General features: G+C 36.9%; 14 protein-coding genes, 1 long non-coding RNA gene and 6 pseudogenes across 27 annotated transcripts; 14 read left to right on the plus strand and 7 right to left on the minus strand.

Annotated features, from left to right (window-relative positions):
* The first annotated feature begins 599 nt into the window (after positions 1-599).
* On the plus strand, positions 600-2,425 carry LOC137734021 (sorbitol dehydrogenase). Its single transcript, XM_068473262.2, has 2 exons — positions 600-1,033; positions 1,166-2,425. Exons 1-2 carry the CDS (start codon positions 904-906, stop codon positions 2,140-2,142), a joined length of 1,107 nt encoding a protein of 368 aa, XP_068329363.2. The 5' UTR covers positions 600-903; the 3' UTR covers positions 2,143-2,425.
* Positions 2,426-8,321: 5,896 nt separating this feature from the next.
* LOC137735169 (sorbitol dehydrogenase-like) lies at positions 8,322-10,050 on the plus strand. Its single transcript, XM_068474565.2, has 4 exons — positions 8,322-8,546; positions 8,665-8,969; positions 9,070-9,548; positions 9,668-10,050. Exons 1-4 carry the CDS (start codon positions 8,417-8,419, stop codon positions 9,858-9,860), a joined length of 1,107 nt encoding a protein of 368 aa, XP_068330666.2. The 5' UTR covers positions 8,322-8,416; the 3' UTR covers positions 9,861-10,050.
* Positions 10,051-13,004: 2,954 nt separating this feature from the next.
* LOC137735165 (sorbitol dehydrogenase-like) lies at positions 13,005-15,100 on the plus strand. The gene is made up of 5 exons (XM_068474560.2): positions 13,005-13,273; positions 13,406-13,473; positions 13,567-13,803; positions 13,912-14,390; positions 14,666-15,100. The coding sequence occupies exons 1-5, from the start codon at positions 13,150-13,152 to the stop codon at positions 14,856-14,858; spliced, it is 1,101 nt and encodes a 366-aa protein (XP_068330661.2). The 5' UTR covers positions 13,005-13,149; the 3' UTR covers positions 14,859-15,100.
* Positions 15,101-19,065: 3,965 nt separating this feature from the next.
* Positions 19,066-23,271, minus strand: LOC137733390 (zinc finger CCCH domain-containing protein 63). Its single transcript, XM_068472541.2, has 9 exons — positions 22,478-23,271; positions 22,269-22,364; positions 21,431-21,520; positions 21,241-21,342; positions 20,834-20,980; positions 20,593-20,712; positions 20,424-20,483; positions 19,686-19,783; positions 19,066-19,571 (listed from the first exon to the last, which is right to left on the minus strand). Exons 1-9 carry the CDS (start codon positions 22,925-22,927, stop codon positions 19,430-19,432), a joined length of 1,305 nt encoding a protein of 434 aa, XP_068328642.1. The 5' UTR covers positions 22,928-23,271; the 3' UTR covers positions 19,066-19,429.
* A 4,452-nt stretch (positions 23,272-27,723) lies between these two features.
* Positions 27,724-31,368, plus strand: LOC137733391 (calcium-dependent protein kinase 5). 2 transcript variants are annotated; one of them, XM_068472544.2, is made up of 5 exons: positions 27,724-27,982; positions 28,501-29,371; positions 29,459-29,755; positions 30,239-30,643; positions 30,737-31,368. In XM_068472544.2, the coding sequence occupies exons 2-5, from the start codon at positions 28,783-28,785 to the stop codon at positions 30,955-30,957; spliced, it is 1,512 nt and encodes a 503-aa protein (XP_068328645.2). In that variant the 5' UTR covers positions 27,724-27,982; positions 28,501-28,782; the 3' UTR covers positions 30,958-31,368. The 2 variants fall into 2 exon arrangements, with proteins under 2 accessions (XP_068328645.2, XP_088553056.1); XM_088696930.1 differs by having other exon boundaries at positions 27,846-27,982; positions 30,721-31,368.
* An 843-nt stretch (positions 31,369-32,211) lies between these two features.
* Positions 32,212-33,062, plus strand: LOC137734521 (uncharacterized; annotated as a pseudogene). Its single transcript, XR_015964210.1, has 2 exons — positions 32,212-32,687; positions 32,789-33,062. The product of XR_015964210.1 is annotated as an uncharacterized LOC137734521 (transcript).
* An 8-nt stretch (positions 33,063-33,070) lies between these two features.
* On the minus strand, positions 33,071-37,957 carry ABCB28 (non-intrinsic ABC protein 8). The gene is made up of 16 exons (XM_068473213.2): positions 37,486-37,957; positions 37,173-37,360; positions 37,052-37,075; positions 36,868-36,969; positions 36,508-36,598; positions 35,891-35,991; positions 35,681-35,731; positions 35,472-35,600; positions 35,174-35,236; positions 34,799-35,078; positions 34,374-34,522; positions 34,183-34,272; positions 33,916-34,050; positions 33,779-33,835; positions 33,631-33,687; positions 33,071-33,449 (listed from the first exon to the last, which is right to left on the minus strand). Exons 1-16 carry the CDS (start codon positions 37,850-37,852, stop codon positions 33,213-33,215), a joined length of 2,121 nt encoding a protein of 706 aa, XP_068329314.2. The 5' UTR covers positions 37,853-37,957; the 3' UTR covers positions 33,071-33,212.
* Positions 37,958-38,649: 692 nt separating this feature from the next.
* Positions 38,650-41,851, plus strand: LOC137733392 (uncharacterized). Its single transcript, XM_068472545.2, has 5 exons — positions 38,650-39,233; positions 39,951-40,212; positions 40,315-40,511; positions 40,900-41,087; positions 41,205-41,851. Exons 1-5 carry the CDS (start codon positions 39,139-39,141, stop codon positions 41,489-41,491), a joined length of 1,029 nt encoding a protein of 342 aa, XP_068328646.1. The 5' UTR covers positions 38,650-39,138; the 3' UTR covers positions 41,492-41,851.
* An 876-nt stretch (positions 41,852-42,727) lies between these two features.
* Positions 42,728-49,582, plus strand: LOC137735681 (valine--tRNA ligase, mitochondrial 1). The gene is made up of 21 exons (XM_068475128.2): positions 42,728-42,946; positions 43,043-43,099; positions 43,214-43,270; positions 43,416-43,588; positions 43,690-43,762; positions 43,853-43,918; positions 44,001-44,084; positions 44,480-44,557; positions 44,671-44,754; positions 44,909-44,988; positions 45,235-45,292; positions 45,373-45,675; positions 45,779-45,946; positions 46,273-46,472; positions 46,672-47,071; positions 47,451-47,702; positions 47,795-48,295; positions 48,529-48,620; positions 48,701-48,800; positions 48,984-49,129; positions 49,230-49,582. Exons 1-21 carry the CDS (start codon positions 42,788-42,790, stop codon positions 49,399-49,401), a joined length of 3,303 nt encoding a protein of 1,100 aa, XP_068331229.2. The 5' UTR covers positions 42,728-42,787; the 3' UTR covers positions 49,402-49,582.
* Positions 49,530-50,575, minus strand: LOC137735682 (dehydration-responsive element-binding protein 1D-like). Its single transcript, XM_068475129.2, has one exon. The coding sequence runs from the start codon at positions 50,439-50,441 to the stop codon at positions 49,776-49,778; it is 666 nt and encodes a 221-aa protein (XP_068331230.2). The 5' UTR covers positions 50,442-50,575; the 3' UTR covers positions 49,530-49,775.
* A 2,729-nt stretch (positions 50,576-53,304) lies between these two features.
* LOC137733403 (uncharacterized) lies at positions 53,305-53,969 on the plus strand. Its single transcript, XR_011068468.2, has 3 exons — positions 53,305-53,412; positions 53,568-53,695; positions 53,831-53,969. It is a non-coding gene; the product is annotated as an uncharacterized LOC137733403 (long non-coding RNA).
* A 1,433-nt stretch (positions 53,970-55,402) lies between these two features.
* Positions 55,403-57,103, minus strand: LOC137735632 (large ribosomal subunit protein uL10-like; annotated as a pseudogene). The gene is made up of 4 exons (XR_015964211.1): positions 56,774-57,103; positions 56,622-56,690; positions 55,965-56,063; positions 55,403-55,883 (listed from the first exon to the last, which is right to left on the minus strand). The product of XR_015964211.1 is annotated as a large ribosomal subunit protein uL10-like (transcript).
* An 8,048-nt stretch (positions 57,104-65,151) lies between these two features.
* Positions 65,152-66,170, minus strand: LOC137735534 (ethylene-responsive transcription factor ERF027). The gene has a single exon (XM_068474961.2). It carries the CDS (start codon positions 66,149-66,151, stop codon positions 65,450-65,452), a length of 702 nt encoding a protein of 233 aa, XP_068331062.2. The 5' UTR covers positions 66,152-66,170; the 3' UTR covers positions 65,152-65,449.
* Positions 66,171-72,674: 6,504 nt separating this feature from the next.
* On the plus strand, positions 72,675-75,307 carry LOC148696015 (uncharacterized; annotated as a pseudogene). Its single transcript, XR_015964212.1, has 6 exons — positions 72,675-73,874; positions 73,950-74,041; positions 74,140-74,188; positions 74,449-74,560; positions 74,713-74,792; positions 74,890-75,307. The product of XR_015964212.1 is annotated as an uncharacterized LOC148696015 (transcript).
* Positions 75,308-77,761: 2,454 nt separating this feature from the next.
* LOC137734522 (two-component response regulator ARR2-like) lies at positions 77,762-80,842 on the plus strand. Its single transcript, XM_068473769.2, has 5 exons — positions 77,762-77,909; positions 78,985-79,137; positions 79,240-79,638; positions 80,174-80,250; positions 80,690-80,842. The coding sequence occupies exons 1-5, from the start codon at positions 77,762-77,764 to the stop codon at positions 80,840-80,842; spliced, it is 930 nt and encodes a 309-aa protein (XP_068329870.2).
* A 3,036-nt stretch (positions 80,843-83,878) lies between these two features.
* On the plus strand, positions 83,879-84,825 carry LOC137734523 (LOB domain-containing protein 23-like). Its single transcript, XM_088696931.1, has 2 exons — positions 83,879-84,148; positions 84,383-84,825. Exons 1-2 carry the CDS (start codon positions 83,996-83,998, stop codon positions 84,695-84,697), a joined length of 468 nt encoding a protein of 155 aa, XP_088553057.1. The 5' UTR covers positions 83,879-83,995; the 3' UTR covers positions 84,698-84,825.
* LOC137735644 (protein DETOXIFICATION 49 pseudogene) lies at positions 84,689-87,226 on the minus strand (annotated as a pseudogene).
* LOC137735645 (protein DETOXIFICATION 49 pseudogene) lies at positions 84,838-85,847 on the plus strand (annotated as a pseudogene).
* Positions 87,227-88,367: 1,141 nt separating the features above from the next.
* LOC137734129 (serine/arginine-rich splicing factor RS41) lies at positions 88,368-92,725 on the plus strand. Of its 8 annotated transcripts, none has more exons than XM_088696937.1 (7): positions 88,403-88,484; positions 89,323-89,431; positions 90,218-90,832; positions 91,049-91,161; positions 91,267-91,502; positions 91,611-92,345; positions 92,442-92,725. In XM_088696937.1, exons 4-7 carry the CDS (start codon positions 91,066-91,068, stop codon positions 92,467-92,469), a joined length of 1,095 nt encoding a protein of 364 aa, XP_088553063.1. In that variant the 5' UTR covers positions 88,403-88,484; positions 89,323-89,431; positions 90,218-90,832; positions 91,049-91,065; the 3' UTR covers positions 92,470-92,725. The 8 variants fall into 8 exon arrangements, with proteins under 8 accessions (XP_068329523.2, XP_068329522.2, XP_088553063.1 ...); XM_088696936.1 differs by having other exon boundaries at positions 90,496-90,832; positions 91,049-91,170; XM_088696938.1 differs by having other exon boundaries at positions 90,496-90,832.
* A 10,349-nt stretch (positions 92,726-103,074) lies between these two features.
* Positions 103,075-104,969, plus strand: LOC137735654 (protein DETOXIFICATION 49 pseudogene; annotated as a pseudogene). The gene has a single exon (XR_015964213.1). The product of XR_015964213.1 is annotated as a protein DETOXIFICATION 49 pseudogene (transcript).
* Positions 104,970-137,448: 32,479 nt separating this feature from the next.
* Positions 137,449-139,752, minus strand: LOC137734812 (BAG family molecular chaperone regulator 2). The gene is made up of 4 exons (XM_068474095.2): positions 138,888-139,752; positions 138,474-138,730; positions 138,241-138,387; positions 137,449-138,140 (listed from the first exon to the last, which is right to left on the minus strand). The coding sequence occupies exons 1-4, from the start codon at positions 139,123-139,125 to the stop codon at positions 137,766-137,768; spliced, it is 1,017 nt and encodes a 338-aa protein (XP_068330196.1). The 5' UTR covers positions 139,126-139,752; the 3' UTR covers positions 137,449-137,765.
* Between the last annotated feature and the right edge of the window lie 1,289 nt (positions 139,753-141,041).

Genomic DNA, 141,041 nt, shown 5'->3' on the forward strand with positions numbered 1-141,041 from the left:
TGCGTAGTAGATGATAAGGCGAATTTCATACCAAATTGTAGTTATCTTGTTGTACGGCTCAATGCATATTTTCATCATCTTTTACTATTGTTTAAATAGATAAAATTGGTAACTAGTTAAGATCCCAAAATCAAGAAGAAAACATCTACGTGACATAGTAACGACACGTCAAGCTAATTCATGAATGATATTCGAGATTCACAAAGAAGTTTATCACAAGAGGAGATACCAATCCCAATTTTAATAAGAGACGCATATATCCAAAAGTGTGATTGTAACTAAGGGAATATACTTGAGAACAAACCATTCCGCCCAAATCCAAACTTTTTTGGTGTGACATCCGTATTGTCATTCTGTACAATTAATTCATGCGTTATAACATAAGTGGATATTATTTTTGAGATTTCATATACTTATGATAAAAGGTTAACAAATGTATACACGTTTTATGATATCAATGAATTAAATTATCCACGTAATAATGTGTCAATCACACGTGTTATGATAAAAATGAATTAATTTCTCTATGTAACAGTGTGATAATCACACGTATTATGATAAGAACGAATTAATTTCTCCATGTAAACATTTGACAACTCAACGAAAATTTTCTAGAATAATTCAAGACACACGTTAAAAAAGGTTCCCTAAGATACAACTATGACAGCCACCATTTGGCCATATAAGATTCTATAAACTTACAGCGGGTGATCTTGCACCTTCACAGGCAACCTAGACCAATATAAATACCACCCCGTAGCCACTCTATTTTCATCAAGAAATCAAACAAGTCCGTGCATTCTGTGTATTCCGTGTATTCTGTATCTTCTGTGTCTATTTTATTTGAAGAATAAGTAGTTTGTGTCTTCCAAACACATTTAAAAAAACAGAGAAAGGTGAAAAATGGGTAAGGGAGGTCAATCCTGCAATGGAGTGGTTAGAGATGCCAAACCTGTTGATCAGGAAAACATGGCTGCCTGGCTCGTTGATGTTAACACCATCAGGATCCTACCTTTCAAGCTCCCCGATATTGGTATTTACTTTTCTCCCTACTTTTTAATTTCATCGCTAGTTTTTTTTTTCCTTTTTATATTTTTATTTTCAGTTTTCATGGATGTATTGACTAACATGTTGCTCCCTGTTTTGTTTGGATTTCTTAATTTAGGACCCAATGATGTTCAAATTCGGATTAAGGCTGTCGGCATTTGTGGAAGCGATGTTCACTACCTCAAGAACATGAAACTGGCGGATTTTGAGGTGAAAGAACCAATGGTGATCGGACATGAGTGTGCTGGGATCGTAGAAAAAGTTGGGAGCGACGTGAAGCATCTGGTTTCTGGTGACCGCGTGGCGGTAGAGCCCGGCATCAGCTGCTCACGTTGCCAGCAGTGCAAAGGAGGCCGCTACAATCTCTGCCCCGACATGAAGTTTTTCGCCACCCCACCGGTTCATGGTTCCTTGGCTAACCAGATTGTGCACCCTGCAGATCTATGCTTTAAACTGCCGGAAAACGTGAGCTTGGAGGAAGGAGCAATGTGTGAGCCCTTGAGTGTTGGGGTTCACGCTTGTCGGCGAGCCAATGTTGGTCCCGAAACAACTGTTCTGATCGTCGGAGCAGGGCCGATTGGGCTGGTTTCCGTGCTCGCTGCTCGTGCCTTCGGAGCACCAAGAATCGTCATCGTAGATATGGATGATAAGCGTTTAGCCATGGCAAAGTCTCTGGGAGCTGATGGAACCGTCAAAGTTTCGGCAAAAATGGAGGATTTAGATGACGAAGTTGCCAAGATTAAAGAAACCATGGGAGCCGAAGTTGATGTGACCTTCGACTGTGTGGGTTTCAACAAAACCATGTCTACGGGCCTCAATGCTACTCGTCCCGGCGGCAAAGTTTGCCTTGTAGGAATGGGGCACAGCATGATGACAGTCCCTCTGACTCCGGCTGCCGCCAGGGAGGTTGACGTGGTTGGAGTTTTCCGGTATAAGAACACATGGCCTCTTTGCCTAGAGTTTTTGAGAAGCGGGAAGATCGACGTGAAGCCGCTTATTACCCACCGGTTTGAATTTACCGAGAAGGAGGTGGAGGAAGCATTTGCAACCAGTGCTCGTGGGGGTGACGCCATTAAAGTCATGTTTAATCTATAGTAAATAAACCATTAAGTTTATGAATTTCGGATTCATCGAGAGGACAAGTTTTTGTGATGGTTTGGAAAATTGGAAGTCATCGTCTCGGATGAAGAATGGTCTTGTTCTTAAGTTCCGGGAAACTTGTTGATGTACAGAGACCATTGTATAGCTGTATTAGATCTCGGCATGCACCACACTAGTAAATTCATTATTTAACATGAGTCCTTCAATACATAATAATTGTGTGCGTAAGTATGCATGTAACTAAATTGTCTTCAATATAAATCATTTTTCCGCCAAAGTTGTTTTTATTTGCTTGCATTTTCTTTGGACTATCGATGAGTGTTACAGACACACCGTCATGTACGTACAATCGGCCTATAATCAAAGATAAACTAACTTGTCTATTCAAATCTTGCAACACAAGATGAAAATACTTCATTGCTTAAATTGCAAATTACCCTTTTCCTTTTATCACCCTAAGGCATAGAGGTGGTTTGGGACGGGATCCCGAACCTAAACTCATAACCCAAATCTCGAACCAATTTATTTCGGTATGAGATTCCAAAAACCGAAACCGAACCGAAAGTTTAAGATTTCCAAAAAAATTTTTGGATTTCGGTACGGTTTGGGATGGGCCATTTTCCGTGCAAAGATTTCCCACGGCGCCGACAGAGGTGGAGAATAAGGGCGGAGGAGAGATTGATAGACAAAGAAACAACAAGCGAGTCGTGGTGGCTGTGCAACATGGTGGTTGTGCGACGTGGTGGGGGACATGTGGTGGTTGCGCCACGAAGTCATTTGGTGGTGGTGCGTGGTGGCTGCATTGGCTGGGCGACGGAGAAACAGAGAGAACTCAGATGAGAGAGAGAGAGAGAGAGAGAGAGAGAGAGAGAATATCAAGGTTATGTATGAACGCCACGTTGGTTTTGCATTGTGAAGGCCAAGTTGTCTTAGCTTTATGTTTGAAAGTCAATATGCCTAGAGTCTAGGTGCTAGCAAAGAGGTGGAAGTATTATGGCCTCAGACATAATGATGACAGCTAAGGTGTGGGAAGTATTATGGAAGTGAGATGATAGACGGGAGAGTTTGAAGTCTCTTGAGGAAGTGAGGTGGCGGATAGTAACGAACGGTTGAGATTGAACCTCAACTAAATCCAATGGCCATTATTAATTCAAATATATACAAAATTATATTAAAATATTGATCAGTTCTGTTCGGGAATACCTAACGAGGCCATATCAGGTCCCAATCCCGTACCAAACTTTTATGGATTGGTTCGGGATCGGATATCAAGCGGTTCGGAATTTTCAGTTTGGGATGTTTTCAATTCAGTTTCAAGATTATTTTGGGAAAATTCGGGATTTTCGGGATTTTTTTTCCAGCCCTACTAAGGCATTTCCTTTTACTTTTTCTTATCACCCTAAAGTTGTAAACCCTAATGATGGTTGTCCAATTATTATTTTTGGTTGTTAATAGAATCCATTTCTCTTTTATAAAACGAAAACCAGTCAAAAAGAGCAAAGCCTTTATAATCAGTTGGTGTCTTGAGTGAGCCAAAACATTTGCAGCAAAGTTCACCTCACGCCAAATATAAATGGGCTCAAAGTCTTTCGGCTTGCAGGATATATGTCGGAAGGGTTGAGGTTCATTAATTAGGACAGAAGCAGGCCAAGTGATTTTCAATTGGTTTTATAAAAAATTTAAATTTTAAACTCGTTAATACTTATGCCACTTACTTGATTTACATGTTAGCGAAAACTAGCTCACATATGTGCCATGCTATACAAGTTAGTAGAGTATTTGGTGAAAAAAGTTAACGGAACAAGATAAAGTGTGACACAAAAATTGAATTCATCGACTTAATGGCACGAAACAAGTTTCTAACGGCAGAATAAGATTCAATTTGTAGTTAAGAAGATATCAAATTAAGCCATCAATACTTTCATCTTATTAAATTACAAGAACCCTAAGTCTAACCATCTAGAAATTAAACATGACCGTTTCATTTTTTCCGTTTGGACTGAATTAGTTGCCAAGTGACAGGGATATAGCTCAAACCCCTGATCTCTAGAAATTTTTGAAGTGAGGTTTGGAGCTAATTTTCCGGTATGGAACTTGAACTTCAGATCCACCGCGCATGATCTCTAGAGATATTTTAGGGAACTTGTAAAAAATCACCAGATATGTATTGTCATATACCCAATATATCAACAATATTTATACATTGACAGTATCAACAAAGAACGTCTAGGAACCTTGGGAGAGACGGTCAATTAACTTGTTTTTTTTTTTGTCAATATGCTCTATGCATTGGTATTCCTTGTTGATATTATTAATAATATGTTAATAGTCCGCATTTACAATATTGGATTTAAGAGGTTCCTCTTCAGCCCTCAGTCTTTCAAACCCTATCATCATGATATAAATTGGAGTAAAATATTACGTAAATTAAAATAAAATATTAATTATATGAGAATACACATTTAAAAGAGCCCAACGGAGAGGAATATTTTACAGGAGGGATTGAAATTTACTCCGAATCTTTGTATCTAAAGCATGCGGACCAAAAAATCTAAACCATTCAATTTCAGTTCTACAATCACCAGTAGTTTATTCTATTGGCTCATTTCAAAACAAATTCAACAACCCATATTGTTTTCTTTCTTTCTTGAACCGTCCGGTCCACTCAGTCCCTAAGATCCAGACACAAAGATTTGAAGTTGATCTTTCATTCCTTGCAAGAGGCCACTAAAACAATTTTCCTGATATTTTATATTGCATACGCGTGTCCCACTGGACAGCTTGTCGTGGCACTTCATTATCCATTATTAACGTACCACGGCTCCTTTCACTATATTCACAGCACTTTAGAAAAGGAGCTTCAGCATCGATCGTTGCAACTCATGCCAACGGTCGCAAGATTCAATCCACGTATACCTGACCTGGAAATTAGTCAGACGTCACCTACCTTGGACGCGTGCCAGAAACCCTAAGGTTTGCTGGCAACACAGAGAGCACATCTCATGCATAAGCCTGGCTGCAGAGCAACCATCCAACTGTTGCTAAATAATTAATCTTTTATTTTTTTTGGTCGGTTTCTGTTAGTTGATATATGGATAACAAGATTAATTACTTCACTGATTGGCTAATAGATTTATTAACCGACCGAAAATATAAATAATCCAGGGAGTTAAAGAAGTCCCATGAAAAAGAACAAAAAGAAAACTTTGTAAAACAAGATGATTATTCGTGTCCCCCTACCTACTCCACTCAAACTTCTTGGCAACAACTCTTACCTACTCGATCCATAAAGGGCAAAAGCATTCTTACCTGCTTGTTAGCTCCACCTACTCGATCGTTCGAGCAGGTTTTAGTAGGTTCTTTTGGGGGGATGGCTAGGCTAGGGTTTACTCGGATGCTAAGGGTAAATGAAAATATATATGCAGCAACAATTAAAATTGTGTTAGGAATGTGCAATAGGGCAACACGACGTTAAAATGACAATACTTTAAACTTATCATGCATCATCAAGTGTTTTTTTATGTTATTATCATCTTGTCCTCTCATCATGTGCTTTAATTTTTCCATACAAATGTACTTGCGTTCAACTCTAATGTTTGGCGAAGAAAATGGAACAAAATATGTTTATAGTTACCCTTTTTTCTGTCAACAATATTGGTTAGTTCAATGTTATGACAAACCACGAAGTAAAGGGAATCAACCTCTTGATATAATCTCCAAAATTGTTTGAATCTCATGAAGAAGTTGAGGTTTCCCCATAAAATTAATTGGCAATATGGTGAGTAATCTATTGACTACTTATAAGTATATGCAAAGCTTCTCATTTCCCTGATGTGGGATTGACTCTTAACAATTTGATGTAAGGCCAAGTTATTTAGAATAAAATGAATAGGGTGGTGTTATTCACACACCTATTTTTACATTCACACACTTCTTGTTTAATTTTGTCCGTTGATCATCTTTAATTTATTCAATCCCATAGTAAAAAATTAAAAAAAAATGTGTAAAGTAAAAAAAAAAAAATGTAAAAGGCACCACCTAACTGAATATTCCAGATTCCACTTTGAGTAACCCTAAACCTAACATGGGCACCACCCGACTTATATTCCAGATTCCACTTTGAGTAAACCTAAACCTAACAATATGGCCCTAACTTGGGCAAGACTAACAGTAACCTGTATTCATACTCAAACCTAGCTATTTCGTCAAACTGACACATTCAAACTTATTAATTGTTACAATGGTCTTCATTTGGATAACGTTTTATAGTTTCACTTTCAGCCTCCAAATATTTTGATAATCCAATTGGAAAATTCCTGCTATCAGCTTGGGAAAACCGATGCACCGTCCAAGACGGCATGTGGTGGAACCTTCTCTCCGCCAAGTGTGGAATGGACCAAGTAAATTGTGGATAACGCTAGAACTCAGGCGAAATTCAGTGTCAGACATGTGGGGGGTTTCTTCTTTGATCTAAACCTAGTCATAGAAAGAGGTGTAATGACAATATATATATATATATATAATTTTTTTTTTTTGACAAACGATATTATTTACAAATGGAGGTGGACTTAGCCTCATAATGAGCTAACAATAATGTGGTTTAAATTCGTCTTTGGCGAGAAACAAAACAAAGACCTCTCACTTACAAGTGAGGGGAACACTACTAGACTGTAGTACCAAGTGACTTATTTTTTAGTTTATACAAGATCTTTAGAGAAGGGGAATTGAAAACACAAGAGTTCAATACGAATAGATGTTTTAATCATTCGAGTTACAAGACATCGATTATACTTTAAGCCGATTTTGGCTAGATCTGATGCTGATTTTCAGCACCTCTTTAGCTCCAAGACGGCATGTGGTAGAAGCTTCTCTCCGCCAAGTGTGGAATGGACTAAGTAAATTGTAGATAACGCTAGGACTCAGGCGAAATTCAGTGTCAAACATGTGTTTGGGTTGGGGGAGCGCCGGGGGGGCTGGGTGGGGTTGTTTCTTCTTTGATCTAAACCTAGTCATAGAAAGATGTATAATGACAATTTTTTTTTTTTTTTTTTTTTTTTTTTTGACAAACGATATTATTTACAGATGGAGGTGGGTTTAGCCTCACAATGAGCTAACAATAATGTGGTTCAAATTCGTCTTTGGTAAGAAACGAACCAAAGAGAGGAACATTACTAGATCGTTGTACTAAGTGACTTATTTTTTTAGTTTATACAAGATCTTTAGAGAAGGGGGATTGAAAACATATGAGTTCACTTACGAATAGATGTTTTAATCACTCGAGTTACAAGACATCAATTATACTTTGAGCTGATTTTGGCTAGATATGATGCTGATTTTCAACAACTCTTTAGTGAACTTTTTTAAGATGAATTTTTCAGTTTCAGGAACACGGCTCGGTACACTAAATGTACTAATAATATAATTGGTTGGAAACTTGAAAAAAAAATTCAAGCAATTGTACCATTATTTAATGTACTGAATTGTGTTCTCTGCATATTGAAAAATCTCTATTTTTGTAGCCGACACTCTGGTGGCCTTGCTAATTTAAGCTTTTCGGTGGATCTGGGTTGCAGGTTTCAACCCCCAACCCAATATATCCTTGGTACTCTTCTTGGTGACATTAAAGGGCTTGGCCTAGAACAATGACCAATTTTTTGTTAGACTTCTTTCGGATATGTGTGGAAAGCAGTTGTGCTCAGAAACCCTTATCAAATAATTTTAAAAAGAGTAATGATAGGAAAATTAAATTTAGAAACTAAATTTTGGAAATTAAAAAACATGTAAGTTGATGATTGATTTATTACTTAAACATGGATAGACGTGCTCATTTTTATTGGTGACATATCGTTTAGTTTATAAATTTAATCTCTAAATTTAGTTTTCCTAACATTATTCTTTTTTAAAACGTAACAAAATTAAAGCGCTTTGAGAAAAAGAAAAAAAAAATCTTGAAGAAACATATGGTATGTTCTTTTTACAGAAAAGCACTCGGAATGAGTCCTCAGGAAACATTCAAGCAATGTCCGCTTTAAACAATAATTTATTATTTTCTGTAAGGAATTAGGTAGTGTTTCAGGTTTGGCTTATCCAAATTTTATATAGGTGTACAAACCAACTTGACCAAATCTGACTATCAAGACATCTATAAATACCACACCCTAGCCAAGCTTGTTCCATCACAAAATACAAGTACTCTTTGTCTTTGAAACACAAAACACAGAGAAAGCAAGACACTTCAGAAAAAAACAGACCCAGTATCAAAAACATTATGGGTAAGGGAGGGCAATTGATTAAGGAAGTGGCTAAGCAAGCCAAACCTATTAAGCAAGAAAACACGGCTGCTTGGCTTGTTGATGTCAACACCATCAGGATCCTACCTTTCAAGCTCCCCAGTATCGGTATTTACCTCTCTCCCTTCTTTTAATTCCATGGTTATTTCTTTCAGTTTTTAGTTTTCATCGTTTATATCGTTGCTCACGTATAGCTCCCTGTTTTCTTGGGATTTTGTAATTTTAGGACCCAATGATGTTCGGATTCGGATTAAGGCTGTCGGCATTTGTGGAAGCGATGTTCACTACCTCAAGACGATGAAATGTGCGGATTTTGAGGTTAAGGAGCCAATGGTGATCGGACATGAGTGTGCTGGGATCGTAGAAAAAGTTGGCAGCGAGGTGAAGCATCTGGTGCCCGGTGACCGCGTCGCGGTAGAACCTGGTATCAGCTGCTCACGGTGCCAGCAGTGCAGAGGAGGCCGCTACAATCTGTGCCCGGACATGAAGTTTTTCGCCACCCCACCGGTTCATGGTTCCTTGGCTAATCAGGTATTAATAGATGCAATTAAAAAATTTCGACTTTCTTAAGCTTAGTGCCATATGAATTCTGTAGGATTAGGGCCATCTAATAACCATTTCGTTTTAACAGATTGTGCATCCTGCGGATCTATGCTTTAAGCTGCCGGAGAACGTGAGCCTGGAGGAAGGGGCAATGTGCGAGCCCTTAAGTGTTGGGGTTCACGCTTGTCGTCGAGCCAATGTTGGTCCCGAAACAACTGTTCTGGTCATCGGAGCAGGGCCCATTGGTCTGGTTTCTGTTTTGGCCGCTCGTGCTTTTGGGGCACCAAGAATTGTCATTGTGGATATGGATGACCAGCGTCTAGCTATGGCAAAGTCTCTCGGCGCTGATGAAACCGGGAAAGTTTCGACAAAAATGGAGGACTTAGATGATGAAGTTGCCAAGATTAAAAAGGCCATGAATTCCGAAGTGGATGTGACCTTCGATTGTGTTGGTTTCAATAAAACCATGTCGACTGGTCTCAACGCCACTCGCCCCGGCGGTAAAGTCTGCCTTGTCGGAATGGGACATGGCATGATGACTGTCCCTCTAACTCCAGCTGCTGCTAGGTATAAATTGTTTTCATTTCGTATAATTTTTCTCTTATAAGAATCGACCCCTAGCTTATCGTACATTAACAAATTATGTGATCTTATTTGATTAATTATTTTGTTGTGTTTGAACACAGGGAAGTTGATGTGGTTGGAGTTTTCCGGTACAAGAACACATGGCCACTTTGCCTCGATTTCTTGAGAACTGGGAAGATCGACGTGAAGCCGCTTATTACTCACCGGTTTGGATTCACCGAAAAGGAGGTGGAAGAAGCCTTTGCGACCAGTGCTCGTGGGGGTAACGCCATCAAAGTCATGTTTAATCTATAGAAATTAGCTATAAGTTGCTAAATTTCTGATTCTTTGAGAGGACAAGTTGTGATGGTTCGCAATGTTGGATGTACAGAGTTGAAATATTTTTTATTTGCCATTATTTCCTTCAAGAAATATGAACTATGTAATGTTACATTATGCCGAAACGTTCTTCAATCATTATAAGACATTTTTTTTATCTCCAAAAGTTGTGGTTATTTAACATGAGGCTTAATAGTTCAAATCATGTCATTTAAGACAGAAGCCCTGATGCTCGTTTTGAAGTGCTTTTAAAATAACTGAAAGCATTTTTAGTGAAATTGATTTTGGATTCCAAAAGTACTTAAAATATTTTTTGAAAGAAACATCAAATATGTACTTCTTGCAGGAAGCACTTTAAGTGCTTTTCCGGGATCCACTTAGAGCTCACTTAGATGTGTTTTTAAAATGACTGAAATTTCTTTTGGTGAAAATATTTTTGGAAACAATCCTTAGTAAAAATTTTCATAAATCTTGGGAAAACACTTAAATTGCTTCCTGGAAGAAGCATATAACTAGTACTTCTCGTAGAAAGCACTTAAAGTGCTTTTGGAAGCCAAAAACATTTTCTCTAAAAGTGCTTTCAATCATTTTAAAAGCACATCCAAACGAGCTCTTGTATTTTTACTAAGGTTTGATTTCAAAAACATTTTCACTAAAAAAGCTTTCACTCATTTTAAAAACACTTTCAATTGAGTTTTTCATTGCTTCAGTCGCAAGTAACTATTTTTCTTTCTCTTTTTCAATTGAGCTTTTCATTTTAAAAACACTAAAGGAGTGGGGGAGTGGGTTAAGCCTCACAATGAGCTTGCAATAATGTGGTTCAAATTTGTCTTTTGCGAGAATCAAACTTAAAACCTCTCACTTACAAGTGAAGAGGATTACCACTAGACCGTAACACCAAGTGGCTACAACACATTTAAATATATATACACATGCAAAAATGGAAATCGAGGCCCTTCCGATTTGGAGGCCCTGTGCAGTGACACAACTTGCAATCCCTCAGGGTCGATTTTGCAACACACTACCAAGTTAAACGTTTAAAATTACCCAAAAAGTTTACGGCAGTAATAATATGTGGGATAAGACGAAGAAAACATTATATATATAAAAAAACATTTGCGAATATCAATCGCCCTTGCGCTTGCACTTGCCCTTTCTCCTTCCAAACTGTTGGACGTGCACAAAGACAATTATTGTTTAAAGTGAAAAGTAAATACAATTTTATTGCCCTTATTCTTCAATTGCCATTACACTTCCCCAATTGATAGAGATGCTATGAGAGAATCGTGCTTTAATAAAACTTTTATGATATAAATATCGTTATAGCTCACTTTTACTTTTTGATTTTCGAAAATTATATTAGTTGATCCTATATGTTCTCCTTTATCCAATAACAATTATTTCCAAACATGTTAGTTTTTGGGCACAACACTTAATCTTAAATTATCTTAAATTGGGTTTAATAATTACTGCTCATCTACCCACTAAACCACAGGCCAGTGGCCTAATAGTAAAGAGCGGATTACGAGACTTCTTTAAAACTAAAAACTGGAGGTCTCGGGTTCAAAACCCACTACTGATGTGGAAATCAGACTCGTGGCCAATGGGAGGCTGAAATGCCTCTGTGAGTCTTCATGGCCCCCGGAAGAAGTGAATAACCGTGGCTTGCTAGCAGTTGTCCTCTTTTTTAAGAGCAAGTCCACCCCTCCTTTGGAGACTGGCCCAAAGCCTAAAAAAATAGGCTGGCACCTAAAAAAATCCACTCCACCCCACAAAATAGGTCAGCTCAAAGTGGAGGCTAGCTTTGAGCCCAGCACATAATGGACTGAGCAAGGAACTGGCCATGTAAATTTCTTGTTTTGCTATTGGCATGTGGGATACGCGCGCTTGTGGGCGCACATTCCAGCATTAAAAAAAAAAAGAGGAAAATGTCAGAATCTTACAATGGGCCACATGTCCACTTTTGGGCTATTGGATTTCAACCTTTTTGAAATGTAACATTCCAAATTAATTAACTTAATAAAAAATTATAAAAATTGTTTAAAAATACAGAAAAATTAAACAATTTTTTTTAATATAAATATATAACCATCTTCCACAAAAAATGTACTTTCAAATAATGACACGTGACATGACAAGATTAGTTAAAAATCATATCCAAAATTAAAAATAATTTTTTTATTATTTTATTAAAAAAAATATTTTGATACCAATTAACTAGACTCTTGCCTAGCTCATTTTTTAGATGTGGAGATGTACTTGGCCAATTACTGTTCATTGCAGTAAATTAAATGGACTTCGAACCAACTCATTTTTTAAGGGTGGAAGTGGTCTAAAGAAAAAAAAAATCTACCCACTCACAAGGGATAAGGATCCTCGCCAGATCATTTTTCTGGAGATCTTAGGGATTTCGTGATCGTGACAATTTATCGCACATTGTACGGTCAGTTTTCGTTAGGCACTATTTACATTTAATTTTAAATTTTAAAATAATTTCTGATTACACGATGTACGATGAACGATCACAATCACGGAATTCTTAGGATTTCCAATCTAATTAGATGCGGTGTCCACAATAAACGAATAGTGGACGGTTGCTCCGCTGATATGACTCTGCATTACGTCACATCCACTCACCGGTTCCCTAAAAACTCCGCCAACTTAAACTCCGGCAATTCCAACTTGCTAAATCCAAATATTTTGGACAGTTTAAAAATTAGATACTCTTGGAACGTAGGAAGTTATTCCAGAAAGATTTCATGCACATACAAAGTTATAGTACGACAAACTGTTACGTGAGAAAGTTAAGATAAATTATAAAATTTGATAATACATTATTAAATTAGAATACCTCAACATGCGGGAATCTTAAATGAATAAGGAGCTTCTCTACCATAAAGAAAGTTAAGACTACTGCAATTTTAGATAATATGATTGGTTTGAAATACCTCCACATACGTAAACCTAGATGAATAAGGAGTTAATAATTCCCAAATCTTAATGAAATATGGATAGTGTAACAGAAAGAAGACTATCCAAAAATAGTTAGGATGATTACGGACACACATAAAATAATGACCCTAAAAACACTATATATAGCAGGGGCAAACCAAAGACCAAATCATGTTATAGATTTATAAATTGCAAGAGCAGCAATCTTATTTCCTCATTGGCTTGATATAATACTATAGCTAGGGCACGCTTTGTTCCATCAGAAAAGTAACCTTTTCTTATCAAACACACAAAAAGAGGAAGCACAAATAATATGGGGGAGGGAGGTAAGTCGGCTAACGGGGAGGCCAGAGAAGGGGGGGAACAAGAAAACCAGGCTGCATGGCTTATTGGTGTTAACAACCTCAAGATCCAGACTTTCAATCTCCCGAGACTTGGTATACATCTATCTCACTCACTACCATAGATCTTTTAATTCGCAATTGTTTTTTCTCATTTTTTTGGTTTTTGGTTTTTAGTTTTTAGTTTTCATGTCAAATTATGTATCGTCGTTTTGACTAACTTCTTAGGACCCAATGATGTTCGAATTAAGATCAAGGCCGTAGGCATTTGTGGAAGCGACGTTCATTACTTCAAGGTTCTCATCCCTTCCATGTATTTTTCCCACTTTGGATGTTTATTGATTGTAAACTTCCCTGTTCTAAAGTTTTTATTTTTGGAATTTTTTCAGACCATGAAGTGTGGGGATTATGAAGTTAAGGAGCCAATGGTGATTGGCCATGAGTGTGCTGGGATCGTAGATGTAGTCGGAAGCGAGGTGAAGCATCTGGTTTCTGGCGATCGCGTGGCTTTAGAGCCTGGCATCAGCTGCGCGAAGTGTCATCAGTGCAAAGGAGGCCGCTACAATCTTTGCCCTGACATGAAGTTTTTCGCCACCCCGCCAGTTCATGGTTCCTTGGCGAACCAGGTAATATATTCGCACAACTACGAAATTTCAACTTCTATTATAAGCTTTGAACATAATGTTATGGTGTTTTATACTATGAACCCGTTTGATACTCATGTCGTTTTACAGATTGTGCATCCTGCGGACTTGTGCTTTAAGCTTCCCGAGAATGTGAGCTTGGAGGAAGGGGCAATGTGTGAGCCCTTGAGTGTTGGGGTTCATGCTTGTCGAAGAGCCAATGTCACTCCGGAAACAACTGTTCTGATCATCGGAGCAGGGCCGATTGGGCTTGTTTCCATGCTATCTGCTCGTGCTTTCGGGGCGCCAAGAATTGTCATTGTGGATATGGATGACCAGCGTCTAGCCATGGCAAAGTCTCTTGGTGCCGATGAAACCGTCAAAGTTTCAACAAAAGCTGAGGATTTGGATGCCGAAGTTGCCAAGATTAAAAAAGCCATGAAGTCCGAAGTGAATGTGACCTTTGACTGTGTAGGTTTCAGCAAAACCATGTCAACAGCTCTCGCCGCCACTGGTCCCGGCGGCAAGGTCTGCCTGGTCGGAATGGGACACAGCATGATGACTGTCCCTCTCACTCCCGCTACTGCCAGGTATAATTTTTTTCCACTAGGTATATTTCGATATGGTTTGACCGTCTTCTTGTTATAGGTCAACAAAATTATTAGGGATCAATTAATTGTAGCTAGGTCATGGAGTGCGTTTGCAAATTTGGTCTTTTTTTTTCTTTTTTCTTTTCTCGATAAGGATTAACCCCTTTCTTGTCCTACGTCAATAAATTTATTAGGGCATTATAAACCATAGTGCGAGTTTACAAATTTGGTTGTATCTAACATTTCCTCTTAATTTTTGGTGTGTTTGAACACAGGGAGGTGGATGTGGTTGGAATTTTCCGATACAAGAATACCTGGCCGCTTTGCATCGAGTTTCTGAGAAGCGGGAAGATCGACGTGAAGCCTCTTATTACGCACCGTTTCGGATTTTCCCAGAAGGAAGTGGAAGATGCCTTTGAGACCAGTGCTCTTGGAGGCAATGCTATTAAAGTCATGTTTAATTTGTAGGGACACTGCAAGCTTGTTACCTGATCACTTATCACTCAATAAGCAAGTTTATTGACCTAAAAGCTCATCAAACAAGTTCAATCGTATGGTTTTATCCATACTGTTTATGGTGTTACTTGCACGGACTTCCCATTTTGTTTGTATTTTGGATTGTGGTTTGTTTTTTTGGGTTGTTTTGTATTGTTTATAGAATATAACTAATTTATAAATCTGTTGGTGCGGGATGCTCTTTATTTCTTTAACCGGATTGAAATTCCCAACAAAGTTTTTATCGAGGCCCATGTAATAACACCCTATCCTTCATGTTTGTACATATTCCAAACTTTCTGAATATCATATTTGATCTATAAAAAATTAAACCACTTGCAAGTTTACCGTGTCTTTGGAATTATTATAAAGAATGACAAAAATAAAAAGAAATACAATGAAAGGGGGCACTAGTATGAAGTCAGATTCTCTCCCTTCCATTTTTCTCTTCCCTTCTCTCTCAGTTTCCTCTTCTTCTTTCTCACTCTACGGAGTAAATAAAACAAGATGATGACGTAACTTAATCATAAACCTTCAAATAAGAGAGAAGGGGAGGGAGGGAAGGGAGGGGAGAGAATTCAGATCCCACTTGTACGGATCAGGATCCTCTCCTGATCTAAGGATGAGGATCCTCCTGATCAAGGAATATGGGCCGTTGGATGAAAATCCAACGGTTATCATTATTATAACTTTAAAGGGACCTCTTGTTTGTAGCCGTTGGATTTTCATCCAACGGCCTACACTTCTTGGTCAGGAGGATCCTCATCCGTAGATCAGGAGAGGATCATGTCCCACTTATACATACCCACACCAAATGTGACGTGACTGCTGCTTTCTAGCAGGAAACAAGAAAAGACTACGAACAAGAGAACTTGTAAAACAAGATGGTTCGTGACCCCCACAAAAGAAAACAGCTTGAAAAAAAAAATCAAAAAGAAAAAACCAATTTTTACCTACTTGTTAGCTTTACCTACTACTCGTTAGAGCAGATTTCTGTTTGGTTTTGGGGGATGCCAATTGCCAAGGCTAGAATTTAAGTCGCTTTGCTAAGACATTGTGGCCATACACTAAACAAATCCTGCCTGATTATATGGATGCTTGTTAGGTTTTTTTGGATGTCAAGGCTGGAGGTTGACTTAGATACTATAAAATGAGAAAGACCTTAAGATTGAGGAGGAGTTCTTCGAAATTCACTTAGTTTTTAATTCACAGAACTTCGTGTTTATGGTCTGAACCATAAAAAGAAAGAATTAAAACTAAGATTGTTTGGTCAATCAATTGCAGCAAATAGATAGGCAATTTGTAATTTTCTCTCGAATACGTCCATCTGTTTTTAACTTTTTACACAATTTGATGAGTAATAATCTCATATTTAATTGATGTACAAATGATCTTTACAAAGTAATTTACATAAAATATGAACAATTCGGATCATAGACATAAAATTCTTTAAACTAATCACGCAGTGAGTTGAGGAGGAACTCTACCTAATTTATTGAAGAGCCAAGTTAATTCCCTAAAAATTTGTGGTGGTATACTGATTAGATGACATTACACGTTCACATTATGCTTTTTTTTAATTTCTAATTCATCGGTATTGAGAGATAAAAATTCGTACCCAAGACCTAACATCCATAAATAAACATTCAGAACCACTTGAATTATAAAATTTCTTACCCCATCACCATGCATTTACTTTTCTGTGTGTTGGCGAGAAGAAACACGAAATAAAAAAATGTTTATAGTTCGTTTTTCATGGGAGAATATATTGTTTAGTTCAAAGCTAATTAGAAGCCACACTTAGTCAAGGGAAAGGAAGATGTTGGCCAAATCTCCAAAATTGTTTAAAACTCGATGTATTTGCAAGGGTAGTTTCTGCAAGGTCAATAATTAATATTCAACTTTGAGTAAACCTGCCGGCCAACATTCTAGAGCAAACCAATTTGGATAATGTTTTATATATTCACTTTCAGCCTCTATTTGGATAATTTTATCGGAAAATTCATGCAAGCAGGTTAGAAAATTGGAGGTACCGTCCAATACTAATCGAGAAGGGCATGCATGCGGGGGAAGCTTTCGACTTGCTTCGGAGTCAAACCAAGTTAAATGTGGATAAGATTAGACGGATGTGGGGTCTCGTCTGTGATCTAACTGTTAATTAATGGATTGGTGAACGCTCTTAATCACCTAATTACGAAATTTCAACAATCTTCGAGTTTTTTATGTTTAGCAATAGTGCTTCTCAGGGATCTAAAATTATAGAAGAGACTTGCCTTGCCTACACACCGTGTGAGGCTATCACGACATCCCAAACTAATAATTCGATGTCATGTAAAAAGTTGAAACGCATGTTATTACGCTACTGAAATTAAATGTTACAATGACATATCAAAAAGTGGAGAAATTATTCATGGTGCCCCTAACGTGGATGATACATTACATGTTATTTATAATTGATTGAAAATCTTATCTTTAAAGAGCACCTCCAATGGGTATGTTAATTTTTTTTGTCAAATTTTTAATTAATGGCTGATATGATATGTTGAAGCATGCTGTTAAATTTTTTTTTATATTTCAACTGGTATGTTACTTAATATTTTTTTATCATATGGGATCCACTTTAAAATAAAATAAAAAGTAAAATCAATTTTTTTTTTAGCAAAAAGAAAAATCATTTTAAACCTTTATATTCTAGTGGATTAGAGGACCTACCAATTAAAAAATAAATATATTGCAAACGTAGGCAGCGTCGAAATTGACGCTGGAAGCCATCCTGCCATTCATCGTGCATTGTAATGCCACTCATTAAAAGAATGATTTTTGGATTCTCTTTGTGAGAATTTTAGAGATCTTCAAATCGTGTTCATTTATCGTACATTATCAGGTCAGTTTTTATCAGGCACTATTCATATTTAATTTTAAATAAAACTATTTAAAATAATTTCTGACCGCACAATGAATAAATACGATTTGAGGATCCCCAGGATCCTCACAAAGAGGATTCTCATTCCACTTAAAAGACTATATATTTAATGTCAAAAGTGATTAGTTGGCATTTTACCTAAGATTTGGCATCTATTTTGGAGATTGTCCAAGTTGTTAACTTTTTAATATAAATATCTCATAATTTGTATAATAACACGTAATATATCACTCCGTATTTTGAGCATACTGAAAATCTCTCCAAAGAGTGTTGGTAAGTCCTTCCCTTTTATAGAAGTTCGAGAATTGCCAAATTATGGTCTTGAACTCTTTGTGATAGCCCTTTGGGCTTATTTGTTTGGTTTAATCTGGTTTGGTAACCCAGTCACACCTTGCTCCCATTGATTTGATAATCACCAAGGGGTTTATGTGGACTTTCAAGCCCGTTTGAAGTTTTGTTAGATTTTTTTTTTTAGAGTTTTAACGAAAAGTCTACGGTACTGTTCACTTTAACGAAAAATCATATTTTTACATTAAAAAGTCAAACTTGGTACTATTCACTTTATCCTCTATTTTGTCCTTATCGTTAAAACTCAAAATTTTCAAGTCCTTTTCATTAGTTTTTCTTTTTTTTTTCTTGAAAATGTCGAAATTTTTTATTGAAGACTTGTCGTTCTTATTGAAAAGCATCCGGATACAATTTTCTTTGCCAAAAGCGTTTTTAATAATTAGAAAATATATTTCCAAATTTGCTCACAGAAAGTCCTAGCATTAGTGTGGTTTCATGCTCGTTTCAACCAAAATTTTTTTTACAATCAAATCAAAATAGAATTAACATGTGCTGACTTTTATTTATTTTTCAAAAGAATTTGTATCAAGATTGGTGTCTGAAATTGGACCTTCCAATCACAGTGGTCCCCTGAAATAGAAAATCAATCAATTTTAATACTTCCATCTGCTGATACGGCACAAGCACACTAACAAACTATGAAACTAGGGCTGGTTTGGTATTACTGTGTTTTGAAAAAAAAAAACTGCTTCTGCTGTACTGTGAGAATAAGCTCATTTTTGTTGCTTCACGTTTTCCACTTTTTTCACCCAAAATTGTGAAAATTTACCAAACATTTTTTGAGCTTAATTTTTTTTTATACCCACTTTTTATAAAAACACTTCAGTATCAAACCAATACTAAGCACACTGAGTGCGAGATCTGCTCGTGTGCGGCATAAGAACACTAACAAAGGATTTGACAAAAAGCTTTCGAAGGGACCAAATTGATTGATTTTTTATTTTTGAGACCATTTTGACTGGAAGGTCCAATTTCAACAACCAACCCTATAAAAACCCTTATTCAAAATTGAGACGAGAAAGATTACAATCCGAAGTCCATAGCAACTTGGAATGAGCCAAGAAGCTTCTTCACGTCCATGGCACCCAAAAGAGGGGACTGCGGATGGCGGATGGTGCTCAAGCTACTAATTCCTGGCTCTATAAATCCTCCAAAACAAGAAAAATCGCAATGCATTCCCGTAATTCGTTCCTCAGAGCTTTCAAAGAACCCAGAATAAGAAAACGAAAAAATTACAGATACAATGTGGCCAAAATAAATAATCCCCTTCTCCTCAGGCAGTGACCGCAGCTGGTTCAGTCCATTTCCATACTTTCACTTGACCGGTTCCATCACCCGTGAAAAACAAGCCACCAGGGCCTACCTGAATCGATCTTATCTCCTGTTTTGAAAATATTTTACCCCTCTCCGAAAACCTAGACCATACAATAGAAGCAAAGATGACAATTGCAGCAACGTCAGATGCTTGAAATATAAGCTTTCTAAAAATAAGAGAGGACTACAACAGATAGAATGTGCTGAAAGCTCACGATGGTAAATCATATATGCGGACAGTGTTGTCGTTGCAAGCACACAGTAAAACTGGCTTGGCTTCTGAATCATGCATCCCACAGAGTGTTATCAAACCCTGCAGCAAGGTCGTAAGCATTATTAAACTGGACCTTTCATGACACCTTGAAAATCACAAAAAACCTCTAATGATGACAAGTTCAGGAAACTGAACGTTAAACCCATCGCTAGGTGAAACACCAAGCAAAGTTATTCATTTACTGTGGGGAATACAATGATGATTACGATACCAAAACACAAAATACAAGTGTAGCACGCATCAGAGATTCCAACTTTCCAAGTGTACGGACACGGAGTATCAGCCTTGAATGTTCCTCTACCCTATGTTTGGATGAGGAACTTTGAGTTTCCATGGAACCTAGGCTAATTTGTTAGGAATGTACTACAAACTTATATGGATGGACTTGATGCAATACAATTGAGAAGACTTTCAAATGACACCTGTCATGGTGTCATTCTGAAAGTCCTTTGTTAAGTGTATTTGTAGCGTTTTAGTAAGACCTTTGTAGTGCTTTAGTTCATTGGTAGTGCCCTTGGAGTGCATTTTAACAATTGAGTCTAGAGTTCCTGGGTACTTTAAAGTCCCTCATCCAAACATAGGGCTGTGGAAATCTTAAAACATACCCAGCTTGTTCTTTGTCAACGCAGGAATAGGGATTAACTGAAGAGGGAAGACATATATTGAAACATAAACATACATGTTCTTCCGTGTGAGTATATGTTGCTTCCAAGTTTCCACTTTGAGTAGCAACCCAGACCTGCACAAGCAAATGAATTGGAACAACTAAATAATTTTACAGTTCTGCAACACTCTGTTACATATACATGCCCACAAAAAGAGTTACAAAACATAGAAGTAAAAAACACCTTTAATTGTCGATCCAAGGAACATGATAAAAGAAACTGATCCCAGCAAAGAACAGACATGACAACTTCAGTATGCTCTGTTAGCGTTTGTATACACTGCAAAGTTTCCAGGCTCCAGACCTAAAAAGAATTCCAATGAAATAACTGTTATACTGGTATGGAGCAATTAAGGGCCTCGAGCGTTCCACCAGCGAGAATTTATGCTTATTAAAGAATACATGTGATACTGAACCCAACTTACCCTTATAGAAGGATCCATTGAACCAGAGTAGAGCCTATTTGCTCCAACTACTAATGAAACAACTGCAAGAGTGTGACCTATTAGTGATGCAGCTGGTTCGAAGCAATTAGTAACAGCATTAAACTTCCATGCCAATATAGAACCATCCTGCATTGAAGGACAATTTTGCTAAATATTAGGAAATATGTTGATCCCACACATGAATACGCACAAAGGAAAATGGAGAGGAAGCGATGGAGGAAGTAATGCATGGGCACGCAACATACATAAACAAATTTCAAATGAAAAATAAAAACACAAAGTTTTCTCCCTCAATAATACAGTTCACATAATGTAGCTGAAAGCCCTAACAAGAAAGATATGAGGACCAAACCTTAATTGAGGTATAATGGTAGTAAAAAAATTACCTGTGTACCAGCAAAGAGCAAATCATTTCCCACAACCATGGCATAAACTTGCCCGACAGGCCCACTAAGACTCAGTTCAGAGTTAGTCTGGGTGTTCCATGCCTACAAAACCATATCCATATATGAATGAGCCACATCCTTATATTCTGATGCTACAAGCTTACATTACACGAGATTCCTCCTGCCCTACCTTTACAGCTTCTGGTATGCCAACAAAAATCCAAGGACCTTCACTGATCATACACCCTACTTCACCGCCAAGATTAATAACTCCCAGGCACTGCAACATAAACAAATAGAAGCACACGGATTATTTTCCTAGCCCTTGGGAATGGCAATGAGACATGTCGAAAATAGTATCCAACTATCTAGACTAAGCCCAATGGCAATGAGCATGTGACTTAGGAAAACAAAAGGACAATATAGGAGACATGGGTGCAAATCTCTAGAGCAGCCTCCAGTCCATTGTGTCAAAAGCTCTCTTCTATGCATCCTAGAACACAAGCTATCTTACCCTTCTACATTTTTTGTCAGTCTCGAATACTCTGCTTGCTAATGTGATCTCCATTCAATTTGACTATACTTTGAGAGACAGCTGCATTCAGTGATGTTAATAGAAACTACTTTCCACATACAACTTGCACTCATTGTTTACAGCTTTTACTAATTGTGATCAATAAAGAAAGAGATTTCTTTACAGAGTCATTAGCTGGCATACAATTTTAACATTCCTAATCCAAATTGAATTAACTAATTGCGATCACTCAAGTTAGCTATTACGCAAAGACTTTCAGTTGATAAGAAACTCTCAAGTCGCCCAGATTGATTACACTAAGCCCTAATCCAAACATGAGAAATGGGATCAACTACGGGAGTCCTCTACCCATTTAATCAAACATTAAACTTTCACCCATCACAAAAAAGGGAAAGAACTATTGAAACATATCCATTTAACTACAAGTCCTCAGGAACATACATATAATATAGTTAAATAATTGAAAATTGGAGTCCCAAAAATGAATAACTACCTGACCAGACGCGCAATCCCAAACCCTCACAGTTTGATCCTTACTCCCAGTATAAAGTTTATCAGACCCAGAAGGCAGTGCAATCCCACTAACAACCTGTTCACAAAACCTCATCAATTCCAAAAACATAAATACCAAGAAGGACCCAAAAGCACATAAGTAGTTCAACAGAAACAATGAGAACCCAACATATATAATCTAAAAATCACCTTCTCATGCCCCTCAAGCTGCGTCAACAAGCTGAAGCTATCCCCCATACTCCAAGAATGCAAGAACTTACACTTATCCCCATAGCTGCAATTCCCCTGAACCCAAAAATTACAGACTTTCTCCATCTTCCTAACAAACACCCTATTTGCTCCTCCTGTACGACCCCACGTCGAAGAAGTCCCGCCATTGAAGTTATTGGGACCCCGATTCCGTGACGATGGACCGTCGGTGTCAGCGGCGAAGGCGTGATGGCGCTTAGTCGAGGCCATCCCGTTGAGACCTTGCTGCGACGGCGGCGCCGGTAGCTCTCTGTGGAGGAAAGGGCAAGGGTGGCGATTGCACTTGCCCGCTCTCCAATGGTAGCATACCTTCTGGTTCTTTGATGGGTCGGATTGTGGCCCACCCAGTCTGTAAAAGACCCGTTTGCTTCCCCCTCCGTCTACATCCATTGGCCACGGATTGGAATCTCTCTGTAGCTATAGACTTTGAACTGAAACTAAAAAGCTTCGATTTTCCCCCTTTTTTGTTTATGGGGTTTTTCAATTTCGATTGGATGAATTGGTTGATTGGAATTCGATCATGGAATTGGAGAGAATCGGAAAGTCGAAATTTTCTTGCTCTCTCTCTCTGGATGGTGAGGGATTGGGGGGATTTGAATTTCGGAAACCCTAATTTGATTTCAGGAGCAGAGTTTGATTTGTATCAGTCTGTTCACCCATCTGTCTCTCTGTCGCTCTCGCGGTAAAGGGAGGGAGGCTATGTACAAAACTGGAATTGCGTCGCGTCTACGAGGAAGTTGAATTACCGAAATGCCCTGGTTTTGATGGCAAGATACGCTCCCTGTAAAAGGGCTCGTTTTCGTGTCCCTCAATACTACGATATAGTAGTATTCATTCTCATTTAGAAGTGAGATGTCTTAGTTTGAATATCGTGGATGGAGAATTCGATATTAAATTAGGCTGCCCATTATATGGTTTCATCGAACTCCCCTTTCCTTAGTGTAAAAATATCAATGTACTAAAAAAAAAAAAAAAAAGAGCCTCATTTGGTAGTATATTTAAAATGACTGAAAAATTTTTAGCAAAAATGTCTTAGGTTCTAAAAGTATGTGCCTTCTACAAGAAATACATAACTTTTATTTTTATTTTTTATGAATCATTTAAAGTATTCTTTATAATTCACTTTCATTTTTACTAAAGATTGGTTTCAAAAATATTTTCACCAGAAGCGTTTTTGCTCATTTTAAAATCACTTCTAAATAATCACTAAGTTTTCGTGGAGGGTTTTCCTTGTCTTTTTACTTTTCCCAAAGCAATTTTTATGCAGGAGAATTAATTATTGAGGGTTCTAGCGTGATTACAAATTTGGCCTAAACTACACAATAAAGCAATTACAATTAGATATTAAACTCATTTTTAATAAGAGTTGAATTTGAGACTACTCACTCATAAATGAACATAAGTATCAGATGTAATTGTGTTGGTTGCAATATATTTTGTATCGCAAAAACTAGTCGGGTTGTCATTGTTTTGAAGAGTCCAAATCGTCACACATTTTCGCACATTCTCCATAGGGCCCTCTTATCTCTTCCTTCTTTGAGCTTGGGTTATGGATGAAGGAGAAGGAACCGAGAATAAAGTATCAGCAACAACCGGTTTTATTGCGGAACAACTCATGATGTTCATATCAATCTATTATGTACCTCTGCATCTAGCACATTCGAAAATGTGTTTACTCGATACTCTGCTACTTATGTAACATTGAGGTGACTTCATAAACAAGTTTTAGAAGTTTGAAAACAAATTCAAACGAATAGACATGGTTTATATAAAGTGATACCTCAAATTGATGGGTTGTAGTCCAAATGTTATTTGGATTTTAATGTCTTTCAAACTATTTAAAAAAGAAAGCTCCAAACAAACACATGGCGGCGTGATCGCTAGAGTCGGAGCTGTATGAACATTCTGAGAGGCTCACTACAAATCGCATGAAGAAAAAGTGACTGCAAATCCGAAATGAAGTGGGATTCAGGAAGGCCAGAGCCAGGTGGGGAGGACAAGATTTGTAATGAAGAGAAACATGGAGGTGGACGGAAAACAGAGATTGGAGGAAAAGGGGAAATCAAAATCGGGGCAAAGGATGGGTAGGTCAAGACGAACAGCAAGGGCAAAAATGCAGGGGAAATTAACTAGTAAACAGAAAAGAAAAGAAGAAAAAGAGAAGCGGGGACTGCCCACCGACCCTGGCCTCAGTTAGGTCCAGCGGTGAAAAAAATAAAGAATTTAACAGTAACATCACATCAAATGAGAAGAACTATCACAAATAAAAGATCATTTATGTAGTTTATGAACACTTAACTTATATTAAGGTTTGCTAAAAGTGATCAACACAAAAGCATTCTATATCTTTCCACCATTTTTGTTAAAAACCGAGGCTCAACACTTGATCTTTTAGGTAAGACTTTATTGTATTTATATGGCTAATTCACGACTTAATAAGTCAAAATAGCGAGTAATCAACTCGTCTTGAAATAATGTTTCATACAAAATTTTCACGTAATTATAACCCACTGACCCTATATATCCAACATGTAATTTAAGAAGTTAACAACACTTATCCTAACACTCGAACTCTTGTGTTTAAGCCATCATCGCTCCCAAAAGGTGTATATGTGATGCATGTCATAACTTGATGTATATATTTCCTTTTTCGTCATATACCTGGAGTTGCTTGTACTTTATTTTCATTGGCTGATATCTTAGATCAAACATTTAATTGACTGCAAGTCTCAACTAGGAAAACGCAAGTTTAGAGCCTGTTTGGTATTTTACTTGAATCCAATTTTTTAAATTCAAAAATAATATTTAAGTTTTAGGCTTTAAAAACTTGTTTGGTATGATTATTTTTAAAAACTGAACTCAAAACTAACTCAAAAATATATTATATTCTCTAAAAACACAAAAAATGAGTTTTTAAAGTTTTTAAATTTAAACTCACTCATTTTTTTTCTCTCCCTCCTCCTCTCTCACTCCAAAGCTATCACTCCTCTTCCTTTTCCTCTCTGTCTCCTCCGATCCTCTCACTTCTTTCTCTTTTCTCCAATCATCTTTTACTTTCTTTCCTCCTCTCTCCTCTTTCTCTCTCAACCCTCTCTTTTTAGATCTCTTTGTCCAGTTTAAGTTGTAAAATTTAAATTTTTTAAATTGCATACTAAACAAGTTTTTGAGTTTTAAAGAAAATTGCTTTCAAGAAAAATTATTAAGAAATTTTTGAGAAATTATAAAAAATTTCAAATAAGATACCAAACAAGCCCTTAGATTTTTGTTGTCGTTTGAGGTTTTTCAAAATTAAGGAAAAATACCGAAAAACCTTCTTCTGCATGCGCAGCAGGCCGGGAGCTGAGAGGATATGGAAACTACGTACATCGTCGATCATCTGTCAATTCTATAAACCCTAACAAGTTGTCGTTTTTTCAGCTCCTACAAGATAACTGATAATGTGTGTGTGTGTGTGTGTGTGTGTGTGTGTGTGTGTGTGTGTATCTTACGCAGCATCTGTGCGTTCTCTACCAACTTTTTTTAGTTTACTCTCGTCGATTATAACAGAAATCTCTCAGATTCTAAGAAGAAGAAGAAAGGAAGAAGAAGAAAGTGTCATAGTTGATGACGTCCATAAAAAGAATATCAGCATATTTAAGCAGGCATTGCATGAAAGTCGAAACTTGCATTCACGTTGTAGCTCTCTTGTTTCTAGTTCTAAGAAAATCTCTATGGGTGTACAACTGTTTAAATCTCCTTCACCTTTAATCTAGGACGAAGCTAGATATTTGTATGAATGAGAGCATCCTCAAACAATAAAGTCATAATTAAAAAGTTCAAGAATTTACTAAACAAAATACTTATATATTAATCTAGAAAGTTTTTCATACAACATTCCCTTACAATATCCCTCGAGCGTTTTCATGTTTTGAAAGTGTTGCATGACAACATCATTACCAATATCATCAAATATCTCTCTATAAAAATAACCATATTATCATTCATCCATTGATCTCCCATCCGATTTCTCAATAGATTTTTCAGAAATTTTATGGCCGAAAATGTTCTTTCAACGGTTGCAGTAGCAACTGGAAGAGTTAGTGCTAATGTCACAAGCAAGTAAACCAGCGAATACACCTTGTGTTTTTTGCATTGAACGTTTTTTTTTTTGCAAGATCTCCAATCCCTTTTAAACCTAAAAACTCAATGCTAGACCGCATATCCGCAATGTAAATCTCAAGTTGAATCTTTTAATTTAAAGTGAACGGCGAATCATTGGGATGCAAAAGGTGAAAGTCATTAGGGATTCAAAAGACAATTTTTTAATTGTTATTTAATTAGTGTTACTCATAAGGAATTAGAATGCATACAATTTTTTTAATTCGTCCCCCCTAAGCCCATTGTAGCTCTGTCCTTGCCTTTAATTAACAATGTAGTAATGTTATGAAATGACATCGATAACCTTTGAATCTATGCTAACGAGAATACTATGGAATGAGATCGATAACAACATTGTTAGATTGTTGATCAAAATGTTGTGTAAGAATATGTCCGAGAGAAAAAGAGAATGTTGAAATTCCTGAGACGATTTTTTTAATTAGAGTTTAGTCATATAAAGACTCATCATAATCGAACTCTTAAACTTAGGGATGGAGTTGACTTACTTCCAAGGCTGGCTAACATAAAACAAGTTCAAATGTTTTGCACCTATTTTGTGTGTGATCTTTCTGTAGTTCTATCATTGATTAACACATGTTAATAAACTTAACATTCCTTAATTTTATTATCATAAATTTAACACGTGTCGATCAATAATAGAAGTCATACACCAAAATAAGTGTAGAAGCTTTAATCTCGGATAACAGGCGAGTACGCGGTACCACAACCAACCCAGCGAGTAGAGAAAGAAAGATCCGTACGTAAAAAATATTAATTAAATAAAATAAAAAGAAAAAAGAGTATTTCTCCATCGAGAGAGAGAGAGAAAGTGTTGAAGTAAATAAACAGAGAGGAGCCAAAACAAGGGCAAACAAGAAGAGTTTAAACCAGCCTCGGACGAAGCCAAAGCCAAAATCCAATGATAGGCTCCAGGTAATTCAGAAGAATACAGTTTGATAGATTAATTGTCATAATATACGTCGTTGAAAATTTGAAAAAAAAAAAATTAATCGCTTATATTATAAAATTAATATACCGAATCACGGTTCAGTGCACTGAAAAATCTTTTTGTAGTAATTGACAACTCTAATGCTAAGTCAGCTCACAAATATTCAGATACAAAATTTAGAAAAAAAAAAAGGTGAATTACAATATTGACCAGTGGGCTAAATAGCCAAGTGCGCAACATCAAAGGAGAGAGAAAGAGGAGAGAGAAGCCACAGGACAGAAGAGCTCTGTCTTGCGGAGCTCCACCACTGTTCCAACGGCCTCCTTTCCTTTCTTTGTGCTTTATCTCTCTTCAAGCAGGTAGCTTTCCCTTTCTCTCTCTCTTTGAATGTATATGTTTGAGTGCGTGTGGATTTGGGGTTCTGGGTTTCGTTTATAAGTGCTTTTTTTTGTAAGCACTTGGAAAATTTGGATCTGGGTTGCTTTAGTTTCAACTGGACTTTTGATGGGTTGTGTTTGAATTCTGTTTTTTTTTTTTTTTTTTAAGTAAAGTTGGGAACTTTTTAGGTTGATGGATTTTGGGTTTTCTTTTGGCTTTTGTTTTCAGATGATTAGAGCTTGTTATTGGATCGATTCATAGAAATGCTCAAACTTTTGATTTTCCATTGTTTCTATTTTTGGGCGGTTTTTGAAAAGCGGGAGATTTGTGTCTGAATTGAACTGAAGTTCTGTTTTCTGAAGTGTCGAAAAGTCCGAAAAGAAGCAACCTGTTGATAGAAAGCAAGGTTTTTTTTGCTGTAAATAGAATTGCTCCAATGGATATCGTTTGTAATTGCTTTTTGGTTTTGGATTTAATGCTTGAGACTGAATTTGTACAGCTTGATTTCCCCCTGGACTGGATCCACGTGATCCGGTCACGTCGAAAAGGAATTCCCTGCTGAAATAGAAGCCTCATTGGGAACTTTAATTACTATCCCGGGAAGCTTCTCTTCTGATTTGACAGAGTATGCTTTTGTGAATCAAGATATTGACTTCAAACTTCAGGTTTCTCATCTGTTGGAAAAGGGTTTTGAAACAATGTGCTCGAAGGCCGGAAAGTTGAAATTTGTGAGCTGAAATTGTTATTATTGTTCGGGGTGGTTGAGGAGCGGGATATTGGTATGGCTGTTGCCAGGAGCAACAGCAGCAGTGCAGCATCAATGTGGCCGTGCAATTGTTACAAAGTTGCAAGCTTGACTTCCTCCATTTTAGATGCAAACGAGACTTCAAATCTAAAAGATCGGTACATTCTAGGAGAGCAATTAGGTTGGGGGCAGTTTGGTGTTATTAGGGTGTGCACCGATAAGTTGACCGGAGAGGTCTTGGCATGTAAATCAATTGCTAAAGATCGATTAGTGACCTCAGACGATGTGCGAGGCATTAAACTTGAGATTGAAATTATGACCAGGTTATCTGGGCACCCAAATGTTGTCGATCTCAAGGCGGTGTATGAAGAGGAAGAGTATGTCCATTTGGTGATGGAGCTTTGCGCAGGAGGGGAGCTTTTCCACCAGTTAGAGAAGCACGGACGATTCTCTGAGTCTGATGCCAGGGTTCTCTTTAGGCATTTGATTCAGGTAGTTCTGTATTGTCACGAAAATGGGGTTGTTCACAGAGATTTGAAACCAGAGAACATCCTATTGGCCACAAAAGCCTCCTCGTCTCCAATCAAGTTGGCAGATTTTGGTCTTGCAACCTACATCAAGCCCGGTAATTCCATATTTCCTTTATATTGGTTAACTTTATCCCGCTAAAACTTTGAGTTCAGATATTTGACAATATTTTTGGTTGAAGCAGGGCAGAGTTTGCATGGGTTAGTTGGTAGTCCGTTTTATATAGCTCCTGAGGTACTTGCAGGTAGCTATAACCAGGCTGCAGATGTGTGGAGTGCGGGTGTTATTCTCTATATTCTTCTTAGTGGAATGCCGCCGTTTTGGGGGAAGACAAAATCACGGATATTTGATGCTGTTAGGACAGCTGACCTGAAATTCCCATCTGATCCCTGGGATCGCATTACTGGATCAGCTAAGGATTTGATTAAAGCAATGCTCTATAAAGATCCTTCACAAAGGCTCACTGCTCAGCAGGTTTTAGGTAGGTCAAATGCACGTGCAAATACACACCACACACACAGAGTTTATTATAATGCTTTAACAGTCCGGACATCCCATTTTGGCATCTTTGGACTGTGGAAGGTGGTAATTGAAATTTAGTTAAGTTCTAGAAGATGACTGTATTAGAAGAATCAAAAGCAAATTTCATTTATATGACCGTATCTTTAAGTTAGATGATTGGTAGGCCGTTCAAGAAACTGGAGAAAGGCTCTCCTTTGGTTAGCGCATATATAGATACAAGTCATATATCTGTCCGTATTCTTCAAAACATGAAAAATTATAACTTTTTCGGTCAAATAGGCCGTCGCTCCTTGCTATTTGTCTATACGCTGTAATTCTTCTAAGAAATCGAAATATTTGCATCAATGACTCCTGTAATATGCACTCTCTGTGTTACTGGCAAATCAACGGAGTTGATAAGTTGGATTGACTTATCTGTGTTCTTTGGGAATTTCCTTTGTAGATCATCCTTGGATGAGGGTTAATGAACCATATCCTAAACAACCGAGTCAATGTGAAAATGGAGGCCGTGGAGAATGTGATGTAGCCGGCAGCTCATTCTGTACTATGTCCAGGAGTCAAGACATCAGCTTTGGCAATGCATCACATAATGCATGTGATGCCCAATCACCTACATTTACTTGTAGGTCATCTTTTTCGGCTCTCATGGTGGAACCATTTGCTCCCCACTTAGCATCAGGCGGGTTTTCATTCTGCAGCGATGGTGATTCTAATAGTTTGGAATTCTCCTCCCCCATTCCCTCAATGCCAAGCTTTGCATTCTTCAGCCCTGGTTCTTTGGTTGAGGAAGGTAGTTGTGCGATAGAGTTTTCAGCCAGCATATCCAGAGTAGACGCAATTCATGGAGGTATTTTGAGTTCCTTTTTGCTGTTCCCTGCACCAGTATCATAGAATTATCGTTGTCTCAATCATTTTAATGGGAAGCTGCTCTTGTTGCCAGGTTCCCTTTCGTTCAGACTTGAAACGAGACAAATGGTTAACAAACCAGCCGAAGCTAAAAGGACAGGTGGAACAAGGACGTCAGCCATTCACAACAAGAGAAACCGTACGATTGGACTTGGTGAGCACGAGCAACTAGATTTCATGGTGACCGAGTCAATCATTCGTTGGTCATCATGCACAAATCTTCCTACATCTCTGAGATCTTCTCTTGTCTGTTAACCGTGTGGACCTGAAGCAGTAAAAGATAAGGCAGATGGCCCTGATGCCCATGTGAAGTCCAAAGTCTTTCACTCATGCATAGTATCAAGCACATATGTTACCGTTTGACTGATTCCTACTGCTTAGTGCCACTTTTCTCTGTAGTTTCGACTCCAAGTAGCTGGTGGTATGATGAGAGATATATAGGAAGAGCGACAGATGGAGGTGGAGGGTTCCGATGAAGTTTTATTACGATACCCAGAAAATGACAGGCTTCTGTAAGCTAGTGTAATGTATCGTTCGTGTCTCTGTTTCCGTTCGTCTGATTTGTGATGTTTAGTACCATTTTTCATGTTGGTAGCCAGAAAGAGTGCTAAATGATGTATGCCTAATGAGCTTCTGCCCTTTTGTATAAAGTAATTGTTCACAGCATTGCTTTCCAAGTCTTGTGATATGTCTTTCTGGCCTTTTTTAGTTATCCACACTATCAGTTTCATCAGCGATACAAGCGGTATCAGGAGGGCCGAACACGAGATCTCTGGTGCATGAGTAAATAATAAATACTTTCCCGTATGAGCCACAAGGCTGCCGTAGGTAGATTCTTGTTTACTGATACAATCGAAAGAACGAAAAACTACATATACATTCCAATCATATGACAAGAGAGATAGAAAGACAGATCACCTAACGAGAAAGAGAAACATTTGCTAAGAGTGGAAAACTGAGTCACTAAGCATGTAGGTAAACGAAGCACCATCTCATTTTTTTAATGTTCTGCCAAGTGCCAGCCCTACTTTAGGAGACAGCTTTCCGTTATCCATTGGCTTGCCCTAAAGAAAAGATAATTAATATTATCACCACAAACTATTAAAATAAGTACCAAACAGTCTTGCTTTTGACCTCTCATACAAACAAAAACGAATCAGCCATGACCTCACTTGTTCCCAATTTTTTAATTTTTTACGGGAGGGGGTTTGGACTCTAATTCGAGAGAAGAAATTTTTGTATCTGATAGTCGGATCAGGTGGGCTGTCCATCTTAATCATAAAGATGGGTCCCTTTCTGTTAGGGTGCCATTTTTCCTTGTATGCTTGTGCTACATAAGTTACTCTCAACGCGTAGGTACAAACTACAAACCTCAATGCAAAGAGTTCCATGCCTATGCAATTTGGTCGAACAGTTCATCTAATCTGACTATCGAGCGCGCAAAAAAAAAAAAAAAAAAAAAAAAATTTGTATTATGCTACCGATTGACCTAACTCATATATGTAGTTCACCTAATCTTCACAAATCACAAAAAGAAAAGTGCCCGCCAAAAATGGGGTGCTGCAGGATAAACCCCTCCAACCCTCCAACTCTCTGGAAATTCCCAACTCAAAATCAGAATCCCAGAACAAAAACCATCATCTCCTTCTCTTCCCCTTCCTACACTCAAACCGAAGATTCGAAAATCAAAGCTTTGTGCTGTAAACTTCAAGACTTTGAGTGCCTGCAAGCTTGGCATGGCCAGATATCCGGACCTAGAATACAATGCTGAAGGTGGTGCAGGAACTGAGTCTGCTGCAGAGATGACGGAAAGCGACTCGTTAGGAGATGTCTTGGTGTTGTTTGACATCGGAAGGCTTACATTGCGGTTCCCACCATTAGCGAGCGCAACAACAAAGTCCTTGCGGTTCCCATTGCCGCCGTTTCTGAAGATTTACATTGCCCCGGAGCTCTTCAGTGGGAGCCTCAATCCGGAATCCGGCCAGGTAAAATATGCTTTGATAAAAACCAATTTCCGCGCCACGTTATCTTTCTAACTGGTTAGTATACATTTCATAACCACTCTGGTTGGTACTTTTTTATGCAGGTTGATCTTGAATTCAAAGCGGAGTTTTGGTTTTCGGTTGGGAGCATCTACAAGGCTCCTCCGCTGCTGGGGAAGACGGTATTGACATCCGAGGAATCGAAAGGAACAACGAGAAGCGGAAGAGGGGAGAGGTTGGACAAATAAGGAAATGCAGACTGGTTGGTGTGGCAACCGTTGATCCTATTGATAACTTTCTGATCAATCCTTCCTTAGCCTTCCCACGGAAGGCCTCGCCGACCTGAATGCTATAATTTCCTTCTCTCAGAAATTATAGGTATCATCTACCATAAAAGTTACAAATTTTTTTCTGTGCTATCGTTCTCGTTCTGTAACTACATCCATCACTTTATATGCCATATGGTTATACAACTCACTTGTGTGCTCCGTTGTTTACTTGTTTTCAACAATCGGAGATGTTTCAAAATCATTCAAATGCCAGCCTCTGAGTGCCAACCAGTGAAGCGTATTGACCTTTCTTGGCCAATAATTCAGAGTGGGTTCCTAGTTCAGCTATCCTCCCATCAGAACACAATGCAATTTGATGCGCATTCTGAACTGTGCTTAATCGGTGAGCAATCACCAACGTTGTCCTCCGCTTCATCAGATGGTCCAGTGCATCCTGGACTAGGCGCTCACTCGCTGCATCCAACGCACTGGTGGCCTGCAGCAAAGAACAATACATGAAAACCTAACCTGGGATGGGGCTTGGAAAATGGTAATGGGGAATGAAAGTCATGAAACTGATATTTCCAGATTCATTTGTAATGACGATCAGGACTGGAACTAAATTTGTTCACTGGAACTAGAGTATAGACGTGATTAAAGCAAACTGGCAGTTTTACCTCGTCAAGTATTAGGATTGGGGCATTCTTAAGCAGAGCTCTCGCAATAGCGACTCTCTGCAGGTGAAAAGAAAAATGGAAAAAGCATAAGTACCACTGCCTCTCTCCAATTTCCTCCCTCCCTCTCTCTCTCAACTGATTTTCATACCTGTCTCTGGCCACCACTAAGTAGACCTCCACGTTCACCAACCAGTGTATCGTAACCCTTTCAAAATCAAAATAAGCATTCAGTAAAGAACACACGAAATCACAGAGTAAACACAACATATTTCAAGGACTACCAACCTGTGGAAGTGAAATTATGAACTCGTGAGCATTTGCAGCTTTTGCGGCTTTTATCACGTCATCCTTTGACACGTGATCATCCGGAAGCCCATATGCAATATTTTCTCCAACAGATACCGAAAAGAGTACAGGTTCCTGTATCATTTTAAAATGGAGAAATGTAAAAAAAAATGTTCAAAGTATATGAGCAAAACCAAGGTTAATATTATGTGAAAATTAGGAAGTGTGTAAAATTGTTATGTCAGATGTGGGGATTAGGTACGTTACCTGACTGACTATAGAAACAATCCGTGCCCATTCACTCTTGTCAAATGTTCGAACATCCTCTCCTGCAACCGTTATACGGCCTCTATTTGGCTGCAGAAATCAGACATTGAACTTATTCATAGTTTTCACCAACTGAAGACTAGTAAAATGAAATTGATGCCTCAAACATATAAAGAGAAGAAAAATAAGACCTCATAGAAACGTGCCAGTAGCTGTACAATAGTACTTTTTCCTGCACCGCTTGAGCCGACTAGAGCAGTTACAGTTCCACACTTTAGCGTTAGATTTAGACCATTTAGAATTTCTACATCAGGTCTCAAAGGATAAGAGAAATGCACATCTGCATAACAAAATCAGGTTACTCATAGGCACATTGGAACATGGTATATGTGCATTCACTGTAGGACTTCAGCAGTAGAAATTCAACAGTAAACACTATATTCCACAATATGTAAATTATACCCAGATAATGCGCGTTACGGGAAACTTTGTATCATCTTAACAACTAGACATTGGCCTATTATATGTAATGTAATATTAACTAAAACCACAATGGGGGCAAACAGAAAGCAAATGTGCTAATCACTGCACTTCAATGAAAATGTATCCTAGATACCTTCAAGACAAACATTGCCAGACCAAGCTAAGTGACTAATGTTACTACCCGATTTCAGAGCTGACATGTAATGTGTATTTACTGACTGATTTGTCTCGCTCAGACCATCTATGAGGAACAATCTGTAATTTTCATCAAGTAATTTCTTTTGTTGCATTTCCCTTTCTAAACCATAAGCGAGGGCCTCATCAATTTCTACCCCAGATAAAACAGAGTTAATCCTCTCCACAGCAGCAAAAGTTCCACGAAGGTCTCCAAAGGTGTTAACCAGACCTTGAACCTGAAAGGTAGGTTACATCAGACACTTACCAATAGCATAGAGATGGAAATAGCAAACAGGTATAAAAAGTTTAAAACAATAGAAACTGAACTCACAGCAAATGTTAATGTGAAAGTATAACCAATGAAAGAAGCCACAGTTCCAACAGCGAGTTCACCCTGCAAACAGGAAAAGTTTAGAAAAACATATGATGAATTTCTATAATACAATTTCTGGTCAAGTTTTCTTGGGGGCGGGTGAGGGAGAGAGAGAGTGATTGACAATCATGAAGGCCTGAATTATTCTGCACAATTTGGTTAGCTGACAAGACGAGCTAGACTGAACACATGAATGGATGGTGGGAGATGAGGGACTGAATCTGAAGTAAACATTACAATGGTCACAAGAGCTTACCGCCTTCACTTTGCTTCCTCCAAGACAATATAAGGCCATTAGAGATATGTAAACAACAACTCGAGTCAAAGATTCATTAACAGATTTAAAAGTCCCAAGCTTTATCCCACTGCTCTGGTAAGCTAGCACCTGCCAAACTCATGAGAAATTTGTTTAGTGAAAGGGAAGGAATTTCCTGTTTTTGTATTTACTAGACTGCATTAGCTTACCTGTCTACCAAATGTTATCATTTGGCGCTTTTCCCCACCAAAGGATCTTACCTGCAATAGCATGTGGTTACCATATCGATGATAAAGAGCACAAACAATCTTAACTCTCACTCAATTCTGATTTCTGAATGACAAAAGGTTGATAGGGATTATGATTCTAAAATCCTAATGGTGTGCAAATAATATAGCAAAGGACTTCAGAAAACTTACAGTGCGTATGGCAGAAAATGTTTCTGACACACAATCAGATATAGATGCTTGCGCCAATCCATGAGCCACGAAAACGGGCACAGTTGATCTCTTGTATACAGCTTTGAAAAGATTGATAAGAGCCAAATCAGAGAAAATAATATGTTTCAAGCAACAAAATACCAAAATTTCCAACCTAAAGGCTACTGTTAAACATTAGACAATAGACAACCATTAAAAGGATAATTAAGTACAGATCGTAGGATGTGAAGAACCTAATATTATGCAATCGGCAATTCAGATACTAACATACACAAATATTATTGGTGAAACATCACCAATTAAGAGTTGATATGATGTATAAAATATTCCTAATCCATTACAAAATAAAATAATCCTAGTTCTATTCTCGTACCATCTGCACCCCACGTTCAAACTAATTTAAAAAATGACTGAGGTGCTTGTCAATTCTAATCTGTGAACATTTCAGCATACTAACAGATTAATAAATATAAGCATGCAAATCATTATTAAGCTCTGAGGATTTCTATAATTAAATCACATAAAGAAAACCGCAGTTTTATGTGACAAAACCATGCAATATCAATTTAAAAGAGTCTTGAAGATAAGATAAATACCAACTAAAATAGACACAGTGAGCATCAGCACCGCCAAGATTGGGGCAAGTTGGGGAGCCAAAGTAAACAGTATGCATACTGTCCCGATAACCTATAAAAACAAAGAAAACAAAACATATATTAGACCCACATGAACATGAGTCGAAAATTAACCCAGATTTCTCCTGCAACAATTTGATTCATACAATTATAATAACGACATTCGCAAAAAATAACTTAATGTCAGTATAAAAGCATCCAAAAATCAGGATACCATTTGGTGCTCTAGTGGTGAAACTGAGTGAATTTCAAAACCAGGTATTACATGCTTAAATGGAGGCAACATAAAGCTCACTTGTACTTGGTGGTAGAGTTGCTTGCCTCAGTAAGTGCCCTGAATCCTCGGTCCCTCGATATGTTGTCGCTCACCACACTTTTAATAGAACCCAAATCAGATGTCAACAATCCCGTCAGTTCACCAACCTATGTGGAGCAAATCCAACTCAATCAGAAAGTACAAAAAAAATAAAAAAACTCTTTGTTAAAAAAACTATCACAATCATACCTTGTAACGGTCAAAAAATTCGACCTGCAACAATGAACAAAAGAAAAACAGGATCACAAATTAAGAGAATTCAGGTTTGTATTAATCGATACGATCGAAAATGAAATGACTGGAGTTTTACCTTCTGAATCAAAACCCTTCCAAAAATCTGAGCTCTGAGCGTGGACATAACTTTTTCCCAAATAGTATTCAAATTAATAACAAAGATGACCGTTAAAATTGGCTCCAATGCATACAAGACACCGACTTTACTCAGCAGCTTCCACAAAGGCTCCGGCCTCTTCCCAATCAGCACTTCAAAAAACCGCCCTAAAAAAACAGCAAGTCAGCTACATTGGTTTTAGGGATTTTATTTTCCTTTCTGTCCATTCAATTTTCTCGGCAACCAAACAGGCAAAAAATGGAAACTTTGAAGCGAAACAAAAAATTGGTACCCGAAAATATGGGCATTGAGAGAGTGCAGGCACTGCAGCCGATGAGGGCGAAGGCGGAGACGGCGAGCCGCAGCTTGTGCTTGAGCAGGAGGCTCCATAAGAGGCCCCAGCCAATCACGCTCGGGGGCTGGACATTGGCGTCGGACTCGTCAAGTTTCGGGTCGGGCTCGCTGACAATCGCGTCGGAGGCGGGTCCGGACACGTAGGCGAATGAGGCGGCGGTGGTCTTTATGGGTTTTCGGAGGCGGAGTGGAAACCGCGGGAAGGGATGCGATTGGCGGAGAGAGGAGAGGGCGAGTTTGGAGGCGACTGTGCGAGCGCGCGTCGGGGTGGGAGTGAGAGGGAGAGAGAGTACGAGAGAGGTCATGGCGGTTGCTCTGTTGCCGCTCTCGAGAGTGGATTGCTTGGCAGTGGAAATAGGGATTAGAACACGATATATTCGCCACCACGCGCCAAACTCCGAAAGTATATCTCTCTCTCTCTCCGTAACCATTTTTTATTTCTCCAAAAATGATTTTTCATTTTTTTTTAATATTTGAGGGTAAAGCATTTATCTTTACAGTCAAGGTCGGAAGCTCGATTTGCTCAACATTGATATTATTTCTACAAGAGTAAAATTGTCCAACAAAATAAGAAATTACCAATTTAATCATATTCGAACTTGATATTTATCTCTACAATCGAGGTCTAACTTGTTTTCCTTACATTGATATTGTTTTTACAAAAATAAAATAGTCCATCAAAATAACAGCAATTACCAATTTAATCATATTTGAACTTGATATTAAGGTTGAGGCAAATTTCATATATGCCAAACAAAATGAAACCAAACTAACTACGCTTTGGTAACGTTCGAATCAATTTTACACTTTTTTGTTTTGCAATAAAACCAAACCACTCAAATTAGTCTAATTTAAAATATTTAGATCGTTCAGTTTGTTTGATTTAGCCTATTTTCAATTTATCAATCACGAAAATAGAACAAATTCATGTTAGAAATCCTTTTAACAAAAAAACTTCATCAAAATTATACACGCAATATAAATTGATTAATTTTACGTCGAAGAAATTATGTGCACAATATAAATTGATTTATTCTACCTCTTGAGTTGACCGAAGTTTAATTTTTTTACCATTAATATCCTCAATGTTTCACTGCGTCACGGGCAAAACAGGGACTAGAAAAAGGAAATAAAATAAATTGAGAGGGAGAAGGGGGGGGTGGGGGGGGGCGGGGGCACAGAGAGAGAGAGAGAGAGAGAGTACAGCTTCAGCACTTCCAGTACCCGGCCACGTGTCTCATCGAGAATCATCTAGAGTTGAGACCCTCACGAGATTCTGGTCTCCGCCCCATCGCCTCGATTCACCACCCAACTCACGCAATCCCAACCAAATCACCTCAACTCGTCCCTTCTCGCTCCTGCACTCAGCTCCTCCTCCTCCCCCTCTCTCTCTCTCTCACATCAACTCGTCCCTTCTCGCTCCTTCACTCAGCTCCTCCTCCTCCTCCTCCTCCGCCCTCTCTCTCCTCTTTCTCTAACCGCGCGGTTCCATGCGACGCAACTAGTCGCATCTCCGCACGAACATTCCTCGCCAGCTCTAGAAACCTCCAGAAGATTCTTACGCTTTTGACTTTCTGCTTCCGAGAATCCGATGGCGCAGCTTCGTTGCATTCTCCTCCTCGTTTTGCTCTCCTCTCTGCTTCCGGCTCTTCGCGCCAGTGATGGCGATGCTGATCCGATTTACAAGTATGCCCTTCCTTTCTGTAATCTTTCGTTTAATTTTTGGAAATACTTGGATTTTCGCTTTCATTTTGTTTCAGTTTTTCTGTGTTCGTATCAGTATCAGTATTTGATTTGATTTATTTATATTAGTCGAGCTCATAGAGTTGTTTATTTGGAGTATTTTAATTCAATTGAATGCTCTAACTGTTTGACTGATGAGCTAGGTTTAGTTGTTTGGGTAACCAAATTACAGAGAAATTTGATCAAGTTTTCGTGTTTCCGGGGTCGAAAACTCGGAAATGGAATTGGCACACCGAATCAACGATTAGTGTGATGCTTTTGTTAACTGATGGCACTGTTGTTAAAATCTCTGCTACGTATAGGCGCTAGGCCCTTCTCCGCGTCTCACTAGCGCCTAGCGTCTTTTAGAACATGAAGGATTTATATTATTAAACTTAAGAAAATTCTACAATCATTTAATGCTAGGAAAAAATAAAATAAAAATATTTTATACATAACTTGCATTTAATTGCTATAACAATGGTTATGCTGTGTCATAATTCATAAATTAGATTAAGGAGCTTTACCCGAATGAGTATATTATTTGATGTGATTTCATTTCACAAGTGCAAAATTTACATTCACGGAATTTCATTCCGTCATGTTTCGTGTATTTATCTGTTTTGGGCTCGCTCTGACGGTTATGGAATGATAATCATTACGGTTTTATGGGTTTTCCAGGTCTTGTGTGGCGGAGTGCGAAAAATCTGGGTGTGTAGGGGACACATGCTTTCAACACTGTAAATTTTCTTCAGATGGGAAACCTATTGATGGTCCGTGGTACATGCAAGAGCCCCTCTATTTGCGCTGGAAGCAATGGGACTGTCGCAGTGACTGCAGGTACCACTGCATGCTTGCTAGGGAGGAAGAGAGAGAGAAACTCGGCGATAAGGCTGTCAAATACCATGGGAAATGGCCATTGCGACGTGTTTATGGCATCCAGGTCTTTCACTGATATTTTGTAGAGAGCGTCGGTTGATTATTAATCTGATTAAGCTAATTTTACTTGCTGATATGGCCTAACCATTTTAATGAACTTGTTTAGGAACCCGTTGCTGTTGCTCTCTGTGCTATCAATCTTGCCATTCAATTTCATGGTTGGATATCATTTTTCATCCTTGTATACTACAAGTTGCCTTTGAATCCAAATAAGAAGACGTACTACGAGTATACTGGTATGTGGCACATCTATGGGATCTTATCAATGAATGCCTGGTTTTGGAGTGGGGTATTTCACAGCCGGTAAGTGGTTTTGAATTCCTCGACACCATAAGTGATTTATATATACAACAGTTATCTGCTCCAAAATGTCAACTTTAGGTGAAAGATAATATTTTAGTACTTTGCACTCCTTAGACCTCGCAACCTATGGATTTATACAAATTAATTGTCGCAATTTATAACAGCAGGACAAGAATTAGGGTATTCCATCGTCTAGAATTCTCTGCCAATTTTTCAACAGTAAGATTGTGCTATAGCTTGTGGTTCTGACCTTGTAACGAATACAAAACTTTTGTGCGTTGGTTGTGCCTCGTGTGAAGGAAGAACACAATTTTGATATGTTCATCTAAAATCTTATGTTAATTGTTTTCAGACAGTTGTTAACTGCTTCTTTCCTTATCCAATGTAGAGACGTAGAGTTGACAGAGAAGCTGGATTATTCTTCTTCTGTAGCACTCCTTGGATTTTCACTCATTCTGACCCTATTTCGAGCTTTTGATGTGAGAGATGAGGCTGCAAGGGTCATGGTTTCTGCTCCGCTGATTGCTTTCGTGACCACACACATACTGTACCTGAACTTCTATAAACTTGATTACGGTAAGACATTTTCCAAAATGCCCCCGATATCATTGAATGATAAACCATATCTTTCTGTTGCAAATTCGAGCCAAACCTTTTGTTTGCCGTGTCAATGAGCTTATACAAGTTTTGCAGGTTTGAATGTGAAGGTGTGCATGGCCATGGGTATTGTTCAGCTTCTTACATGGGCAGTTTGGGCTGGTATTAGTCACCATCCATCACGAGTGCAGTTGTGGGTGGTAGTGGCAGGAGGAGCCCTTGCCCTGTTCTTCGAGATATACGACTTCCCACCTTACCGAGGCTTTATAGACGCGCACGCACTCTGGAACGCAATCAACATACCTGTTACATACCTCTGGTGGAGTTTTGTGAGGGATGATGCCGAGTTTGTTACATCAGCTCACCTTAAGAAAGCAAAATAGTAGATCTGAATCGAAAAGCATATGAAGTGATTAAATGGTGGGTTGGATCAAAGACTCAAAGTACATGACATGCTCAGCCCTGTTAATCATATAATGTTTTCTTTTTTTTCTCATGTGTATGCGTTCCTCCGAAATGCATACCGTGATGTGGTTCCCTTTGTTTTTGCATTTCCCATTGGTATCGGCCCAATTGTTTCCGCCGTGTACGGTGGGCTACTTCTTCCGATGGATCCGGATTTTCAGGTCATTGTGTTGGTGTTTTTTTCCTGGGAAATCTCAGTTTCTAGATGTAAGAATTGAATTCTCAAGCTACTTTATTGTGCTGTAAATCTTTGTGGAATGCCATTTTAGCATGTTGTATGGTGATGTTTAATTAGGGCTAGCAGAGTTTATGGAGAAAGGTAAAGGTACCAATCGAAAAACAGTAGAAAGCTTTTGCTGATAAATGTTTTTGCTAGGAGTGTTTTTATTATTAACATGTCAATTTTGTTTTTTTTTTTTTGATAGACGTCAAAATTTTCTGCCAACCGTGGTCAACAACGCATTTGGTTTTGCTGATTTTAGCATATATTTAATATTAAAAAGTTAAAAAAAGTTAAAAACAAAATATCTCTTCCGACTTCCACTCACACGTTCTCTCTTTTCCTTCCTCATTGTTTTAAAAACAAAAATAAAAATATTTACACACACAAAATGCGTAGGCATGCGCTAGTATATAAAAAGAAAAGACAAAAATAATGAAGTTGTAGTTTTATTGGATTAAGAACGTGATTGTGTAAATCTTAGTATATTTAGAAGTATCTTGTATATTCCCTCGAGTAGTTAATATCCTGTTGGAGTTGTAATTCTATTAGGGTAAGGATTTTAACTTTCTCTACTACCATAAATAAAACACAATGTTGTGATACAACAAACATCTCATAATTACATCTCTCTCCTCTCTTTGTTGCCCCAGGCCTTTCTCCCTCTCTGTCCTAAATACAGTTTAGTAGAATAGGCTTACAACAAAAGCTTTTATAATTTTAAAATTGCATTTTTTTCATCTCATTTATAAATAAAGAAGAATACTACTAAACGTAAGTGACAAACATATGTTAATAAATAAATAAAATTAACGGGTGTGACAAAAGTCTAATTATCTTTAACTGCAGTCCCCAAAAATATAATTTTATTAACGTAAAAAAAAAAAAAAAAAAAAAAAAAAGAAAGGGTGATGCATAGCATTTTTGATATGCGGTGCTTGGGCAGCAATTGTTTGACAGATAATTTTTGGCATCAAAGACCAACAATACGCATATGATTCGGGCCCACCTTAGGGTTTTTGGAACGCAACCCCACATATTCTACCACTTCATCAGCAACCAGATCAAATTTGCAGCAGCGGCGCCGTCTCTTCTCCGCCGCTTCCACTTTCAGACGCCTCTTCAGTCTTCTCCCCCCGCCGGTAACGCGCCGGTATGTGAGCTCATCCACCTAACCAAAGATTTGATCTTTGTAATTTCATCCGTTTTTAGCTTTTGGGATTGGTTTAACTGTGTCGTTTCGATGCAGATGGATAACGGAAAAGGGATTGAAGACCCGGAGAAGAAGAAGAAGAAGGAAGAAAAGGTAATTTTATGGAATATTGCTTCTTTTGATGTTGTAATTGCAGGCCCAGATGGATACTTTGTGAATTACTGGATTTTCGAAAGAGAGTAATTTGGGTTTTTGATATTTGGTCAGGCAAGAGAGAAGGAATTGAAAAAGCAGAAAGCTTTAGAGAAAGCTGCTAAGCTTCAGGTAATGATGGTGAATTGCATTTTGGTGTTAAGTTTTGGATTCAATTTTCGGTTTCGTCCACACATTGTGTTGTGCTGTGTGTTGAATCATCCTATGATAATGTTAATGCCTGAGATGACTGGTAAAAGAATCAATTTGGTTTTAGGCGCAACAAGCGTCGAGTTCTTCGAAAAAGAGTGAAAAGAAGCATGTAAAGCGTTCCAACCAGGAGGAGGAGAATGAAGAGGACTTTATTGATCCAGAGACTCCATTTGGCCAGAAGAAACGGATGTCGAATCTAATGGCGAAAGAGTATAGTCCAAGTGTTGTAGAGAAATCGTGAGTGTCATGGTTGCTATTTTTTTTTTTTTTTTTTTTGACCACTTCTTCCAACAATTTTGCGTCTTAGTTATTTATATTATCTATGCTTGACGATTTAGGTGGTATGAATGGTGGGAGAAGACAGGGTTCTTTGTGGCAGATGCCAAGAGCTCCAAACCTCCTTTCGTCATTGTGAGTGTCATATGCATCAAACTTTTTCTTGGGTGTGCATTGATTTGGGTACCAATAAACAAAACAAAATTAATTTGTAATGTATTATAGGTTTTGCCACCTCCCAATGTGACTGGTGCCCTTCATATTGGCCATGCTCTTACTGCTGCTGTTGAGGTGTTTGTGCTGTTCTTTGGTGATTTTCTAAGTGTGTTTTCTAAAATAAAAAACTAATTTGATGTAATTTTGTTATATGCAGGACACTATAATTCGTTGGCGGAGAATGTCTGGTTACAATACCTTGTGGGTGCCTGGAATGGACCATGCTGGCATAGCAACACAGGTTGTGTTTCTTTTAACAAGTACTGAATATTTACTATAGTTTAGTTTTTGTGTATTACGATTACCAATATGAGCAAAAGTCGTTGGTGGAGATCAATCTGCTGTGTACCTTTTATTTGGCCTTCTTTTGGGTGTGGGAGAAGGACCAGTTAGTGCTCAGGTTCGTATGCATTGCCTCGAATTTAGGCGCGTTTTGAAATGCCTTTCAAAACACTGGACTTGAGTCAACAACACATGATATGTCCTTTTCAATGGGTGCATTGCTAATAGCTCATGTTCCATGAATTTATTAACCTTATCATCTTGACCATATGCATGTATATGAATTTGAACCTGGATTCTGTATATGTCATATGTTATTTGTTTGCTGGCTATAACATCATGTGTCGTTTATAGGTGGTTGTAGAAAAGAAGCTAATGCGTGAAAGCCAATTAACCAGGCATGATATTGGTCGCGAGAAATTTGTGGCTGAAGTGAGTTTGAACTATTACTAGTTTGTATTTGATCCATACATATGATGTTTTAAAGTCAATTGATCTATCCATACTTTTTAATAATGTTGGTTGGTTATCTTTGATTGTGAAAGGTTTGGAATTGGAAAAATAAGTATGGGGGCACCATTTTACAGCAGCTACGTCGTTTGGGTGCTTCTTTGGACTGGTCCCGTGAGGTAATCAGTTGAGTCCTGGAGTTCTTTTGGAGCAATGTATTAGTTGTCTTGTTAAACTGCTTGTTCTCTCTCTCTCTCTCTCTCTCACATACACACACATGTATATATGTTACTTATTTCGTTGATTTTTCCTTTGTTTTCTTCTTAATTGTAGTGCTTTACAATGGATGAGAAAAGATCAAGGGCTGTGACAGAGGCTTTTGTAAGGCTTCATAAGCAAGGGCTTATCTACAGGTATGCTCGGCATAGGAGCTGTGTTGTTCTTGGTTTAACATGATGTTTTGGTGGATGCTTGCTATGGTTTTTGTTTGATATTATATGTATTTATATTTTTTAATTGAGTTAATCAGTTGGGATAAGGATTGGGTGATAGTACTAACAACCAAAGGACTTCTCCAATCAACCACATTTATAATCATCCTCTTGTTAATGTCCTTTTATTCATTTTGGTTAGGACACATTTTGGCTTTTGTTTTGCAGGGATAATCGCCTAGTTAATTGGGATTGTGTCTTGCGGACAGCAATATCTGAAATTGAGGTCAGCCTTCTCCTTTTAGTGGCATACTTTCTCAAATATTTTCAGTATTTAATTATTTATGAAATTTTTGGTCTATGTAGGTGGACTATATTGATGTAAAAGAAAGGACGCTACTAAAGGTTCCTGGGTATGAGAACCCTGTAGAATTTGGAGTTTTGACTTCATTTGCTTACCCTTTGGAAGAAGGTTTAGGTGAGATTGTTGTGGCCACTACTAGAGTGGAAACAATGCTTGGTGATACTGCTATTGCTGTACATCCTAATGATGAAAGGTATCAGCATCTTCATGGGAAGCATGCCGTTCATCCTTTTAATGGAAGAAGGATTCGTATAATATGTGATGCAATTCTCGTTGATCCAGAATTTGGGACTGGTGCTGTGAAGGTAAATCTAACATATAAGTTGTGAAATATTACGTTGAATTTCTTTTCTGGTTTATGTTTCAGGTTATAAAGATTTGTTGATCTTTCTCTTTTGCCTCCTGCAGATTACACCGGCCCATGATCCTAATGACTTTGATGTTGGAAGGCGTCATAATCTTGAATTTATCAACATCTTTACTGATGATGGAAAAATAAACCAGGATGGTGGAGAATTTGCAGGGATGCCACGTTTCAAAGCCCGAGAGGCAGTGACTGAAGCACTAAAGAAGAAGGTATCTGTTTACACTTTACAGGACTATAAGTGTAGCATATGCATAGATGTTGATTAAAAAAATTCACTCCGATTATCAACATAGTTTGTCTTATTTCTATCGATTATTAAATGCTTACCCAATAGATCAACATATTGCATTCTCATAATTCCAGACACTTCACGCAATTTAATATACCCTACTTGTAATAACATCACTTGTCAGCATCACCAGTTTTGTATTGCATGTGCATCAACCTTCCTAGTTGTTGGAGGGGACTGTCTGTTTGAATCCATGTGCTCACAATTTTATGGGTATTTCAGTGACCTTATTCTCCTTGCATTTAGGGCCTCTTTAAAGATGCCAAGGCCAATGAGATGCGCCTTGGAATTTGCTCTAGAAGTCAAGATGTTGTGGAGCCCATGATAAAGCCCCAGTGGTATGTTAAATGCAGCGGTATGGGAAAAGAAGCCCTTCATGCTGCCATAGATGATGAGAATAGGAAGCTTGAGATCATCCCGAAACAGTATAATGCTGATTGGAAGAGGTGGTTTTTTTCTTTCTTTACCTTTTTGGAATTTCTTGTGTATGCATTGTAAGGATAATAAGATCATACTTCCAGAAAGTTTTGAACAACTCAGTGGATGAAATCTAGTTGTTAGCCTTGGGTCTCGACAATTTATATAAAGAAATCTCCAAACAAAAAGGTTAAACGTTGTACTTACTTCTGGTCTCAATTGTTACAGATGGCTTGAGAGCATTCGTGATTGGTGCATTTCAAGGCAACTCTGGTGGGGTCACCGTGTTCCTGCATGGTATGTTGTTTATGAGGGTGATAGTCCAGACAATTTTGGAGCATCAGATGAGCGATGGGTGGTTGCAAGAAACGAAGAAGAGGCCAAAGCACAGGCTAGTCTAACATTTGAGGGGAAATTTCAGTTAATGCAGGATCCTGATGTGCTTGACACGTGGTTTTCTTCTGGTCTTTTCCCATTGTCTGTGTTGGGCTGGCCGGATGATTCAGAAGATCTGAAGGCATTTTATCCTACTTCAGTTCTTGAAACCGGGCATGACATTCTCTTTTTCTGGGTTGCTCGTATGGTAATGCTTGGAATTACTTTGGGTGGCAACGTACCTTTTACAAAGGTGGGGAACTTTTTTAACATTTTGCATGTATAGCTTTATCTGTGTGTTGCATATTGCCTAAATTATTATTTTCCAGTTGCCTGACTATGAAATTCAATAGCATGCTGTACTTAAGGGCACAGGGTGTTTTCTACTTGGTAAAAGCTTGAAGGAAAATAATTTTTGTGAAATTATACTACATTGTTAATTCGAGTTCCATTTTACGTGTTTATATGTATACTAGCTCGATTGGATGCCTAGCGGGTTTTTTTCAGAGACACATGCCTTTGCTCACCATCTTTAATTTTTGCAAAAGTGGTCCTGAGCATGCAAAGATGGTGGTGATTTTAGATTATAGTTTGGTTACTGAAGTGACAGGTGGAATCTGGTTGCTTTGCAGGTATATTTGCACCCTATGATTCGTGATGCACATGGGCGTAAAATGTCCAAGTCCTTGGGGAATGTCATTGATCCTCTTGAGGTAATAAATGGTATTACCCTTGAAGGTCTCCATCAGAGGCTTTTAGAGGGAAATTTGGATCCCAAGGAATTGACTGTAGCCAAAGAAGGGCAAGTAAAGGACTTTCCTAAGGGTATTGAGGAATGCGGTGCAGATGCTCTCCGTTTTGCCCTTGTCTCTTACACTGCTCAGGTTTAAGATTCGTTCTTTATATTTTTGGTTGAAAACTGTTTTTCTTCCATGGATATAGTGACATATCTGATTGTCCTTCCTTGTCTTTTCAGTCTGATAAGATAAATCTAGACATCCAAAGGGTTGTGGGTTATCGTCAATGGTGTAATAAACTGTGGAATGCAGTACGATTTGCTATGAGCAGGCTTGGGGATGATTATGTTCCCCCCTCAGATGTAAATCCAGACGCGCTTCCATTTAGTTGCCAGTGGATACTTTCAGTACTAAACAAAGTCATCTCCAAAGCTGTTTTGTCACTGGAAGCGTATGACTTCTCGTATGCAGCCACTGCAGTGTATGCCTGGTGGCAGTACCAATTGTGCGATGTCTTTATTGAAGCTATCAAGCCTTACTTTTCGGGCAACAATCCAAAGTTCGAGTCTGAAAGGGGTTTTGCACAAGCCACACTATGGTTATGTCTTGACAATGGTCTGCGGTTGCTTCATCCATTTATGCCATTCGTCACAGAAGAACTGTGGCAGCGCCTTCCATCACCAAAGGATCACAAGAGGCCAGCCTCAATTATGATATGCGAATATCCTTCCACTGTAGAGGTTGGTTGGTTATTTTTTTCTTTTCAAACATAAATTGGATGATCCTGTCCAGCCTAAAGCTAGAGGCAAATGATCATGCAAAAAAGTACACTTGCATCATTGTTCTTCATAGGCCGTAAAGGATTACTCATGGGAATGGTGGTTTTCATTATGACCCTTACGACCCTGTACTTTTCTGATGATGTTGTGGAGACAGTATGTATAGTAACTTCCTATCTTTGTCATTTTTACAGTGCTGGACAAATGAAAGGGCGGAGTCCGAGATGAATCTTATAGATTCTGTTGTGAAATCTCTTCGTTCACTTGCAAAAGAAAGTCGTGAAAGGTATACCTTGTTAGAGTGAGTCTGACCAATTTTGATTTGCCATGTTGTGAATATCTCTAATTAGGGTTTATTTCTTTCAGGCGGCCAGCTTCTGTGCTTTGTCGAACACCATTAGATAGGGAAATAATATGCAGCCGTCAACTGGAGATTGAAACGCTGGCCAATTTGTCATCTTTGACCGTAAGTCAAGTGATGTATTCCAAAAATCTGCTCTAGCAATTTTCTATTGAATTTTACTCTTTTCCTCAACAGAAGCAACAAAATTATAGAAGGAACTTCGTTTTGACTGACCATTACACTGTTTAGCGTCAGTTTTGTTTTACGCAAATTCAGTTAATATATGAAAATTTCTTATCCGTGCAGGTAATCAACGAGAACGATGCTGCTCCAACTGGGTGTGTGGTGGGTGTTGTAAATGAAAACCTTTCTGTTTATCTTAAGCTTCAAGGAAGTCGTTCATTAGAAGCCGACCTTGAAAAGATCCGGAAGAAGATGGAAGACATTAAATTGTAAGCTTGTGATTGAAATTACTTGGTGACAGAAAGCTCAGATTAAATTTTAAAACCCCTACACGTTTCGAGTGGTGACAACTGTTTTATTAACTAACAGGCAACAGGAGAAGCTATCCAGGGCGATGAATGTAGCCGGTTACAAAGAAAAGGTCCCGGAGAAGATTCAGAAGGCTAACGCGGACAAGCTCGAATCACTCGAGAAGGAAAAATTGTCTCTTGAAGAAGCAAGCCAGCATATGGAAGCACAGATATCGAGCAACGAGCAGTAACGACTTGCAATTTTTGTTCAATGACCTCGTAGCAACATGCAGTTAGACACCTTTCATCGCTGAGGGATGAAAATTGGCTTCTCATATGTTGTCCAATTTGAAAGTTGATCAAGAACTATTTGTTCGTATTATATTACTCGCAAATTTGCTTTGTTATTGATAATTTAATGAGATTTTCCTACATTTTTGAGTAATTATTTTTTTGTACATTATATCTTACATAAGTGCTTCCGTACAAGACAAAATTTTGTGCGGAGCAAAAGCACTTTTGCAAGGCAAATATCACTGCAAAAACGAAATCAAAATTTGACGCTTCTCACGGAAGCTACTTTTTTACATTGTATAGACTAAGATGGTGTAGACTAAGACTAAAATTAATCGGAAAAACTCCATAAGGCCACGTCAGCACAAATGTCCACGTCATCATCCTCACTGTAATGGGGTGGAGGCAATAGCATTCCTTCCGCCATGTCTGCCAGCAGTCCCGGCATCCCGAAAACCGCCTCCTCGTCCATATAGAACACTTGTTGCTGCTCCGATGCGGACGTGGACTCCGTTGGAGCCGCCACAGAAGCTCCACAAACCTCATCCGACTCCTGAGTCGGCCGAAACGCCTCTGCCGCTTCTGTGGCAGCCGTCTGAATGTCCTTGGCGTTGGAAGAAGCCGGGACAGGCAGCCTCCTCGCGGAGTCAGCAAAATTAAGGCAGGCGGACCTGCCCCTCAGTGCAATGGCCGCCACGTCGTGCGCGCGGGCGGCCATTTCTGCGGTGGGAAAAGTGCCCAGCCAAATCCTTGTCTTTTTGTTGGGCTCGCGCACCTCGCACACCCACTTGCCGGAGTTCCTCCTCCTTACACCCCGAAACACCGGGTGCCGTGTCTCTCTAAACTTCTTCCGTCCAGCCCGCTTCTTCGGGCAAGTAGAGGCCAGCAGTAGCTCCTCGTCCGACAAGGTCATGAACATTGGGCGAGCACTGCTGGTCTCCGAAGCCGACGACGATTCCCCCGGTGGGTCCACGTAGTAATTAGAGCAACCATCCATTTCTGGGTACGAGAGTAGTGAAGTTTGCTTTTTACGCTCTTAACTGACTGAACTACAAGCGAATCGAGCTGTATAAGCAGATATGGAAACTGGGAAGTGTGGATAATCTGGTACTTTGCAGTTTTGGAGTTGGAAAGTGGATAGTGATTAAAAAGGACTGAGATATTGATTGTGATGATTCTGTACCCTTCGTGGGGATGATTTGGTGTATATAGGTGACCAGAAAAAGGTAACCTGGCAAACAAAAAACGCGCACACGGATACAGGCTGGGTCTATCCTGGGTTGGGCGGCGCGGGCCAGGCAGACAGTCAGGGACTGTTAGTACGACAGCTGTCGTACTAATGTATGCCTCCCTTCCTTTTTCGGAAGTTGCGGGTTTGGCTTGTGGTATTGTTTGAGTGTGCCAGGTGTGTGGATTCTGAGTTTTGACTGGATGACTCACACAAACCTCGTTTAATAATATATTTGTTTAATGTGAATGCTGTCAGGGTCAAAGGTCGGTCACGGTCCCTCATGTCTCAATCTGTAGTTTGTTTGCAAGCCAATTGTGCTTTCACACCAGCTGCACTCTGGGGAGACATATTCCTCGCCGATTTGTTACTCACTTGCGGGTTGATTTTATTTTTGGAAAACTAACAAAAAAAAATGTTTGAAAACTTTGAGTTTTAATAATAAAGATAAAATAAAGGATAAAGTGAATAGTACCAGGATTGATCTTTTAGTGTAAAAATTTGATTTTTCGTTAAAGTGAACAGTACCAAGAATTTTTCGTTAAAATTCTTTATTATTTTCTTCAAGGCGTTTTTTTAATGTAATTTAAACCCGCGTATTGTTTTGGCTAATTGGTTTGATTCATTCCACAATGTTACTGTGTCCACTAGTTAAAGGATTCTTCGAGTTCAAATTACACTTTGATATGAGATGACATTGTGGACTCGTTTGGAATTGCTTTAAAATGATTTAAAACAGTTTTTGCTAAAATGATTTTGGAAACACTCTTTAGTAAAAAATACATGTGAATTTTAGAAAAGCACTTGAAGTGTTTCTTCCTACAAAAAGCACATAACTAGTGCTTCTCGCATGAAGCAAATTATGTGCATGTATAACCTAACAACATTTTCTCTTAAAACGTATTCAGTTATTTTAGAAACATTTCTAAATAAACCTTATAATTGTAATACTAAATTGCTACTCATTGTTACTGGTCGATAAATTACTAATCTTATTAAAAGTAGCATTGTAAACTATGTATGACAGCATGCGAAAAAGTAATTAATATTAGTATTGCCTTTTTAATTTCACTAAGTAATAAAAAAAATTATCTTTTTGGCAAAAAGCCAACAAGTCTTCCTGTTTTGCGAGAGTCGGAAAATAACGTTTATCACACGTAACTTTACTCTTATTTTGCAAATAAATTATTTCCACAACTCGAGTTCTAACTCTTTCAATCATAAAGGAGCAATATTCCCACTGCACTAAGGATCACCCTTAAATTTTATCTTTTTGGGGTCCAAGAATATTTCGATGGAAAAAAATAGACCAACAAATAACAAGAATCTACCAAAACATCGGCGAGTATGACTGAACATGGAAAAAGAGAAGCTAGCAGGAAGCTACCACAGAAAGCAGGAGACAAGAGGCGGTGATGAGGTGGCGGAAAGTACAAGCAAAATCCTTTTGAAATGACGTCACACTTTCCAAAACACGGTTGACAGTTAACCAACTGAAAATGCTTTTAGGATTAGTTAAAGGTTTAATTAGTTGCTAAGATTACAGAGCAAATCCAGTGGATTTTCCCGCGTTAACACGTCAACCACGTGGTTCATTAATCTGTCTCCCCCAAAGACAATAACATCTGGTCTCGGTCGCACCGAAAGACTTTGATAAACTTCGTCTTATCCTCCAAAAATATCACGGGACCTACTTTTATTCTTCTGATCAGCTCAGTTGGAAGTAGGAGAGGAAAGTGAGGATGTCAATTTCTTGGAGACTTTCTTCCTTCTGGTCATAGTTTTAGTTTTAGTTTTAGTTTCTTCTCCTCATGTGGTGTTATCTTTGAAAAATTCTATTATACTCTTTCATATGACATGCACGAATAATAAACAGTTCGATGTGGCGATTGAGAATCTAACGGTTAATAGTATAGCAGTCAAAGATTCTTTATGTACCAAGATAGGTCCGGTCTTCTTAATTAATCTCTTTTTCAAACCTTTTTTTTAGCTAATTAGTCAGCTTCTAGATATTATATATCAATGCATGTTAAAAATGAACCTTCTAGGTTATGTGCAATTGAAGATAGCCAAAAGAAGAGTTATGCTACTCTTACCGTATTTTTCATATCTCATTTATAGAACTTTTCTAATAGAGATATAACCTACATGTGTTAAGTGAGTTCTACCTCTATTAGAATAACGAAACATTTATTATAGAAGAATCGAACACTTAATAGTCAAAGATCCTTTGTGTACCAAGACAGGTCCAACCTACCTAATCAATCTCTTTTCATACTTTTTTTGAGCTAATCAGTCAGTTTCTAGCCATTATATATAGTGCATACTAAAAATGAACTACCTAGGTTGTGTGCAACTAGAAACAGCGAAGTATCTAATGGCTAATAGTATAACATTTGTGCGTGCTTCCTAATCAATTTTTTTTTTTGTCATTTTATCAAGTTAACCATTAGTTTTTAAGAAAAACTAATAATAAAGACTTCAAAACTTTGCATTTTAACCGATAACCACGAATTTCCAAGTAAAATTGGCCCAAGCAACGAATTTCCGATTTTACCCTGACGGCAAACATTGCGCCGTTTGTTTTGCCCGTTTCATTCTAGATGAAGAGAGAGTAATTTTTGTACAACTTCTACAAGATTCTACGGCTCTGATACTCATTTTCTCTCTGCTAGTTTTTCATCTCTGTTAATCAAGGAGATTTCGTATGTCTTGATTCTGTGATTCTCCGATTCATCAGGTAATTTTCTTTTCAAACTAAATCAAAATCCACCTCTTCCTTCGTCATGGGACGCAAAGCCCAAGCTTCGACCTCCTCCCATGGAAATCTGCGGGTATGGGCAGCATAGTACGCATTTATGGTTGGGCTAAATCTTGGCTCTTTTATCTTTTAAGGTGGGGAATTGTTGCAGATATATACGTTGGTGAGAATTCTGAAGGTGAATTAGGAAGCACAGATATGTTCCAAGGACTACAGCTCCGTTCGGAAATTCACCGTCTCCCCCTACAGCGATGTCGTCGTGGTATGCTTTCAAAGCTCTTATTTAATTAATATGTGTATAGCTAATTGAGGAATCAAGAAATATAGTTTCGGATCGTGAATTAGAGGTTGGGATCGATGTTGAGAAAAACAGCTTTGCTTAATTGTTTGTTTTCAGATCATGCTTTCTATGATATTGGGGATGTCTCAGCACCAGAAAGGCAGTGTACGGACAATTTATCTCAGATGTTACCAGACCTTGAAAATGCTCTTGTGGAGAAGAAGATGCCCAAAGAGAACTGGCTCTAATTTAATAGATTATACAAGGTTGGTATCGGTTTAGATTGATATAGTTTGTCATTGGGGTGTCAAATCCCAGATGATTTGATATGAATGTTGATTACAATAGTCTGAATGTTTCTATAACTACCACATAACTGCTATGTGCAATGGTGCTAAGCTTGTTATCTAGTTTGAGAATCGAGATTAGTGAAGGCATATTCTAATGGTATTTGAAAGGTAAGGCCTCCAAATACATGCATTTGCCTTTGCTATATGTGCAATCTACTATCCCTTCCATGGAAAAATGCTTAAGTATTTGATATTAGAGATTCCATGTATATCATCGGCAAACTTTGTGAAAGGAGAAAGGCAAAGTTCTAATAAGCATGAGTTGCTTACTAGCGAAGGGCATGGGAAATGAAGATAGATTTAAAATTATTAAAAAAAAACGTGATGTGTGGGGTTTGTGCGTCCATACCAAACACTGTTTATGAAATTGAACAAAACTACATTGTTTATGAAAATTAACGGTTTACACTATTTATGAAACTGAATAATATTATACTATTTATGAAACTGATCGGTACTACACTATTTATGAAACTGATCGGTACTACACTATTTATGAAACTGAACGATACTATACTATTTATGAAACTGAACGGTACAACATTATTTATTGGTCCATATTCATAAATAGTGTATAGTTTTTTATTCACTTTCATAAAATAGTGTCTAGTTATTGGGTATTGTTTCATAAATAGTGTATAGTAGTTGGCACAGTTTCATAAATAGTGTCTCATTCTTGGTCCAATTTCATAAATAGTGCATAGTTCTTGGTCCACTTTCATATATAGTTCCTAGTTTTTAGTCATGTTTCATAATTAGTGTCTAGTTCTTGATCCATTTTCATAAATAGTGTATAGTAATTAGTACAGTTTCATAAATAATGTCTAATTCTTGGGACAGTTTCATAAATAGCTATTCCAGCAATCATCACGGCAGAATAATATTGTCATGATGGGTAGTCTAGTTGAACTTGCAAGATTGCATTTGGTATTTGGGATTTGCATTTGGAAGTGATTAATGAAACTACAACAAAATTACAAACTATTTATGAAACTACAGCAAAATTACTCACACTATTTATGAAACTACAGCAAAATTACCACACTATTTATGAAATTATAGCAAAATTGCTCACACTATTTTTGAAAATTTACCCACACTATTTCTGAGACTACAGCAAAATTACCACACTATTTCTGAGACTACAGCAAAATTACCACACTATTTATGAAACTACATCAAAATTACCACACTATTTATGAAACCACATCAAAATTACCACACTAATTATGAAACTACAACAAATTATCACATTATTTCTAAAACTATGGCAAAATTACCTTCTGTAACAACCTGTCCCCCAATATCTATAGCAAAAGAAAGAAAAAAGATATGGGGATATGGTGAAAGTTATAATTCATACATGATTGTGTATACTATTTGCTATAATTATACAAGAGGTTTATGTCTTTGTGGATGGATATCTCATGGTAGCTTACTGCCATTGTAAAAATATCGAAACAACCATTTCTAATTGATGGCAATAGAAACTGCCAACACGTTCTTGTAGGCATTGAGGAACATGTGTGGTGCAGCTGCCAGGGTAGGGTATGAGATGGCCAACGCCAATGAAGTGACCATCGAGACACCAGAAGCAAACTTCTCCATGAGATCCTCAGTCAAATCAAGCACCTATGGGCTGAAGATGGAACCATTGTCATACACCACCTGGACAACAAGACCATATGAGAATAGCCTGATTCCAAGCTTGGCAAGGAGGGCAACCTCAGAAGAGCCAACCTTATCTCCCTTCTTGATAAGTTCAACAAGGGTAATGATTTCAACAGTACCTTGTTAATCTTGGTGGGGATGTTGAGCACCTGAAATGTGAAACATACCAAGTCAGAACTACTAAACCCACAAAAAAGCAACACCATTTATTGTGAACGATTATTACACACCTGGAAGAAAGAGGTCTGAGATGGGTCAAGACCAGTGTTAACAGGAGGAACCACCACATCAATTGGAGCAACCAAACCAACACAAGCGGGGGCTCCAGCCTATTCAATTCAAAATAAAATACACCTAGGAATTAGATAGATATAGTGAAACACATAAACAAAATGGGACAGATTGGAAAACTAACAAAAATTATCATGAGGCAAACTAAACCCATATAAAATATGAAAACTCGATAAATAATCATCCAAGTCGAAAAAGATGCCTCCTGCTAAGGTATACTAGAGAAGTAGTAACTCTAGATCAATTTTTTGAAAAGTTGTTTTTTTTATTTTTTATTATTTATTTATTATTATTATTTTTTTTTTCTCTTCTTCCTGCTAAGGTATACTAGAGAAGCAGTAACTCTAGATTACTCACATTAAAAAACAGCAGAACCTCCTTTATTTTACTCTTACGGATAATTCAACAAATTGAGTTTCGCATTGATCATAAATACACTAAATTTCATACCAATTTGAAATCTACACAACAAAAAATTACAGATTATAGTTTCCTATACCACAATAAGCATCTTATATCACTACAACAACTAAAACGCATTAAAAATGATAATATTATGAATTCGAACAACGAAAATGGAAATCGAATTCGGTTACCTTGTACTTGCCAACCTCTTCGCTGACTTCCTTCAAATCACCTTTTGTGAAAATCAAATCGATGTTGCCCTAAATCCCAAAAAACAACAACAAATCAGAAAACCAACGAATACAAACAAATCAGCAACCACAAATGAAGCCAAAGAACGTACCACATAGGGGGACGAGTTGAGGTAGGCACTGTTGCCCGTCTTCTCCGCATGGATCTTGACAGACCTTCTCATCATCGTGTTCTTCCCCTTCAAAATGACGGAGTCTCCGCGCAGCCCCTTGAGAATGTTCTGGAGCTGCTTGGAGCCGACGTTGTCGGCGGCGACAATGAGGACCTGGCCATACTCGTCGAGGAGGGAGCAGAGCTTGGAATCGTACATAGGTGATCTTCTTGTCGGCCTTGGAGAGTTTTCTTATGTTAGGGGTACTTTTGGAAACTTAATTTTGTCTATGTTGAGCCCTGTAATCTAAGAATTTGAGGCTCTGTCATTATGGTTAATTTTAAGGTGCTTTGGTTAAAGAAAACTATAGAATGGTCTTTGGTTAAAATATTCTGGATTCAAACCTTTTTCATTAAAGCTCTCTGTTTTTTAACTACTATATACCAGTGCATGTCATATATTAGCCAACCATTAAGTGGTTGGAAAACGCCATGAGCCCAATTAGGGTTTAGGGTTTCCAATATCAATGGACTCGTTAAAACTAGTACTATGTATACAGAGTTGGTCCCTTCGTACAGAAGAAAAGGCAACATCAAAGGACGTGAGTCAGCGTGACGTATTGATAAGTCAAGGGTCCATTTTTCTTCTTTGGGCCGTCAAGTGGGAATTTCTAGGTTTTTTTTTTTGGTAAAGGTAGGAATTTCTAGGTGGATAAAGAGGAGTTAGTCAAGGGTTTGAACTTGGAAGTTTTTCTTGACTTAATTCAAGTTTGATTTTTGATTGTTTGTATCAGTTAAGCTAGGTTGTGGAGACAGGCCGGGTTGCCCTGTAGCACATCTAGGAGAAGTGGTGCTTCTTACGTAGTCTCCTTTATACGCTAGATCATAAAATTTTAAATCAATCAAGATAAGATTTAGTTTATGATGTATAAGAAGTCATTTCCTTTCATATAACAATTTGTCATTTTTTTATTGTTCACATGTCATAGATTGAATCGTTCATTTTCTTTACCATCATCTAAATATTATACAACTAACTACCCAATCTAACTTTGTGTTACAATTTGGCATCCAAACTTCATGAGGCCTTTTTGACATTCTCGTCATTTACCACGACTAGGGTACGTACTTGAAACCACTTATCCTATCAACATATGCTTATTGGTTTATTCTCCCTAAAAAAACCAGCATTCGTCCTCCATTTTATCTAAGGATAGTGTCACTACACACTCATTTTACCTACATGCCTTATTAATTTTTTGTCATTGATTTTCTTCAATTCATTTTTGATTTGATGGCCAAAAATTAAGAGAAATGTGTGAAAAATAAAAATGCATGTGTGAATAGCACTACCCTTTTCTAAATGTCATCAAATTTGGACCTCATGTTCAATGAAATGACGATAATGGTCGGCTAATACTTATATGCAGTGTTGAAGTTAATCCACAAGTTCTAAAAAACGGTTCAATAGTATGTAAGCCCCCATTTTCCATATACTACTGTCTTGAGGAACCAACCATCCCCAAGTGGTGTGGTGTGATGTGATCGCCCATCCATTCAAAGATCATGAGTACGTCGACCATTGAAATGCGGATATCGTCGACCATTGAAATGCGGATATCGTCGACCATACAGAGCTAGTGCTCTTTTCCTCCGAGCCAGTCAGCCGACATGGAGAGAGATTGAGTGCTCCTTTGATTCTTGACTAATTAAAATTTGAAATGCAAGGGCCGAGTGTCTTTGTCTCCAAAAAAAAACAAACCTAGCTATATTCTGATTCGTTTAACCATATTTTCTAGTGCAAAAAAAGGTAGGATTCCTCTGTTTTTTTGTTTTTTTTTTCTTCATATAATTTTTGTAGCCGCGTTAGCAACAGTCGTCTTATCCCCCAAGCTTTGTTGTACTCTTTTCTATTTTCATGTAATTTTTGTAGCCACTTTAGCAACAGTCGGCTCCCAACTTTAGAGAGCTAAATCTGTTATTGCATAAATTTCCTTTTCAAATCTATATGGCACATATACACCATTAATATGTCATATCAATCATATAATGTATGCGCTAAGAAATTTACACTTAAAATTGACTCATTCGCACGTAATGTCACTATAATAGGGTTGTACATGTAAGTCATTGACGCATCGGTTATATGACAAGGAAAATATAACGGAATTCCCACGCTAGAATTCACTACCATGCCCTACAATCTACTACAAAAATAGAGAGAAAACTCACGTTTATTGAATAAAATTGAAAATAAGACAATAATCTTTCAGAGGTACCAAAACTACAATAATCCGTACAACCCAAAAAGTTCAAAACATCCACATTCGAGTGGCACCAACGGATAATTTGTTGATTTTTTTTTTTTTATCAAGAGCAAATATTAATTCATTTATAATCGAATCAAAATGTTTACATCAGAAACTAAAATATTAAATAACCATTTGTCCCAAACATAATAGTCAGGCAAATCACTTTTGTTTCATATTTATTTTCTTCTATTAATTCTACTACATATAAAATAACAAAATTTCTGTTCTGCATCAGTCATTATCCCATTCTTTTTTTTTCATGTAATTTTTGTAGCCACTTTAGCAACAGTAGTCGTCCTCCAGATCAATTGAATCTATCCACTATGCTATTTCATTATACGATCCGACAGCATTCACCGCTTTTTTAAAGCGGATCTTATTTGGGTGTCGTTAAGTTTTAACCTAAAGTGTCTTTTGGACCACCACTTTTTCATACCCTATTTTAAGTTTTTAACACCTTAGTTTGATCGACATTTTATTTCGAGAAATAGAAAAGACAACCTTCTGCCTGCTTGAAAAAGTTCATGTCATCATCTTTTACCTTTTTGAGTGAACGCACGCTAATTAAAATGCTGGATTAGGGTGCAAATTGGCCCTTAATTAATATTTAATTGTGCATTTTGGTCATGTACAAGCATATATATAGCGCATCACATGTGTGATCACTAATCACCGAAACTTGTGTCCCTAAAAAAATAAGAGTTGTCCGGACAACATAATTGGTCTGGCTAACTCTCATCTTCGTTTAATTAAGATATACACAAAGGGTACCCATATACAAATTATATTAGATAAATATTCATTTTCTATATATATATATATATATATATATATATATATATATATATATTAGACAAGTTGGGCAAGAGGTTAAAACCTAGCCTTCAACCCTAGATGTTTATTGGTTTGGTTTAATTATATATCAAGCAGAAAGGATGCAGCTCCAGGCTCAGTGACAGATCAAATCAGACATGGCAGAAGAGTTTCATTATTTAAGGGAAAGGAAATCGTCATCAATATTCTGCGCGGATGCATCTAGAGGTAACGCAATAAGTTTTCTGTAACTAGGATTCTGCGATCTACACACACACACACACACACCCACACATGTATATCGATGGTCTATGAGTAATACATGAAACTGATAGTATCTTTTGTCTGACAATTAAAAGAGACCATCGGAGAGAGCTGGACCCTGCTCCGGGAGCAATATTATTGCCATATATTTCTTGGGTTATCACATGCATTCTTATCATTTGGTTAATGACGTATCTTTCTTCTATAGCAGAGGCTAGTGTTACTTTGTTATCTTTCAAGCTAATATGTGAACGATATTATACTTCAATAGTATATACCCATTTTATAAGGTTTTTTTTTCCTCTGTTAAGAACTCGTTATTTACTACTAACACTCTCACTTGTATATATGAACTTTAAGAGATTAATGTCATTCCTTAATTTGAAGATCTTGGCTTGTAATAAATGGCGAGTTCGATACCAAAATTTATTATCCCACATTCTTAGTGTAAATATATCGATATAAAATATACTGAAAATATGACTTTTACCCTTTGCAATTTTATTTATTTTTTAACTAAAACCCACCATAGTATATTATCGTGACAAAAACCAAAAGACTAGACTCCGTCTCAACAACTTCCTTAATTAACTCTGACAATTTTGTATCTTTGGACGCCCAAAATACCCTTAATAACTTATGTCGGATTAAAAACAAAATTTAATGTCATTATTTCATTGCATAATAATAACATAATGATTGAAGATAAATGATGTCATTTGCTTCAAGATAAAGAATGTCATTTGGTTCAAGATAAAGGATGTCAATTGTGATACCTTATTTGGTTAAAAAAATATAATTAAATTATTTTGACGAAGATAATTATATTTATATAATTAAAAAAAAAAAAATATATATATATATAGGGAATTGTTATTGGCACTTCAAAAATCTTATTTAACACTCTTCACAAGTGTATTTTTTTCTTTCTAAATATAAAAGGTTTAGAGTGAAAAATAAGAATTTTAGACTGGCAATAACAATTCCCTATATATGTATGTATATTGTTTCAATTATACATATTTCAATTTTAGCTTATAAAATTTTGAACAAGTGTTAACTAAAACAATTTTAAGTATAATGCACCTACGTGATGAAATGCTTGCCAAAAAAACATGGATGAAACTAGATGAAATTTAGTATTTCATCATTATTGTTAGGAATTCATCATCATTATAGGTACTAATAAAGTTTGTTGACATAATTAGTGTGTTGTGTCATAGGTTGTAAATAGTTTGTAGGATTTGGATCCTCTCCGGATCCCTTCACTTGGGATCCCGGAGATTAATGCACAAGGACTGTTTATCAAAGATTGTGCGGCCACAATTAAATGTTTTTTATATTTTTAAAAGTAAAACAGTCTTGTTTTGTGTAAAAAGTATTTAATTGTGGTAGTATAATCTTTGATGAATGGACCTTGTGCATTGATCTCCAGGATCCCCAGTGAGGGGATCCGGAGAGGATCCAAATCCTAGTTTGTAATAATAGGTTATTTCTTTGTCTACATGTCAATGACTTTAAATTTTTGAGTTTTAATTGGATGTTTAAATATAGGTGGTTTTTACCAATTAGTACTACGGTCTAGTGGCATTCATTTTCACTTATAAATGAGAGGTCTTAAGTTTGATTCTCGTCAAAATCAAACTTGAACCGCATTATTGGTAGCTCATTGCGAAGCTTAACCCACTCCATCACCCCCTTAATGTCGATAATATCATTGGATAAGTGGGGTTCACCAAAGAAGTTAGTAAATGGAATTCAAATAGCATTACTCTTACATTTCAATTTGTAATTTCCCTTGTGTTTACTAACACATATGAGATTAAGAAAAGGAGTTTAAATCTTCTGCATCCAAAACTCTACGTGGCCTTTCTGTCACCTATCTCATTTGTTGACATCTAACCATTCATTTAAATTCCACTTAATAGTGTTAACTCTTCAACTTCTCACCTCAATTAAAAAAAAAATTATAAACTATGGTAATGCTAGGGAGACTAAATTTAGAGACTAAATTTGCAAACTAATTGATGTGTGATCAATAAGAATAAACACGTTTATCAACCTGTAAGTAATAAACCAATCATCAACTTCCATGTCCTTTAGTTTTCAAAACTTTGTCTACAAATTTAGTATTCTTAGCATTACTCTAAAAACTAAGATAAATTCACAGCAGCAACTTAACATCCCCGTCAACCCCAACCCTGACGACAATCACCAGCTCAATCTCAACAAACGTTCACTATTCTTCACTGATGTCCTTCATCTCCTCATTGTCGCCGAACAAGCCTTTTCCCTTTTTTTTCAAAAAATCGCTGCACCAGATTCTAGATCTATATCGATTCCGTCATCACCAAACCAAACAAAATCATTGATCTTGCCCTTAGATTTTGAACCATACGACATATAGATTACAGAGCGATATGGAGAGAGTGTAGGGTATTGGTTTTGCGGGTGGCTTTGAGATTATTGGGCATTGGTATCATTGATGTATACTTGAAGTTTCGATGTGAAACGTGTCGGACATTCTCGCGGACGGTGTTAATTGAAGTTGAGTAAAAAAAACATGTCACTCAAGTAGATTGAGTATAGAGGCATTAGAGGGTTTTGGGTGCAGACTCCAAAAAAGTGTGAGTTTTACGATAAAATTTGTAATCTAATACCTGAAAGTTCATAAATAAGAAAGGGGTTAGTTGATTCAATACCGATTATGTCTTTCTCCTTCATAATCCTTGATTTCTCGCTTTCCAAGTAAAATTGTCATAAAAACTTAAACATGAATATTGAAATTATTCAAATTCCTGATTTATCTTATATTTACTAAAATCCATATTCGTTCCCTTTTTGTCTTTTCTGTTGATAACTTCTCTCATTCCAAATAAATAGAAAAGTTCAAATTAACCTCCTTTTAATTTGTTCCTGTTTTTTTTATAAATGAGTTTCTTTTATACGTTATCTTTCTTTTGAAATAAGCAAGCATAAAAGTATGAAACTTTTTTAATTAGTTTCAATTTTTTTCGTACATTCTCCTTCATTTCTTTATCTTGGCTCTTCTCTTACCGTCCCATATATGTTTCTCTTGAAAATGAAAACTAAAAATTAAATTCAGAAACAGACCTTCATTTTTGTTAGCTCTGGAGTAGTCAGGTCTAGCCAAGCATGCAACAGATGTCGGTCACTTTATATTGTTAGGCATGGAAATCTATTGATTAGTCCCCTCTAGCATTCTATAGAAACCGCTTTTATAGCCGTCTCTAATAAAATGGCGATTTTCTAGTAGTGGCAACACAACCGATCGATACGGCTAGAGTTGCTGGTTTTGTTCTGGTGGTAGTGTACAACCTTAATCTATGCATTCTAACCTGGAACTAGAAGATCACTGAAACCAAAACACTCTAACCTCTAAAATTTCATTCACCATTGTGTTCTATAAGTAATTATTTGAACAACCAATTAGCAGACGAGTGGCAATCTCTTCAAACACAAATCAGTGGATGAGAAAAAATACATTTGTTGCAGCTTTTCTATGTATGCTACTGATTCAATTGCTTATTTGTTGTTTTTCCAATTCCCAGTTAACACCGATTTTCGGTTGAGTAGTTGTAAATTTGTAATACTCATTGACATGAAAATACAGATATTATTCCTGTTTTTGTGTTTGTTTTGCGCTTGTGTATACATACATTTCAGACAGATATGATGTTTTGATTCCAAGAATGATAGAAATAGATCTGTAAGAATCTTTTCCATTTTTGGAAGGACAGGGTGAGAGAAGGACAGGGCCACGCTGATTGTCAGTTCACAGGGGGGGCCATATATAGAAATAGCCACAAGTTGCTGCAGCATATAATATCTCTTCTTATACCTCCGCCACTCTAAATAGTAAGTTTTATATTAAAGTCTGCTTAACAAGTACACCTACCCAGCTGCGTACGTAAGACTAGTACCATATCATTATTGTCTATACGCAAGGGATTAATAACTTCTTCTCCTTTATATTGCTGCTTCTGATCTGAAAACCAAACCCAATTCTCAATCGCAAATCTGGGTATATAAACAGATACTAAGTCGTCTCTATAATTTTTATGAGTTTACTAATATGGTACATGCATGTTTACTTGCTAAGAATAGAAATTGAAATCATTGAACGTTTGTGTATAATAATTATTTCACTCTTTAACTTCTCCACGTGTTTACTAGCACATGGAATTAAAAAGTGCGCATATCTCCCTAAAATTGTAATCAAATATCTAAAAATCATGAATCATATCAACTAGCCTACTAGGGGCTGGCTAATTGATTCAATTTCCTTTCCTTACTTCATCTATTTCTAAGCTCTCTAAGTCCTTAATTTCTTCTCCAATTTCTATTAAGTAAGCATGCCCTCACTTCTAAACTTTCTCATGTGTTATAAACACATGGAATCAGAAAACTATTAGTTTCCTATTGAAATCCTTGATCATACCTAAAAATGACAATCAGATGAACTAGGGTGCTAGTTGATTCTACTCTCCTTTTCCTTACTTCTCTTATTTTTAAGTTCTCTCTTAAAACCAATTGACTATATATAGAGAGTAGCCCAACTTACATATAAGCTAGCTCATGTAAGATCTCTTCTCCCATCAATATATGAGACTCATTCTCAACGTCCTTTTCTTTGTATCTCCTAAACCCTATCATTAACAAGTCCAATCACCAAAAATTGTAACTTAGAAGAGATTGTTTCGGTAATTTTGATAATGCAAAGTGTATTTATATGATCATGATATGCCCTAAATCTTGGGCACAACCTTTGCTTCTAGTCTTGCAACTTTGAATTATAACCAAGACCTAAATTCTTAGGTGCTAATCGCAAATCCAAAAAGGAAATAAGCAAATTCAGTAGCAGTTTCATACCATCGATCAACATATGTACACACTACTCAAAGAAAACAGCAAACTAGTAATCTACATCTAGTTGGTTACAATCATACGATAGCAGTAGACAAATCCATCACCTAATAACCATTAATTTCCCAGAGCTAGTATTATACACACTTTAACAAAAATACAAATCAGCTTCAAAAACGAAAGAAAGCAGTACGTGTGCTGAAGCAGCTAACCTAAAATTATTCCAACAAAAACACACAAAAATAACTAATTAATTAATATATTGCGATTCGTGAGTCATACCCTTAATCAGTACTGATGATATCCGTTACAATGAAAGCATTGATTTCGCTTCTTCTTTCCCGAATGAAGATCAAATCGTGACCCTAGCTACGACACTGGAAATCTGATTAAATAATTAATTAATAGCTCCAAAGATTTTCTCCGTCGGAATTCCCAGGGGAATTGTCGGAAGAAATCCTCGGCGGACTCACCAGCATTCCCTCCGCCATGTCCACCAGCAGATTCGGCATATTCAAAAGCTCCTCCTCATCCATATACTCCTCCTGCTGCTGGCTCACCACCCCACCACCACCACCCTCATTATCAACTCCACTCGGCTCCGATCTCCCTCCGCTCTCCCTCTCCTGAGGAGCCAACATATCTGCCCTCGACTGTGCTGCCCTAGCCGCCGCAGACCGTATATCACTCGCGGCGGAGGAAGCCGGTATTGGGTACGTAAGAATCGAGTTGGGGAAGTTCAAGGGAGTATCAGGCCCTTTCAGCGCGATCGCCGCCACGTCGTATGCAGCCGCAGCCATCTCCGGCTTAGGGTAAGTGCCAAGCCATATCCTTGTAGTCTTACGTGGCTCCCGAATCTCGGACACCCATTTCCCGCTCCGACACCGGATTCCCCGGTAGACCGGATGCCTCCTCGACGATCCTAATGTCGAGCCTCGCGGGGATGAGGAGGAGGAGGAATCGTCAGGTAGGGTTGATGTGGGAGGGTTAGGAAGAGTAGGAGGAATTTGTATAAAGGGGTTGGGATTGGAGGTTGTAGTTGGTTGCTCAATTGGGGTTTTGGGCACGTTGCTATACGGATCGGCCATAAATATATCACACATACAATTTTTGTGTGCATGTATGTAACTTATATATATGTGAATTCGTGACCAAATGCTATGATATATGCAAAAACGGCGTTTTGTTTTGTTTTGTTTTTGTAAGAAGCGTGGGAAAGTCGCGGAGCCTTTGCTAGCTTTCTTTATTTTATTTATATATATATATATATATATATTTTCCTCCTTTCTATATATACTGTGTGTGAGTGTGACTAAATAAGATTAATAATAATTAAGAATTAATACTTTGTGAGTGAGACGGTGTTGATGTGAAATGAGACCACAAAGAGCACACGCATTAAAGCAGCTAGAGATTAGCTGTTGTCAACTTGGTCTGGTCATCAAGATCTTCCCTTTGAATTTTATTTAGTACAATACTCGGACCAAGTCCTTCAGATCGTTCGTTGCATCAACACGTGACACATTTTTATCGTACCAATATTAATTCAACTTGTTCATTGTTTTCATCTAAAAATATTTTTTAATTTAATTTAGAGACTGTTTTATTCATGAGACAGATTCGTAAATATCACTTTTTTTATACAAATTTTGACATAAGTTTTTGAAAAGCTCATTTCGTAATGTATTTTAATGATCTGAATCATTTATATTTTAGAACATCATTTAAAAATCATCGTTGCAAAAAATTAGACAAATCCAAAACCTTTAAAACATTCAATTGTAGTGAAAAAGATAAACGAATATAGTTCTACAAATAAATCTTAATGGTTTTAGGTTTGAGTGATTTTTAGTTAACATGATCTCTAAGGAAATATCTAAAAATATATAGTTTGAATCATTGAAATATATTAAAAAGTGCACCCCATAAAAATTTATGTAAAAAATTGTGTAAAAAAATAGTGTCACAAATACATCCTCCTTATTCATATACAACAAAAGATCAATTGTTTTTTCTCATGATTAAAAGTTAAGTTTATTTTATTCGTATAAATAACTAAATTGTCTTTAAATTGAATAAAATTTGTAGAAATAATGATAAAAAGAATAAACAATCTCAATTGTAATATTTGTACATTAACATAATGTCACATCTTCATATAAAAAGTAATTCTTACGGATCAGAGGCTAACAAGTGTTCTTTTAATTATCTTTCTTCTTCCCTATTATTTGGTTCATGTTTTGGTTAGTGTTTGTGCTGCGGGCTTAGGGGGTGAGATTCATAATTTAATTGCATCATGCGGACCACTTTTTGCAGCATCTGCATCAGCCTCTTTGCTTTGGTTGACTGTACGGATGTCATCTGCACCATTAACAATTTTTCTTTTTCTTTTTAATATAAAAAATAAACTAAAGTATCAAGATGAATTTTCTTTCGGAAAATCCTAGGGATTTTAGAGATCTAGTAATTTCATCCGTTTATCATAGATCGTGTGATTATAAATTATTTTAAAATTTAAAATTTAAAATTAAATATGAATAGTACATAACGAAAATTGACTGTAAAATATACGATGAACAAATAAGATCACGTGATTCCTAGTAAAAGGATCGGATGAGAATCCTTTTCCTTTTTTTTTTTTTAATAACAAAGGTGAATATACTTTAATCGATTTTCTTTTGCTGCTGGAGATTCTGATTAATCCTTATTAGGGATTCTTTAATTTGCAAGAAACGGCAGTCACATTACTGTAAAGTCAATTTACATTTGTAATAAGTTTGACATTTTATTATAACCAGTCTATATTGTCATTAAGAATAAAAATTAAACTAGTATTTTTCCATACCCAAAACTAGAAAAAAAAAAAAAATTAAAGTGCTCGAGCTTGTAGCGTATACTTGGAAGTTAATTAAGCAACATTTGAATTGACTATTTAAAGGATAAGTCGATTGAGCTGAAGTTTATTATTACTTATTGTGAAAGTCATATCAAGCGTATCTTAAATCTTTTAATTAGTAAAGTAGATTTAATCTTAAATAAATCGTAAATTAAGACGAATAAAAAAAACCGTGACATGTCTAAATGCCTATGATTCTCCTTCCCTACTAATCTAGTAGCCAAGTTATAATCCACAGTGTTAAACTAGCTCATGTTAATATATTAACTCCAAAGTTCTCTCTGTCTCATCACCTTTTTAAAAGAAAAACCTATTAATTTGTCAAAATCAATTTCCTAAGATCTCTCTCTAAATCCACAACACCAAATCCCATTTTTTATGGCCACAAAAGACCCACATTTACACTATCAACAAATAACAAAAGAAAAAACCTTCATACCTTTTCCCTCTTTCTCTGCCCGACCGTTAAAAGTAAGTTTCCTTGTCTTGAGGTTAGTTTCTCCATCTAAGGCAGTTCTCTTCTCTCTTCTCATCCATGGAGACCATTCAATCATGAAGCTTCCCAATTTTTCGCACCAAACCAGTTTTCCTCACCCCAAGCCTCACGTACCCTCCAAGATTTCCATCAAACCGCCTCTGCCGGACTTCGATTTCAGGTCAGAAATATCAATGGACTCAAGAGCCAAATAGCCAAAACTCACCCCAAACCGCTTGATTTGGCTAAAAATGGGAGGTTCTTGATCGAAAAGAGCTAATTGCCATTGATGATGCTAATAAAATAAATGCTTCTACTTATATTGGTGAGTCTTCCAATATTTGGCATGCTAGATTAGGCCATGATAATTTTCGTTTCATGCAAAGAATGGTTAAATTAGAATTATTACCTAAATTCGAGATTTATTTTAATCATAAGTGTGAGACATGTATTGAATCCAAATTTGCTAGGCAAACTAGAAAGTCAATTATGGAAAGATCAAATGAATTACTTGGATTAATTCATAGTGATCTTTGCGATTTTAAATCCACACCAACTCGTGGAGGAAAAAAAATATTATGTCACTTTTATTGATGATTGCAGTAAGTATTGCTATGTTTATTTGACTCATACAAAGGACGAAACTTTGAATATGTTTAAGACATATAAAGCTAAAGTTGAAAATCAACTTGAGAGAAAAATCCAAGCATTTAGATTCGATAAAGGAGGAGTATGAGTTTACTGCCTTCTTAGATTTTTGTGCACAACATGGAATTATACATCAAACAACGGCTCCATACACACCACAAACAAAATGGTGTTGCCGAAAGAAAAAATGGAACATTCAAGGATATGATTAATTCCATGTTAAATAGTTATGGGCTTCCACACAGTTTGTGGGGTGAAGCTTTACTAACTACAAATACGATATTGAATAAGGTGCCTCAAAAGAAGATTGACGAGTCACCTTGTGAACAATGGAAAGGACTTAAACCTACTTATAAGACCCTCAAAGTATGGGGTTGCTTAGCAAAGGTGCAAGTTCCGTTACCAAAAAGAACGAAATTAGGACCTAAAACTATTGATTGTGTATTCATTGGATATGCAAACAATAGTGCTGCTTATAGGTTCCTTGTTGTAAAATCTTCGATTTTTGACATACATGTTAACACTATATTAGAATCGCCAGATGCAGAATTCTTTGAGGATATATTTCCTAACAAAGAAAAGGAATCTAGTTCTAATACAAATGGGATTCATGATCATAGTATGATGAAGGCTCTTTTTCTGGTATCCAAGAAAATGATGTGGAACCAAGAGGAGGAAAAATAGCCAAAGTTTCTAAAAACTTTGGACAAGATTTCATTGTCTACTTGTCCAAGATTGAACCTAGAACTTTTAAAGAAGCAATGTCTTCTTAAGAGGCTCCTTTATGGAAGGAAGCAATTAAAAGTGAAATAGAATCCATTATGGAAAATAACACATGGGAATTGGTTGATTTACCTCCCCGTAGTAAACCAATTAGTCATAAATGGATTTTCAAGAAGAAACTTAAGGTGGATGGAACCATTGACAAGTTCAAGGCACATTTAATAGCCAAAGGTTATCGCCAAAAGGAAGGGTTGGATTATTTCGACACCTATTATCCAGTTTCTCGCATAACGTCAATTAGGACGTTAATAGCGATTGCAGCTGTGTACAACTTTGATATACATCAAATGGATGTAAAAACAACATTTTTAAATGGAGAACTTGATGAAGAAATATACATAGAACAACATGAAGGGTTCGTGCTTAAAGGACAAGAAAGCAAAGTGTGCAAATTAGTTAAGTCATTGTATGGACTTAAACAAGCACCAAAACAATGGCACAAGAAATTTGATCATACTTTGTTGACACATGGGTTCAAAATAAATGAATCTCATAAATGTGTCTACATTAAGAGTACTAATAAAACTTGTAGAAAAAATATTACGAAGGTTTGGTCAATTTGATTGCAAACTTGTTGCAACTGCTTTTGATGTTGGATGCAAGTTGGAGAAAAATAAAGGCAATGCCATATCTCAACTTGAATATTCTTAAGTAATTGGAAGTCTAATGTACTTGATGAATTCAACTAGGCCTGACTTAGATTATGTAGTAAGTAGGCTTAGTAGATACAAGTAATCTGGCACAAGAGTATTGGGATGCTATAGCAAGAGTGTTAAGGTATTTGAAAAATACACTTGACTACAGATTACACTACACAACATATCCACCTATTGTAGAAGGTTTCAGTGATGCTAATTGGATTTCTGACATTACATAATCCATGTCGACAAGTGGATATGTTTTTACTTTGGGAGGTGTAGCAATATCTTGGAAATCCTCTAAACAAAAATGTATAGCTCGTTCCACCATAAAGTCAGAGTTTATAGCTTTAGACTTGGCTGGAGAAGAAGCCAAGTGGCTCAAACATTTTCTGGAGGATATTACAATGTAGCCAAAGCCTATAACTGCTATATGTATACATTGTGACAGTATGGCCGCGCAATCAAGGGCCAAAAGTCATGTATATAATGGAAAGTCACGACATATCAGGTGTCGGCATAATACTCTTAAGAAATTGCTCTCCAATAGAATAATATTCATTGATTATGTAAAGTCAAAGGAAAATATAGCTGATCATTTGACAAAAAGGTCTACCAAGAGAGCAAATATTATTTACATCAAGGGGAATGGGTCTTAAGCCAATTCAATGAATCGGATTGGGCAGAAACCTAACCTAGCTGATTGGAGATCCCATGGTCTAGGTTTAATAGGCAAACTGGTTGAGTTTGATTCAAAAGTTGAACACACAACTTACCCATTCTTAAGATAAAATGTGTGTTGTCTGTTGAAGTTCGAGGGGTTATGTTTTATACATTTAATGACATTAATATCTTGTTATCAAGAGGAATATGACAAACTATTCTTAATTAATGTCACCTATATAAGAGTAAATGGGGCCGCATTTATGAGAATTGAAATGGCTCAATTCTCTAAAGCTCTTATGAAATCAGGAATCTGTTTATGGCCAAAATGAACACAACTGTATGAATTGACATGTGGCAGACATGATATGTGTGTAGCATATTGTCTTGGTTTACTACTTCAGAGAACAATTCAAGATCTTCCACATCCACTGCGTCACCAAGTAAACCCAATATGTTTTCACTAGGGTAAGTTCAAGTCCAAAATGCACTTCACCCAATATATATCATGTCTATTCTCTCTCAGTTTTAGGCAGCCTAATCATACATTTTCATTTACATTTGCATTCAAATGTGGGGTTTTGTTGGAAATTTTGAGCAAAAATTTCATTGTCCCACATTAGTCACTCTCGAAAGGTTCATTTACTTTATAAGGCTTTATCCCATATAGATAGTGATGAACCATGGAGAATGAAATTGGGCTCAACCTTGGGGTTGGGCTTTGGGGTGTGCGAATTAATTGATAATTAATTATCAAAAGATGGGCCTTGGGCCTTTAGGGCTCTTAAGGCTACTGGGCTCCAAAAATTAAATTCTTTAATTAATTATTTTTAATTAATTACGAATTTAATTAATTATTTATTTTTTATCAACAGACTCATCTTTTCAGATGAAGCCTGAAGTGATGAAAGAGCGCAGAGTAAAGCACCATTTTGAGAAAGATGTTTCCCAACAGTCGCACCCTATTCTCATACCTGTTGTGAACAAGTATAAACCATCTATATATACATCCATCTGCATGGCATTTTGAACACACAAATATCAAATACTTCTTCTACAATCCCAAACCTTCTTACTAAGAGAACCACAAAGAAATTTGCCATAAGTTAATTTTTTGATGCTGGAATCCTAACTTAGATCGTTGAATCCTGGTGAGGCAGATGTCCATAGAACTACGAGCACTGAGTAGGTGCGAAATTTTTGTTTTAAGGACATTGCGGTATGCAAGCCTCAATCTTCAGTTTTGTTTGCTTAAATATTAATTCGTTGAGTTCAAATTCTGTTAAGTTATCTGTTCGCATTTATTATTTATTAGCATATATAAATTTGTCATTGATTGTTGATAATTATCCAACATGCTTCAATATGAGATTACCTGCTTGAGTTATGTCGTTTAGGGATTATTGCTACAGTTAAAACCTTTTTTTTTAATCAACTGTTATACTTTAGTGTAATATCAATTGTTATTTTGTAGAATAATTGCAGTAATGTTCATGAATTATTCCTCGAGTAACATTTGCATCCCTTAATTTCAATATGAGATTATGTGCAATATAATTAAGAAATTATTGGTACAATTAACTATTATTTTTTCCCTCTTAGTTGTCCCCGACCCACCCTTCCCAAAACAAAACCCTAGGTTTTTGCAATCTTAGTCGTTAGCCCCTTGCTCCGGCTTAGGGTCGGCGTCAGCCACTCCCTACCTTCCTCCCGACCTCTCCCCCCTCCTCGATCGTCTGCTAACCCATTCACCTCGTTTATTCCCTTAAATCCCTCCCTCTTCCCAGCGCCGCCCCCTTTTCCCACGTTTCCCCCTTCTCTCCCCCGCCTCCTTACCCTCTCTTAGCTTTTATAGCGCCTCCCCTCCTCGCCTCCATAGCTTTTTCCCACCATTTTGTGAGTAACTCGTCATTGGCTGTGTGCCTCTACCCAGATCCGAGCCATCCCTGTTTCAAGGTTCCTCGATTTAGGGCTGGTTTGTGGTTTGGGAAGGTTTCGTGGTTGCTGGTGGTTGGTTCCACTTCCATCAGCTTGTTTTTCATGGCGGTGATGCTCATCTCGATCGATTTGGTGGCTACGTATCCTTGCACGTTCAGATCCGGCGGACCTGCTGCCTGGGCATTCAAATTTGACAGCGCCATTGTCCAAGGTGTGGTCTTGGTTCGTGACCTGCTCGCTGAGATGAGCTGACCGATGGTCCTTTCTCGGAGTAGTGTTTGATTATGTTGCCTCGCCCTATGAATGTTGTGGTTGTGTGTTTGCGGTGGTTGGATGTTGTCTTCACTTTATGTGTTGAGTTTATGGTCTCGTCTTTCAACGATAACTTTATTTGGTGTCGCTCTATTGCAATGATTTTATGTGGCATCGCATTTATGCAATGACCTCTGCAGTCGTCAGTATAGCCGTATAGGGGTTTACTATTGTTTGTTTTACTGCGTAAATTTACACCAAATCAATTTCTTGGTCACTGGAGCTTATGTACCCAATTGGCAACCTTTGTAATTGTTTGGGTAGTTCAATGAAATACACTCAATGAAATACACTCCAGATCAATGTCCATACTCCACCTCTTAACTTAAATTTTTGCAGAACCAATTTCAGGGCTGGGATTATGTATGCTGATGCCTCCAGGGATAGTGAGACAGGAGGCCAACAATTAAGGTCAAATGTGTTCTCTCTGAATGGAACTGGATTTTTCGGGGCCATTGGTCGAGCACAAACTTGGGTAAAAACCAATTTCTTGTTCATCAATTTATCGTTTTATGTGCAGATGAAACTACTGATATAATTTTATGTCGTAGGGGGTCAAACTGCTCTAGCGTTACGTCTACTTTTGGTGATTTTCTCATCAAAGATTTCATCCGACACCAATCGTCCTTTCGGTGATGAGGTAGTTGATTACAATTAAATTTAATTGATGGTAATATGTACAGCTTGAAATGAAATCAGGTGTGTGACCATGTCCATGTGATCTTTAATGGTTTGCAGTTCCGAGCTGCTCGAAAAGTTAGTGGGGGATCGGCCAATTGAAATGACTGTATGAACAAATCTAAACCCTACTGCAATACAGGACTATATATAAAAGTATTTCTACTACGTTGTTAACTGCATTTTTTTAAGTACGGATATATTATCAATATTCTTTACACTGCATGCGTACTTACAGAGTTAAAATTGCTGATATGTGATTAAAATGATTTTCGATATGTGGTCGCTAAATTTGACTGCAAGTGTTTAATCACACCGTAGAAAGATTCCTGATATAAAATTTTGGTAATTTATGTGCTGTGTTTGCAGCTTGAAAGGGCTTGGAATTCGCTGAATTGGGATGAGAAACTGAGCTTAGTGAGCTCAGTTGTTCGAGGGATAACATCACCCTCTGATATTTCAAAAAAGAGTCTTAATGATGAATTAGAGATGGTAAAGTTTGATTAACAGGATTAATATTACAACATAAAAGTTAACTATACAACTTTTCAATACATATTAGATCATAGTTAACTTGATCAAACAAAACATATATCTGATTACATTGTAGGAATCAAGTACAAGTGATAGCACATCTGACATCTCAGCTTTATGAGCAGCTAAGTTCTTCATATCCTTCGCTCCTACAACCTCTCATATACGAGCGAGACACCGTAGGTATCTTAATTTAACCAAGTTATGAACAGTCTATAATACAATGCAGAATAAAAATTACCAAGTGACTTGTTTTCATGTTGTTGCATATTTCAGTACTTTGCATGGTCTTTAAAGAGGAGCAAAGCTGTTAACAAGAGTAAGAGAGTGGTTGGGGTTATTGGAAAGGACCCATGAATGGTGTGATATATGCATTACTAGCTGACCCGGGAGACCTAATTAATGTTTAGGGACCTTGTAGGGCAGAGGCCTACAAGTGCTACTGATGCTTCTTGTAATGGTTGGATTGTGAAGTTGGTCCAAGACTTGATTAGTCACTATTATTGCTACCCACTTGTGGGCATTATATGAGCAGTTCATAAAGGGCGGGTTAAAGAGTCCATTTTGATTTGAAATCCCAAATGGCTAATTGATCTTTGTTTTGTATATAAATTTGAACTCTGGTGGGGCTCCTTGATGTTAAGGTCTCATTCCTCATTACACATAAATAACAGTGTGCAAACATGTTAAAATTTGATTGGTTTGTAAAAACAACGGAGGAATGAATCATTACATATTAGGAATCAAATATTTTTCATTTTCTTATAACCTTTTAAGAACTTATAAGAAAAGAGAACTGAAGATTGTTGTTGTAAAAGCATTTTTATTTTTGTATATTGCAATTCATAATCACCTCAAACATATTAGAAATAGTAGGATTGATATTATTTACTGCTTGAAGATGAAGGTAAATATTATGTTGCATTTTGGAGGTGACAGGGGACCTTAATACAACAAGGATATAAACAAAAACAATTAGAAAACCAAGTAATTTATAGAAAACTTGTTGCATTTCCATTAAACCTCCATGCTTAAGGCCTTCGTCCTGTGGGTGAAGGAGTGATTCGACTTGGCATATATGCATGGCTTCCCTTCTATGATGACTTTTAGAATTGACGTTATTGCTAATGCACTCTTTAATAAAAGTGGATTCTACATATAAATTAATAGGAAGAGTCACTTTTATTAAAGCATATGTGTCAGCAATGACGTCAATATTGTGAGCAAACCATGGGATTGGCCATTGGTATTGTCCAAAAAATGGTTGTATTTGCATGGATATTTGATTACGCGATAAGGAAGTCATTAAACGATATTATGAGTCCATGCCAATTTAGCCAATCATAATCTAAAGGTGGTGAAAGTTTAAGAATGCAATCAATGACCCTGGATTTCATTTCTTCTTTACGTTGGATTTCAAACAAAGAAGAACGTTTCGTTTCACCTGCGTTTGATATGCATGAACATCCTTGTATGACATAGCTGTCTATGTGTACATGAATAACCGATGCTAATATATTAATTTGAAGTAAAATAAAGAGGCGTAAGCAGCCCTTTACCACAGTGATGCAAAGATGTTGAACCCTTACATAATGACGTGGGTTGTTTTAGAAAAAATGACCGAACTAAGACAATGGTTTTCAAATACCACGAGCTAATTGGCTTATCCTGGTTTCATGTCTGAGATTTTGTATTAATATACATTTTAGCTTTAGTTTATGGTAAGTTATTGTGAACCAAAGCCAGCCCTGATAGACTACCAATTGGCAGAGGTACTCAGGTTCCCTCCAATTTGAAATCAAAAGTTTTGAGACGTTGAGGCTGTAAAGTGTAACAAGATAATATCAAACAAATTTTACCAGCTTTTACATTTAAAGCCCGAAACCCTCAAAGAAGTGAAATTTGACCGCTTTTCTTTGCTACGAATGCTTTAGCTATAACGGACCTCGCAATTTTTCACTTTTGCTCTATAATATTCTGAATTTTAACAACCAGAAAAACAATAATATTTTGAATTTGATTTTCTTATTTTAGTTTTTCGGTTCATTTAAAGAGGTAAATATTATACCATATAGTAGTTAATCTGTTCAGTTAGAAAAATGTGATAAAAATGTCACTTAGTACTATGATCTAGTTGTATTCCTCTTCTTTTGTAAGTGAGAGGTCTTAAACCATTACGTCATTAACCGTTGGGTCGTTTGACCATTAAAACTGTTAATTTCAATATATTCTATTATTTTGTTATGCAAATGATTGTCCGTGAGTCATTATAGGCGGCTAAGCACGAACGTTTAAGTCGTTAACCGTTAGGTCGTTAGAGACTGTTAAACCGTTAATTTCAAGATATTTTATTATTTCTTTATATATACATTGGATAATAGATCACTTAGTTAAGCTACAACTAGTAGACCTTCAATACAAACTCCTAATATTTTACCATTCTTTTCCACGTTAATGTATTCTTTCTAAAATTTCGAATGAAGATTGTTTAACTTAATAACTCTAATAACACCTCGATTCAATATGTGAGAAGTAACTTGGCTGACTATAAAATGGATAATTCATACTTATATAAATTGAACTTGAAAAATGCTAATTAACTGTGTTTAAATTATCTTTTTTTGTTGAAGTGTACGAGTTATCTTAAATTCATTAACTAAACAACACTCTCTCAAAAACAAATTAAAATTTGAATTTTGGACTGCAAGTAAAATGAAAAGCATTCAGGTTGAAATATTGGAATTATGCTCCAAAATTGGAAAAAAAATGCATTTCCATGGCAGGCAATTAAATGAAAGATTGTGAAATCTTCTTCACAAAGAAGTATATGTAAGAACCTCCTATGTTTGGTAAAGTAAAATAAATATTTTATTTCATATTAGATTTTACCATTAATTAGTGTGAAATGTTAAGGTGGGCTATGCATGTACATATATCTTTTGTAACTTACAATGTGAACTGCGTGCATTTGTCTGGAAAATACATAGAGGTAATTCAGATAAAGATAAACACTCTCTCTTTAAATTAAGCAGTTTTCTTACACTTGTTGCACCTTCATTTGTTGTCACGGCTGACTTAACCAGCCCTTGTATTATATAAACCCCTCACTGCTCAATAGTGTGGTGCAAGATAGGCTTCATTCCAAGCAATGGATGCTACAGATAGTGCTGAGTTTAGGCAATCTTCTTCCAATTCCAAACCCTCTTTCGCAGATACGATCAACATCTTGGTTGTAGACGACGATGCCACCACTCTAACTATTGTTTCAGCAATGCTCAAAACATGGAACTATAAAGGTATATAGATTGAAGATTACAACTACATATACTAATTTTAAAATCAAATTTGTAACCCAAAAACAAAAGAACAAAATTTTGAATACGATTTCGTGCGCCGTCCTTTTAGAACTTGTGTTTATGTTTAAGCGTATGACAAGAATTTCTAAGAATTAATTTTTGTTGCTGAATTCAGATACAAATTCCATTTTGATTGGCCACCTATGTACACAAGAATAGTGGAATTTGGAATTTTTGTCATGAATTGCCGCCCTTTGTACTGTACATAATTTATGTTTGAAAAGTTTGTCTAGATTATTATTTTTAAAAAAGAATAAAATTGATTTAAATATTTCTTAGAATAATTGATTTTTTGTTTTGTTTTGTCCTATCATTTGTAATTTGTTTAGTTTCATAAGTTACCTAGATCTTCAAGTGGTCAACTTTTTTTCAGACTTTGCATGCCTTATCTTATGTGTTATGTTTTCTTAGAAAAATTATGTTGAAAATATTTTTTGACCGAACCTTTTTTCTATAGACACTAGATCTAGCTAGACCTCATCTTATACAATGTAAAATTGATCAGATTTTTTGCTGCATGTGCTCTTTAAAAATAAAAATAAAAAGAAAAAAGAAATTTGTATCATTTTCATTCAATGGATCTAGGAGATTTTTTGTTCTTCAGACTTTTCGCCGTCTTTATTTTTTTGTAAGAATGGTTGATAAGAAAACTATATATATTTGTTTTTCAATTAGGGTTCTTATGTGTGTAACTTTTTAAGTTAGTAAAAAGGGTACTCGATTGTTTTTTTTTAAAGAAATGGTACTCAATTGTTGGCTTCCTTGCAAATTGCAATTAGAGTATAAAAAAGAATTATTTTGTTTTTTATAATAAGCAAAAAAAAAAAAAAAAAAAAAACCCTTAAGAGAACCATTGCTTAAGGTAAATCGCATGCATGCTTGCTTATGAGGGTTCAAAAAACGATTCTTAGATCGCTTTAGTGCTACGTTGAATAATTTTGCAAGATTTCATTGATTCATGCTGTCTACAGTCAACACTAATATTTTTTTAAATTTCTTGCTACACTTTATTTAGTTGTCCCTGTTAAGAATCCTATAGATGCTTTGGCTACCCTTCGAGAGCAGAAAGGCGCATTTGATCTTGTTGTTACCGACCTCCATATGCCTGAGATGGATGGATTTGAATTGCAAAAGCATGTTCGTGACGAGTTTAAGCTACCTGTTATTAGTGAGTGTCATTCTTAAGTAAACAAATTAATCTCATAAATGTAGTTTCGTTTTTAATCAATACATGTCCAACTCATTTTGTTTAATTCATTTCTTAATGCAGTGATGTCCGCAGATGACAACGAGAGTGTGATACTAAAGAGTTTAGAGGGTGGAGTTGCTTACTATATAGTAAAGCCTGTGAGCAAAGATGACATTAAAAATGTGTGGCAGTATGCTGTGGCGGCTAAGAAAGGTAAATCTGTTGTCATAGGGGAAATAGAAGGTGCTCCAAGAGAAGCACCTGGTGAGGTCGACGATGGAAGTAACTCTGAGATATCTTCAGATACTAATGAGGAACAACATAAAAAAAAGGCCGAGGTAAAGACGAAGAAGGCAAAAAAGAGAGGTAGGGAAGACGATAATGAAGAACGCATGCTTGCACCAAAGAAGCCAAAAGTGGTTTGGATTAACTCACTTCACTATCAGTTTCTGTTGGCCATTAGACACATCGGCCTTGACAGTACGTGACATTTTCAATCATCTCATATTTTCTTTCCGAATTTCTGAGTGTGTGTTTATTAGTGTATTAAAAGCGTGTGGCGTGGCCAAGGCGTCCGAGGGATAGCCCGGCCTAGGTGTGAGGCGAAGCCTCACGGAACTTAAATTTTTTAATATATACTGAACGTACACATATATTAAATTAAAAAAAAAATTATTAACCAATAATCACGCTGAGCGCATACATATATAGACATATATTATAATATATATATATATATATATATAATAGAGGATGAAAAGCACAATGAGCACACATATAACAATGCACGCAGACAGCACACAGATCCATTATATAAAAAATAAAAATTAGCAAAAAAAGGCAGAGAGACGATAGTGTAAGGAAGAGGTATGAGGCAGTTAAAACCCCAGAAGCGGCAACCCTCAAGCCCAGCCTTAGAGAGCGCCTAGGCGCGCCTCATGGCGCGCCTTTTAAAACATTGGTGCTTATATACATACCTTTGCGTTTACTAATTAATGTAATTGGGTTCATGCAGGGGCAGTGCCAAAGAATATTCTCGAGTTCATGAATGTACCAGGCTTAACCAGGGCAAATGTAGCTAGTCATTTGCAGGTTATTTATTTGTTTGAATGTTATTGGAATATATATTAGATATATTTTTTTTTTTAAATCTATTTAAAATCTATTTTTATTTGGTTTCCTTTTTTATGTATTTTACAAGAGGAGATATATATATATAGAGAGAGAGAGAGAGAGAGAGAGAGAGTACAAGGGGGCGTGCACTACCATGACCACTTGGCCTAATAATTAACTCACTTATGTGTGGTTTCCGTTTCTATCAGTTGTAGAAAGACTAATGAAAGAAAGAAAACTTGTGTGCGCGTGAAGATGTTCAATTCTTGCGAAAGAAATAAAAAAAGGGTTTTGCACTTGTTGCATGGTAACAAGTATTTTAATATTTATCACAAAACATTGTGCGTATATAAGCTAGAAAGATTATACCTTGATGGCCACATTGTTAATGATGGTATGTGCATCTGTGAATTTGCAGAAGTATCGCATCTTTTTGAAACGAGTTGCTGAGAAAGCTAGACTTTCCAAGTGCTTGTCTGAGAGGGTGTTCAGGTCAAGCTTTGCAGTTGCCCATCCAGGACTGGTCTTCAACAGTACGGAAGCAGGAGACCAAGACCTGGTTTGGTACTGAGGTGATTCTGAAAAAAGCTGCTATAAAAAAAAGCTGGGAGCTGTTTTTGTGTTTGGTAAACACTCAGCTTCAGTTTTTTTTCACAGTTTTGGATGAAAAAAGCCAAAAACAAGAAGCTGCAAAACCTAGCTTTGAAAAACCGGTTTTTTTTCACATCTGTTTTACATAAAAGTTTACCAAACACTCTAATGCTGCTTTTTTTTTTTCAAAAGCACTTTTACAAAAAAGTTTACCAAACACTCTGCTGCTTTATTTCACAGCTGCTTATTCTCATAGCACAGCAGAAGCAGCTTTTTTTCAAAGCACAGCAATACCAAACCAGCCCCAATACTCGCTGTACCTGAAATTACAACAGCAAATGGGAGCATCCCCAATCAATGCCTCTGTATTTCAACCATCCTCAGTTGGGATTGATAGAAATACCATTAATCTCCTTGGCTTGATCCAATGCCCTAATTATCAGCAATCTTCAAGAAGCAGCAACACCATGAGATCCGTGACTCAACTTATCGGTTCGGGGCAGTCTCGTCTGCTGAACCCTATTACTCAAGCTAATCTTCTCCGCCACCAACCATGGGTTGGAAATGTGAATCATCAGCTGCTTTCTCAAGTAAGTCGCCGCCCAGGGGATTTTGGAAAGCAACAACTGATGAACAATCATGGATCAAGTGGAGGCATGTCTTCTAATTCTGCCGATATTACTGGACTTACCACCAATAATATTCTTGCAAGTAATTTGATCCAAATGTTCCCACAAGTAAAGCAGCAGGGAATTTTCACCAATAACAACCCATTCAGCTACAACCTTGGCACATCTGGAATTCAGAACAATTTTACTATTCAGCAGCTGATTGGTAACTTTTCTGGAACCCACCCTAATTGCAGATCTGAGATATTGAGAAAACTCAATAATCTCAATGGGACTGGTGGACTTTCATCAAATGGGTTTAACTTCAACAATGAGATTATCAATGGCTTGACCAATGGGGTTCGAAACGTGAGTCTGAGTGGTACTACTGCACCAATGGCTACCTTAGGAGGTTCTTCGTCATCGTCGTCTTCTGCTGGGTTTGAGACTAGCACTACTACTTCTAGTGCATATCAGTTTCTAAAAGTTTTCAATAAGAACAAAGAAGATCAGCAGAAAAATGTTTCCGTGTTGCCACCCCCAGCTGAGAATAACGATAATAATAGTACTACTGCTCCTACATTGGTCAACAAGAATAGTATGTCTCCTGAACAAGAACTGGACAAAACTCTTGATGATTTGATGATTAGTAATCTTTTCATGGACCAGCATAACAACTATCAGCCTTCTTCTTCTCAGGTACATATAAAACCCTAAACCCTAAAGATCTTTCTTTTCTTTTCTACTGTTTTCTCACCAAATTGTCTGCTTCAATGTGTGCAGCAAAAAGGTGGAGATCAAGATCAACTTCCTCCCGACTTCTCAAGTTTCTTGTATCCAGTTGAAGTGCCAGACGCTACTCCGAATCAAATGAACCCTAGTGCTGCAGACCAAGGTCTGGACACTGCTGTAAACAAAGTTTCCAACCCTTCTGCGAACCAAGGTCTGGGCACTGCTGTAAACAAAGTTTCCGACCCTTCTGCAGACCAGGTTCCAAACTCTAACTCTTCTGGCACATACCGTATCAAAGAAAATGCACCTAATGAACAATCTTGGAGCCAGGCATGCCTACTTCATTTCATATTTTATCACATACTCACGTGTGCACACGCACATTTACTCGATCATGGTACTAATTATATTGCTTACTCATTTCAACCCTTCCGTGGACCAGGTTCCAAACCCTAACTCTTCTGGCCCATACCATGTTGAAGAAAACGCACCTAATGAACAATCTTGGAGCCAGGCATGCATACTCATTTCATACTTTGAGCACATACACACACGCGTGCGCATGGACACACAATGGATTTGATCATGATACTAAACATATATTGTGTCTATGTGCAGCAGCACGGAGGTGATCAACAAGTCCTCAACCCCGAATTCAGAGGCAACGTCTTTTACCCAGAGGACTATAACATGTTATCTGAGACACCACTCCCTTTTCCGGCAAGTCAAGAATTCAATTTATAGCTACCACTTATACGATTTGACATAGTATCTCTGATAAGTTTTGCTAATGAACATTTTGGTTATTTCACTTGTGTTCTTTGCAGGATTGTGACCATGATTTCCTGAATGCCCTACTGGGTGATGGTCTTTAAGCTGTATTGAAGGGAGTTAAAAGCGAGCAAGATTGATCCAAATCCAGTCTCGGAGAAATTTATTTACTTATTTTGATTGGATTTAGATAATAGGTCTGGCTTGCTTCAATGTAATAGTAATAGTGTTTGATAAATAAGTTGAACTTCGGCCATGTAATAATTATGTAGTTTGCTAGACAAGTGAACTTTGGCTATCTTGCAAAGTTGAACTTTGGCTATCTAGTTAAGTTGTATTTTGAAAATAAAATAAAGACCTAGTATGCTTTACTTTTTAAGAAATTTGACATGTTTACTCTCTTTCAAAGAAAAACATCAAGACGACTAGAATGTTTCCTTATTTTTCTATCAGTTACGTGATGAATGAAATAGAAATACGTGCTCTCTTTTATTATACATTAGCCCTCTTCTTTCACAAACAATTTCACTTACGAGATTGAGAAGAATTGGGCTATGGTGGCAAGGCTTATAGAGCAAACAAATTAAATTGAGTAAGGCCCATATTAAGCCTAGTCTCATCAAATTATGGTATAAAAGTCGGACAAAATTTGGTCAACTCTTCTATGGTTAGCCACCTAATATGACAAATGCGGTTTAGAGCCAATCTGACTTTTCAATGTATTGGAAGAAAATGTTGTGATCAGCAAAAATATCTAGAAGGAGAAACCAAACGCTAATTAAAAGTCTAGGATTATCATCCTAATCAAATTTCCTCAATAATCCTCAATTTGCCAATAAAAAAGTAGCCGTTGGAAAAATCTTTCCAAAGCTACACCAATTTCCCTCAATACAAATAGCGTGCGTATCTTTACCTTTTCAAAAGCTAACTCACAACAATCTTTTCTAAGATTTTCTTCCTCCGATAAGATTGAAAAAAAATCTATTAGGGTGAGATTTTGATCCTTCTCTAGATTTTGAATCATGATATCTGATCGTTGTGCAGCTTGCAAGTATCTGAGAAGAAGATGTCCTTCCGATTGCATCTTCTCTTCGTATTTTCCTCCAAATAATCCTCAAAGATTTGCTTCTGTTCATAGGATCTATGGTGCCAGCAATGTTTCCAAAATGCTCCAGGTACATAATCCTACTCTAGAAACGTAATAAATGCAATTATATTTCTCAAACTCGTAAGATTTCTTCTTTATTGTGTTATAATGGATTCAAGTGCGTGGCAACATAAATCGTCGCACTTGGATTTGTTTTTTAGAGAGTCTGAATAGCAGTCATTTCTTAATTATGAACTTAAGAGAAATTAATCTTGTATTGATGGGATGATTGACTTTGGTTTTTCTTCTTATGATTTATCAGCAACTACCAGATCATCTGAGAGCTAAAGCAGCAGATACTTTGTGTTATGAAGCTGAATGTAGAATACAAGATTCAGTTTATTGTTGTGTTAAGACTATTTTTCAATTGCATCAAGAAATTCACAACGCAAAATGCCAATTAGCTAAAACACGAGTTGAGATCGCCCTCACAAACTCTCGCAGAGGAAGAGGAGGACAAGAAAATCAAGTGAATCAAATGCAAGAAGTTCAGTCCAACTTAAATTTCTTTCCGGACCAAACCCATGTTGAGGCAACCCAATTTGGTTCTTCCTCCAAAGCTCCTTGGTTCAGTTGATTCTTTACTGTTTGCAAAAGAATAAAAAGGTTAACAAAATAATGAAATTCATTCCGATTCATTCCATGCAAATTAGCTATAAACTGCATTGTATCGTACTGGATGTTGTAAGATTAGTTCAGATTCATGAATAACCAAATACATTGCCTCTCCGCTGCAATGGCAATTCGACCATCATTGCCTCATCTCCATCAAAGACTCGGAGGATCCCAAAACCCTAACTTCCCCATTGATCTCCAAAACCATAACATCCCAACCAAGTACGGAAACTACAGTTCAATCCTCACAAAAAATCCCCTTTTTCTTTGGCTTTAAAAGAAGCCAATTGCATAGCTGCATAGTTTTCCCAATGATACGTATCGGTTTGTTGCTCTACTCAAGGTCAATCATCTCCATGCTCTTCATTGGCCGCCTTAGCGGGCGGGTCCCCCGCCATAGGCTTCGCCAACATCACCTGTTACTCCATCCTCCCTGGCCTCGCCATGGGAATGGAACCCATCTGCGGCAAGCTTTTGGTGCCAAAAAACACTCTGCTCGGCCTCTCTTTGCAGAGGACGGTCCTCCTCCGACTATTTACATCCTCACCAATTTCTCTTCTCTGGCTGAACATGAAGAAAATCCTTCTCATCTGCGGCCAGGACGAAGCGATCGCGAAGCTCAGTTGTACCTCCTCTGTTCTCTCCCTGATCTTCTCGCTCAATCTTTTCTCCACCTTCTGAGAATTTACCTCAGAAGTCAATCCATCACTCTGCCTCTCACATTGTGTGCAGCTCTTGCGATCATATCCTCTACATTTCCATCAACTATTTTCTCATTTTGCACCTCGATTTGGGAATCAAAGTTGTTGCTCTTAGTGAGGTGTGGTCTAACTACAACCCCGTGGCTTCCCTGATCATAACATCATCCACAAAAAACCTGGGGAGGGATTTCAGTGGAGTGTTTCAGAGAATGGTGGTGGTATGAGATCATGATCTTGTTCTGTGGATTGTTAATAAATCCGAAAGCCACCGTTGATTCAATGGGAGTTCTTCTAATTCAAACCACCGCTTTAATCTACATATTTCCTTCTTCCTTAAGCTTTAGTGTGTCCACGAGAGTCTGCAATGAAATCGGCAGGAACAACCCGAAAAGGGAGTGGTGTCTCAAATAACAGGTTTTAGTCCTATGATTCAAAGACGTTGCCTCTGAATTCGGGGTTGAGGACTTGTTGATCACCTCCCTGCCACTGCACACAGCCACAATATAATTAGTGTCCAGTCCTTGGTCCACAGCAGTGGGGTTTATTTGATTCGGAGTTGTGTCCGGCACTTGAACTGGATATAAGTACCTAACTTACCTGATAAACATAAACAATCTTCCTTGATTTCAGCTTTGCTTGGCTTGTCCTCCTCAACCCCGAATTCAGAGGCATCGTCTTTGAATCAGAGGACTAAAACCTGTTACTTGAGACACCACTCCCCTTTCGGGTTGCTGGCGCCAATTTCATTGTCGACTCCCGTGGAAACACTGAAGCTTAAGGAAGAAGGAAATATGTAGATTAAGGCGGCACTTTGATTTAAAACTCCCATTGAAGCAACGGTGGTTCTCAGATTTATTAACAATCCATGGAGCAAGGTCATGATCTCATACCACCACCATTCTAAACACACAGAAATGTAGCTAGGCACTGCTAAATTTAGAAGGGTCCTCATTTCTCTGAAACACTCCATTGACATCCCTCCCCAGGTTTTTCTGTAGACCGCAGAGAAGATGATGTATAAGATCAGGAAAGCTACGAGGTTGAAGTTAGACCAAACCCCACTAAAAACAACACCCTTGATTGCCAAATCGAGGTGCGAAACAAGAAAATAGTTTATGGGAATGTGGGGGATGATCGCCAGAGTTGCACACAATGAGAGGCAGAGTGATGGATTGACTTCTGAGGTAAATTCTCAGAGGGTGGAGAAAAGATTGAGCGAGAAGATCAGGGAGAGAACAGAGGAGGTACAACTGAGCTTCGGCAGCGATCGCTTCGTCCTCGCCGCAGATGAGGATAATTTTCTTCATGTTCAGCCAGGGAAGAGAAATGGGTAAGGATGTAAATAGTAAGAGGAGGACTGTCCTCTGCAAAGAGAGGCCGAGCAGAGCGTGTTTTCTGGCGCCAAAAGCTTGGCCGCAGATGAGTTCCATTCCCATGGCGAGGCCGGAGAGTATGTAGTAACCGGTGATGTTGGCGAAGCCCACGGCAAGGGACCCGTCCGCTACGGCGAGCTCACCAAGGCGGCCGAAGAAGAGCATGGAGATGATTGACCTTGAGTAAAGCAACAGGCCGGTAAGTATCATTGGGAAAGCTATGACAGCTATGGAATTGGCTTCTTTTAAAGCCAAAGAAAAATGGGATTCTTTGTGGGGATTGAACTGTAACTTCAGGACTTGTTTTAGTTGGGATGTTATGGTTTTGGAGATCAATGGGGAAGTGAGGGTTTTGGGATCCTCCGAGTCTTTGATGGAGATAAGGCAATGGTGGTCTGAACTGCCATTGAAGCAGTTGGATAGTAGTTAATGTAATGGATAGCTCCAAAGAAGCCGTCAGTGTTCATCCACGTATGCAATGCCAAATGGATAAACTTACTTACCATATCCGAAATGGTAAAAACTCTATGTTTTGATCTATGGTGCCAGCAATGTTAAAACTCCATGTCCGTAATATTTCTTCTTTTATTGTGTTATAATGTGGATTCAAGCAGGTGGCGACATAAATTGTTCCACTTGAACTTGTTTTTGAGAGAGTCTGAATATCAGCCGTTTCTTAATTATGAATTTAAGAGAAATCGATCTTGTATTAATGGGATGATTAACTTTGGTTTTTTCTCTTATGATTCGTCAGCAACTACCAGACTATATGAGAGTTGACATAGTAGAGACTTTGTGGTATGAAGCTGAATGTAGAATATAAGATTCTGTATACAGTTGTGTAAAGACAATTTTTTTTAATTATATCAAGAAATTCACAACGTAAATTGCCAATTAGCTAAAACACAAGTTGAGGTCGCCTTCATCAACTCTGGCGGAGTAGGACAAGTAAATCAAGTGCATCAAATGCAAGAAGTTCAGTCCAACTTGAATTTCTTTCCAGACCAAACCAATGCTGAGGCAACCCAATTTGGTTCTTCCTCCAAAGTTCCTTGGTTTATTTGATTCCTTATTGTTTGCAAAAGAATAAAAAGGTTACCAAAATATTACAGAGTAACATAAAGTATAACTTATATTTATTCGAAATTGATTAAAAGAGGACGAACACATTACTGTAGTGAACTGGTATAACTTACGTTTGCACATATTACAGAGTAACATAAAGTATATGATGTCACAATTGGCTAAAACCAATGGACTGAAGTTCCATTTTGGTTACAGTATTTTCAATTGTTACTATTCGACACTAGTTTATTAATTGTCGCAATTTAATTAGCACGCGATATGCATATGCCTGATGTTAAGATACTCCAATTTAGCCTCATGTATATTATTTGGAATCCGCGGAGATAATTTGGAATCCCGATATAACGCACGTGGGCTGTAAAATATCATTTTTGCCCCTGATATTAAATAATTGTGCATGTACGTGTGAAAGGGCCAAGTTTACAAATAATATAAAGTACGGGGCCCTTTTCACAAATATCAAAAACGTTGTTTTCTTTATCCCTACTATTTATTTATTCCACTCACGGGGGCTCTCAGTTCGGTCAAATCGAAGAAAGCATCACCTACTTCCTTCACGTCGCTCGCCTGCTACGGTTCCGAAGAGAAGGTACGAAACTCTCTGAAACCTGAATCTTAATTCTACGTGTCTCAATTTTCCGTTTGGTTCCCAAGAAAATTCGTAAAGAAACCAAAATCTTTTTTCTGCAGCTCAATTTGTTATCTTTCGTGCCGTTTCTGGAAAATAAATGGAGATCTGACTTATAGGGATTCTTTAGTTGTAGATCTGATTGCTCTGCGACTTAGGTGTTTGTTTTCTAGTTTCTTTGCTTAATTTATTGAAATTTGTGAGATTTTTTAGCGTTAATTATCCAATTGGTTTTCCTTTTTTGGTTATTAATTTGGATTTGTGTGTTCTTACATAATTTTCTTTGGTTGTATTTGAGACCGAGATCTTGTTTAGTGCAATTCTTAGCTGAATTTTTTTTTTCTTTAGCTAAATTAGGTTACGCATAGCTGAAGTTGCACAGGGAATATCAGTGAATTTGCTTGTAGGCATTGATTTTTTATTATTTGTGATATTTCTTGTGATTTGGAATAGCGGTTCTTGTATAAGATATGACCAGGGCTTTGTAATTTTTTTTTTAATTATTTGTGATATTTCTTGTGATTTGGAACTTGGTGAATGTAATTGTGAATTTAGCGGTTCTTGTATAAGATATGACCAGTGCTTTTTCACAATTGAAAGAATGTTTGGTGTCGGGTGGTGTTCTTTGAAATTATGTGCCCTTTGTTTATGTGATGTGGAATTTAGTGATGTTGGGTTTTCTTGTTCATTATTATCATTTGCATATTCTTTGATAGACTGGTCTTTTGCTCCACCGCATCACGTAAGGTGTGAAAGATTGTTTTCATGATTGATAACAGTTTATTTTCATTTATGCCAGAAAATGAAGCCAATTTTTTGTGGGAATTTTGAATATGATGCTCGACAGAATGAATTGGAGCGGCTGTTTGGTAGATATGGGAAAGTTGATAGGGTCGATATGAAGTCTGGTGAGTTGACCTTCTAGTTCTCTGTCTCTGTATTGTGCTTATTTCACTTGTGGCATCGACATTTAACCCTCTCCCTCACGTGATGCATCCGTTCTCCTCAAACATATTCAAAACATCCTCTACTTCACATGGTAAATCACTATGAAGCTGGATAGTCAGCTCAGATGTTGTATGAGATTTCATCCTCTAGTTTTGATCCTTAAAGAGTAAGAAGTCATTTTATTTCATTTGAACTAATGAATTGAAACCCAAAATGAGGACTGACTTCTAAATTCACATGGGCGAACAATATATATCTGTTTCAAAATTTTACCACACTTACAGCTTAGATTTGTGGTAAGATTTGAGTTGTGAAAGTGATTTTAGTGATTTTGGTAAATAAATTATTTCTAATTCCTTTGGGATCAAAATTAAAGGATGAATTCTAGTACAGCATTATTGACCAAAATATATATATATATATATATATATATATATATATATATTCTAACATGGCATCTTCAAAATTTTCAATTTCTTTGTTTCCAGAATTAACATGAATGATTGTAAACATGTTCTCGATTCGGCAATCTTGCATTCCTATTTCATCCAGCTTTGAGTTGGTTATTTAAAAGCAACTTTGATTTATCATGCATTGAGGTTCTTGGTTTACTAATTTGATTTTTGGAGGTTTGAGGGATGGACATCACTATAATTTGTTACTTTGTTCAAATTATTGTCTCTGCGAGGGGTCTGTTGAAGACAAGAAAACACTGGATTAAAATTGTGCATGCATGTAATCTGCAGTGAAATAAACTTATAGTAACAATCATATATCCCCCTGCGAGAATCAAAACTGGGTCTTACAGCGGAAAGGAAATTCAACCATGGCATGCCTGCATCTGTAGCCGTGGCACCTCAGATGTGCTGTTTCATCAGCAGTTTGACCGAATAATCATCTGGCTACATTCTCAGTGGCAGGAGTCTTCCTTGTTGAGTTACTGTGGGGGTTCCGGATACGTTTAAGAAAGAGCATGTATTTTTTGACGCATAAACCCCCATACTCAACATTTTCTTTGACGCAGGATTATCTTGGGATAACCATAATCCTCCAGGCTAGTGGATGGGCTCTTCAGAATTCTGTTTCTTGCTTGTGATGAGCTTCCTCTTCTTGTTTTCAAGAAGAGTCACTCTGATCGGCAATTGCACTACCGCCATCCCACGTTTTCCAGTCACAATTGCCTTTCATTCCTCATGACCTTCGCCCAGCCCTCAATCACAATTGAAACACTGCCATCCATGGCAGGGGCAGCCGATTAGATGGACCGATTAGATGGAGAAGGCACTCTCTTTACATTGACCCACCATGAGACATCCATTTTGGATTCTTGTCCCTTGACATCACTTAGTTCATTTTGCAAGGTCTGTTACTATTTTTATTGGTCCCTTAGTTTATAGATTTCCCTTAGGTTGCCTCACTGTTTAATTAGGATAGTATTTAGGTGGTTTGTATATTGTCGAAAGGAGCAATGCCGTCTCTTATTGAAGAATCCTTGTACGGGGGAATTCTTACCTTTGTTTGGCAAAAATACATGGCATTTGTTGTCAGTTCAGAATGTTGTACTTACTTCTTTACAGGGTTTGCTTTCATCTATATGGAGGATGAGAGAGATGCTGAATATGCCATTAGGGGACTTGACCGAAAAGAATTTGGTCGAAAAGGACGCAGGCTTCGTGTTGAATGGACGAAGGTAGCAAATGTAGGCCATTTTTATCACTATTTAATTTTGTCACTGTTTGTCAGTTGTTTTTTCAAGTTTGTCCTGGTTTTAGCACTTTGATGTTTTGTACTGTAGCAAGAACGTGGTGCTAGAAGACCTGGTGCATCAAGAAGATCTTCGACTAATACAAGACCTTCAAAGACCTTGTTTGTTATAAATTTTGATCCTTATCACACAAGGACCAAAGATTTGGAGAGGCATTTTGATTCATATGGGAAAATTGTCAGCGTAAGGATCAGAAGAAATTTTGCATTTGTTCAGTATGAGTCACAAGAGGATGCTACCAGGGCATTGGAAGCTACAAACATGAGGTGGATATCTCATTCTCACTCTCACTCTCTCTCTCTCTCTCTACTATATCTTTGTTCATTCTTCTGTATATTTGTGCATCTATTGGCCGATGATATGTGTTTTTGCAGCAAGCTGATGGATCGAGTTATATCGGTGGAATATGCAGTTCGTGATGACGATGAAAGAGGAGATGGATTTAGCCCTGACCGGAGAAGTCGTGATAGGTCTCCAGACAGAGGCCGTGATAGAAGAAGGTCCCCAAGCCCCTACAAAAGAGAGAGAGGTAGCCCTGATTATGGGCGAGGCCCTAGCCCTGGTCCCTACAGGAGAGAAAGGGGTAGTCCTGATTATGGACGTGGAGCAAGTCCTTATAGAAGGGAGAGAGTTAGTTCTGACTATGGCCGTGGGCGCAGCCCAAGTCCATATAGGAGGGACAGGTCTGATCATGGCCGCATCTCCAGTCGTAGTCCTAGAAAAGAGAGGGTGAGTGGTGACCGTGTTCGTGATCGTACCCGTAGTCCTTACGGAAGAGAGAGGCCTGGGGATGACAATGGCCATGGTCCCAGTCGTAGCCCATATAAGAGAGATAGGGTCAGTCCTGAAAATGGTCCCAGACGTAGTCCATATAAGAGAGAACGGGATGGTCCAAGGGATAGTCCTGAAAATGGCCGTCTCCCAAGCAGTAGTCCATATAAGAGAGAGAGGGTCAGTCCTGAACATGGTGGCCACAGCGGTAGTCCTTATGAAACAGAGAGGGCCAGCCCGGAAAATGGTCGTGTTGCAAGCCCAAATTCTGCGCCTGAAGCTAGGGATAGCCCCAACTATGGCGGGCCTGAAAGCCCCATGAATGAGAGATATAGCAGGTTTGAATTTCAATCGCACTAATCTGGATTATTAACCTTGTTTACCATCTACTCTTAGCTTCTGTTGTTTAACACACGGTCTTTTGTTAACTGCAGCCGTTCGCCCCAAGCTGAGGAGGAATGATATTGAAACTTGAGATGCTATTGAGTTTGTTGTTCCCCTGAAAACCACCGCGGAATCAAATCGTAATGCAACTTTGTAGTTTCTTATAGACTTTTTCATATTTGTAGCTTCTAGATTCTTTCTGCTCAAAAACTTAATGATGGAACTTATTATTTTGTTATTGAAGGAGAGTTGTAACACAGAATTAGCCGTCTGATATTTCGTGTTATTTTCGATTTCTTGATTGATCTGTATTTGAAGCAGGTTATTGTGTTTATATTTTTTTGTCGATTTGGTTGATTTATGTATATTCCTTGGCCAGCCTTGTGGGAACTTGGTTTTTATGGTTTGTACAGTTTGTGTTTTAGATATGGTGGGGATATGAGGTATAAGGGAAAGGAGGAAGAAGAATTATTCAAATCAAAATTAAGAAAGTAAAAGCAACTTGAGATAGGTTTTGATTTTTAGCCTTCGTTTTGTATAACTATCTTTGTTGATATCTCTAGATATCTTAGTCACTCTTCTATGTCCATCTCTTTCATATATCTTCTACACACATGCAGAAAATAGTTTTTGAATCATGACATGTTACATGCGATTTATACGTTTTAAATGTATTTATATGCGTAAATTGACAAAAGAAAAGTAAAATATTTGAGGTAAATAAGTAATATTAGATTATACTAGAAGAAATTCACATAATAAAATCGGTCTATTAAATTTATATTAAGAATAGAGAAAATAATATTTAATAAGCAACTAATTGAATTATATTATTGCTAGCTCATTATGAGGTACTAATTATTATAATAAAAAAAAACTGTACAAAAAAAATTAATTATTAAAAAATACTGTTAAAATGACGAAATACTCCTGCCACATTTGATGCATTATTTTGAGTTGCTTTTGAAGGTTTTTTTTTTAGGGGCATTTTGTCTAATTATTTTTGGTGAAGCTTGTGATACCAAAAAACACTATTCATTGGGCCATTGGCTTTATATATAACTAGCCTTCATGCACATGCGTGATATTCTTTAAATCACAGCGTGCTACGTGCGATTTACACGTTTAAATATATTTATATGCGTAAATTGACAAAAGGAAAGTCAAATATTTGAAATAAATGAATAATCTTAAATCATGCTAAAAGAAACCCCTCATAAAATAATTAAAGCAGTTGAATTCACATAATAAAATCAGTCTTTATAGAATTTACATTAAGAATAGAGAAAATAATATTTAATAAGCAATTAATTGAATCACATTATTGTTAGCCCATTGTGAGGCTAAGCTCACCCTCTCCTCCTTAGTGTAGATAATATCGTTTGTTAAAATAAAAAAACAAATCATTTGACAACTAATTTAATCACATTATTATCTACGTGCGAAATACTTTTTTTATAACCTGCATTACACGCCTTTTAAGATGTTTTGAACATGTTTAAAAATAGAAAAATTGAATCACATTATTGCTAGCCTATTGTGAGGTACTAATTAAAAAAAAAAAAGCACAAAAAATTTAATTATTAAAAAAAGCACTATTAAAATGACGAAAATACCCCTACCTTATTTGATGCATTATTTTGAGATGCCTTTGAAGTTTTTTTGTCTTGGGAGCATTTTTATCCAAATATTTTTGTTGAAGCTTGGTGTCGTAAAAAGCACTATTGACCTTTTGTGTTGGCTATATATAAAAAGATTTGAAAATTAATTTCATTCATGGATAAGTCTAAATGATTAAATATTATGTATTAACCAATTATACAAGTGTGTATATTTTATCAAATGACACTTTACTACAGTGACATAAAGCATTAATGTTTATTCACTCTGGTGGGGATTTGTTTTCACCGATCTTCTTTCCGTTAACATTTAACAATTTAATTCACTATCGCTATCGGTTGTTAAAAAATAAATAAAATAAATAAAAAACCTAAATTAGGCCTCCAGGCATAAACGCCGTATCAGACTTGTTAGTTATTGGGAGACTGGACGTGGATGTCTTTTAATCTTCTTTTTTTTTCAACACAAGGTATAGTAATTAACACTTAAAACAAAGTCATCATTCACTCTTTTTATTTCTTTGAACCATAAGATGTGCATGATGATTTTTTTTAATGTCAATAAAACTCCGTCTCTAAAATGCTTCGGGCCTAAATTTTTCCTATTATAGCACTATAGGCTTCTTAAAGACAATGCAGGATGATCCAAAAATGTTCCGGCCGGTAGAACTCTATTCTAACTACATTTTCAATGAAGTTTTAATGAAAAACTCACGGTATTATTCATTTTAATGAAAAATCATATTTTTATACTAAAAAGTCAATTCTGGTACTATTCACTTTACCCTTTATTTTGTCTTTATCATTAAAATTCAAAGTTTTCAAGCCCTTTTCATTATTATTATTTTTTTTAATACAAAAAATCTAACCAGAGAGGGCATAACTACGTTTTTAACTCCATTAGTATTTTTTTTTCATGTACTTTCCTACTTTTCAGCTTAAAAATTCAATTAAAAAATAACTACGGGACACAATAAATGGTAAGATTGCTTAAAAATGTCTTGCAATGTTTTTTGTCGCAAAAGAATTTTTTATTTTTTTTATTTTACCAGAACAATAGAGTGGCATTTTCTTTATCATCACAAACAAATACATAGGTGCAAATCGGGTTCATAGCTCCAATGACTTAGAAATTAATTTGGAGTGAATTTGTACAAACAAACAAGAACTAAACCCACTAGATGGGTACCACATGCACAGACTAGCACTCCATATGTACGATGAATTTTCAAGCCTAGCACGTGAACAATACAAATTGGGTGATGTGAAGCATGTGTGGTTGTTGAGCTTCACACGAGAGGCAACCTGCTATGATACCATGAAGAAGATTGGGGCTCTATAAAGTAATTGGCAATACGAGAAGTAACCCAAGTACTTATAAGCACATGCAAGATTCCTCATTTAGCCAAATATGGGATTCACAATCTTAACATACTTGCGCCATTGCAGCCAAGGTTCTAAAAGATGATAGACACTAGTCGGACGGCGGACTAGGCAGATTTAAGTAAACTTATTATATAACGTACAAATACGTGTCTATTTATACTTAAAAATACATAATTGTATCATGATACAAAAATTGAAAAATAGAATGACATATAGATTAGAAAATATTATAACATATAGAAAGCATGGGGAACCAGAATATAATGAGTGTTCATCCAAGTATTCAACAAGTCTCTTACAAGTTATAAAAAAAATGCAAAATGAAAGTTATTTATTTTTTATGTCTAAGTGAGAGTCACGACTTAAATAGGTGCCTAGGCAACTAAGGCAAGTCTAGGCGAGTCCTAGACTGGCTAGGTGGGCACTTAAGCATGTCTAGTCTTCAAACATCTAAAGATAATCGAAACGATGGTCAGCTGCCTAACATCTAGACAATGCTAACGAAGATTTTTAGAACAATAATTGTTGCTCGAGTGGAATCCGCATCATCACGAGTCACAAACCTCATTTGATTTCCGAAGTTATTAAAAAAACATAAAATCAATTCTTGTATCACAATAAGAAATGTAATTGGAATCTCATTAGTTAACGTTCTAGTCTTATTCTTACATATCTTGTTAAATTTGTTCTCATCCGTGTGGATAAAGATTTGTCCAAATCATCGAATCAATCAGTCAAACACGTCGAAGCAAATGACTCCCCCATTTCTGACGCGGAAAACATTCGGATAAGTTAAAATATTATATACATGGAGTGCTGACACATGTAAATTAATTTCCACACTAACACTTCGCATAATATGTGTGAACACCAATCTAGCAAATTAATCCCTCACTGACTCAATATTTCACACCCCATTCTCTGTCTCCTCCCACATTACCAACCAAATGGGAAAATGGCTTTCGGTGAAATAGACAATATGCAGCAAAGTGGCATAAAAAATGGCTTTTAGGGAGAAGCCAAAGTCAAAAAAGGAATTTTAAGGTGCTTCAAAGTGTTTTTATTTAGTTCAAACCAAATATAATGGAGGTTGATTAGTTTGAATAGGGGACATTTGAGACTGAAACTTTAAGAAAATTATATCTAGACAACATCCCTAATTCATTGACCAATCAATGCTAACACATAAAATTAGATCCTAATCAAATCTCGACTTGTACAAGACTCATAGGATTTGGCTCCTTAATTACTCTGCTAGAATATGAACGTATGTTTGGTTGTGATGATACGACACATGGCCCCTCATTAAGCTTATCATCTCTTTTGGATCGACATATATCTATCCTTTTCGACTAGGACATTTTGGTTAAGCCAGTGGTTCACACGAGAGCTTATTTGTCATCATACTATTGGTCCAAAATAGCCAAATTGACTAGGTTAATTTCTTTAACTTTCTTCTCCTTTGTTTTGTAGTTGTTTTTCCTTTTTAAAAAGAAATTACGAGAAACAAGATAGGGATGCAACAACCTTCTCGATTTTTTTTTGTCCTGTAATGTTGCTTGATAATTATAACCGTCTACTCTCTACATTACCCTTTAAGTTCAATCTAAACAAAAAAAAAAGCAAAACCAGCAAAATCGGAAAATCGTTAAAACTGTTTAATTAATTTTGTCTCAATTTAGTGTTAAAGTAACAAACATGAGTCGTTTATTTATTGAATAACCGTTAGATGACTTACTAATTTTATAAATTAATCTGCATAAATGATTATTAAAAGTTAATCTAGAAAATAAACAGTTTAAATTATTATGCAACGTATAAAAAAAAAAAAAAATGAGAAGAGTCGAGAAGGCCGAAATAAGATGCTATCATTCCTCAAGAAGATTGAGGGCAGATTGCATAGGAATGAGTTCACTATTACAGCTTTCTTTAGTGTCAAAGTCGAAACTTGGTCATTAGTATCAAGGTCTGAGCTACAGCTTTCTGTAAGTTGGTGGTTTCATGTTGCTGTCAAATTTTATTTTCCGCAATAACGGATCCGTGTTATTGTATTCGAATTGTTTGATTCTGATTGATACCTTAGCAGCTACTTTGGAAGTACAATTAATGGTTAAAAACAGTAAAAGAAATACGACTTAGTTGATATATATATTGTAAATTATGGTTATCATTCTAGTTCAAATTGACCTCTTAAACTTTTTTTTTGATAAATTAGCCTCCTGAACTATTTAAAATCAGTCAATTAACTCATTGCCGTCAGATTGTAGAATCAATTTGATCAAATTCAAGGGTAAATTAATCATTTCATCATTAATTGTTACTTATCAGCTATAATCACCAATAAAAATTTGACACAGGAACACAGAATAATTCAAAAACATATAACATAATGAGAAAACATAAAAAAAAACCAAACATTTACGTAACAGACCATCTCACATCGTCATTACACATTATTTTATTTTCAAATGCCATAAGTTCATTGTTGGTTATAGTTGACAAATAAGAATTGATGAAAGAAAGAGTACTAATTTTTCTTTGAATTTGACCAAATAGTAGATGAAATTTACTAACAAGAGATCAATTGACTAATTTCAAATAGTTAAGTGGATTAATTTACCAAAAAAATAGTTCAAGAGGTCAATTTTAACTAGAGTAATAGTTAAAGCGGTCAAATGGCAGTTTACCCATATATGTAGATACATAGATCGATATGTGTGTGTGTGTGTGTATATATATATATATATATATATATATGGGAGAGGATCAAGGATAAAGATTTTTACACTCTTTTGTAACCTTTAGATCTTATAACATCCAACGGTGTTGATTAAGAGTTATGTGAAGACTTTTAAACATTAAATGAATTGGATGATGATTTGGATTATAACTAATAAGGAAAACACTAATTTAATTAAAATATATATATATATATATATTTGATAAAATAATAGATTTTTTTTTTTTTTTGAACAGAACCCTACAAATACTTTATGTGACATCCCACATCGTCCAGGGGAGTGATCCTTATATGTATATTCCCATCCTTACCTAGCACGAGGCTTTTTGGGAGCTCACTGGCTTCGGAGTTCATCGGAACTTCGAAGTTAAGCGAGTAGCGTGCGAGAGCACTCTTAGGATGGGTGACCCATTGGGAAGTTCTCGTGTGAGTTTCCAAAAACAAAACCGTGAGGGGGTGGTCGGGGCTCAAAGCGGACAATATCGTGCTACGGTGATGAAGCGGGCCTGGGAAGTGATCGGCCCCAGGCCGGGATGTGACAATTGGTATCAGAGCCTAACCCTGACCGCGTATGTGCCGACGAGGACGTCGGGCCCCTAAAGGGGGTGGATTGTGACATCCCACATCGCCCAAGGGAGTGATCCTTATATGAATATTCCCATTCCTAACTAGCACGAGGCCTTTTGGGAGCTAATTGGCTTCAGAGTTCATCGGAACTCCGAAGTTAAGCGAGTAGCGTGCGAGAGCACTCCTAGGATGGGTGACCTATTGGGAAGTTCTCGTGTGAGTTCCCAAAAACAAAACCGTGAGGGCATGATCAGGGTCCAAAGTGGACAATATTGTGCTACGGTGGTGGAGCGGGCCCGGAAAATGATCCGCCCCGGGCCGGGATGTGACACTTTAACCTCCATCTTCCTCTTTGTTTGCTGATGAGGCCTGCAACTCCATGCCTTGGATGTAAAGTCTTCTCATTCTTTTTTTTGTCTGAAAATGTAAGCTCTTCTTGCCTTTTCAAACAATGATCCCTAGTGAACAATAAAACATGCTACTAAGCAAAGAGAGAGTTTTGCTTTAAGAAAAAAAAAATTAGGATTTTATCTTGAGAAGGTTTAAGCGCTCTAAGTTTAAACGAACAACTCAATCACTTTGTCACATCCATAGCAAAACTCTAACAACCCAACATCCAAGAATGAAGATTTTGGATTTAGGCTTCTTCACTGCGGTTTCAATTTCACATTTTTTCTGTATCAGATTTAACCCTTTTTTTTATTTTTAAAATCAATTTTTATTTTCAAATTTTTTTAATTTATATATTCCACATCATCATTCAATTCATTTAATGTTTAAAAGTCTCCACATAACTCTTAATCAACACCGTTCAATGTTATAAGATCTAAAGGTTACAATAGTGTAAAAATCTTTATCAAAATCTTTGTCTCTTAATCCTATCCCTATATATGTGTGTGTGTGTGTGTGTGTATTTATGCATGTGCTTCATTGGTTTATATAAACAAAACAAAAAATAAAAAACCATCGCTCCACAGTCATAACAAAATTATAGAGGAGTTAATTAGAAATTTTGTGACAATTGATTGAGAGAAATGCTAAAGAGATACTCTCAAAGTGAGAAGTGAGACTCTTTATAAACCTCTCTCCTCATAATTTAATGTCAATTCACTTATTAATTATAAAATATTATATTAAAAATATAAAATAAAAAATTTATAAAGAGCTTCAGTTTAAAAAGAACCTATGTAACTTTCTCACTCATCGAACTCTCCATTTTGTTGTTGTTATTCATGAGAAATGTTGATGTTAACCATATGGTCCAAGTTCCTTTTGCAAGCCGAATAAATTTTGGCGGTCATGTCTTTTGTCGGCAAAGATTCGTTGTGTTCTAAAACTTTGCATCCAATTTTTCAGCTCAAAGATTTTTAGTCGGTTGTGGACTTAGTTAGCATGCACTGTCATCATTACGGCGTACAGTTTGCTTTGATGAATTGGATTCATAGAGTTCCACCGTGGAGGCATGTATCTGTGTAAAGTGAATGAGGATTCTTTTCAGATTCCTTTTGTAAAGATTTTGAAGATCTTTTAATTACATTCCTTTATTGTATATTGTACAATCAGAAATATTGTAATTTTTTTATATTTAAAATTCAATATAAACATATCTGATGAAAATTGACTGCATAATATACGATGAACAGACGTGATTGAAAAATCCCCAAAAATCTTCGTAAAGAGAATCCGGATCATTCGTGTAGAGTAAGCTCAAACAGAAAACACGTGTAGGTTAATTTGCAGTCAAGAACAAAGCAGTCTTTCAAATGTTTTTCTGAATGGTATGACAACAAAACTAAAAATAAATAAAAAGTAGACAAACACTTTGAATAATTCTAGTTGGACTCCGGGAAATAATCTTTATAGTGTGTATGTCAATAAGTATGTTAGTTTTGCTTAAAAAGGTTTAAACGATGATATTATAATGTGATCAAGTTCACGCTTAATAGTAATGTGATTATCTTCACACTTTACAGCCTACCTTGACGGTCATTAAACATTCACTATGTATACACCTACCTTACCACATAAAAACGTCATTGTGTGTTACTAGCTACAAGCTTTACGTATTATCTAATCTTGAATTGTAAACTTTGACGATTATAATGTAATTTTTTATCTAATAATTTAGACGTTAAAAGATAACGTGATTGTTGAAAATCATCAAACATAATGTAGAATATCATACTTTTATTTATTTATTAATGATATATACCCCTTAAACCCCTTTATTCAAAGTATTGTTTTTCTTACAGATGTTTAGAGTCCAAAGGGACACATGGTGTTTTCCTTCTTTTGGCATATATGTATTCACGCGGTTACTATGATTGTGACTTTTTTAGCCATATCTATTTATTATCTAGTCGGCATGTATGTCTCTTCTTTATATTCCTTCTCCCAACTTGGACTACTGTGAAAGTGACAGAAAAAAAGCATTCTAAACCCATTAAACCACAAAGGAGGTCGGACATGAGCAATTTGGTTAGGTTAAAAAGACAAATTGTACAAAAGACAGCAAGAAGAACTCGGTTAATTGAGTCAAAGTACATAATTTGTGAAGTGAACCAATATCAAAGCATGCAGACTTGTATTTATTTGTGTGTGGAATTTTCTACACGTTTATATGACTAAAATCCTTTTGTCTGTCTTTTTCAATATAATTGGACCGATGAAACAAATTGTCTATATATAATTTGACCGACGAAACAGAAAGGGTCCTTAGACTTTACGCGTAATTTTTTGATTTTTATTATAATACTTAAAATAGTATATTAATTGAATTATTTTTCAGATATTTAAAAAATTTCTGCTTCCAATGGGCTTCATGATTCTGCCCTTTTACTAAAGACCCGATTCGAACCTCTTGAATATTTTGTAAAACAGTAAGAGAGAGAGGATAGACCAACCCACTAAGCCAAGCGTGTGGAGCCATGACTCAATCCACTTGGCAGCTTCAGTTTCATGGAGTGACTTCTGGCAAACGTACTTTCAACGGATTACCAGAAGAGAAGCACAATTAAAAAAACGACCTTCAAAGAATAAAATCTCAACGATAGCTGACTTTTCCCACTGGTTTTCGACCTATGATGGAGTTGAACCAAATGGGGTGCAGTGCATCCTTGAAGTTGAAAACACAACAATTGTCTCATGCCTTCGAAAAAAATGCCCTAAATATGGAACTGTTGAATCAAAAGGCTCCGTATGGAGACCACTCTGGTATTCTAATGTGCATGGCTGCAGTTGAAACATCCTTGAATAGACTAATGCATGCTCATTTCTCCCAATTCATGTTGCGGAATGACTTCCATGCAATCGGAATGCCACAAAGACGTTGTCTCTAATTAATCATGCATTGTCATATAAAAACAATAAAAGTACATGATAGTCCATGATTAATTTGAACGGTTTCTGCACAACGTTCCAAACATAGGTAAGTAAGTTTCTCCATTTGTTGTTGCAAACGTGTACGGCTTCTTTGGACCTATCCATAAGATTAACAACAAAAGAGTTAAAACCCAAAAGTGCAAGGTTTGAGCCGTTTATGTAATATCTATGAAGCAAACCATTTTTAGGCTGGCAAATGGTATTAGTATTTGGATTAATCCCATTAATCTTCTGCAATTTCCTTGTATCAAAGAAGACAGGATAGGAAGGTGGGCCCATGCTGATGGGCTTTTTGGAAGTATAGTAAAAATTGAATCCACTGTGTAACTGGCCAAGACTATCCAACAGCAAATTTTGTCCTACCTCTTTGTCTCTAATGGCCTCTTAACCGAAAGAAAAAAAAAGACGTTAGGAACTTTGACTCTTATTATATTAATCCAATTGTTAATCTTTATTTAAATGGTTCTAATCTAATTATATATGCAAACTCCGTCTCTGGTTTTTGACCCCTTTCGTAACCTTCAAAAAAGTTTTAATTCAAGGTTCGAAGATAAATATAGAAAAAGAAACAAACCAACAATTTTTTTTTTGTCTTTTTCTTTCATTTAAATAAAGGACAAATTGGTGATTTTGTTATGCCACTTCTTGACGACTATTGTGTCAGTACTAAGAAAATTGTGCTATGTGAAATACAAACATATAATTTGTCTTGAATCACTGGCCACCCCGTGATAGTTAACCAACGATATACCAACAACTTCTTTGTTTAGCGTTTTGCTCAGGCTTTGAGCCCCTTGTAACCAAATTTTTAAACATATAATTAAATATGTATGTCAAATCTGAGTTTTTGAGAATTTGAAAGTGGATTTACACCCATCGCTCACTATGTTTTTTCTGGCCGGTCATCACGAAGACACTCTAGTCCCTCCCAAAAAAAAACAGAGTGCCCCACTAAATTCTAAGCTTCTAAACCCCTATAAAAACCCCTGCACCTCCCCCTCTCAAAATCCCCAACAATCTCTCTCAACTCTCTCCCTCTCTCCCTCTCTTTCCTCTCTCCCTCTAGAAAATAACTTACAAAGTTGATCCTGTAAAAACATATAGTAACAATGTGCAAAGTGACGTCTCCTCTCTGCTGCAATGGCAACACAGACCACCATTACCTTGTCTCCATCAAAGACTCGGAGGACCCCAAAACCCTAACTTCCCCATTGATCTCCAAAACCATAACATCCCAACCAGAACAAGTACCGAAGTTACAGTTCAATCCCCACAAAGAATCCCATTTTTCTTTGGCTTTAAAAGAAGCCAATTCCATAGCTGTCATAGCTTTCCCAATGATACTTACCGGCCTGTTGCTTTACTCAAGGTCAATCATCTCCATGCTCTTCCTCGGCCGCCTTGGCGAGCTTGCCTTAGCGGGCGGGTCCCTTGCTGTGGGCTTCGCCAACATCACCGGTTACTCCATACTCTCCGGCCTCGCCATGGGAATGGAACCTATCTGCGGCCAAGCTTTTGGCGCCAGAAAACACACTCTGCTCGGCCTCTCTTTGCAGAGGACGGTCCTCCTCTTACTATTTACATCCTTACCCATTTCTCTTCTCTGGCTGAACATGAAGAAAATCCTCCTCATCTGCGGCCAGGACGAAGCGATCGCTGCCGAAGCTCAGTTGTACCTCCTCTGTTCTCTCCCTGATCTTCTCGCTCAATCTTTTCTCCACCCTCTGAGAATTTACCTCAGAAGTCAATCCATCACTCTGCCTCTCTCATTGTGTGCAACTCTGGCGATCATCCTCCACATTCCCATAAACTATTTTCTCGTTTCGCACCTCGATTTGGGAATCAAAGGTGTTGCTCTTAGTGGGGTTTGGTCTAACTTCAACCTCGTAGCTTCCCTGATCGTATACATCATCGTCTCTGGGGTCTACCAAAAAACCTGGGGAGGGATATCAATGGAGTGTTTCAGAGAATGGAGAACTCTTCTAAATTTAGCAGTGCCCAGCTGCATTTCTGTGTGTTTAGAATGGTGGTGGTATGAGATCATGATCTTGCTCTGTGGATTGTTAATAAATCCGAGAGCCACCGTTGCTTCAATGGGAGTTTTAATTCAAACGACCGCCTTAATCTACATATTTCCTTCTTCCTTAAGCTTCAGTGTGTCCACCAGAGTCGGCAATGAAATCGGCGCCAACAACCCGAAAAAAGCGAAACTAGCAGCCATTGTAGGGCTCTGCTGCAGCTTTGTGCTAGGCCTTTCAGCTCTGGTGTTTGCAACGATGGTGAGGAACATTTGGGCAAGCATGTTCACACAAGATAAAGAGATTGTAGCGTTGACATCGATGGTATTGCCGATAATCGGGCTCTGCGAGCTCGGAAACTGCCCGCAGACGACGGGGTGCGGAGTTCTGAGAGGCACTGCGAGGCCGAAAGTGGGAGCAAATATAAACTTGGGGTGCTTTTATCTTGTCGGAATGCCGGTGGCCGTGGGGTTGGGATTCTTTCTTGGGTTTGATTTTCAGGGGCTGTGGCTCGGCCTCTTGGCGGCGGAAGGCAGCTGCGCTTTGACCATGTTGGTGGTTTTGGGTCGTACTGATTGGGAGCTTGAAGCTCGGAAAGCCAAAGAGCTGACCGGTGCTGCTGCTGCTAAGGTGGCAGTTGGTGATAGCGAAGGTGTTGAGGAGGACAAGCCAAGCAAAGCTGAAATCAAGGAAGATTGTCTATGTTTATTAGGCGAGTTAAATTACGAAAATAATAATTATAATAATAGCTCACATGTTTAGGTTAGTTTAGTTTAATCTCTCTCATTTTTTTTCTTTTGTTTTTTTGTTTTTTTTTTTTACATTTTTATTATTTTTGTCACCTTATTTAGCTGTGGGTTCACAAGATTTCATGGCGTTTAAATATATATATATATATATATATATATATATTTTGAGAATATTTCTATTAGCAGGAGGACTATCTCCAGGAGTGTTTTTTTTTGCACTCCCACTGAAATTCAACTGTACTATTTTACATGTACAACTGATGCTGAATTTCATAGGAAGTAGCAAAATGCAGGGTCAGGAACAAACATCCCACCTTTTTCTGTATTTTCCGACCATTTCTGTATTTTGTAATCGGATATAAAGTAATTGAAAGAAGATTTATTCTACCAGAGATCCAAATTTTTCTTTGTTTTATTCAAAACAGAAATGTTACCATGATGAGCTACTTATACATTCTGAGCTGAAACAGTGCATAATACAATTTCTTATATCTTTTTATATTGAAAGCACGGGAGAATAATTTTTTGCTGATATTATTATCTGTACTCGATACAGAGTCATTCATAACAAACTTATACCCTCCCTATTTACTTTACTCGACGAATTAAGGGGAGTGTCTCAGCTTGAGAGGTATTTTTCGATTGCATGAACGCCATAATTGGAAGAAGGGGTGTTTTATACATTTACATATTGCACCATTAAAAGTATAAAAAAATATTATTAGCACAAAAAGTCTTCTGCAATCATTCATTTCTTTGTCTTTTACGTTAAAAAAGTGCAAATAATTTTTCGAAAGTGTAGGCTCCTACTCCCAATAAAGTATATGTTGACAATTAACAACAAAAAATATTCTCTAGTTTAAATATTGTTTCAAGGTCCATGTTATGTATGAACCTTTAAGGATACCAAACCAAATAATAACAATTATACTTAAAAAGTATTTTTTTAAAAGGACCAGTTAATAGCCTCAGTACGGCAGTCTACTCTTTTGAGAGCCAGGAAAATTTAAAGAGACATTTGTTTATATTAAAAAGTAGTAATTAACAAAGGGGGCAAGTGAATCTGATTCAGATTATCAGTCTCAGATTCTCAATCAATACTGAAAGAGCTGCAATTTTGTCATGATCTTACCAAATGTATATGGGAGTAGAAATTTCAATGAGTGAATTCATTTGGCCGGACTAAAAATTACTAGTTAGCCGATTGCAAATGCAAGACCTGGTCTTTCTAATCCCACGCACAGGTATATATGCACGGTTTTGGGTGACATTATGATGTGTTAGTAATTTGATTTGTGAGTTAATCACATGCAATTATAACATGCAGTTTTGAGCATCTTACTAATCCTGTTGAGTTAGTGATAATTACGAAGAAAAAAATGACTTAAAATAGAGGCATATGCTCAACCACATAAAAACTACGACTGGCATCTCAACTTGCAAAACTGATCCCTAAATTAAGAGAACTTTTGGGGTCCGGCGCCCGGATCACGTCTCCGTGCGGACCCTAGACACAAATAACCCCCCCAACACAGAAGAGGATCCTCTCCAAACCAATCCTATTTGGATCCTAGAGATCATCAAATCGTAGTCCTTTAAGAATAGAACGTACAACCATGAAATTTCTCTACTTTTCACATAAGACAAAGACACAAACCATTCTTTCACACATCCCCGAATTCTCTCTCCTTCTCGCTTGAGGTGGTTTCCAGCAAATTGCCACCACTGACCAAGTACGCAAGGATAAGGAGTTTGACAGCCAAGCTGGGCTCTTCCTCAACCTTTTACTCACCAAAAAAACTCTATATTGTAGCAAACTTTCCACTCACCAGTCACCCACTGCCATGGCTGCCGTCATCCCACCCCCATCCCCTCCTCCTTCCTCTCTCATAGCCTGCACCCTTTCCCCTCTAGTTGCACGGTCGCACGATTAAATTTAATGGTCAAGACAAGACTAATGGGTCCGGAGGCAAAGATTGGTAGATGATTTGTTCCCCTCCTCATGGCACACCACCTCCTACATGAGACCCACCACTACCTCATGTAATGACGCCACTCCCATTAGACCACTCCCATTGCCCACCATCTACAGGTGTCACACCCAAGATCTTCTTCTAAATCACAATCATTTATTTGACCACCACTCATTTCAGAATCAATTTCAAGACACTGAGTCTGACATGACCTAATAATTTCTTTTCCAACTGCATGTTGGTGCCCTTTATTTGGAGAAATTTTTCAGTGTGACCAGAATACAAACACATAGTCATACGTCATAATACAAATGAATGAACACTTGAAAAAAAAATTCTTCCACTTGTATAAGAACATATAACGTACTGCTCCGTGTTCTTGATAAATTAAAAAAATCTCTCCCTTCCACAAATAATCACTTTTAAGAATATTGGAGGAACTGAATTTAGGAACCGCAGGGAATCATATGCCATTATTCCTTATACATTAATTAGCTTAATATATCCGCGATTACTTTGTCACATGCAAAGGAATGAGTAACAAGCAAAGGTTAATGTTTTTTAAATTAATTACCTCCAATCCCCCACACACCTCACAAAAAATTATCATAGGACTTTTTATTCTTCCCTTCTTTTCTTTTTTTTTTCATAAATTTATTTAGGTTCATATTCAAGTTATTCTATACGTAAGCCCACAACAGAGGAACTTATTCCATATGGAGCTGAGCAAATAACGACAACTAAGTTTGACATTACATTGGTTTACAAAATAGGACAAGGATTGTCTGCCTTCCCACTTTCGGTGTCCTTCCATGCTCTCCTGTTTGTGTGGTCACGGTTAAGCCATGTCAACATTTTATATTACTATTCATTTTTGTATTATTATCTCTATAAAAAAAACAATATAAAATGTTGACGTGGTTTAACCGTGATCACACAAAACAGGAGGGCAGACAATCCTTGTCCTACAAAATAATGGCTTTGATTTGACTCTTGGTTTCTGTTATTTGCCATTGACTTTTAAAGTATTGTTAGGTAGACTAAATTTGTAAACTAAATGACGTATCACCAATAATAAATAAGCACGTTGATTAATATTTAAATAATAATTCAATCTGAACTTCCATGTTATTTAGTTTTTAAAATTTAGTCCACCAATTTAGTATCCCTGACATTACATTTACACTAAGGGGGTGAGGGAGTGGGCTAAGCCTCACATTGGGCTAGCCATAATAATGTGGTTTAAATTCGCCTTTGGTGAGAATCGAACCTAAGACCTCTTACTTACAAGTGAAGAGGAATACCATTAAATCTAAGTGGCAGCATTACCCTTGACTTTTAACATCCGCTTAATTATTATTATTATTTAATTAATAGTAAGTATATATTTTGGGATTTGGATTCTATCCGGATCCAAATTGTGGGGATTCTAGGGATTTTCACATCTTAATCATTCATCTTGCATCATGAGTCAGAAATCATTTGACTTTTTTATTTAAAACTAAATAGAAATAGTATCTAATAAAAACTGTTTACACGATGTATGATGAACGGTTAGGATGTGGGGATCCCTAGGATCCCCACAAAATGAATCCGGAGATAATCATCTTCTTATATTTTGTTGCAAGTTGCAACAGATCGACATCAAAATGAAATTCATTGATTTTGTAGGGAAAAATCAAAATTTATGATAAAAATTGTTGTTGCTAAACAAAGAAATAAATTGTTGTTACTAAACAAAAGAAATTTAAATTAGTTTTTTTTTTTTTTTTTTTTTTTTTTTTTTTGTGGCTCACAAACGGTACTCGACCATATAAGCTTAGAGAGTAAGTAGAATACATGATACAAAATTTACGGTAGGTGGCAAGAGTACAATTCTCTATTTGAAAAGATTAAAGAAGCTGACTGTGTTGTACAAGTGAAGACTCACATGTGCACTCGCACCGACTCCTAAATGCCGATGAAGGGGTTGAGCACAATGGTGACCTGATCGCACCGACTCCTATATATATACAGAGCCTTCAATCTGTAGGGTGTATGTTCTCTACGTTGAAAGAACAAAAAGCCGCCCGAAAGACGTGCTCTGAGGGGGATGGACCATAAATACGAACATTGGGGACAGATTGAAGGCTCTCGTATATATATTTAGCAAGAAACATCTCATAATCATGTATCCTTTGCATACCAAGTCCTGACGAATAATCAATAGCTGCTCCTAACCCAGTTGCTTCACCAATTGCTGGCGTTCCAGCCTCAAATCTAGATGGAGGTTTTGGATGCCAAGATACACATTAATTTGAGAAGCAGTAGTCAGGCAAGCCAACATAGTTCGAAAATAAAGCAGCACGAGCCGTCGACGGAGGAGAATCATGCCAAGTTAAAGTTGGAGAAGTCAAACCCATGTTAGCAAAATTGTCTACAACAAAATTTCCTTCGCGATATATGTGATATGCGTAGAAAGTCATTTTCTGAATGCGGTCCCAACAAATAGACCATTGTGCACGAAAAGGTCAAAGAGGATCAAAATCAGATAATTGAAAAGCAGAAATAACACTAGAAGTGTCGCTTTCCAACCAAAGACAATGTCAACCCGACTAACATGCAAACTCTACATCAATAATAATTGCAAATAATTCTACAAAAAAAGAGTTGCGATAATCAATCCATTGACAGAAACCACCAATAAAAATACAATGGCGTCGTACAATATTAAATATAATATATAATTATTTGAGAACACGTATTATTGTGATTTTGATTTTTTAAAATATTTTCAAGCATCGTACTATATTAAATATAATGCAATACACACACACACACACACACACATGTATGTGTGTCTATATATAATGTAGGAATTAGGATGCATGCATCAAATTAGATGATGAATATTTCTTGCCCTAGTTGCAGATGGAATGCAATTTCGCTTCGAGATAGGTACACAGTTAGGTACCATGCCGGCATGTACCTAACAAGCTACTTACCTTACTAGATACATATAGTAATTCAGTGCTTAAACAATTTTTCACTTAGAAATTTGAATTACTGGAGTACCCTTTACTTCCGGAAAGTAAATTAAAATAACAAGGACAAAATTGCTGGAAATACGTAGTTGACCGAAGTGTTGAACTAATTCTTGAAGTTAATTAAGTCCGCCAAATATTTTAGTGCCTGCAGGTTGATAATAGAGATCTCCATGCAGATAATTATGCTTGGAAGATGCAACCAAATAGCCTTAAGACACAGCAGCTAGAGGCCGTGCACCAAGATGGTTGACCTTGTTTTAATTTCTTTATTCTACGTTATTATTGTTATTATGTAACTTTCTATAGAGAAGATAAACACAGAGGCTAGGATTATATATATTGTACCCAAACACCTACTTGATTAACGATACTCGATATTTTTATACGATAGAATCTTCCGTCCATTGATATTGTGACAGTTGTACTCGTTTCAAGATTGTTCAAGTCGCGGTCAGAAAAAAGTAAGAAAAATCCCTAGCCTCCGACCTCTATCTTTGGCGTTGAGATTGACGGCAATTCTACTTGATACCCTCTTTGTTTCTGGTTGCAGTCGTTGTCTCTCTCTGTTAAGGAAAGCCTTTAGTGCGTTTTTGTGGAAGGTTTTTAACATGTCAAAAATACAGTTCAGTATGTCATATGTAATAATACAATTAGTTAGAAACTTGTAAAAAAAAAATTAACCAATTGTATTATACATTGGTGTACCAAGCTATATGCCCGACACACTTCTTTTACTTTGTCGAGAAGAAATTTTGTGGTTGTGGTCATGGTCGTGGTTTGTTCAATCTTGGATTCTAGAGCGTCAATTGTTGTTCAAATTAAGGTGGTGGTGTTTGAGGTTTGTGCACTTGCAAAGGACTATGAGAAGAGAACTCGACGTTTGTTGGAAGGGGCTCACAGCAGGGCTATCTTCTTTACTAACATTTGCAAAATCATCAGTTGGTGTAGTCTTTTCCACGTGGAGCCTATACGATAGTTCTTGGGGTTGCAATGTTTAAGTCCTTCTTACTAGGATTTAGTATTTAGGACTAAGGGTCATCCATGATTGAACAATAGTATTGAGTTTTGATGTGCTTGTAATTAATGTAGGGTTGTGATATTCTTTTGACATGTTTAGTCTCTTGAGTTGTTTTAAGAGGGACATTTATGTTTATCGTATATACAATTTTTTTTTTAACAAAATTTCTTCCCTAAAAAAATAATTGCTCGAGTCTACATCGGTCAGCCTCATCGCAAGGTCTTAGTGTTTCACATCTGGTTGAATGGTTTTAGGAAATTATTTTTATTATAAGCTTTTGTAGTCCTATTGTAATTAGGGTTTAGTTCCTATATATTGTAATTTGAATTCTTTGTATATCACTCTATGTAAATCTCTATTTATTGGTTCCATATTTAAAATGAATATACATCAGAAAATTAAAAGACTATGATTCTCTTTTATTGTAGAATGATTAATGTTACCTAAGCCATTTTCTCTATAATCCCTATGAATCTATGATGTCTTTCCTAAGATAGCGGGCATGCACATTGAACAATGTTACATCAATTTAGTCTTGTGGCCTCGCTACCATTACGCACGGAAGACTTTATCTCAGAGATAAACCTATATAATAATCATGAAGTGCAAACCAAGGCAGGGCAGGGTTTTTTTTTTTAATTTTTAATATGTTAACAAAGACAGATCTATTTTACTTGATTATTTAAATAGAATAATTCATTCTAATTCTTGGCAAATATGACTTTTAGACTAAAATCATGAGTAAGATCAAAATATAATTTTAGTCCATTGATACAATAAATCAATAATAACCTTATTTATTAATCACATTTTGATTTTTTAATTATTTTTCTTTTTCTTCCTAATTTTAATGTATCAATTTTATTTCATTATAATTTTCATTTTCATTTCATTTGTCGTAATATATTTTGTTGTAAACATTTAGATAAACTAATTTTTGTTATACAATATATTTCAATTTACTTTGTCTTCTTCATTTAGGTACATTAAATTCATTATAATACATTTCAATGCATACATTTAGGTATACACATTTTGGTACATACATTTTGATACAAACATTTAGGTACATTAATTCAATATAATACATTTCAGTACACACATTTAGGTACATTAATTTAATATAATACGTTTCAGTGCATATATTTCAGTACATACATTTCGCTTCTAACATTTAAATACATTAGTTCAATATAATACATTTTGGTACTAACATTTAGATACATTAATTGAGTCTTTCAAGTTTGAATAATGTTTAAATAAAATTAATAAATTAAAAAAAAACATTTTTTGGTCAAAAAATAAATTAAAATTTGTATATTAATAAATTTAAATATTTAATGAGAGATATTAAATGTAACAACCCGTCCTTAATTTTAAGATTTTAATAATTTTTTTAAAAGAGTGAATTGACGAAAATACCTCTAGAGGCGATGACATTGGCTTTCATTGACTAGTGTGTAGTGAAAGATACAAATGATTCTTTTAGTGTATTTGTGTAGTATTCGATGGTACGAACGCATAGGCGAAAACCGTTTGTGAGTCTGGATTATAATGGTTATTTAAAGTTTACTTATAAATAAATTGAACTCTCATCTTGTGGGAAAGAAACCAATCATATTTAAGCAAGAAAATAAGAGCAGGTCCACCGGGCAATTGATAGGCCGGCACCCAGCCAAAATAATGGCCCAGCACCCAGGCTTTCCACTCCAACCCAGCAAATAGGTTGGCACCCAGCCCAAGCTAGTCTTTAGTGTGACATCCCACATCGCCCAGGGGAGTGATCCTTATATGTATATTCTCATCTCTAGCTAACACGAGGCCTTTTGGGAGCTCACTGGCTTTGGGTTCCGTCAGAACTCTGAAGTTAAGCGAGAAGGGGGCTAGAGCAATCCCATGATGGGTGACCCACTGAGCAGTTGCATGTGAGTTCCCAAAAACAAAACCGTGAGGGAATGGTAAGCCCAAAACGAACAATATCGTGCTACGGTAGCTAGGGGAGCGGGTCCTGAAAGTGATCCGCCTTGGGCTTGGAAGTCGTTATGAAGGTTTTGAGTATTAGAAGTTGTTCAGTATTGCATTTCTACCCCTAGATTAACGATTAGTTTGAAATGAGTTACTCAGACCTTTGTGGACGAGTTGCATCTTGTTTGTCACACCATTAGCATGGTTGCAGTATATCCTTATCTCTATTCTAGTCACTTGTAATCACGGTTACAATTTTGGGTTAACTATGGTATCATTAGAGTTGACGTATAGAGATTTTACGCACAGTGCATGTTTAATAGACGCTTACTTTTGTTATAATTATGGGTAACGACGGTTACATTCTTGTTTAGGAGTATGGTATCATTTGAAATATAATATAAATATTGTATGTGCAGCTTATGATTTACAGAAGAATATTGCGAACAAAACCGTGAGGGAATGGTAAGCCCAAAGCGGACAATATCGTGCTACGGTGGTGGAGCGGGCCCGGGAAGTGATCCGCCTCGGGCCAGGATGTGACAAATTGGTATCAGAGCCTAACCCTGGTCGCGACTGTGTTGACGAGGACGTCGAGCCCCTAAGGGGGGTGGATTATGACATCCCACATCGCCCAGGGGAGTGATCCTTATATGTATATTCCCATCTCTACTTAGCACGAGGCCTTTTGGGAACTCACGAGCAACTTCCCAGTGGGTCACCCATCATGGGATTGCTTTAGCCCCCTTCTCGCTTAACTTCGGAGTTCCGACAGAACCCGAAGCCAGTGAGTTCCCAAAAGGCCTCGTGCTAGGTAGAGATGGGAATATACATATAAGGATCACTCCCCTAGGCGATGTGGGATGTCACAATCCACCCCCCTTAGGGGCCCAAAGTCCTCGTCGGCACACTCACGACCAGGGTTAGGCTCTGATACTAATTTGTGACATCCCAGCCCGAGGCGGATCACTTCCCGGGCCCGCTCCACCATCGTAGTACGATATTGTCCGCTTTGGGCCGGGATGTGACAAATTGGTATCAGAGCCTAACCCTGGTCGCGAGTGTGCCAACGAGGACGTCGAGCCCCTAAGGGGGGTGGATTGTGACATCCCACATCACCCAGGGAAGTGATCCTTATATGTATATTCTCATCTCTACCTAGCACAAGGCATTTTGAGAGCTCACTAGCTTCGGGTTCCGTCGGAACTCCAAAGTTAAGCAAGAAGGGGGCTAGAGCAATCCCATGATGGGTGACCCACTGAGAAGTTGCTCGTGAGTTCCCAAAAGGCCTCGTGCTAGGTAGAGATGAGAATATACATATAAGGATCACTCCCCTGGGCGATGTGGGATGTCACATCTAGGCCAGCCCAATATCGTCAAAGGCATGGACTAGCCCTTATAACGCCATGATGATGCCACCGTGGCGTCAGAGGGAAGTTCAAAAAAAAAAAAATTTAATTGGAGGCCGTCTTCTGTCGACCTCACGAACGCCACTGGCCACTTCATCTTCATGTACTCCATCCACAGCAGCGAGTCCGTGTGCTCCAGTGCCGTCCAAATCTTGTCCGGGTCCCACTTCGGAAACCAACAGCCACGAACACCTTGTTGAGGTGGTCCAGGTTGAGCTCCGCGATCGTGCGATGAAGGTTGAAGCCCTGGGTGTCGAGGTCTTGATCGGAGATTGAGTATTGGTTGGTACTTAGGGAGCGGCGTGACATGGTGAGGTTTTGAGGGGGAGTGAGAGTGGTGGATTAAATGAGGTTTAAAAAAATTGATAATATTTCAATAAATCAAATTATTATATTATAATAAAAATTAATAATATTTAATAAAATTGACTAGGCTATTTTGTTTTAGGGTGGAGATGCATTTGGCCTATTATTGTTTATTGGGGTCTATTACTGTTCACTAAGTGAATTAAATGAGATGGGTGCTGGCGCATTTTTTTAGGGGTGGAATTGCTCTAAGGGGCCAATTAGTTAAAGAAAAGGAGGACCAATCAGAAAATAAAGGGAGAGAGAGAGATAGCCAATCAGGAGAAGAGAGAAAATGTAACCCTCTTCTTCTCGTTTACCCATCCCCACGACCTCCCATTTTCTGTCGTCGATTCCAGCTAACTTCGGCAGAATTTTTTGATGCCAACACCACCCTTTTGAAGCTTTCACTCCCCTCTACAAAACCCAACCAAGAACCACATTAATTAACCTCTGTACGTGGCGATGCGAGGCCATAAAACCCGATGAAAACCAATGGTGTTCTAGCCACCCTTTTCATTTTTCTGGTGAATCAGCAAATCAATGGCCGACACCACCACTTGGTTTTTGTAGCTCATTATCCCATGAGTAAATCCTAACCAGCCTTGACCCCGTTGGACCACCGGAGGCGACGAATCAACGTCGGGAAACTTTAGGCACCCGCCAGCTTTATCGGTGAAATTGACCATCTTCCATCCACTTTGGACTTCGTGGTAGGTATAAAACGTGTTCCTCTTGTTGAGCTCTATCTTTCTGTAAATTTTGGTAGAATTTGGAGTTAGTCGAAAAAGTGGGTTTCCGGTCGCCGAAAACCGCCGTGTACAGCGGTGCGTGGGTTAAGACCCGACTTGCCCATCTTAGGTTAATTTGGATGCCCTGATTCCATATTTGACACTTGATTGACGGAATTCCAATGTTTGAGTATAATTTTGTTAAGGGCCGCCACTCGAATATTATAGCAATAGACGATCCGACCGTTGGATCGTTATTAAACTTTAATACATTATAGTACGTAATATTTAAGGACCATAGGAACTTATGGATCAGAAATCCAACATACGGATCTTCCCAAATTGGATTTGTAAATTAATAAAATAAAACGGGGATCACCACTTGAATTGTGATTGGTGGAGATCTGACTGTTGGATTGTTCCGAAACTTTAGGATGTTGTTCTAGGAGCTTATTGAAACTTTTGGGAAGTTTACGGATCGGAAATCCGATGTGCGGATCTTCCGGATCATGTTGCGTAAGATTATGGACCCTACCTTCGACCTTTGACCGACGGTTGACTTTTGGCCAATGGGTTTCAAATCACTTTAGAACGTCCTTGGGGATGTGTTTTTATGTAAGTTACGTGTTCTATCGACAAGAATTTAGAGACATGATTTGATAATTGTTCTAGGCGCCAATCGTTCGTGACGCCTCAATATTCGTGCTAGGGAATTGTAGCGCATACCTCAAGTGAGTGGGTCTTTTTCTTTTTTTAGTGTGTGTGTGTGTGTGTGTGTGTGTGTGTGTGATTGATAGTTTCCAAAAATGCTTTTGAATTGATTTATACAATTCATGCCATGATTAAATTATGTTATGAGAAATGTTGCATTGTTGTGAAATACCAAGATGATTCTACAGGATGCACAAGTAAGTTCAAGTAAGTTTATTATGTTGATTGGAATTTTTGCATCATTATGGCATGCTCATATTCATATAATGGCTCATTATTGCTACACCTAGGTGTTAGTGCTCAGCCTAGGCCAGGCTAGTCTTTCACATGTTGTTCACATCAGCACCGCACGCTCGCGTTGGATCCAAGTAGGTGCTAGCCCTATCGTACATATTGCATTAGGCCATTCCGATTCGTATGTGACAGCGAATAACGCTAGCCTTCACGTGATTATAGCAACAGAGCGTATATTATTACACATAGCCCTGTCATACATGTCACATTAGGTGACTCCGACTCATGTGCTAGCATAGATTGATGAGCAATAGGTGCAGTCGTACAGGTCACATTAGGTGACTCCGACTTGCGTGCACATGATTATATTGATATTGCCGTTGAGATATTGTGATGTGGCATATTTCTGGATTTACTCTTGGCATGCATTTGATTTCATACTTATATGTAGTATGATTTTCTGGAAACTATACTTGTTTTACGGTGAGGGGTTACAATGTTTTCAAAAAGGTTTTTTATAAAACTTTATTTTCAGGCCCACTCGCCCTTGTTTTTCGCCCTTCCAGGTTTTAGTAGCTGAACTTCGTATCGACGAGGATTCTTGGCAAATATTGGTATAGGTGGTTACCTTCAATGGTATAATTCTTATTCCATTGTACTGTACTTTACTTATACTCTGTCATCACGTGTGAAATAGGTTCATTCCCTCTCACATCGCACTCTTCAAATTAGTCACTTTTAGGTTTAAACTTATTCACATTTTTCCACTACCCTACTCTTTATGGTTTCGTCATCTTCCAGGTGTCAGCTAGCATAGCTTGATTCGGAGTCTAAGTGGGTATTCCGGGTCGGGGTGTGTAATTAAATAAAATGCACATTAATTATTTTGTATTAAGAACACATCAAGAGACTATAATCAATATATCATATAACACCAGGTTTAATTTAAATTTCAATCTTCTTTAAGAATTAAAATTAAAAAACCCCTTATTTAAATTATTAAAATGATTAGAACTTAGATGCGAAAAGAGTTTCAACCTTGGGAGCAACTCTTAAAAGGCACGAAGGACATTTGTCCTCGTGTATAAAGGTGTGAATCCGGATCTTCGCCGGATCCACTTTGTGAGGATCCAAAAGATCCGTGAATCATGTCCGTTCATCATACATCGTGCGGTCAGAAATTATTTTAAATATTTTTATTTAAAATTAAACACAAACAGTGCTTGACAAAAATTGACCGCACGATGTATGATGAATGGACACGATTTATGAATCCTCATAATCTTCACCAAAAAGATCCGCAGAGGATCCTGTTGGTAAAGGCGTGCAATGCAACAAGTATCCTATAATTTAAGATTAGTGCATGATTGCACATGATCTGCATGGTTTGTTAGACCTCGGAATATATTTGCACGGGGCATGGGGATTTATACTAAACAATCCTACCTTCCCTTTTCCCACTCTGTAACGAACAATTTAGTTAAGGCCGGCATTCTTTGCTGCGTTGAATGCATGGAAAACAAACTCTACGATTCAATATTTGAGTCCAAAGAAGATGATAAAAACTAAAACTAATTGGCATTTTTATTTCCTCGTGGCTGAAGCTTAGTGAATACATGCACATATTTTACAGAAAATTCTAGATATTTATTATTTAAATAATTGAAGAAGAAAAAAATTTAAAAATTAAGAGAATATAAAATTGACCAAACGAATATATGCCTGCCGAAATGATAAATTGAGAGCTTACTGGCTGCAGGCTGCCGCCCTGTCTATGCATCTAGCTAGCTATTTTTTTTAATGTGTCTATTTGTTTTTAATAAACGATTATGTTGTAATCATTTCATTAGGAACCTACTTGCCCTTCATTTATGATTAATTTATTTTCATCGTAAGAATATTATAATCGGATTCGTTAATTCTTTTTATCATTTAAAGATCATGTATGCAAAAATTCCTTTAATTTGGACATCTTTGGCCATGCTTGCTTGTCACACCAATCAATGATTTTGATAACAAGTAGTACCATCATGATGAATTGTCCATTTGTTGGATACATACGAATGATTAAAAGATATCCAAATTGAAGGTTTTTTTGCACACATGATCTTTAGATAAAAATAAAAATAAAAATAAAAAAGAATAATTCCGAATTTTAATATTTGTACATTAAAGATACATTAATTATAAGTTGGAGATGAATGAATTCCTCAGGGAGGAAACACGTAGTTATTATTACAACTGATCTCTGCAACTATATAGGAATGCTTGCAACATAATCGTTTCTTAAAAATTAAGCCACTCTAGCTGTTATAACAGAGGTCACGATCACTTCCTCTAATCTGTTGACAGACGTTTTAGTCACAGCCTTACATTATTTACACTTAACAGTTACGATTGTCCAAACATGCGATCTCCTGATAATTATTACTTAATTTTTAATATGACATGCAACAAGCACGCAGCTCCTTCTATGTTGATGTGCGAGTATGATTCTCTTTTCTCTTTTTTTTCCTTTCTTTCACTGACGGAGGCAAGTAAGGATTACAATAGTTCTAGGCCTATCCTAACATAAAAAAATAAGATTAGTATTACCCATATTTCTATTGCTTTTCAACCCTCCTCAACAACTAAAAGAAATTCAATCATTATCTATTTTTCATCCAACAGCTCCTATAAAAAAAATTAAGTATATAATTTAAATGGTCATTTATCATAAAGGGTGGTGCTATCCATATACCTTTTTTTTCTTTCCACACACCCCCTGTTAATTTATATTATTTGATTTTCTTTAATTTTTATTATTTGATTTTCTTTAATTTATTTGATTCTATCACAAATCAATAACATTTAAATTAAAACCCATCATTTACTTTTAATTACAAAAACCGTATTTCACTTATGAAGGGACAAAGTTATTTCCTATTCTTATTGAATTTCATATATTTAGCCAATCCAAATCTCAAGTTTATTGAATAAAGAACAAAAAGGTTTGTAATACTCTATTATTCAATATACAACATTTGTTTCTATTCTATCCCACCTCTTACTTGAGTTTTAGGGTTTGCAAATTCTTTTGTAACTCTCTCTATTGAGTTTAATAATTCTTTTAATAGTATAGATGACATCATGCAACGGTTTTAAAATATAAAATTCGTCAAGAATACTAATGATTACTATGAATGGATAAAATTATCTATTGATAGAGATTTTACCACACATGCAAACGGGTTAAAAACTCCTATATTACTTGCAAGAATGACAAGGTTGTAGTATAAATGGTTCTCGCAAGATCGTTCTCCACAGGGATTATTAAATAATTCGAAACAAACTAAATTTCAATTAATTACTGTAAAGCAGAAAGTTGAGATGATTGGTTTTATAACCTACCTAAATTAAAACGAATTTAATTAATAAAAATAAACTAATATGCAATATTAAAGATGAAAGGAAAATAAAATTGTTTTGGAAAAATCAAATTAAGAAAACACTAGGGTTTCACCATCACCTAGCAATCCTATGTATTTTTATCAATTACTTATGATCTATACATGCCACTTTGAAGGTTAGGTTTTCCTAATTTATATTCTACTTGGAACCTCCAACATAGAACGTATATCTAACATGCAACCCGTCCGGACGTTCGGATCAAATCTGAACATGAGAGACTCATTATGCTTTATAAAAACCCTTTGAAAAACCATTATTAATCACAAGAAGCTAGCATCAATTTCAGGGAACCTTCCGACCAAAATTGCATCAAATTACTTTTCTAAAGATCATAATGGTGATCAGGCATTAAGACAATTAGATAGTTTTAATCACGGTGATCAATAATTCAAAGTATGCATGCAATAAATCATAAGCAATTAAATAAAAATCACATATTCATGCTAAGGCTTACGGCTTCACCCTAGCAAAAGGAATTAGTTACGCATATTCATAATTGAAATCATAGAACATATTATTAAGAATAAAAGGAATGAAAACACCTTAAAGTAGAAAATCTCCAAGAACCCTAACCAAGTTCTCTGTATCCCCAAAGTTGCATAAAAGAAAGCCGCCCTCCAAATTAAGAACGGCCAAGCCTTTTAATATCTCCCTAAAGCTAACACACAAGCCCTAACCCTCAAGTATTTTATTCCCACTGAGAAACTAAATAATAATAAAATAAAATAGAAAATAAATTCCTAATTAACCTAGGAAAAACTGCACAGAACCTGTTCAGCCACGTTTTAGCCTCAAATCTCCTCCAAATCCGGCCCAAGATAGCTTGTTTTAAAGATAAGAACATTCTGAACACATCTCCAGAAGGCCACAAACCCATCCGAGGTCATCTTGGGCTCCAAAAATGCAATTCAAGCCCGAAACGTCACTATTCCAGCACTGCACATTGCTCTTTTATTTTATTACCAGAAAATATTCGCTTGGTAGAAAAATCTGATATTTTGATACGATCAAGTTAAGTGACTCACGAACGTCCTCCAATTGGAATTACTCCAAAATTCGTCCATTTGACCATGTTTTGCTCCAGAGGAAGTCAAAAAACATATATTGGAAATATAATTCAAAGTATCAAAATTCTTCCAAATTATTAACCAAAATATACTAAGAATAGGGTAAAATATATAATATAAAGTATACTCATCATCTATGCATATGTTAACTTTGAATACTTAATTATTTGGATACATATTATGATGTTTTGCATTATTAGTAATTTTATAACTACTATTCATTTTTTCTTCTACTATACTTGTATGTGACCCCTCCTCACAAGAAATCCTAGCTCCGCCATTGCTCTCCTTCCCTCCCCTTCTATTTGAACGGTCACGGTTAAGCCACGTCAATATCTTTTATTAATTTTATATAGAAAGAGAAAGACAAAATAGAGAACGTGAGAGGATAGGAGAAAAGGATGGAAAGATGAGAAGAGAGAATCCTCATCAATGATGAGAAGAGAGAATCCTAATCCATTGATGTGAGTTTGGTTTGGATGAAGGATTAGATTCGTGTCGAGTATGTGTGTGTGTGTGTGTGTGTGTGTAGTAAGAGACCTCGTACATAATTCCAAAGACTGACGTCGATCCTGACATCACTTGGCCTGTTATTATTAGTAAACAGATTATATTTATCATAAAGTACGAGAAATGCCAACAGATTATAGTGATCGGTATCTCAATGATCAGTTGGTTGATTGCTCACTCCTTACGTATAATTCTCACATGTGTCCTGCATGATTCAAGAACGGAGTAGTACATGAGCGTGCATGCATGCATGTGCTAATGTTTAAGGTTTATTTTCGAAACAAAACATGAAGAATAATGATGCTGACAAGCTGGCCGAACTCAATGCAAACAAGCTGGCTAGCTACTTAATCATGCTGTATAATATCACCAGGCATCTTGCTAGATCTACATGCATTGCCGAATTAGCGCACTATTATATTGATCACGTAATTCTATTTTATTATGAAGTTTTCTTCATGATAACTTTTTAACTAATGATTTATTACTTTACCAGGAGTTCTCTTTTGCATTGATGTGCTTTGTACTGTAAGGCTCATCATTTATTTTTGTAGAGCTCATTTTCTTTGGCATTTTGGCGTAGAATTTTAGCCTTATATTCAAGTTTCTACGTTAGTCTCTGATATCACATCTTCTTCTTTTTTCTATCATTTGAGGCGTGGTTTTGGTAATCAATTTCAATTACTATGATGCGGTATGATTGGTGTAGTTTTTACTTACTTTGGCAAGCTTGAAATTTAATTCATTTTGACAGAAAAATGTTTACAATTGATAAGTTGGTTAGTGGCATTCGTTTGCAAGTTTGTAAGTGAAATCTTTGGGTAAGGGTTTTATGTTAAACTCAGTTGATGAAATTTGCATTCTCAAAGCGCTTGGAGTGCATCGAATGCCTTCAAGAGCGCCTAGAATTCATGAGGTTCGATCCTTGGCTTTCTCTTTGTGCTTTTCAAGTTAAAGTTAACACTCAAGGTGTAGCTCGTTTTTCTCCAGGCGTGGCTTGTTTTGGTGGTATTTTCCGTGACCAATTGAGTCATTGTCCTAGATTCTTTGTAGGAACTTCTGGCATTGCTATTGCCTTGGAGACGGAACTTAAAGCTATTATTCATGCTATTTTATACGGCTTTGGAGTGAGGTTGGCATTCTCTTTGGATTTAGTGTGATTCTTCTTTGGCAATGTTTTTCCTTTCTAATGGATCTTCCTAGGTGATTGAGCAAATTGTAGTACCATTCTCTCTTCCATGAATATTTGGTTTTCTCACATTTATTGCGAAGGAAATCAAGTTGTAGATTGTTTGGCAAACTGTGATGTTGATCATGTTGGGGTTCATTGGTGGGATTTTTATCCGCCATGTGCACTTGTGGCTTTTGCTCATAATCTTTTGGGGCTTTCAAATTTTTGTTTCTATTAGGAGTTGCCTTAATTGATTTCTGTTTCTTATTGTTTTCCAATTTTTGTTAGGATATGGCTTCATGTCCCCTCTAACTTATTGCATTTTTATTTTTTATTTTTTCTTCTTCAATATTTTCACAATAATTTCTTTTTTTATCATAGCAAAGGTGGAGTGAAACTGACATTGTTATTTTAACTTAAAAAAAATACTACGTAAAAATTGAATTCTTTGACCAGGTTTTGACCAATTTTGGGCTTTAATAGCCTGTGATGTGATTGGAAAACTGTGACTAGGTTTTTGCTGAATGGAAAAGTACATTCATTTAGCCACTAATTAGAAAAAATGTAATCATACACTAAAACAAACACATTATTGAGTAATTGAGTTCACAGTTAATACACCATAATGAACAAATCGAAGTAGAAAAAAGCTATCGTGAGTGTGATCATATGTGTGACTCAAAAGCTTGTAAATTTCAGAATGGAATTTACAGCCTTCAAAACTATTGCTTGGTTGAATTCCATGTCATTCTCATTCTCCACATTAATTCACGATCTATTACCAGAGAATACTCTGTAATATTCAAATTCTAAAGCTAAGATTGTGCAATCGTACACTCATCAACATATATAGTTATATTGGTAGAAATCGAGCAAATAACAAAGAAACTACAAAAAAAAAAAAAAAAAAAAAAGAAATTCCAAATGAACTGAATTTACCCTATCAGTGAGATTATCATCGAAATTTAAATAAAAACCATAAAAGCTGACGTTTATGAGAGTAACCATTTTTAACCAAAAAATAAAAAGTAGGATAGTACATAAAACTCCAGTGTCATTCTAAATTGGTCTCAACCTTTTTAAGCAATCCAAACAAGCACCCAACCTATTGAAAATGTCCCATTTGTTAAGCCTCAGTTAAAAATCTGTTTAATTAACTAGGTTTACTTTGTCTCCAAAATCAATAGAAGGTCATGAAGGCATAGCTTCCACCAACTAACGGTTACCATCACCCTCATCATGCCATCACTTTTAAACTCAACGCAAAACCACCAACTCCACCCTACAACTCAAGCTGCGAACATCGAGAAGAAGGTCAGTTGTTGAAATGGTATGGATTGCCATAATGTGGCCACCACCATCTTCACCGCCCACAAAAAAGAACTGGAAGCTTTACGAGCCGAGAATCGATGAATGAGGAGATCACATGAGCAAAAACAAACTCCTTGAAACCGTATTTGAATTTTTAACCCTCTTCTTTGTTAAGAGATTGCCCTCTTCATGTAATTTCAATTTGGGTCCATTTTCGATTCAATTCAATACATGTTTGATCATTGGGTTCATATTATATAATCTATGTTTAAATTTTAATTTTTGAGACACCTAATATTAATATTGTTCATGATGTACCTAGTTGGTGGATTTTGAATATAATCTACGTTTGAAAAATTAATTGGGACTTAACGGATGTGACATTTTTAACAGATTGGATACTTGTTTGGAATGTTTAAAAAAATTGAGACCAATGTAGAATGACACTAAAATAAGAGAATTGCTGTACGTGGAATCCTTTAATTACTTGATGCAACCACTTGTAGTTGCATATATACTTGCATGTGCTAATCCCATCCGGTGAACAGTTAGCTTATATATATATATATATATATATATATATATATATATAGTTTAGCTGGCTTCATTTGACGTAATAATCACTGATTAATACTTGTGAGGGATAATGTATGTGAGATGTCCATTACGAAGGGATATTAATTAACTGATTAAGCTCAAAGAGTATGTCATATATTCAACTTTTAAGATCGATTGAGACTTTCACTACTAAAGTCCTACCGATCTTTCATCAGCTGACATATGTTACATATAAAAACCATGCATGCTATAGCGACTAGCATAAAGCTTAAAGTTTAATGGATTCCATATTTAGTATCTACGCCAAGTTGTCCCAACATCCTACTGTAAGGTCATTGTGGGCATGTTGTGGAATCAACTGCTTGCTTCATTATTTCCTCCAATTATTAATATGGACATTGCCCATTTCCATGTAACGATGACTCTATCTATCTTCATAATCAAAAGGGTAGATTGAGACTCGATTCACGTCAGGCTTTTTAATAATCATTTCGTTTTTATATTTTTTTTTAAACTAAAAACTCATTTGGTCACTATTTTTTCTTCTTAGTTTTCAAAAGAATGAGGCATAATTAAATTTAAAAAGTGAAAACTACTTTCTTGACTTTTCAAATTTTAGCTTTTAGTTTTCAATTTTCAAAGAAACTAAAAATTAAAAAAGAAATAACTAACAAACTGCTCTAAATTAATGTCTAAACAACTAAAAGTTTTATCACTTCAGTCACTACTAAGACGAAATTAAAGAATGAGAAGGTGACCCTTCTGCATCATGTTCTAAACTCATTCTCTGTATTTTAGATTACTTTAAAATAGCTTCCGAATAAAAGTAAACGATGTAACAATTTTGAAGGAGTCAGTGTTGTCACGCGACAGAGTGGAGTGGAAGATGCATGGGATCAGAAGAGAAGGTGGTGGCACCCTTCAGAGCAGAGAAGTCGGAGCACAGCTCAAACCTGTAAGGTTTTGGGAATCCACAGTTAAAACCGGGCTAAGGTAATATATAGGCATGGCTCCCTGGAAAGAGTATTCAACTTGATTAATTAACGTCTTAATTATAAATATTTAGTGTACAAGTATTTCTAGATAAATCTGAATGGGCACAGTCCGCGTCAACTTCAACTTGGAGCTCTCTTGGAGGCCATGAAAAGGCAAAGGCCATCTTCAAATCTTCTCTCTCCGAATCCTTTGACTAATTTCAGATTCCCTGCTCTTTTTTATTTTGGAAAATCTTTCTTTATTTAGTATATTAGAAAATCTGTGCACATTATAATCATTTATAAATTATATAAATATCATAAGTTAGTGGGTTCTGCCACCCGTTTTTATATTTTGGGGTTTTCTAGTTTGGAGGAGAAAGTGGAGGAGCTAGCAAATTAAATGGCTTCACAAAGATGCATGTTATAATTATAAATATGATAGGTATGTGGAAAATGGGTTGTGTTACTGCATGATGCTTAATGTCATTTTTAAAATGTTTAAAATGTATTATATATCAAATGGTGACTCGTATGGCACTATTAATCCGCATGTACTTAATTTACACTAAGAAATAAATTAATTAAAACAATTGTGCATGAAAAGAAATATCGATTGCAATTTGACTTGTATCACCTTTTAATATTTATTAAAATTGTATCATCGAAAATATTGTTGTCAAAGTCTTCATTCATCTCATAAAATATATGATCTAGAAGTCTATATGTATCCTTGTCGACGAGCGAAAGGACCCTTAGCTAGATGAAGTAGTGATGAACAATTTAATGTCCCCTACATAAAGGCAACACAATCCTATATGTTAATCAAACCAAGTAAAACATATATCTCGTATCGAATGATTTTAAATTGTAAAGTGAAGCAAACCCAGCTGCTGACAGACTAACTTACATCAGCGCGCAGGAGAACCTGGGGAGATAATTGATTAACATACTAATCAAGACTAATTTAATAATCACTTTGGACCTTTGAAACTCGAAAGCATATATTGAGACAAATAACTAATAAAAGTAGAAAGCAGCTAGCTGCAGTGCTTAATTTTTTTATTTCGTGATCAAATTAATAATTATGAAAAGGTGACAAATGATTTACTTTATTGATTGAGGTAAAAAAGATGATGGGTTTAACTGTCTAATACATAACTAGTGTTAATTTTACACCTTAGCAACAGCAACACTCATCGGCTTTTCTAATTAGACAGATGTGTACGATGGAATTTGGATTTGTTCATCAATATATTTATAATAACCAAGGATTTGCCTATCAGGTTTCATGCAGTGCTGTAACCAAGTGCATTGCTACCTGATAGCTTAGATTATATATTATTTACCATTACTACTTCCATGCAGTTGGTATGGGTTTAATTGATCGATATATATTACTACTAGACGATGAGGTGTCCTGTTGTATAAATCTTTAATTTATATTCAAAATAATAATATTAATATAATTAAGAATTCCAACATATCTTTTGCAATGCTTACGACAACTAGGGTTTGTAAAGGATAATGCTAGGGAGATTAAATTTGCAAACCAAATGATATGTCACTAATATGTCATGAGCACGTCTATCAACGCTTAAGTAATAATCCAATCATCAACTTTCATGTTCTTTAATTTACAAATTTAGTCTCTATAGAATTACCCGTTTGTAAATAGAGACTGAAAATAATTAGGGTTTGTAAATATAAGGCTATTCAATTCAAGCATAAAAGCAGTTCCACCGGAGGTGGACTTCCCCAACACCCTATCCAAAACACAGGCCAGCACCCTGTCCAAAACCTCCAGCCCGCAAAACAGCCTGGCACCCAGCCCAAGCCAGGCAACAGACCAGCCCATTTCGAACAGACCCATAAGCCGGCTTATTTGGCTGGCGCGTGCACAACACTGGCGACTGGGCGCGAGTAGGAGACAAGGTTGTAGGCGACGGGGCCTGCTTCTCAGGCCACTTACGTTTACCCGGATGAGGGCTACGCGGCCCTCCTCAGAGTCGTTGGATTTCCAATGGCTAGTTTTTGTAGGCCGTTGGATTTCCAACAGTAAAAAAATTTTAAATTTGACTTTTAAAATGGACCGTCCGATCACAGATCAACGGTCCATTTTTTTCACCAAAAAAAAAAATAAAACAAAAAAAAAGACCCAACGGTCAAAATTTTGACCGTTGGCCGCGTGGTAGCTAGTTGGCTGTTGGATTTGATTATTTTTCAAATTCAACGGTCCAGATTAATTACAACATTAAAATTTATTAAAAATTGTGAAATTTTTTTAAAAAATACAAAAAAAATTTAAAAAATTAAATTTTTTTTTTCTATAAATATCTAACCCTCATCTTCCACTTTATACCACATTTCAATATTTTCTACACTTTCTACACTTTCTACATTTGAATATTTTGTACACTTTGAGAGAAAAAAATGACTTTGTGGAAACTCATTGAAGATATTACGTTGTGTGAATGTTGGGTTTACACTACTCATGACCCGATTACGGGTAATGAAATGGATAAGCGAGAAATATGGAGTAAAATTACAAAATCGTTTTGCGATGTACATGGAAAAGATGCCAGATCTAGTCAAGGTCGTTGGAAAAAACTCAACACATCCTTTACTTGTTGGAAAAATGCCATCTCTCATGCTTCTGGTAATCTGCGTAGTGGGACAAGTTTAGCGGATCAGGTAACAATATATTTATTTATTTATATGCATTCCACCCACATCAATATTTTAATTTATTTAATTTTTTATGTATTTTTTATGTAATTTATGTGCATTCCACGCCCATCAATATTTTAATTTATTTATTTGTGTTACACCCGTATTTTTTAATACTATCTTATCCCACATTTTTATAGACACTACAAGCACAAGCATTCTACAATGCAAATAACCATAACAAATCATTCAACAAATGGGAATGCTGGCAAATTGTCAAAGATTGCCCTAGATACAAAATTGTGGCAACCGGTCCAGAAGTTGTTATGCACGGTATGGGTCTACACTGTTCGCCAGAAGCAGACACGGCCAAACAAGAAGCCAACACATTTGAAGACACAGAAGGGACGCCTAAAGAAGTGCCGGAGACCCAACCGACTTATCAGTCCCTCAGGCTTCAAGGTAAAAAGGCATCAAAGAAAAAAGGTAGTTCTTCAAAAAATGACTACACTAAATATATGGAGGAACTTGCTCGCCAAGGTGAATTGAACATGGCATAAGAAAAGGCTAGAGGTGAGGAAAAAGCTACTGCTATGGCAGCAATAATAGCAGCTACTGAGGCTTGTGATGCGGCGGCTGAGAGACAAAGAGAAATAGTTAATCGAGAGAACGAGATGATTAGAGAAGCACTTCATCGAGATAATGAGATGCTTAGAGAAGAAATGATGGCTCAAGTAAATCGTGACACTATGAACAAATCTCTAGTAGGACTGTCTCCGAATTCAAAATATTTTTGGACATAAGAAAAAAGAGATGTCGTGCGAAGAAGGCGTGCAAGAGATGCCGAAACAAGTCAAGAGGGTTCCAACTACAGAAATCCTAGCAACCACATATCCTAACTCCACAGACTTTGTATAATTTCGTATTTATTTGTACTACTTTATTTAATTTGTTATGTAATTTCTTAACATTTTTAGAACTTTATTTAATTTCTTATGTAATTTCTTATTTATTTTTAGAACTTTATTTAATTTCTTATGTAATTTTTGTACTTTATTTAAATATTTGAATAAGATTACATAAACTCACCAAATAAACATTTAAAAAAAACACCAAATAAAATTACATAACCTCACCATATAAACTTAAAAAAAAAAACACACTAAATAAGATTACTTAAAAAACAATACACTTTATTCTTCAATCACAAGCCTTATTTTAATTATCTTCGCCTTTGTGCAATCCCCACTGGTGGTCAATCAAGTCATTCTGGCGGGTTATGTGCCAGTATGGCTCTTGCAATGAAGTGTACCGCTGAATGATCAATTCATTGTAACGTCCATCCCGTTTCGATGGCTCGTGTTGCACGGGATCTTCAATTCGGTCATGAGCATAGTAGATTTGTGTTCTTGAGTTGTTCATTGGATCCAGCTCATATTCATCGACGGCATCATAATCATACTCATCTTCAACAATCATGTTGTGGAGAATAATACACGTCATCATGATGGATCGAAGAGCCTCGACATCAAACAGTCTAGCTGCAGCCCTGACAATCGCCCAACGAGCTTGTAAGATACCAAAACAACGCTCGACATCCTTCCTACACCCTTCTTAACACTTTGCGAAGTGTTTTTCTTTTTCACTTTGTGGATGTGGCACTGTTTTGATAAATGTTGACCACCTTGGGTAAATACCACCTGCAAGGTAGTATGGTCCCACATATTTATTACCATTAACCCAATATATGCATCTCGGCCCATTTCCTTGTAGCAGTTCATCAAACACTGGAGATTGGGCAAGGACATTTAGGCCATTCTGAGCTCCTGGAACACCAAAAAAAGCATGCCAAATCCATGTATCAAAAGAAGCCACCACTTCCAAAATGATGCTTTGGCTCATTTTCTGTCGCCATAAGCTCATTGCCACGCACTTGGACAGTTTTTCCATGTCTAGTGCATGTAGTCGATGCTTCCAATCATGCCAGGGAAGCCTCGCATCTCACCCTTACTCAGAAGCCTTCGCATGTCCCTTATCGTGGGTTTCCGAAGGTACTCATTGGTGTAGAGGGCTTCAATTGCAGAGCAAAACCGCATCAGGGATTCCAGAACTGTTGTTTTTCCCATCCTTGCAATCTCATCCACTTGATCTGCAGATGCTCCATATGCAAGCATTCGCAAGGCAGCCGTAATTTTTTGCTCATGAAGAAGACCTAGAACATGAAAAGCATCATCTTTTTGCACAAAATATGGATCATGGTTGCAAACAGCACTCATGATTTTATCGAACAAACTTCGTTGCATTCTAAAACGACGTCTAAAAAAATGATCAGGGAAAACGCTATTAGGAATAAAATAATCCTCCAAGAGATCTTTACTTCGTCTTTCCCTTCTTCTATTGATGTTTGCCGTACGTCTGGGTTTGGCTATCTAACCCACAGCTTCTATGATACGGCGGGAATGTGAGGCCCTCCACCTTCTATGGTGATCATCCTCATCCTCATCCTCCTCCATTGCGAAGGCCTCATCTCCACCTCCACCTTCGTCAAGATTGACCAATTCTTCCTGTTGTGCCAACAACCTTTTCTGCTACTCGTGCAACTGTTTATACACTCTCCTTTAAGAAGACATTGTAAGAACTCAAGATTTGAAAACGATAAAGAAGAATTCTGAGCTAAAAAAAGGGATTGAGTTTAGTGTGAGGATGGATGTAGGGATGTAGGGTTTATATGGACAAAAAAATAGAAGATGAGGTTCTGGACAATGCCACGTGGCACTACGTGATTGTTTGAAAATCTTATCGAAATCTTGGCTAAATTATTGTAAACAGAAAGTGACACGTGGCGTGTCGGGATTGGTTGAAAATCTTATCAGAAATCTATCTGCAAAATACTACGTTCGGATAATGACACGTGGCGTGACAAGATTGGTTGAAAATCTTATCGAAATCTTGCCTAAATTATTATAAACAGGAAGTGACACGTGGGTTGTCGGGATTAGTTGAAAATCTTAGCGGAAATATATTCACAAAATAGTACGTTCGGATAATGACACGTGGCATGACGATATTGGTTAAAAATCCTATCCGAAATTAAAACTATTTTTTAAATTTATTATTTTATAAAAAAAAAATTAATATTTTAAATGGACTGGGTGCCAGCGCATTTTGTAAGGGTGGAGATCGTTTGTGCCAGCACATTTTTTTTTTGGGTGGAGATGCTTTGGCCTATTACTGTTCATTAGGATATATTACTGTTCACTGAAGTGATGGGCTGGGTGCTGGCGCAAAGTCTTTAAAGGTGGAGTTGCTCTAAAATCACAACTATGGTCTATGCATATGAAGCAGAGAGTGTATATACTCTATACACACTATGAGACTAATGAGGGTGATCATTATCATGGGAATTGGGAAATTAATTAAACCATTAATGTCTCCAAATTTTTAAGATGATGGATCAGTTCTCTCTCGATCAGTTGGCATCAAATCTAGGAATCTGTCACATGATTTGCTTCCACTAAGGAGAACAATTGGGAGCCGAATTCTTTCTCCCAAAAGACACAAAGATCAACCCAAATCCTGCATCTTTATCTTTGATCTTTATCGATCTTTGATTGATAATCACAGGGGAAAAGATGGAGGAGTAAATTGTAAAGCACGTACAGAGCTAAGATTTGCTCGGGGAAAAGAGCAGTAATAGAGAATCAAAGATAATGGTCACTAGCTATCACTGACGACGTCAGATAGTGGACTAAATGATAAAGTGCCGAAAAGAAGAGACCAAAAAAGATAAAGAAAAGAATATTATACTTAATTACGGGCATTTGGCAACAAGGTCGTGGCACCCTTCATGGAGACAATTGAACACCGTACGGAACGAGCGCGTAGGCTCAGCAAGCGAAGCAACTCGATCCCGAGGCTCCGAGATCCAGGCTGAGGCTCTGTCGCCATTCATGTAATCCCAGGCAAATTCAGCTCGCACGGCCCATCATTCCCTCGCAACTTGCACTGGAGTTGGAAGTAGGGCTTCCTGACTCTCTTTCTTAGACGTTACCCTAAAAAGTTTGAATTATATGAAGTTCCGTTTTGATCCCTATACTTTTAAATGTTGGATTTATAGATAAAACAATAAAAATGTAGATAAGAATTCAACAGATGACATTAAAATAAGAAAATCTAATTTAAGGATTACAATGTGAATCTTATCTCCATCGTAATAGATAGAAATTAATCACTGAAGAAAAAAGGATTGACATGTAAAGATCTCCAATAGTGAAACTATACCATTAGAACACCTAAAGAAATCTTAAGCCATCTCCAACCGATGGCTGGTCAGATAGCTCGTTTTAGCCCTTTGGTCCTCCAAGATTCTCCAAGATATTAACATTTTAATGAACAGTACAGGGCCATATTTGCTTCCATCCAACCGAGGGCCAAAGGGTCAGAGGGCTCGTTTTAGCCCTATCACAAAAAACCGTCTCCAACCGAGAGCCATAGGGCCAAACATAATTTATTATTTAATAACTACAACTTAAATGTTTTTTTTTTTAACAAATATGAAAAACTAGAAATGTTTTTTTATAATTTGTTAAATGTTGTTTGAAACAACAAATTTTGTAAAATAAAAGTTATAGGAAAAAAATAGAATTTAAAAAAAATGATAAATAGAAGTTATAGGAAAAAAAAATAGAATATAAAAAAAATGAAAAATATAAGTTATAGGAAAATTTTCGTAAATAAAAAATAATAATAAAACTGTAAAAATAAAAATTCAAATCAATTCTGTCGATTTTAACCGATAGGATTGATTTGAATTCTGGCTGGCTACATGCAGCCAGCTCTCCAACCCTCTTCGATTCCATGGGGCCCTCTTAGATTCCACAATCCTCTGGCTAACCCTCGGTTGGAGACGGTTTTCGGGCAATTTTTGGCCCTCTGGCCCTCTGGACCCTTTGGTTGGAGATGGTCTTAGAAGATCTCATGGTATATTTTCACTAGTGGGGATCTTTAGAAATGTAAAGCTCTGTATCTAATACTTGTATAATTTCGACCAGAAAACTTTTTGCCAAAAAACATTAGATCTAGGTTCCATTCTGCCACCGACCCCTTGCTCTAAGATGGGACCGGTGGCAAACCTCCCTGCCTCCTTTCATTCTCCCTTTCACCTGGTCATCTCTCTTTGCTTCTTCCTTCTTTCTCTCCCTCTGCCATCTCTCCTACTTCCCCATACCTCTATTTTTGGTGCTAAATTTGTTGCCTCTATCGTCTTTGTGGAAAACATGTACCCGTTGCACTTTATTCTTGTGGTAGTTTTGTAGTAGCCGTGTAAGGGTTTACTTTATTTGTGGTTGTGCAAATTAATCTCCATATCAAGAAATTGGTTACTAGAAAATATGTACTCATGTGGCGCCCTCGTGTACTTGTTTAGTTCTCATTAATGAAATTACTTCATCGTTGTTTGTTATTAAAAAAAACAAGTGTAAAACACCTCTAATAAGTGCTAATTTTTGTCTAAAATTTTGAAGGAATGAACCTTTTTTTTTATCACAAAATCTAAATAGTAAAACGAAAACATTACTAAAAAGAATGAGTTAAATTACGATAGACTACATAACTAAAATGGAACTTTGCGCAAATTACAAGAATTATATATTGGCCTAATCAATATGGTAATTCAATTAAGAGAACTGTTATTAATACTCCAAATTTTATTTCTACCATCTTCACAAGTGTATGTTTCTTTCTAATTATAGAAAGTTTAGAATGCGAAATGAGATTTTTTTGAGTGGCAGTCAGTGGCGAAACTACATGAGGGCGATGAGTAGCGGCCGCCCCTTCCTTCACCGGAAAACATGCCTAAGAACACTAGTTCAGCCCCTCCGCTTTTGATTAAACATGATCTTCAATTGAATTTGGATACTGAGTCACAAAGGATAAATCTAGAAAATACTAGGGCACTGAGATTTGCCGCATATATAGGCTGGTGGTGATAAGGTCATATTTGATTTGGACTATAATCGATGGAAATGTTGGAGGAAGGAGTGTGTGTGCTTGACAGAGGAGAAAGGGGCTGGGGGCTGAGATCTCTGGTGTTGGCAAGAAGGGAGGAAGAAGAAAGGTTATGTTTGGTCACAGATTTAAGTTAAATGTTTGTGTTTGGTTACATTGATTTGAGAAAGTATAAATGGACAAATGTTACAATCTTATTGGGCCACTTAATAAAATGAGTAAATTGGGTACTGAATAGGCAATACCCAAGCATGGTCCTTTCCCGGTCCCCCACCCCACCCCCCCCCCCCCCCCGGCAACTTTTTCTTTTTCTTTTTCTCTTCTGACCCCACCTTTTTTGTGATTTGTTAACACTATTTCTCTCTTTTATTTATTTATTTGTTTATTATTCTTGTATGTATGTTTCCATTTTTTTAAGACCCCAAGCGTATTTATCTTAAACTCTCACATTATCTATAAAAATTGTATTAATTTTTAAAAAATAATGTAAATATTGTTTAACGCTTATTTTACGATAAAAAAAATTCATTTAAATCCATCTAGGCTCGTGCCTGCCTAGGCACCTAGATGCTAGGCCCCAATCCGCTACCTGACTAACGTCTAACGTTTTTAAAATCTAATCATAACCAATTTAAGTTTCTTACATGGCTTTGATATTACTGTTTACAATCGCTTTAGTAAAGAGACTGTTTTTTGTTATGAATATTGACTCAAAACTTTGCACTCTCTAATATGAAAGCAACCGCTTTGATTGAACATTGCACTCTTTTGAATTTTGTCCCTCTTCTCGGCAAATCCTGGCTTCGCCACTGGTGACAATAACAATTCTTTTCAATTAATCAGTACAATACATGTATTGTGTTATGTACATGTAAAAACCAAACCCTAATTTCGGTTTATTTAGTATTTTAAAGACAAAAGGTTGAACCATTTAATTGTCACACTCATGTATAAGTTGTACAAAAGAGAGGGAGAAACTGGATTTGCACGGAGATTTGGGGACATACAAGTGTCAACATATGTTTGCGTTGAGTAAGATAAGTTCGTTCACTTTCCGTTAAGTTTTACTAGATTAACTGCGCAGACATACATGGATACCTTATCCAAACGTCATTGTTCCCTGCTACTGACAAAACCACCATCTTAAACGGAAGAGAAATTTTCACGATTCTATCACCATCTTAAACGGAAGAGATAATGCATGGATCTATCAGATTCTATCACGATCATGTTACTTTAATTTAAAAATAGACAAAACTACAGTTAATTAGCTATGCTTGCAATGTTCACGAGGTTGATTTTGAAATATTAAAGTAATACATTAATTTAACTGTGAATTAAAATTAGCTTCATGCAAGCTTCAAGTCCAAAAATGGACACCCACCAACTAAAATATCCTCTCTCTCTCTCTCTCTCTCTCTCTCTCTCTCTCTCTCTCTCTCAACACGGTCTCTGTGCATTTCCAAGTCCAAAAATGGACACCCAACAAACAAATGCTAAGTTACATTTCTTTTTGTCCTGAAAAAAAAAAAGGAAAGAACATTATATGTGAAGAAATATGTAATCGCCATGAAAAGAACTTCACAAGGGTTGGGTTTTTTTTTGTTCTTTCTTCTTTCTTATGCGAGAGTTGGGCTTATTTGGCTTAAGCTTATTTTTAGCTTCTTTCCCTGGAATTTGATTTCATTCTCAATTTACTTTCTGTAATTTAAAAATCGTCATTTTACTCTTTGAAACTCAAAATTCGCTCCACTTTGTCAGTTGGAACTCGATTTTGATCCCATTTTGCCCCCTAAAACTAAAAAATCGTCTCTATAAAACTCAAAATTCGCTCCATATTACCTTAAGTCCATTAACTTCTCATCTGGGTTTGATTTAGGTTTACCATGCTAATTTTTTTTTTCACCTTTTCAATTTCTTTTAAACTTAATATTTTCTTATTGTTGAATATTAACGCATAATGGAGACTTATAATCAAATTTACTGCACATGTGGCATGAGCTTATTAAGTGGTGGGTCCCATATATGCTTCAAGAGACGACCTATGAGTTTCAGAGAATAAGAGAGAATCCACAAGTTAAAATGGGACAAATTTTGAGTTTCAAGAAGTAAAGCGGTAACTTTTGAGTTACAGAAGTAAAGTGAGATCAAAATCAAGTTCTAGGGGGTGTAGGTAAAAATATATGGAAATCCTTAACAATTGGAGTAACGCGTAGGCACATTGGGAATTGCTTTTGAAAGAGTTGAAAGTGCTTCTGATAAATAAAAAAATTCTTTTGATCATACGTAGGCGAGAATAACTACAAAAAGCACTTTTAAATGCTTTTGTAAAAAGCACTTGGATATGTTTGGGTAAAATTTGGCTATAAGTGTTTTTATTATAAACTTGTTGCAATTGAAAATGCTACATAAAAGCATTTGACATGCACTTTTTCAAAAAAGGATTCTATGAGCTAGAAGCATTTCTAAATTTTGCTGTCAAATTTAGATAGAACGCTTTTACCCTGTAAAAGATTATTTTACTTATTTCAGAAGCAATCACAGACGTCAACATGTTTATAAACAGAAGCACTTTTTTTAATAGAAACATTCTCAAACGAGTTTGGTTGGACTATTGGAGGCAGTGTCATCATTTTCAGTTGAGGCCCATGTTTCCAAGGCCAATTTGCCGATCAAAATGGACTAGGCCATAACTAATACAGACTCTTTTTTATGACTTCTGTCTTCTAGTTATTAACACGTAAACTTTCCTGCTTGAACCCAAACACACACAGCCGAAGGAGTCCAAGACCTTATGGGAACCCAACTTGTGGAAGAATTTGAATTCTGAAATATGTCAGTTACTGTTTCCTCCGCAGAAAATGATAGAACCCCATGCCTAGGCCTTCCACGTTTTACATTCATTCAGCCTCCTTCCTCCCATAAGATCCGAAACGCTCTCCCACCCCTCTCCGACACCAAAAGCAAAACAAAGAGAATCCACTGGAAAGTAACTGACAATATATTGAATTATTTTTTAACTCAACGTCCATCATCATTGAATTCTTGGTTTTCATTTTAGTTGCAGGAGTTGCTGTGGTGTAGCTAAAGTGGAGCTTCTGCATTAGCTTCGTTTGGAAGCAATCGAAAGTGTTAGGATTCGTTTGGAAGTATTTTAAAAAGCTAAAAACACTTTTGGTAAAAATGTTTTTGAAACTAATTCTCGGTAAAATAACAAGTGAATTCTGGAAAAATATTTTTTTGCTTCATGCAAGAAACACATAACTGCTAATTCTCGTGCGAAGTATTTAAGTGCTTTTGAGCTTTGATAGGGAAAAAGAACTCCATTTCCCGTGTCAGTATCTCAAACCAATCACTTGGTATCAGGAGTTAGGTTAGTTTCTCTGCCATTAGGGGATGGGGAGGGAGAGTGAGTTGTGACTTGTGAGAAACACAAATTTAAATCATTGGATTTAAGGGACAGAGATCTACATCTGAAAGTTTGGACACTTAATTCCTCTAGTAACACATATACAGAGATCCAAGTTTATAGAGTATAAGAAAAACCAGAACCACAGAAAATGGAAAACGAATTCGAGGACATCAGAATTCGAGAAAGAACATACTGATAATAAATCCTTATTGTAGTAAACCCCATTTATTTCTGATGACCTGAATGGCAGATTAAAAGGGGTTGAAAACATTTTCTAAGTACAGAAAAGAATGTACAAGATATAGCAAACCCATCGGAGACGACCATATCAAAACACATCCACACACACAAACAATATATGGTATATGGCGGCTTACTCGAACGATTCCCAGTTAAACTTAGGGTAGGGAGATTGATTGGCGGCTTTGGATGTCGAAGAGGTTGGGATCAATGCAGGGGCAGAATCGAATGTCTCCCACTGTGTGGTCACAACTACCGGCCCTGATGCCGACTGCCTTGATGGCTGTTCTTGCTGTTGCACTTGCTGATTATGCGTAGGTGAATAGCCGACTGAATTCCTTGGTTGATGCTCTTGAATTGGTGCTAGTCTATGTCCATTCCCATTGGAATGACCATTTGAATGCCTCTGCTGAACTTGCTTTGGAATCTGACTTCCGTTGCTGCTAGGCAAGGAGTTTTTAACTTTCAATACATCTAGAGTTTCGACATACTTCTGCACGCGTTTTACCTTCAAAACAAATTTGTGATCGCATTTTAAAGTTGCACTTCAAATTGTGGAGCAAAACCCATGGAATGTGATTACTAACATGACTAGTAATCGAAATTACCTGCATTTTCCTCTGTAGTTTCACATCTCCGTCTCCCATGATCCCGTCTAATTTAAGCAACTGGTTCATCAATTGCTCAATCAGAACAAGCACATCTTGCTCTGCAACTTTTTTACCTTTACTGATAATTGATTCAAGAGCCGACACCTACATTTCCCAAAGCCAAATTTCAATTTCCAAAACACAAGATTCTAAATTACACAAAATCTTTGCAAACACTTCTTTAACAATACCTGGCCAGCAAGCCTGTCTACTTCCAAGCTGATTTCGGAGATGGACTTCGAAGCCCTTTCCATCTTGGCATTGCGTCGCATCTCAAGATATCGCTTTTCTTGGCTAATAGGGTCCTCAACTAACACCATTTTCGACCGGTCCTTCACCCCAGACATGTCGAGGAAAGCCTTCGAGTCCCTCTCCTTGTCTTTGAATATCAATTTCTGATCTTGATGGTGCAAACCAGTCGGTCCAACCAACATTTTCTTCAAATCCCCTGCATAACAAAAATTACACAATTTTACACACCATAAGTAATTAACAACTACTCAAACATAAATTTCTCAATTCCAATTCCAAAGTGTAATTTGCATGATGCTAAAAATACCATTTTAGAAACACAATAAAGTTACAAAATTGAGAATAAAATTTACCAAAAGAAGATTGAGCGCTGATGCTGATTTCATGGTAAATTGACCCATATTTGACCCGAACCCGAATTGTCGGTGGAGGCACCGAGTTCCGATCAGAGTCCGGATTCCGTTTCTGAACCAGCATTCCTCCCGGTCTGAGCTCCCACTCTCCCTGCCCCGAGTCAGCTCCACCGCCGCCTGAGCTTCCATTCAACTCGGCCAGTGACACCCCTCTAATCTTGGTCTTCATCCTCATCATTTTTACTCTCTAATTTTCCACGAGAGATCTCTCAGGTTTTTTATCTACTTCACAAAATTAGAAACAACCCAATTGAGAGAAAGGCTTGTAGAACAAAACCCTTGTTTCAGAATTCTCAGGCTCTGACCCCAGAAGCATCACACCAACCGCTGAAAAGCCATAGCTTTAATGGCTTCTTGAGAAAGAAATAAACCCAACAACTCATTCACCTGTAAAGTTCAAGCCTTGCGCTAGAAGATAGAAACATGGAAAGGTTTACTGAACCGGGTCCAACACGGAACCCACCAGGACTCAGATCTTCAGCCAAAAAATGCAGACTAAACTCAAACACAGGAGAAAATTTTCCCGGAAAACAGTAGTTTTCCCGAGAAAACAAAATGAACCAAGTAAGCTGAACCCCGAGATTTCCCAAAGTGGTGCCGGGAAAATCAATGCGAAATCAGAACCTAATAATCTGATAATTTTGGTTCTCTTTTTTTTTTTCTTCTGGTTCTGGAGAACTCGAGGAGGAGGAAGAGGGAGAGGAGGAAAAATAAATAAATAAATAAAAAAGAGTATAAGAAACAAGTAGGAAGCCAGCTAGCCTACTGAGCTGTTGGAACCACATTATTCTACATCTGTATGTATATATGATCAAATTATAGGCACATATAATTATGCGTAAATAATAATTTACTTAATTTATTTTGCAAAAATAATTGTAAAAAAATAAATACGAAAAAAGAAAGTGAAAAAAGCCGCCAAAGTTCCTGTAAAAATAAAACACGGCAACGAAATTTGGGTACAGCGAACTGGGTTGTCTTCCTGTACCTGCAGACTTTGGATCATAAATGAGAATTGTTATCAGCATTTTAAAATTTTCATTTAGCATTCTAAATTTTTTATAATTAGAAAGAAAAATACATTTACGAAAAGTGCTAATAACAATTTCTTAAAAAATAGTCGTACTTTGTTTTATGTTTCGACACGTGTTTGTATCGGGGTACTTTGGAAATTAAATGGCGACGTAATCATTGTGTTGCTAATTCTGGTGGGTTTAAAATCAACACGTAGAAGATTAACGTGGAGGATCGGCACTAACTTTGGGGTTAAACCGTGGGTGCGTAGTAATTAAGGGTTGCCGCACACGTGTTTCAACCTTTCCGTTTATTTATTTTTGTATTTTTGGTTGTGCATTTCTGAAATATGTTTTTGTTTTTCCAAAACTCGGTTCTTATGCCTAGTAATATATACATATATATTCCACCATTGCAATCGAGAATTGTTATGATATTAGACTATGTTTGTTACACCTTTTTAAGTAGAACTAATTTAGCTAGAATTAGCGTTTCATGTTGAACTAACGTTTCATGATATTAAACAGGATTCGCACGAATTAAGAACGCCATTGATACGGTTCTAACAATCTTGTTGGTCAACGGAGGATTGCTAACGAGCCCTCAAATCCCACCTTCTCCTTCCCCTTCTCACATCTGCAGCATTTGTGGCTCCCATTCTCCAATCACCAAATTAGTCAATTTTCTCGTTGGATTTTAAATCAGACCAGAATCTAAACGAATTTTTTTCTTTGTCTCCGTTGTCTTCGTGTTTCTACATAGAGGAAATCGTGCAGCTTTACGACATGGTATTTTTGGAGCTCGTGTTCAATTCGAAGCTCATCGTTACCTATCTCACTATCATCGCAAAATGGGTATTTGTATTTTGGGTTTCAATTTCTCTACAACTCAGGTGTGATTTGCTTTAGAAAGCCATGACTTTTTCAATCATCTTCAGACTGTTAATATAATGGATTAGAATCCCTCTAATTAAGCCACAAAAACCCCTTTCCCTTTCATAAGTGGTTGTGATTTGTGTGAGAGAAAAGTGATTGTGGTGGCTGGCAGGGGGAGGGGTTGAGGTTTTTTTATATGTTTTTA

The sequence above is a fragment of the Pyrus communis genome, chromosome 7 (assembly GCF_041283825.1).
Source record: "Pyrus communis isolate YQ-2024b chromosome 7, ASM4128382v1, whole genome shotgun sequence".
NCBI lineage: Eukaryota > Viridiplantae > Streptophyta > Magnoliopsida > Rosales > Rosaceae > Pyrus > Pyrus communis.

Bases quoted from the DNA above. Each gene is read 5' to 3' on its own strand.
- LOC137733390 (XM_068472541.2), bottom strand. From the start codon at position 22,927: ATGGATGTAGACGGAGGGGGAAGCAAACGGGTCTTTTACAGACTGGGT. The intron at 21,521-22,268 runs GTAGTTATTCAT...TTTATGTTGCAG, and splicing joins GGGATTGCGCGTCTGGTCAG to TGCCTGGGAGTTATTAATCT. The intron at 20,981-21,240 runs GTAATTTTTTTA...CCTTCAATGCAG, and splicing joins TGCTCTTTGCTGGTACACAG to GATGGTTCTATATTGGCATG.
- LOC137734812 (XM_068474095.2), bottom strand. From the start codon at position 139,125: ATGATGAGGATGAAGACCAAGATTAGAGGGGTGTCACTGGCCGAGTTG. The intron at 138,731-138,887 runs GTAAATTTTATT...TTTGTTATGCAG, and splicing joins CAGCGCTCAATCTTCTTTTG to GGGATTTGAAGAAAATGTTG. The intron at 138,388-138,473 runs GTATTGTTAAAG...TGGGAAATGTAG, and splicing joins TAGACAGGCTTGCTGGCCAG to GTGTCGGCTCTTGAATCAAT.
- LOC137735681 (XM_068475128.2), top strand. From the start codon at position 42,788: ATGATTCGGGCCCACCTTAGGGTTTTTGGAACGCAACCCCACATATTC. The intron at 46,473-46,671 runs GTGGTTTTTTTC...CAATTGTTACAG, and splicing joins TATAATGCTGATTGGAAGAG to ATGGCTTGAGAGCATTCGTG. The intron at 48,621-48,700 runs GTATACCTTGTT...TATTTCTTTCAG, and splicing joins GCAAAAGAAAGTCGTGAAAG to GCGGCCAGCTTCTGTGCTTT.
- LOC137733392 (XM_068472545.2), top strand. From the start codon at position 39,139: ATGGCGCAGCTTCGTTGCATTCTCCTCCTCGTTTTGCTCTCCTCTCTG. The intron at 39,234-39,950 runs GTATGCCCTTCC...TGGGTTTTCCAG, and splicing joins GATGCTGATCCGATTTACAA to GTCTTGTGTGGCGGAGTGCG. The intron at 40,213-40,314 runs GTCTTTCACTGA...GAACTTGTTTAG, and splicing joins GACGTGTTTATGGCATCCAG to GAACCCGTTGCTGTTGCTCT.
- LOC137735534 (XM_068474961.2), bottom strand. From the start codon at position 66,151: ATGTGTGATATATTTATGGCCGATCCGTATAGCAACGTGCCCAAAACC.
- LOC137735165 (XM_068474560.2), top strand. From the start codon at position 13,150: ATGGGGGAGGGAGGTAAGTCGGCTAACGGGGAGGCCAGAGAAGGGGGG. The intron at 13,274-13,405 runs GTATACATCTAT...CTAACTTCTTAG, and splicing joins TTTCAATCTCCCGAGACTTG to GACCCAATGATGTTCGAATT. The intron at 13,474-13,566 runs GTTCTCATCCCT...GAATTTTTTCAG, and splicing joins GCGACGTTCATTACTTCAAG to ACCATGAAGTGTGGGGATTA.
- LOC137734129 (XM_088696933.1), top strand. From the start codon at position 90,940: ATGCCGTCTCTTATTGAAGAATCCTTGTACGGGGGAATTCTTACCTTT. The intron at 91,171-91,266 runs GTAGGCCATTTT...TTTGTACTGTAG, and splicing joins AATGGACGAAGGTAGCAAAT to CAAGAACGTGGTGCTAGAAG. The intron at 92,346-92,441 runs GTTTGAATTTCA...TGTTAACTGCAG, and splicing joins ATGAATGAGAGATATAGCAG to CCGTTCGCCCCAAGCTGAGG.
- LOC137734021 (XM_068473262.2), top strand. From the start codon at position 904: ATGGGTAAGGGAGGTCAATCCTGCAATGGAGTGGTTAGAGATGCCAAA. The intron at 1,034-1,165 runs GTATTTACTTTT...TTCTTAATTTAG, and splicing joins TTTCAAGCTCCCCGATATTG to GACCCAATGATGTTCAAATT.
- LOC137734522 (XM_068473769.2), top strand. From the start codon at position 77,762: ATGGATGCTACAGATAGTGCTGAGTTTAGGCAATCTTCTTCCAATTCC. The intron at 77,910-78,984 runs GTATATAGATTG...CACTTTATTTAG, and splicing joins CAAAACATGGAACTATAAAG to TTGTCCCTGTTAAGAATCCT. The intron at 79,639-80,173 runs GTACGTGACATT...GGGTTCATGCAG, and splicing joins TAGACACATCGGCCTTGACA to GGGCAGTGCCAAAGAATATT.
- LOC137734523 (XM_088696931.1), top strand. From the start codon at position 83,996: ATGATATCTGATCGTTGTGCAGCTTGCAAGTATCTGAGAAGAAGATGT. The intron at 84,149-84,382 runs GTACATAATCCT...ATGATTTATCAG, and splicing joins ATGTTTCCAAAATGCTCCAG to CAACTACCAGATCATCTGAG.
- LOC137735682 (XM_068475129.2), bottom strand. From the start codon at position 50,441: ATGGATGGTTGCTCTAATTACTACGTGGACCCACCGGGGGAATCGTCG.
- LOC137733391 (XM_068472544.2), top strand. From the start codon at position 28,783: ATGGCTGTTGCCAGGAGCAACAGCAGCAGTGCAGCATCAATGTGGCCG. The intron at 29,372-29,458 runs GTAATTCCATAT...TGGTTGAAGCAG, and splicing joins TGCAACCTACATCAAGCCCG to GGCAGAGTTTGCATGGGTTA. The intron at 29,756-30,238 runs GTAGGTCAAATG...TTTCCTTTGTAG, and splicing joins CACTGCTCAGCAGGTTTTAG to ATCATCCTTGGATGAGGGTT.
- LOC137735169 (XM_068474565.2), top strand. From the start codon at position 8,417: ATGGGTAAGGGAGGGCAATTGATTAAGGAAGTGGCTAAGCAAGCCAAA. The intron at 8,547-8,664 runs GTATTTACCTCT...TTGTAATTTTAG, and splicing joins TTTCAAGCTCCCCAGTATCG to GACCCAATGATGTTCGGATT. The intron at 9,549-9,667 runs GTATAAATTGTT...GTTTGAACACAG, and splicing joins CTAACTCCAGCTGCTGCTAG to GGAAGTTGATGTGGTTGGAG.
- ABCB28 (XM_068473213.2), bottom strand. From the start codon at position 37,852: ATGACCTCTCTCGTACTCTCTCTCCCTCTCACTCCCACCCCGACGCGC. The intron at 35,992-36,507 runs GTATTTATCTTA...ATCTTTTCAAAG, and splicing joins CACTGTGTCTATTTTAGTTG to CTGTATACAAGAGATCAACT. The intron at 34,273-34,373 runs GTCTTATTTTTC...TGATTTCTGCAG, and splicing joins TACTGGCACGTTTCTATGAG to CCAAATAGAGGCCGTATAAC.